The sequence below is a fragment of the Sebastes umbrosus genome, chromosome 13 (assembly GCF_015220745.1).
Source record: "Sebastes umbrosus isolate fSebUmb1 chromosome 13, fSebUmb1.pri, whole genome shotgun sequence".
Taxonomy (NCBI): domain Eukaryota; kingdom Metazoa; phylum Chordata; class Actinopteri; order Perciformes; family Sebastidae; genus Sebastes; species Sebastes umbrosus.
In genome coordinates this window covers 29,448,994-29,593,172 of record NC_051281.1, presented here as the reverse complement: position 1 = coordinate 29,593,172, position 144,179 = coordinate 29,448,994, and the positions used below count along the sequence as shown (strand labels likewise).

The window sequence follows — 144,179 nt, the reverse complement described above, 5'->3', positions numbered from 1 at the left end:
TGAATCCCGCTCACTGTCGCGCTGCTGACACACAGCATCCTTTCAGAGGTACGAGTCAGTATGTTTGGTTAACCACTGATGTACATTGTGACCGGTGAGTCTCCACCTACGCGCTGTTCCAGAGGATTAGCAGCCTAATATATTACATAAACACAACCGGAACCCAAATCACATCACGTTAGCAACCCCGTCTGTTTCATCCTCCGCAGACCCCAAAATAACACAACAACAGATACTCACCTACTCACGGTGCCCGCTGGAACAGGAAACTTATTGTCTCCGGATACGGTGAGGTCTTCTCCGCCACTTCACTTCACAACAAAGATGACCGTTTTCCTCCGTGTCGTCGCTGGCGGTGGAGAGAAAACATGAAGAGAGGCTGGAGAGCTGGAGAGAGAGCGGTGGTTGTACGGTGGCATGTACTGCAGTGTTACCAGGCTGCTGTCGGAGCTCTTCTTCGGCTTCAACATTTGTTGCAGTCGGTGAAGAGAGTGGTGACGTAGCGCCGCCGAGTGGTGTGGAGTTATAGTGCAGCTGGGCACGACCATAGACACACATATATATATATATGCATACTGTATGTCTATGGGCAGGACTGTTCTCCCTGTTATGGAGGACCACAATTAATTTATTAATATTACAATAAAAATAGGCATTAATAAATGAGTTTACAAACTCATTTATTAATTGTACAATAAACATAGGCATTAATAGATGTGTTTACAAATTACTTTATTAATTTTACAATAAAAATAGGCATTAATAAATGTGTTTACAACTTAATTTATTAATTATACAATAAACATAAGCATTAATAAATGTGTTTACAAATTAATTTATTAATTGTACAATAAACATATATTAATCAATAAATAAATAGTTCAAATTACAAAGGGATATACAAAAACACCATAAAACAGTCAATAAGCACATCATTTAAAAATACATTTAATTCATAAATAAATAATGGAATTTAAAATTCTATTTGAAAATGCAGTTTAAAAAGACAAATAAATAACTGGATTCACAAATCGAATTGAGAATACTGTTTTTAATCAGGCATGTAAAAGGGCAACTTATTTTCCCGTTTGCAATAGTAATTGCAAATAAATGTATAAATAAATACAAAATATAAATAAATAAAAGACAAAAATGCAAAAATAAATGTATAAATAAATACAAGAATAAATTTATAAATACATGGAAAAATAAATAAATACAAATAAATAAATGCTGAAATTTATATGGAATTAAATAAACAAATATTGGAATGAATAAATAAAAGTTGATAGTTAAACAGGACATATAATATTGAATGTTATTTAATTTCTACATTTTTGTTCATCTATTTTAAAAAGAAAAATAATTTAAAGAAAAGAAAATTGCATAAATAAATGTATAAATAAATACAAGAATAAATGAATGAATACATAAATAAATACATGGAAAAATAAATAAATAAAAAATAAATTAATTATATTTTGTTATATATTTCTCAGCCTCTGCGCTAATGAGGTAACAAATAGACACAGAAATAAATGACTGAAGGTGAACAAAAATGTAGAAATAGATAGAATAAAATAGAATGAAAGCTACGGTCTACTTTAATTAATACTTTAATTACTGTCCCCTCATCTCACTGTTATTAATATCTTGTCTGGCTACAGCAGAACATGAGCTGGGAATTCAAACCAGACAATCAACGTTCAGAAAGAGCTTTCCTTTTTTTTCAGCATGCTGCAATCTACTGTATGAGCAATGCATAAAATACATAAACAATATATTTTTTTTGTTAAATGTTCATAATTAATAAAGTTTATATCAAGTTGGGATCGTGGGTATATGTTCCTAGGGTTTTACCATTCACTACAAAAACTCCTATTTCGAGTGGCAGTCAGGGGATAAAATAAACTCACATTTAGTTAAGGCAGGGGTCAGCAGCAACCTTTACTATCAAAAGAGCCATTTCAGGCAAAAAAAAATAAAAAATCTGTCTGGAGCCACAAAACATTTGAGCATTGTGATGAAGGTAACACAGTTTATAGTCTAAGTATATAGTATATAAGTCTAATGCAGTGAGGGCCAAAGTGCAAATGCACTATGGAGTATAAGGGCCACATTGAGGGAAAAAATCGGAGATTTCAAGAATAAAGTCATAATATTACAAGAAAAAAGTCGTAACATTACGAGAATAAAGTCATAACTTTACAAGAAAAAAAGTCAGAATATAACGAAAATGAAGTCATAACTTAACGAGAAAAAAAGTCGTAATATAACGACAATAAAGTCAATAAAATAAAAATAACATAAAATTACTGCTTTATAATATTATGTCTTTATCCTCATAATACTACGACTTTTTTTTCGTTAGTATCGAAATAAATTGGTTGCAGAAGACCCCTGAGTTAAGGGAAACAACACAAACAATATTGGGTTTCAGACAGCATCTCACAAATTGAGGATTTCAGAAGTGTAGAAATCCTTGCCTATAATGTTGCTGATTATAAATCACTTGTTAAAAACAACAGCAAGGCCACCACCGTTTGGGTAAAGTTATGCTGGATCAGGTCCAGAAACAGTCAAAGTGGCTGATAAAATGATGCCCACACAGTGAAATAATTTACAAGCCAATTTTGGAAAGCAAAGACGCAATGAAAGTTCTCTCTGTTTTTCCTCAGTGTGGAGTTTACTTTGAAAACTGAGATAAAAACTGTACACTGCATAGCCTGCATCATTTTACAGTACAACCCAGGAATGGTACAAGTTATTCCTCTGCCTTTGTCCTTATTGTCATATTCATTTTGTGTTTGTTCCAGATGGCAAGTTCACATGTGTCATATTTGACAGGTTGAATGTTATATTCTATCTAGTCATTCTTTCTATTTTGGCATACAGGTATCTGTCTTTTGTTCTTTGTGCATGCAGTCTCAAAAGCAGAGCGAGTGACAAGTGTGCTAAAAAAAAGATAAGGATAAGTTTCCAGTTTTATATTTACATTAATTTTATTCCAAACTGCAATTAGGTAACAGGAAAGTGAGCATCCAAAATGCATTAAATGCAAAGATATTTAGCGCACACAATTTGGTTTACTGTCCAAGGATCATCTGAGATATGCACACAAATAATAGTAGAAAAAAAACTGTACATTGACCTAGACCATTAGCTAAAAGCAGATAATGGAAGTATGCAAAAAAATGTGCATTATTATAGGCCTTGATGAAATTTTCCTCATCATGTAAGACAAAAGTCATTTAGTGGTAAAAGTAATAACACCCCGAATTCTGTTCCGAATTTTGGTCAGTTTAAAACCATAAATGAGAGGATTCATAATTGGAGGTATGATAAGAAACTCTATTGCGACAAAATTTTGAAGGGTTTGAGGGAAACCTTTTGAACCAAATCGCATGTTCATGACATCAAAAAGTATAGCCACGAGAAAAGTGAGCAAGGAGACTAAATGTGGCACGCATGTTTGCATGAACTTAGCCCTGTTTTCTATAGAATTCACACATGTTTTGATGAGATACATGTAGGACCAAACTATAAAAAAACCATGAAAGACATAAATGATTATTGTAATGTATGCAACTATGTTGTTAACGAGAGTGTCAGCTGGGAAACAAGCGAGTTTAACAATAATCCAGTTCACACAAAAAAGTCTGGCAATAAATGGGCTGCATAACTTTAATCTAGATGTTAGAATAATATTTGTGCCTATAATGCAGAAAGGTGTCAACCAGGAGAAACAGACTAACAGAAAGAGCCTTGGCCTTGACATGATAGAGTGGTACTCTAGGGGTCGACATATAGCCACATATCTGTCGTATGCCATGACTGCGAGAATAGACAGATCACTGCAGGCAAATGAGTACATGACTAGAGCCTGAACAAGGCATCCAGAATAAGAGATCACATGAACGGGAGAAAGCAGATCCCAGAGAAACTTGGGGTAGAAACCTGTTGCCCCGTAAAGTCCGTTCATGCAGAAAGTGCACAATAGAATATACATTGGTTCATGCAGGTTTTTATCCAAGATGATGGTCACAATAAGAGAAACATTTACCAGCACGATGAAACAGTAACACAGTAAAGTGAGTGAGAAGAGAGCAACTCTGTGGTTCTTTGTTTCATTTAAACCTGAAAGAACAAACACTGTTATTAGAGAGACATTATCCATCATGGTTAGAAAATGTATACTTTCCTTGTGGTGTGTACTTGTACTTTCTGAACAGTGTTTGTCCCCTCGTCTCACTGTGATTTATATCTTGTCTGGCTACAGCAACACATGAGCTGGGAATTTTAAACTAGCCAATCTACATTCAGAGAGAGCTTTCCTTTTTTTTTTTTTTTTACCTTTAAACAAACAAGGTGTAACATGTTAATTAGTGAGCTCGAGGGGGTTGGAGGGCAGGGGCGGCTGGCCAATAGAAGGTGTTTCTTCCGGGACAGTCCCGGTTTCAAGCTGACGTGTCCCAAGTCCCGACACATATCTGTAAAACACTCAAATGTCCCGGTTTTCAACAGTCACTAACAGATTGTCCCGGTTTTCACCACAATTAAAATAATAATAAAATGGGGAAAAAAAGTTCGGAAACTTGTGTTTGGTGGATTATTTCTCTGTTGTTACAATGCTAATGGTCATTGTATTTTACATCATTGGAAAGCCTGTTTATGTACCTTCACAATGATGTCCAACTTGTAAGGATCATGCATTTGTGGGATGAGCAGCACAGCTGATTATATGGGTAGCGCCCAAGAAAAATTTGCCAAAATGCTCCGTCAATGGTAAACAGTGTATTCTCCTGTTGGTGTTGACTCTTGTTTTGAGTTGTTTGGTGGATTGGATGATTGAACTCTCTATCAGTAACAAGGAACAAACAAGACATATTGGCTATTTAACACTTTATTCATTTAATACACCGTCAGGAGCCTCAGTAGCGGTGGAAGATCCATACGCAGCCACAACAGCCTGGCACCTCCTCCTCATGCTGGTCACCAACCTGGTCACACATTGCTGTGGGATGGCGTTCCATTCCTCAACCAGGATTTGTTGCAGGTCAGCCAGCGTGGTTGTGTTGGTCACTCTAACACGTACAGCACGCCCAAGCTGATCCCACAAGTGTGAATTGGGTTGAGGTGTGGACTCTTGGCAGGCTGTTCCATTCTCTCTACTACCACATTGTGGAGGTAGTCTGTGATAACCCTGGCTCTGTGGGGGCGAGCGTTGTCATCTTGGAGGATGAAGTTAGGTCCCAGATTGTGGAGATATGGGATCGCCACTGGCTGCAGAATCTCATCCTGATATCTCACTGCATTGAGATGGCCTTCAATGATGACAAGTCTTGTTTTGCCAGTGAGGGAGATGCCGCCCCACACCATAACACTGCCCCCACCAAAAGCTGTTACTCCATCGGTGCAACAATCACCATAGTGTTCTCCATGTCGTCTCCATACCTTGACCCTGCCATCCAACTTTACCAGACAGAACCTGGACTCATCAGTGAACATGACATTCCCCCACATGTTCAGGTTCCATTGTCTGTGTTGTCGACACCAGCGCAAACGGGCCTGACGGTGAAGGGCAGTCATTGCAGGCTTCCTGGTAGCCCTTATGAGAATACACTGTTTACCACTGGCAGAGCATTTTGGCAAATTTTTCTTGGGCGCTACCCACATAATCAGCTGTGCTGCTCATCCCACAAATGCATGATCCTTACAAGTTGGACATCATTGTGAAGGTAAATAAACAGGCTTTCCAACAATGTAACATACAATGCCAATTAGCATTGTAACAACAGAGAAATAATCAACCAAACACAAGTTTTCGAACTTTTTTTCCCCAGTTTATTATACTTACATAGACGTTTATCATGTCCCACTCATTAATTAATTTGTGCGCATTAGATAAGTATACAAAAAGCCAGCACAGCGCACCGCTGCAGTCTCTATAGAGAGTGATGTTGCGCACGGTCAAGCCACAATTACGCATGGACGCAACAGATATCCGCTGGTTACCCTCCGTGCTTATGTGCACATCAAACGTGTCGTTTTGATTAATTATTCTACACAGTTCCTTCTGCGCATCAACAGGCACTTCGCTCCTCTTATAACTCCCTCAGGACCGTCCATTCCGTCTTTCACACAGTTTCTCCATCCTGGGCAAACTGTCGTCTAAGCTCCGCAATTTGAATTTTAGCCTGAGACGAAACAAGTTGAAAAATAATGTTTGTAGGCCCAGTCAACAATATGTTTCCTCTGAGGGGAACTGTCTAAAAGACTCCAAAACTGTCAGTGCGTCATGACGGGGATAGCCCTGTGAATAAAGGGGGTGAAAGTAGGGAATGTGATAAGTCATGATTGACCCCTATAATAATGCCTTCTTTATGATCCCACTCCGTGCTCAAATGCGCCACAGGTGCGCCAAGTTAGCCATCCTGATGAAAACGCCTATTGTGCGTGCATATTAGCGCGTAGACGCGCGTGTGCATATTAGCTCCTGCATGAACGTGCGGTACACTTAAGTGTCCCGGTTTGGGGGTTTGAAAATATGGTCACCCTACGCTAGGGCGCCGCCCTCCCTGAGCCACACAACCACACACACAAAAAACATTAATACTACTTAGGGGTGTCGCGGTATAGGCCTACTGGTTTTGCGGTATTAAAAACATGAAAATAGTAATATCTAATAACCCAGCCACGATATATCGTGTTTAACAACAACAATGGCATTTAGCTCATGGTTTAGCTATTTCTCTTTTGTGTTCTCCCGCACACAGTAAATAAAAGCTTGACGCAGACATGACGTCATACTGTACACGCGCGCCACAAACAGACTATAAAGTAAACACACCATAAGCAAGCACACGTCTTGTCTTTGTGATTCTGTAAAAATGATGACGAATGAAAAGGAAATACTTCATCGCCCTGCTAAAAACGTAAACCCTGCAGTGTGGGAATTTTTCGGGGTGCACAAGAAAAACAAAGTCCTTCTTGTTACTGCTCCAGTGTGCAGGGAATGTGGGGCTACAGTATTAGCCAAAGGAGGCAATACTTCAAACATGCTGCATAGTCACCTTCACAATCATCATGCTGAACATTTCGCCACCGTAGAGCGAGTAAGTTGTAACGTTAGCATAGCTATAAACACGTCAGTTGAGTTATATGATTACAACGTTAGCATATCTTGGTTAGTGAATGACTACGTGAGCTAGCTGGCTAACGTTAGCTGGCTAGCTAAAGCTGGGTGGTGTTGGCTGGCTGGTTCGGCTAGAATGCTAGCCGACCGAGACCCACTAGCGATTGTGAACCGGTCGGCTGGCATTGTTTGGCTTTGGCTGGCTGGGGCGTTTGCTATCACCGGCGGGCTCCGGCTCCAACCAGCCGAGCCACCCGTCACCACCGGCGGGTCCCGGCTGGCCGGCGCTGCCCGGCTTCAACCGGCTGGAGCTTGGCGGTGTTGGCTAGCTCCGACCCCACCGGTGATAGTGAATGACTATGTTATTTAGCTAGCTAATTTATGTGCTAAGTAAAGTTGGCTAACTTAATTAATGTTTGTTCAACAAGACACTGACAGCTTTTATTTTTGTTGTGATCAGACAGAAGCATCCAAGAAACGTAAGAAATCATCAGGTAAAGAAAAAGGAGCAGGTCAGCTCAGTCTATTTATTATATTGTATTTGTTTATTCAGTTAAGACACACTCACTGCCATGTAAAATACACTGTTATCCGTTGTTTTGGAAATAACAAAAAAAAACTCTGGACCAAATAAAGTTAAAGATGTATTTTAAGTGATTATTTTACTTTTTAATGCTATCGAGATAATATCGTTATCGTGATATTTTTTTGCCATGATAATCATATTTCGAAATATTGATATTGTGACAGCCCTACTATTACTAATAATAATAATAAATTATACAAATTGTCAGTGTGTGTGTGTTTTAAATATGGAATGCACCCAGTAATATCTGTAAAATATGATAGAAAATCATCTGTGCAAAATAGATGCTTTTCTTGCACGTCCCTGACTCCCCTCTGCCTGTCTGTATGTCTGAAGTTCACCACCGCGTTCTAAAGTGCGCCGCGCCCTCCTCGGTATAAGAGGTTGGCAGGGTCCAGGGAATTCTCCCAGAGCATTAATCAAACCCATATATGTAGTTAAATCTTCCTGGCACTGATATAGTCCATCTAATATTTGCCAAACTAACAACCAGCCATGTTGCTAGCTAAATCTGTCCATGTAAAAATACATTTGACGTCCGAAAAATGACAATTCACACACGATTTTAGGCACAAAAAAAACTCTTGACTCAATTCACATTTTCAATTCACAATTCAAATATCTCCAGGCCCCAGCGAGCGGTGCACTTAAACCTGCTTAATAATATAAAGGACATGAAAATTTCACTTTTTACAATATGGGACCTTTAAGAATGTGAGCTACCGCGGAGCGAACAAGTAACAGAAATATGTCTGCGTATCTTAGTTGAATAGGTTGGATTTTAGTTTATTTAGTCTTTCCGCTTTTGTAAGTCTTGTTTTTCTAAGTGTTTTGTTATTTGTGTATAAGAAATTAGAGCCATTGTCACAACAGACAGAAGCAGAATTATCTTGGTTTATCAAATCTTGGCTATATGATATGCTTTGTTAGTTCAACTGTTAATTATGCTGCTCAAGACTGATATAATTGCTATTTTTAAATTTTTTTGTTTCACATTCCCTGTTCATCTGGATTTTAGTTTGACAGGTTCAGTGGTCGGTCATTTGAAATATTTGCCTCAGTCACCAAATATGTATTTATTAGTGGGTTTTTTTGTGTGTTAAATAACAAGCAGACATTTGTGTTACAAAAATAAAATTATATTCATTTCAGATTTTTTTTCCATTTATTTTATTCCTAAATACAAAAAGACAACTAGTCAAGTGGCCGGAGTGGATTTTGTGAATTAACAGAGCAAAGCAGGTCAATGTCCACACACATGTTCAATAATATTAATCACTGTGTTAGACTCAATAAAAGACATTCTTCAAAGCCTACCAAGCTAACATTTAGTAATTGTGCAAACCCTCCTTTATTTAGTCTGAGGATATTACATTTAACTCCAGCAAAACAGCCAACAGAGGATTAAGCAGTGCATAGATATAATTTAAAGATCCCATATTGTAAAAGTGACATTTTCATGGCTTTTATATTATAAAGGAGGTTTAAGTGCTATATAAATACTGTGAAAGTATTGAAACGCTCAATCCACAGAGAAATACCCACAAACCCTATTCAGAAACTGAGCTTTTGAAACAAGCCGTCAGGATTTCTGTCCATTTTGTGATTTTGTCACAAATCTACAATATTTAGACCATTTCAAAGTTTTACACGTAAACATTCTAAATGGGTCCCAGTTTATTTCCTGTTGCAGTGTATGTGCATGACATCAGCTGACAGGAAGTAAACATGGACCCAAGCTGTTTCCTGGCAATGCAATTCTGTAGCAATTCCGTTGAAATGCACTAAAACGGAGCGTTTCAGACAGAGGGTGGATACAGGTATATTCAAGCAGACAGTACGAGGAAAATAAATTTTTTTTTAAACATTAAAGCATGTAAACATGTTCTAGTCGAAGCCCAAAATACAAATATGAACCTGAAAATGAGCATGATATGTCCCCTTTAAATGAATCTTATGAATCTATTTGTTCTTAAAAGTAAGAACACCCCGAATTCTGTTCCGAATTTTGGTCAATTTAAAACCATAAATGAGAGGATTCATCATGGGAGGTATGATAAGAAATTCTATTGCAATAAAGTTTTGAAAGGTTCCAGGTAAATCTTTTGAACCGTATCGTATTTGCATAATATCAAAAAGTATAGTCACAAGAAAAGTGAGCAAGGAGACTAAATGCGGCACGCATGTTTGCATGAACTTAGCCCTGTTTTCTATAGAATTCACACATGTTTTGATGAGATACATGTAGGACCAAGTTATAAAAAGACCATGAAAGACATAAATGATTATTGTCATGTATGCAACTATGTTGTTAACGAGAGTGTCAGCTGGGAAACAAGCGAGTTTGACAATAATCCAATTCACACAAAAAAGTCTGGCAATAAATGGGCTGCATAACTTTAATCTAGATGTTAGAATAATATTTGTGCCTATAATGCAGAAAGGTGTCAAACAGGAGAAACAGACTAACAGAAAGAGCCTCGGCCTTGACATGATAGAGTGGTACTCTAGGGGTCGACATATAGCCACATATCTGTCGTATGCCATGACTGCGAGAATAGACAGATCACTGCAGGCAAATGAGTACATGACTAGAGCCTGAACAAGGCATCCAGAATAAGAGATCACATGAACGGGAGAAAGCAGATCCCAGAGAAACTTGGGGAAGAAACCTGTTGTCCCGTAAAGGCCGTTCATGCAGAAAGTGCACAATAGAATATACATTGGTTCATGCAGGTTTTTATCCAAGATGATGGTCACAATAAGAGAAACATTTACCAGCACAATGAAACAGTAACACAGTAAAGTGAGTGAGAAGAGAGCAACTCTGTGGTTCTTTGTTTCATTTAAACCTGAAAGAACAAACACTGTTATTAGAGAGACATTATCCATCATGGTTAGAAAATGTATACTTTCCTTGTGTTGTGTACTTGTACTTTCTGAACAGTGTTTCGTCCTCATCTCACTGTTATTAATGTCTTGTCTGGCTACAGCAGCACATGAGCTGGGAATTCAAAAAAGCCAATCAACGTTCAGAAAGAGCTTTCCTTTTTTTTCCAGCGTGCTGCGATCTGCTTGTTCCTTTAAACAAACAAGGTGTAAGATGTTAATTAGTGAGCTTGAGGGGGGTGGAGGGCAGGGGCGGCTGGCCAATAGAAGGCGCTAGGGCGCCACCCTCCCAGAGCCACACAACCACACACACAAAATCATTAATACTACTAACGCCCGGGACACACAGGGAACGTGGAGCGCGTGGTGGCTGCGTGATTCACGCGTCAGGTGTTCACACCAGTTGCGTTTCTGCTGCTGCAGCTGCTGCTGTCAGCCCTGTCTTTTACATAGAGTGTGCCTTTTAATGGCTATTTCATTTCATTATAAATATCATTTATATTTATTTAAGACAGAAAAAGGTTAAGAAACGTGGTAATTTGTAAATAATTGTGATAATCGACAATTCAAATTCCGTACTATATTCATTCATGGAGCTCTCCAAGTCACTGCATGTTCTAGAACACTGTCCGGCACATATTACAGAATAAAAGCTTTGTATTAACAAAGGAAGGAATTCTGTCCTCAGAAAAAACGCTTGAGAGCTTTTATTTCGAAATGAAAGCAGGAAGTGTTGATTTTAACCCCATACTTTATCAATTCATGGAGCTCTCCAAGTCACTGCATGTTCCACAGCACTGACTGCTCATATTTCAGAATAAAAGCCTCGTGTTAACAAATAAAGGAATTCTGTCCAAAGAAAAAACCCTTGAGGGCTTTTATTTTTAAATGAAAGCACAATAGTATGATTATCTTTTGATGAATTTTATGTTATTGCCATTATTATTAAGGTTAATTTGAAACCACAAACTGACATCATGGGACACAGTTTACCTGAATGCCCTCTTATTCTGAGAACTGGAGTGATCAAAATGCACAGACTGTGCTAAGAGAAGTTGAGTTGATTAACTGGATTCACATGTTTTTGTTAGAATCCAGTTAATTTTTATTAACAGTTTATTTCACTACAGTGACCGGCTCGCTGTACATTATCCCTTACATACATATATATGGTAAATGGACTTGCATTTATATAGCGCCTTACTAGTCTTCCGACCACTCAAAGCGCTTTACTTTACTCACACACCGATGGCTCAGCCTTTGGGGGCAGTTTGGGGTATCTTGCGCAATGACACTTCGACATGTGGACTATATATATATATATATATATATATATATATATATATATATATACACATATGTGTGTGTGTGTGTGTGTGTGTGTATATGAGACCCCCATCAATCGGGCAAGGAAAAACTCCCAAAGACGCCTTTCACAGGGTAAATGGAAGAAACCTTGGGAAGGATCACAGAAGAGGGGACCCCCTTCCAGGGCGGTGACAATTGGTAATCCTCTCGTCCAGTTGGCCTGCAGACAGGGTTGGGGATTAGGAATTTAGCAATTCAATTCTGCTTTTCAATATCTAATATATGCTTTACAGGAATGGATAAGCAAAAACCAAATGGCAAGATTCTTAACAGTGCCCCAGTTCTTAGAAATTTGAAACAGCTGCTTGAAAACTAACTGCAGTCCAGTGGATCGAAGCGAGGACCACATCTCTATAGCCTCTCCTGGAGTAGATACCCATCCTCCGAGGTCCGCAACCTAGGCGTCATCCTAGACTCCGGCCATCACTCCCCGACTCCGTGGCAGAGACCCTCCTCAACGCCTTCATCACTTCCCGTCTGAACTACTGCAATGGAGTCCTGTCCGGGGTACCCAGCAAAGCCCTGGACAGGCTCCAGTATGTCCAGAACTCAGCTGCCAGGGTTCTCTAGCGCACTAGGCCCTGGCAGCATATCACCCCCACACTCATCCATCTTCACTGGCTTCCAATCAAGTCCTCCTTCTCACATCCCTCCATGCCCTGCCCCCCAGTACTTAACCGACCTTCTCCACCCCTAAACCCCATCCCGGAAACTACGATCGTCTGACACTGGTCTGCTTTCCGCTACCCCCTCCCCCCCCCCCCCCACTCCCTCCACACACACACACGGCTGAACTTTCGGCGACATAGCCTTCAGCGGCCCCCGCTCTCTGGAACTCTCTCCCTCCCGAGATCAGAAATGCTTCATCCCTGGACACTTTCAAAAAACACCTTAAGCACCACCTGTTCATCAAGGCCTATGACCTCCAACTCTTCCTACACATCACTCGTTTTAATTACCTGGCTATAGTTTTTTTTTTTTTCCCTCTGTTTATTTATCAGTATGATTTTGTGTGCCCTCTTTGTAAAGCGTCCTTAGGTTTCTTGAAAGGCACTATATAAGTCCAATTTATTATTATTATTATTATTATTAGATCCAAAGTCCCCACAGCCCCGAAGCCTCACTGGCTCTCTGGGCGGAGGCAACAGGCGAATGGTCTGCCCGGTGCTTTAGCAATGGAGCAACACATCTTTGTTGTCCTTCTGCACATGTGCCTGACGAAAGCAGCCATCTTGCTCATGGTTGGACCCTGCCCGTGCTCTGTATTGTCTTTCAGAGGTTCTTCATTAGTCACATGGTCTGTGGAAACAAAACAAAAAAACACAAAATTAATATTAATTGCTTTTTGAGACCACTAAATATTCACCTCTGATACCGACTCACTGGACTAACATCACTATGATTGCAATACAAATTGATTTGTAAGCTGATATTTGCAGAGGGGGGCTTTCAGATTGACGTTACATGTCGCATAGTGCAGAGCAGTGCAATAAACAATGCAACAGTGTGCTAAAGGCTGATGTCAAGCTACTGGGCCCAGCAACAGAAATATCCTCAGTCTGTTAAACTAGTAAATTTCAATCTGAAAGCTCAATTTGAAATAAAATGAACACAAAATTCTTTGATGTGTTACTTACCCTCAAACTGGCTGCCGTCCTGGTCCCTGGTCAGAGAAGTGACATGCTGGATCTCGCTAGACCTCCTTTTTTTGCAGCACAGTTTTTTAAATTTCTTGAAGAAACCACAGGTTGTCTTCTTGGCTGTGTTTCTGTGAGGCGGGATAATTTCCCACTGTTTCCTCACTGCTCTCATTAGAGCCGCCTCAAACCTGGGATCCCCTGATCTCACCGCCTCCTGCAGCTTTTGCAGTGTGCCAAAATCCGACAGGAGTTCGCTGACGGTAGCCGTGCACATGTCTCTGTAATGCCGACCCATGAAGAAGGCCTGGAAGTAGTTGTACAGCTCAGGGTCCACATCTTGAAGGTCTACAGCCGCTTTCATTACAAAGTCCCAAAGTGTTGTTTCATCTCTAATACCGATGACATTGAGTATCTCCCCAACCACCAGAGTCATCACGGATTTGTGCACAAGAGTTTGCTCCAACTGTGTCGCCGTTGGATCCGGTGTATCAGGGATTACATCAATGAGTGGCATTGATGTGGCATAAGAGCCATAACTATAAAGTGAAGAGTGAACTCCCATGTAGTCTCCCGCTGCATATCGCCAATCAGCCTCTTCGTCAGAATTGTCAGACAGTTCATTGAAAGCAAACCAATCTGAATCTGGATGTAGCGGCAGCTCCGAATACAGTTGGAGCCACAGGAGAACCTGCACAGCACAACGAGCAGCGACCTCCTCTGTCCTCAAGTAAAGGGTGTGAGCCACAATGCCTGGGTCAGTGACGTCCTTTTCCCTCAGCCTTCTATAGGTCACAGTGTCACACATGCGCGTTCCGGCTGGCACTGACGGAATCTGGTAGTCATGTCCACTCATTACCACGTCAAAGATCCTGTCTGTGAGTTCCCTTAGTTTTTGAACAGTGTCTGTCTCCTTTGCCCCTGGAAAATTTTCTTGCACAATTTCTTGTACCAGTTCGTCAGCTATGATCTCAATAGACTCAATCCCACTGGGACCTAAAGGAGCAGAACGGTCCTCCGTTGCGGCGATTACCGTCACTGAACTGAAGGGAGGACTCTCAGAACTGGACTTGGTGACGTCGCTGTCAGGCACAGCACCTGGTATGGCATCAAAACCCCAATGGGAAGGCATGGCAGACCTTTGTCTATCTGATTCCCTGTCTTCCACAGTCAAAATTAGTGTGTTTGTGCCAACTCTAACACAGACATCTCTGCGGTTACTAGAGTTCACATCACGGTGTGGCATTTGAGAGCTTTTTAGGACTTTCACCATGCGAGTGATGTAAGTCTTCACCAATGTCGTTAAGTCACTTTCGCTACTAAAATGAAATACAATGAGCTCCGATTCTACAGTCTGGCTCTGCTGATCTTCAGTCTTCTGTTGAGCTCGTCGCAGAGGTTTGCTGGCTCCTACCAGTACGTTGGCAAAGTGACGAACCAGTTCTGAAAAGTCTTCATTGGAAATCAGGCAACTGGTGACAAACAACACGGGGAGTCTGGACTCTGGGGTGGAAGTCAGAGTGGTCAAAGCCAAGACTGAGTTGACCGTCTCTGAAATGTGTCTCGAAAGCATCAGAGAGAACTCTTTTGCATCCAAACAATTCTCTAGGTTGATCTGCAGGGCATTAGACAGCCCCTGTTCAACAGAATCCCCCAGGTAGGTGTGGATTCGGTCCTCAGTTAGACCGAGGACGGACGGGGTAAAGGTGCCGTAGATTCTCTTGTATCTGTAGACCTGTGGTATCACGACATCCACGATTGCCTCTGCAAAAGTCTGGATAATATCCAAGCAAGAATTGGCCATTATAGTGATCATCTCACAGGACACCAAGCTGTCTTCCATTTCCGCACAATGCCTGTAAGAAAGCAATCCATGTTACAGCATAAGCACTCTAAAGTTGTGTGGTGGCAGTTTCTGTTAAAACAAGACACAAACCAACGAAACAACTTGTCTTTCAGTGAATTTAATAAAAAGGCATACATTAATAACTAAAGCATCTGCAGATGGACTCACGAGCACAGCCACCTGTTGTGGACTGTGGCAAGTGAGCCCCGAATACAACGAGTAGTCAGTATTTATACATTTAAAGCATAACATGAAGATAAGTGCAAAGAAGAAAAGAAGATGGGGATAGAAAGTGTATCAATGCGTCAGCACACAGCAGACAACAGAGCATCACAAGACATAACAAGTATTTCAGCAATCTGTTGTTTGCAGTTACAGATAACTAACATGTCAGGTCACTGTCCTATGGTGACAAAGTTGAACATGTGAGGCTCTGAGATTGTCTAAAGGTACAGTGTTAAACTGCAGATATGAAAATTGCCATTACAGTTGATACCCATCTAAACAACTGTATTCACTATTTGTACACAAATATCTCACTGTCCCTTTGTAATAACAATATTGCCACGACTTGACATGTCCACATAACAATACCTGTAAATACTGTATTTGATATACTTACTCTGTGGTCATGTCTGTCAAACATTTGCAGATGGTAAAACGGGCTTCCAGTGGATCAGCATGCGGCAGGTCAACATGCAGAGTATCAGGCATCTGCACCGATGCAGCAGAGGACCATGGTGGGTCCTGGGCCGGTTGTTCTGTCATGGTGATGTCAATTAAATCTGAAAGAAGCAAATTAAACCAAAAATTTAGCATTTTCATCTTAGCAGATGCAGTATTTGTTGCAGGGTTTACGGCACCATTATTTATTTGTAGGGTCTTTAAAGGGACTGTTTTTAACTTCTTACACATATAAATCAATCCGGGTCGGTGTCCCATGCGCGCTCGCGTGTGGCTATGCTGTACAGACTCAGACTCCAACACAAACTACACGGAAGCACCAAAAACGCAAAGTTCTATCTAGTGAAGCCCATCTGTTAAAAAGTGTTGGCCGCGGTCGGAGGACGCGGGGAAGACCGTAGCTTTGGTCTCCAGGGCCGGAGTCTCTACTGTACTCTGCTCCTCTGCCTACCTGCCTGCCTTCACTCACAGCTCGCTCCACCTCACGTGCATGCGCGCACACTCCACACTGCAGAAGAGTTAGTTTAGCTCTTAGAATATCTAGTGAATGTACAGTGGATGTTTGTGCAGAAATAACTGCTGCAGCTCCTCCAGACCAGCAGAGGTTTTCCGTGTCTTGTGAAGTGACGGGGCTCCACAGCGAGAAATGTTATCGTCTCCGACCGTGTGCCGGTGTCTCCCTCCGGCCGCGGTCTGGAGGCTGAAGCAGGAAAAGCCAACACTAGGATAAGCAGTGATTCATGGAGAGACCTCCGTCTGGTCAGCTAACATTACTGCCAAGCAGGTGAAATATAGAGTGATATTGTGGTTTTAGCTGATGTGTGTCGCCTCATTGTTTTGGCGAGCGCGGGCAACAGGACATTGACTTTCATTGACTTAACGGCCACAGGTGTCACTATTACAACTAATTTCTGATTCTTACAAACAGTCTCTTTAAATAAATAAATCTAGCTTATATGAAAATAATTACAAACATCAATCCATCTCAATCAATTTTTTTTCTGCAGGAAAATGGCGATATGTGTTGAAAACATTACTGATTCACGAAACTAGGTAGGCTGAAAAAGGTTTTGTACAGAATCATGTTTACAGCTACTAACGTTAGGGAAAAGGTTTATCAAATAATTGTATTTTTTTCTGTATTTAGCCAAGGCGCAACAATAACCATCAGTAAGTGTAATAACAACCCACAAATTGAGGTAATGTCTACAGTAAAAGACTGAAATCCCAACACAAGCTAGCTTACCTTGTTGTCCTTTGTAGAAAAAGATGGTCCGGTAGCACTGTGTTGCTCTGTGATCAGGGGTTCACACTGCACTGTGATCAGGAATGCACTGTGATGTCACAATGACAGAAATCTGGATTGACGAAATGTTCCGTTTTTTGCTTTTTTCATTCCGTAACAACTCTACCATAATAATAAATAGAATTTTGCACTAAAGGAGATATTCTGCATGAGTACTTTTACTTTCGATTCTAATAATATTGTTTTACTTATGTAAAATTTGAAATGAAGGACTTTTACATGTAGTATTTTTTATAGTGTGATATTACTATTAAAAGTATCTGGGTAGTTCTTCGCAAATTATCTGGGATTTTTGTGAGAAAGTAAAGGTAGAAATAAAAAACATTTTTCTTAGGTTTTATTCTTAGGTTGGACCCCAAAGCAGAGACTGGCACAGGTAAGTAAAAAAGGTAAGAGTTTATTATTAACAACGAGGCAAAAAAAACGCAAGCAGGAGGGCAGGGAGCTGGCCGGCTCGTGGCTCGGAGGAATTGGACCAGGAGGACTAGGCACATGGGAGCTCAGTCACTGAAGACACGGAAGCAGCAGCAGCAGCGAGGCAGACCGGAAGATCTGACAGGAGACAACAGAGAACACTAATTCAGCCTTTGAACAAAAGGTTTGCTTGCTACCTAGCATTAGCTGCCTTAGCTAGCTAAGTGTCACCTAGCTAACGTTAGCTAGCTAGATAGCTAACACTACACGGTCAGAGTCAAGGCCAATTTATTCTGGTCATTAATGGGTTGTTTTTTTTGTTTTGTTTTTTTAAATATCTCAACAAGGCAAACCGTTTTTTTTAAACTTTTGAAAACCACACGGTGGTATGCTGGACTTGTATTCTGTTAGAGGACGTAACGTTAACCGCCATGACACATTTCACTCTTGTTCTATCTGCCGCCGCTCTCTCTATTCATTCTCTAGCTCTCTTGACCACTTCTCCTCTCTCTCTCTCTCTCTCTCTACCGTTGGTCGTGGAGCGGTTGAGGCACCTAGTAATTCAGAACTGTCGCGGTCGTGCTCGTCTCACCAGAGCAGTTCACGCTCTATCTGGCACCATTAAAAAACGGAGTGGACTCTAAAGATGAAGCTGTAAATGTAAATAGTTCTGAGGCTTGCCCTACACTTATTGTATTTCCTCTGAGGCATTGGGCTGCATGTTTGAAAAATCCAAACATGTTTTTGTGTTGAAAATGAATACAATGTCATAGATTAATTAATTCAGTTTCATTTATTCATTGTTTTTATGGTCTTCTATTGATTAATATGTCATTACAGCAGCAGGCATATTCAAATAGCCTATGATGTATTGCAAACTTATGTTAGAGTAATTTATGTCAAACAATTGGCAAAATAAATACCTTTAGGTAGAACAGCCTCTGTGCATGCACTGCTTATCTTTTTCTTTGTTTTCAGGTGAGAAAAATAGTTAAAAAAATTGAGTCACCTAAATTTGGAAGAGAACATTTAATTAATTTTTTTTTTCTTTACAGATTTCTTCAAGCAAGTCGTTTTCATGAATTGTAAATGTAGGTTCTGTGCATTCTCCACAACTGGCCATGGAAGGATACTACAACACTACAAAGAGCGTCATGGGCATTATCAGAGGAGTTCAGGCCTCATCTGTATTTACATAGATTGTTTTATAATGTTTCAAATCCAGGCAGAACTGAAAAATCATTTGAAAGAACATATACAGTACATGAGGCTTATAAAATTGTAAACAAATTATTCTGTGATTTGTGTACATTCTCTGAGCCTAGTGACATTAACAAATACTTCTCTCATCTGAAGACGCATTTGAAAAACAGAGAAGTTGTTAAATGTCCCTTTGCAAGTTGCTTTTTTAAGTCTAGTGTGCTGTCAACATTTATTATTCAAAGAAGTCGCATCAGAAGTCTTCCACCTTAGAAAATGTCAGACCAGAGCTTTTGGTACGACATACACTTTCAAGAGGATTTTGTTTCGAACACAGCATCTGATCCTTTACCAGAGGCTGAACATGAACTTGAAAACTGGAATATGAACTATGTGCATTTGCTTATTTAAAGGCAGGGTTGGTAAAGATTTTTTAGTTGATAATGTCATTACATCCTGAAGGCCATCGATAAATACTCTGACAAAAAAAAGAAAAACATTCCGATATCTGTGGCAGTCACAGTAATAAACCCGTCCAATCATTTAATTCGGCTCAAATGTAATGATTGGACGTGGCTACCTGCCTGCCTGCCTGCACACACTCTGCCTGTGCACTCATTGGATGTCTCCACATCTTCCCAGTTGCTAGCTTGACAGCTATGAGTACTAACAATAGCCATGTTTTCCATTAACATTCATTGATATGTTTATTTATAATGATAACAGTGGGGGAGTGTCTTTGGAGGGAGGCTTGAAGTGACGGACTGTCAGTGTTGCTGACTTGACAACTTTCTCCCTAGATTTTGCGACTTTTGGAGCTAATGCTGCTAGCTACTTTCATTGGAAAAGAGTTGGCAACATTGGGATGGGTTTTTTAGTTTATTTTTAAAATCTAGTGTGCCCTTGCTAGTTTCTCAAGATTGCCCACCCTGCCTTTAAGCATTTGTGTTATCAGATACAGAATAGCATGTGATCTGCATATGACATAATCATTTTCATCTGTACTTGTTCCCCCACTACTCTCTTCTGCTCTTTTTTATCCCATCTAATTACCTCTCATCTGCCCACTGTGTGCCCACCCCAGCAATCATGCCCCTTTGGGGCCCGTGTGGGGCCCACTGCGGGCAGAACCCACAGTGGGCCCCACACTCTGGGGCCCAGGTGGGTCCCCAGTGGCTAAGCCCACATCCAGCCCAAAGCTGGGCAGTTGAACAAAAAATGCATGGCTCATAAACACGATTTAAAAATTGTTTAACAACCAATTTCAAAAATATGACAGAGTGATATACCAGAACTCCGTCGATTCCACAAATAACACGAAAATCTGGACTACAGCTATTTGCAGAAGTTATATGACTCATTAAAGGTTTGAGGGTCAGACCCACAAAAGCAGATAACAGAGTCCCAAATCTTTTTCTCTGTTTTAGCGCCTTAGCTACTCCCGGCTATTTATTATTCTCCCATGAGCCTCGTTTTTCCCATGAATCCAAAATTACAAGGTTTAGTCCATTAGGGGGGTTGATTCTTGTCACAATTCTATGCCTTATAACAACAGCGGAAAATAATCACGTGTCACATAGGCTACACATGGCTCAATATTAGTCTTGCTCTAATTAAACAGTCAGTCAGTAATTATTTGAATTTATTTTGTTTTTTTCACAAAGTAAACTTATTACGCCCCTCTAGGCACCCCCGCCCTCCCGGAGAAGATGGTATAATCCAATGCGCTGAGCTCAGAGAGGAAAGGACAGTTATGGTACGTGTCCACAGGGGCGTTTTTTATCTCGAGGGGACGCGACGCTTCCCAACATTGGACGCTTGGTGGGCTGTCCCTAGAAACAAGGTACTCGGCTCCTGATTGGACGAACGCTTTCCCGCCGTTGGCTGCTGCTCCCAGCTTTCAAACCGGAACCAGTATGGAGGCTCGTTTGGAAACTTTCTTCTCTTATTTCACGTAAATAGTTCACTGAAATGTGTTTCTGAAAACATTTGAGGCGAGAAATAACCCACGCAGTTGCTGAATCTGTCTTTATTTTGGCTCGACAACGTTTAGTTTAAAAGATTATCGGGAGTTTGGAGAGGCGGCGAGTCGCATCGGACGCCCGTGATTTGCATAAAGTAGCCAGGACCTCAACTTTATGCAAATAAGGAGCAGGCGTCGTGACACCTAGTCTCTCGAATCGCGACGCCACGCTACCGGAATGCATTGCGCGGCTGCTTACATAGACAATGAATGGGGAGCGTGGAAAGCACGGAACCTGTGGACACGTACCATTAAAAAGAGAAAAAGAGAAGAGCTGTTCTTCCCGCCACTTTGTTATATTTTAGTAGGTTCCAGTTTGTGGATAAAGTGAAGTCAAACTATGGATGAAGTTACAATTGCCACACTCAAAGGTAGGTTGCTATGTTTTTACATTCTGCTGTCTTGTATGCAGCTAGCTAATCCAACTTGGCAGGTTGGGCGTCATGGCGACTTCCTTTGATACTTATACTGTATGTTGGTTCAAGGAGTCATATTCATTTTGACTCTTTTTAGCACCAGTAAAACATGGTGTTTTAATGCATAGACATGTATAGATTGACGCAGCATTGGCCTTCAGGGACGTTAGTTGCCGCCAAATTGGCGCAAAGCTCTTCTGGATAAAAGCACTGTAACCGTCTTTGTTTTTTAATTAATTTTAGTGTGTCGTTTTTAAATGTTATAGTTCATGATTAATGGGGAGTAGTGTTTGGAGTAAGAACAATCCCTGTTTTAACAAGTTGAAACTATGCAACCGCCTGGGGTGTAGACAGCCACTTTATAGCATTGTAAAATCGCCATTAGGGAGCGTCTATTTAAAATCTATTAATGCTGTAGCCTTTAGATTTATGAAAACATGATATCAGATAAAGTTATACAATATATATATATACAGACGTAGGCAAAGTTGTTGGTACCCTTCCGTTAAAGAGAGAAAAACCCACAATGGTCACTGAAATAACTTGAAACTGACAAAAGTAATAATAAATACAAATTTACTGAAAATGAACTAATGAAAATCAGACATTGTTTTTGAATTGTGGTTCAACAGAATCATTTTAAAAAACAAACTAATGAAACTGACCTGGACAAAAAATGATGGTACCCCTAGAAAAGATGTAAAATAATGTGACCATAGGGACATGTTAAACTAAGGTGTGTCCTGTAAATAGCATCACAGGTATCTTCAAACTTGTAATCAGTCAGTCAGGGGTTTGTCTGCCTTTTTCTTTCTGACTCTTGTGTGATGAAGTTGTTTCAGAAAAGGTTAGTCAAATGTTAGCCACATGTTTGTTGGTGTTGTTTTAAAGTTGTTCCTCTGGGATACTATGCAAACCAGCAGCAGGAATGTTGTTTTTTATATTGTTACATGCACTTTTTGAGAGTAGTAACTGGAATGTAATGCTATTGTTATGCTGTTAGAGTAACTGGAATATGCACTTTTTGACAGTGAAATGTTATACAGTACTCTGTTAGAATAGCTGGAAAATGCTGAATTGTTTTAATAAAAAAAATGCTAAAAATAAGAATACTTCTGGTGGCTTAATTTAAGACAAAATTGCTTGTTTGTAATATGCTTTTTGAAGAAATTGTGTCTTATTTTCAGCAATTTTTGCTAATTATTGTTCTTAGAGTTGAGGTATAAATTCTTATAGTAAGCTCAATCAAGAAAGCAAATGTTCTGTTTGAAGAAAATGTGTCCTATTACAAGCTTTTTTTAACTAATTGAAAATCTTAATTACGGCGTAAATTCTTAAATTAAGTAAAGAAAATCTTAAAATCAGCTTAATCAAGAAAGCACAACACTCATTTTAAGTAAACATTTCTTACATAACAGTTTCTTTGCTTGTAATAAGCAACATTTTGGTCTATTTTTCTAGTTTTAAGACACATTACAGTCTCATCACAGTGTCTAGATTCATAGTCTATTTTTAAGAATTCTAGCCAAGGAAAATTTGCCCACACCATTGGCAGATTTATTTGCTCAAAACAAGAACATTTGTCCAAATTTAAGAATATTTGGGTTATTTCTAGTAGGGCTGTTTTTGCAGTGCATACACACTCGTTCGCCACTGAAAACATACTTCATTGATCCCTTTGGGAAAATTAAATTTTTTCACTCTTGTTATTTTTACACTTTATACATATCGGCCCGAAATACATACACACATGCACAAACAGTACCTATACACATGCATTGATGAAGAGATGTCACAGCGAGGGGGGCTGCCCATGGACAGGCACCCTGAGCATTTGGGTTTGGTGGCTTGCTCAAGGGCACCTCGGCAGTGTGCAGGATGCGAACTGGCACCTCTCGAGCAACCAGTTCACACTCTACTTGGTCCATGTGGGGACTTGAACTGGCGATCCTCCGGTTCCCAAGCCTCGCCAAGAACCTCGCCCGTGCCCCGGCCTCATTGCCGGGGTGGATCTTCACGACACCTGCTTCTTATGTTTTGAAGCAGACCCCGCAGAGCAGGGCGTTTGGCAATCACCAGACTGCCTGGCCTTCCAGTCGATTCCCAAGATTCGACGCCAGCAGAAATGGAATAATTGACCCAGAGTCTGAGTTTGACGCTGCCGAGATAAAATATTTAATTAAATATAGCCATTTGCACAAAATTGAGCCCAATTTTAATGTATAATCTAAGTTAGTGTAATTTAATATTACTTAATATTTAAATGCAGTCATGTACACTCATACATGCGTACTACCTGCCCACATCACGTCATTGCTCATGGACGAGCCACAACTGGTTTTGGACAAACCAGATCTTTTGTATCCTCAGCGCAGAATTCCCTGATGCGGTCGTACAGATACCACTGACGTTGTGCATTTAGGCCTGGTGGTTTCTGGGCAGTGGGCATGGCTTCAGGGTCCAGGATTGCTTCATTGCGAAGGAGAAAGAAAGGCTCCTCCTCCATGTTGTCAAACTCCTTGCCAAAGACCATTCCAGGGGCTGTACTGGTGAAGCGGAAGTGGTGGTATTTCTTCACACCTGGCAGAGGCTTGAAGCTCGGAGTGAGGAAGCTGTGCCAGTCGTGTGTCTGCACAAAGACTTGCCCATTCTCATCACCAACTAGCTGGGGGATGTTCACATGGCTCTCTGATGCGCTGGAGCTCACGGCCTGGCAGGTGTTTTCCAGGCTGGAAACTGATGTACGTCGGAACGTCTTCTTGAACAGCCCAAAACACCAGTCCAAGGCAAACTTGGTGTGGCCAGCAATTAAAAAATTGAGGGACACGCTGTCATGAAGACCCATCAAGCATCGCCAAGCCAGGTACCACAGCATGAACCTGTTCTTGTTCTGTCCAGAGCAGTTGTCACAGAGCAGTTGTCACAGAGCAGTTGTCACAGTGCAGCTGGACGTGTTTCTCCCCGAGTCTGTACTGGGAGAAAAAATGGTGCAGGTAGTCGATGACCGCATTGGAGCCCTTGCTGATACAGTGAGCCTTGTCGATCAAGTAGTTGACCTGCTGAGGCACTCCCTCACAGCACTGCAGGGCTGTCTGATGGCAATTTAAAGTGGTGAAAATACAGGGTACACTTAAACAATTTTTTTTAAGTAGCTAAAATATGTTTCTCTGCTGACCCCATTCACAGCTGTACAAAAAACTGGGGGCATGGCCAACTGCTATCTACTGACTATAGATAAGTACCTCGTGCAACCCCACTTCACAAGATCCAAATTCTCTCTTTAAGAAAGATCCCATAACAGTTTATAAAGCAATTTCACTGATGTTGACATGCAGATACTAGACTGGGCATTATAAGGGACAATATGAACTTTTCCTTTAAACAACATTCCGGTACAGAGTCTAGTAGGAATGTCATAGCTGACTTCACGCTGCATCGGGTTGAGGCTGCTGCACCCCTTCCTGAAGCCGTTGGTGGAAGGTGTGTGAGAACCTGCAGGTGACTGTGGCACAGCTCTATATGAAAAGAGCACAAGTAAAATGTAAAATTACTATGTTTAGTGGATATTTTAATTAATAAAGTACCCTATTATATGGTGATCAACCACACAATTTTATTTTTTTTTGAGCTTTTCCTGCTTCACCCTCCCGACCGCGGTCGGAGGGAACAGGGAAGACGCCGGCACCTGATCGGATGAGGTTTCTCGCTGCGGAGCCCCGTCACTTCACAAGACACGGAAAACCTCTGCTGGTCTGGAGGAGCTGCAGCAGTTATTTCTACACAAATGTCCACTGTACATTCACTAGATATTCTCAGAGCTAAACTAAATCTTCTGCAGTGTGTAGTGTGCGCGCATGCACGTGAGGTGGAGCGAGCTGTGAGTGAAGGCTGGCAGGCAGAGGTGCAGAGTACAGCAGAGACTCCGGCCCTGGAGACCAAAGCTACGGTCTCCCCCGCGTCCTCCGACCGCAGCAAACACTGTTATGCAAAACGGGCTTCACTAGATAGAATTTTGTGGTTTTGGTGCTTCCGTGTAGTTTTTTTTGGAGTCTGAATCTGAACAGCGTAGACACATACGAGCGCGCATGGGACACCGACCCGGGTGATTTATACGTGTAAGAAGTTACAAACAGTCCCTTTAAAGGGACTGTTTGTAACGTTCCGAAATGCTTGTTAACAGCGACACCAGCGTCGAGGTTCGCGCTTGCTTGCTCTAAATAGACATGAACGAGCATCGCTCAAAACAGTGAAACGACACACATCAGCTAAAACCACAATATCACTATATTTCACCTGCTTGGCAGTAATGTTAGCTGACCAGACGAAGGTCTCTCCATAAATCAATGCTGATCCTAGTGTTGGCTTTTCCTACCTCAGCCTCCGGGGCTGAAGCAGGAAGAGAAACGTTATCGTCTCCAACCGGGTGCCAGTGTCTCCCTCCGGCCGCGGTCGGAGACGCTAACGTTTCTTGCTGCGGATCCCTGTCACTTCACAAGACACGAGAAACATCTGTTGGTCTGGAGGAGCTGCAGCATTTATTTCTGCACAAACGTCCACTGTACATTCACTAGATATTCTCAGAGCTATTAACTCTTCTGCAGTGTGTAGTGTGCACACATGCACGTCTAGGGGTGGATCGAGAACGAGCGCAGTGTGTGAGTGAAGGCAAGCAGCGGAGCAGCAGAGGATCAGAGACTCCGGCCCTGGAGACCGAAGCTACGGTCTCCCCCGCGTACTACGACCGCCGCCAACACTGTTTTGCAAGACAGGCTTCACTAGATAGAACTTTGAGGTTTTGGTGCTTCCGTGTAGTTTGTGTTGGAGTCTGATTGTACAGTTCCACAGGGAGCCACACGGGAGCGCGCATATGCGACCGTGCATGGGAAACCGCCCCGGTAGATTTATACGCTTAACAAGTTACAAACAGTCCCTTTAAGCTATTTGTTTTGCTATTTAAAATTATTCCCTCACTTGTTGTGTCTCTCAAAGCAACCCTGTCTGTCCCTATCCCTGTGCCTGTCTCCAAGAAATGACATTTGTATATTGTTTTCATAATACCTGGTGTGGTGACGAGGTAATAGCTGCCTGGATTATGTTCAGATAGAATGCTTCTTTGAATGAATGTAACACTACACAACATTTCCTCTTTAATATTAATAATTTCTAGGAGACAGACCCCTGAGAGACACACCAGAGACAGACACAGACACCTAGCTAGACTACACACACTAATAATGCTTCTTAGCCTGCTCTAGTGATTTTAAAAAACTTTAAAATAAACAGTTAAAACAAGGATAGTGTAGTTTAACCATAAGAATTTACCATTAGTCATTTATTTAATTTGGTCGCGTCTTCTACCATCTCCTCCGGTGTAAAGTGCTGGCAGCAAGCGGCGCTGTTGTACAGTTTACAGCTACACATGTACCCCCGGAGCGATCTCAAATTCTTTAGCCCTGTCCTCAAATTAAATAACTATAATCAGACACATTGTGTGTCTCCATCAGGTCAGCCGTAGTGGAAAATCTTCTTCCTCGCCCTCCTCTAACTCACTTTCGCCGTCATGATCCGCAAATTCACCGCTAGCATTAGCCATTAGTTCCGTCTCTTGATCTCTCTCCTCATCTCTCTCCTCATCACCCGTGCGGTGAAATAATCCAAAAATTAAATCGGTTCAGGTCTACTGAGTGCCGGGAAAAACTTTATGACAATGTTGCTTTTAAGAAGCTTCAAAACTGTACTTATCATTTTAATTTTACAATGATCTTTACATCTTATTAAAGCTGAGAGTTTATTTATAGCTTATTTATATTTAAAGCTGAGAGTTTATTTATTCAGAAACAGATAAAAAAAAAAAAAACAGCCCAAAATCCACTTTTTCATGTAAAAACTTTTTTCCCAAAGAAACGTACTGCCGCGACTTCTGACTCATTTTGATATAACGGGTCACATATAGTTTTTTGTGCAAGTAAAAGATCTGCAAAGTTACAAAGCCCAAGTCCACACCAAGAGGAGTTACTCTCCTCCACAGAAACACTGCTCCTGAATTGCCTGAAACGCCTTGCTTGAAGTCCCGCCTTTTCTTCCGTAACGTGGTGATGTCACCAAGTAACACATTTGCATAATACCTGCCTAGTAGCGGCAGGTTAGAGCGGTTAGACCAACAAACAACAGTGGGCCAGCTGACCAATCAGAGCAGACTGGGGCTTTTCAGGTAGGCGGGTGGGGGTGGTCCACCTTTTCTCTCTCTCTTCCTCCCTCTCTCTCTCTCTCTCTCTCTCTCTCTCTCTCTCTCTCTCTCTTTCTCTCTCTCTCTCTCTCTCTCTTACATACAGCGAGCACTGCGTCTTTATAATTCTCTCAGTCCTAAATCCAAAAATCTGATCATTTTCAAATTCACAACATGTTTTTATCTAATTAATCTTTCTGCTTCAATCCATATTTGTTGTTGGCATTTAGCCTTTCAAAAGCAACATTTTCACTGCGGTCAAAAAACAGTTTGCTCTCCCACTTGCTGCACACACTTGTCTCAAATGGTCCAAATGGTCCGAAATTACATTGATGCTATGGCTACTGTATGTAACTTTATTTTTTTTTTATAAATAATTAGGAGAGGGGTGCCCTTTTTTTCACTTGAGCACCTGACGTACGAAATGTCTGTGCACGGCACTGCCCACAGCCCTATCAGATGAGCTTGAGTATGGTGAGGTTTATTGTCTTTTGCATTGTGTTCTACAATGTTTCCACCCCTTCTACACTTAATTTGTTGTTATGATTGCAGTTAGAACACTACTGTGTTATTTGCCACTTGTATTAAAGTCATATGATTACTGAAGGAGCTTAGTGGGTGCTTGGTAAATTTGAGTAAGTGCACTGCCCTTTAATCTTTATGGCAAAAATAACTGCACTTTCATTACCTTTGAAGAAATGGTCCAGAAGTATTAAATAATTTGTCCTTAATTACAAAAGAACCACACTATTGAACACAAATGGTTCTATATTAGTGTGCCCACTATGCCAAAAGTTGGTTTACCCGTCTCTGAAATTTGCATGTGTTTTTATAATTTTAGTGACTGGTATGAGGCATTTTAAAGCAAGTTCTATCTATTTGGAAACTAAGTCTTAAAAGTTGTGTTGTACATATCAAAACCAGGCTGGTTTCTAGTGCAAAATCACTTAGCTCGTAATTGGGTGACTGTCAAAAAAGATTTGAATACAAATACAGCAGAATTACAGACAGCACAATTAGTGAATCATGCAATCATAAAAAGTTTACATTGCCATATTTCTTTTCACAATTATTGAGTTTATTTCAGGTCATTTTTAGTAGTCACACCAGTTTATATTTATTTATTAAATATTTTTTTAATATATTATGTTTTTTATTTCAAAATGTCCATTATTCAAAGTTCACAATGCTGTTTTTCCCAGTGACTCTTTAATGTCAGACAATAATGGCGCTTTTCATCACAAACTCTTCAACAAACGTTGGAGTTGTTAATGTTTTATTCAATTACAACACTGAATATAGAGGAAGTGATTATTTTGTTTAAATTGATCAACAAAAACAAAATGTAAAATACATCTCTACGCATTGATTTAAATTACAGATTAAAACAAAGGCACTGTATTCAGTATTCAATCCCCTTTCTCTACTATGACACACATCATCGTTGCAGCCAGGTTGAAAGAATTCAGTCTAGATCAGACCACTTACTTATAGAAACAGCACATGCTACTCTTATTCTTGCGGTTTGCCAGTTAGGTTTTGAGCATGACAACATACTTAAAATACACTTTCTAATTTGTGGTAACTTCAGGCCATACACAAGAGGATTCACAATGGGAGGAATCACAACAAACTCAAGTGATAACATTATTGCCAGAAATGGATTCAGCTCCGCAAGATTAATTCTGCTGAGAGCAATATCACAAAACATGGCAATGGAGTAACTGACGAAGGTAACAATGTGTGGCAAACAGCTTTGTATGACTTTGCTCTTGAACTCCGAGGAGCGCTTCCCACAAATGAGAAAAATTCGCACGTATGTATACAGGACAAACGCCAGGGGCAGAAAGACTGTGCTCACGGTCATAAACATGCCGACGAGGTTATTCATCACGGTACTGACACATGACAATTTTACAACGGGCCAGTTGGCACAGTAGACCTTAGGTATCTTATTGCCACACAATGGAAGTCTGGAGGACAGATAAAGACAAATAGCAACAGCCAAGACTGGATAGATACACGCAAAGGCAACTAACTTAGAGACCATCTTGGAGGTTATTTTGCTGTGGTAATGTAAAGGTTGACATACAGCAACGTACCGATCATAGGCCATAATGCTTAAAAGGGTGAGCTCATAGGATGCATAAGTGTAAATGACATAGATCTGAGTAAAACAAGCTGATCGTGGGATCAAATGAGTATCGTACAGAAGGTCTCTCAGAAATCTGAAGAAGAAGCCAGCAGAGCCGTACAGAGAGTTAATAGAAAGACACATGATAAAAATATACATCGGCTCGTGCAAAGTTTTCTCTCGTGATATCACCACTATTATGACAAGATTAGCTAAGATGATGCAAGCGTACAACAGGAGACACAGGACAAATGTCGGGTAGCGGTAGTTGCCTATGTTCACAAACATGGTGAGGTTAAAATAAAGGGGATAAGTACTGTTTTCCATTTACCCCCATAGGCAGTAGCAGAGATTGTTTGATGAATAAAGACAATTCTACAGCTGTCAACGGTTAACAATGCAGCTGCAACTCCTTGTTACCTCACAGGGTTGACATTAATTGATGCAGTGACAGGTATCTGGAAAGCACCGAAACAAACAACGAGTTATAAATGCATTCACAATCAACAACAAGTCAAAAAGTAAGTACATTAAATTAGAATGGAAAGAGTCCCAGTTATATTTACTGTATAAATCCAATGGCTTTCACCACTCCTAAATGTTCTGCATGCTGTCTCTGTGTGGTCTGTGGCACAGCAGGTACCCGCTGTGGCTTCACACGAGCAGCTGAGAGCCTGTTTATCTTGTCACACAGAATTATGTCACCGCAGTCATCACTCCCTGGGGGAATCTATAGAGTGGAAAATGATGTGCAAAACACATTAACCCAGTTTTGATATTCACTTTGCGATGGCACGCATATGGCGTCGATGGTGAAGATGCAAAACACTTTTGCTGATCATAATAAAGATTGCTTAGACGATAAATAACTTAGCGTATGTAGGTCTAGACGTTTCCAACAAACTTAGGCTATAGGCTATCGGGACAAAGTTGATATCACATACTGACAGCCGGTTTTTGCACTGAATTCTGCAGGTTAAGATTTGAATTAAGTCTGATCAATAACCTCAACTACAATTTTTAGTTTTGTCTAAAACATATTGATGGAACAAGCTAAGCTAGGGTAACCATATTTTCAAACCCCCAAACCGGGACACTGAAGTGTACCGTGTTCATCAGGATGGCTAACTTGGCGCACCTGTGGTGCATTTGAGCACGGAGTGGGATCAGAACGAAGGAGTTATTATAGGGGGGTGCATTAAAGGCTGTGACAGTCAGTCAGGCATGTCTCTGTGAGCAACATTATGGATTTTATTTACAGAAAACAAATTTTCAGATCAGAAAGTAACTTTTTTTAACAAGATTATTTTTACCTAATTACATTGTAGATACAATGATTTGACTTACATAACCTAAACTAACAGTATCTCTAGTTTAAAGGGGACATATCATTCTCATTTTCAGGTTCATGTTTGTATTTTGGGTTTCTACTAGAACATGTTTACATACTTTAATGTTCAAAAAACACATTATTTTTCTCATACTGTCTGTCTGAAACGCTCCATTTTAGCGCATTTCAACAGAATTGCAACCGAATGGCATTGCTAGGTAACAACTTGGGTCCATGTTTACATCCTGACAGCTGATAGATAGATAGATAGATTGTAACTTTATTAATCCCGAGGGAAATTCAAGTTTCCAGCATCACAGTTCCAAAAAAAAAACACATGTTAGTAAAAAGGCTGTAAAAAGTTAGCGGTGCAAAGTACAAAGAACAAAAAAATATACCAAACGAGATCACAATAAACAGTCCTACGACGCTGGTTGTCAACTCAGTAAATCAACCCAGGGTTTCTCAGTCTGGCTACAGAGCGTTCACATGAACGGGGCGGGGTTTGCAGTTCATGACCAATCATGGACAAGTCCACAGGTAGAGCAAACTATATTAGACAAATACAAAGAAGTTAAACACAAAATCCAGATTAAAAGTAACACAGTTGAAGCTGCCAAATGCAGGGAGGACAGCTGGCAAAAGAAAGAACTCCCGATGTGTGAGTGAAATTAACAGACTTAATTTAACGGAATACTCAAAAGTCAGATATAGTCGTCTAGATATAAATAGCTCTAAAGGTGTATTGGATGAATGGTTTACACCTCAATATGTCCATTGACAAAAATGTGGCGTGTGTGACTATTTCAACCTTCTTTCAGCTGCGTCCCCCCTCTCCGGTGGTGTGGAACGGACTCAAGAGCAAGTTAAAAAAAATAAATCTAAAAATATAATTCAAAGCCGTAAACACCACAGCATAAATCCAGCTGTCCTTCCTGCGTCTGTCAGTTTAAACTGTGTTGTCTTCAGCCTGGATTATGATTTAAACTTCTTCATATGTGTGTAATATTACCATACGATCCCCGCACCGAGCTCTGATTGGTAAGTAGGAGGTGCTTTTATACGAGTTGATCTCTTATCTGGAACATAACCTGCTCCGGAGCAGGTCAGCTGTTCAGCATCAGTTACCATGGTGATCTACCCCGGTAAGAAGTGATCCACCTTCGTAGGATGGAAAACCCTGAAGTTGCCTCCCTAATGCCAAATCCTGTACAAGTCAGTACTTTGAACTCATTGAATGTGTGTTTTTGTATATTTACTAGGGCTGTCAATCGATTAAAATATTTAATCGCTATTAATCGCATGATTGTCAATAGTTAATCCCGATTAATGTATATATTTATTATTGTAAATCAATTAACAGTGTCTATTTAGGTCATCAGGTTACGACACAGCTCAATAGTTTCACCTAATTGAAAGACAATCATCCTGATAAATGCATTTTGTCTGCAGTGGTCACTATTTTTAGCCCAATGGGCTTTACACATTAATATTAGGGCTGTCAATCGATTAAAATATTTAATTGCGATTAATTGCATGATTGTATATTGTTAATCGTGATTAATCGCAAATTAATCACACATTTTTTATCTGTTCAAAATGTACCTTAAAGGGAGATTTGTCAAGTATTTAATACTCTTATCAACATGGGAGTGGACAAATATGCTGCTTTATGCAAATGTATGTATATATTTATTATTGGAAATCAATTAACAACACAAAACAATGACAGATATTGTCCAGAAACCCTCACAGGTACTGCATTCAGCATAAAAAATATGCTCAAATCATAACATGGCAAACTGCAGCCCAACAGGCAACAACAGCTGTCAGTGTGTCAGTGTGCTGACTTGACTATGACTTGCCCCAAACTGCATGTGATTATCATAAAGTGGGCATGTCTGTAAAGGGGAGACTCGTGGGTACCCATAGAACCCATTTACATTCACATATCTGGAGGTCAGAGGTCAAGGGACCCCTTTGAAAATGGCCATGCTAGTTTTTCCTCGCCAAAATTTAGCGTAACTTTGGAGCGTTATTTAACCTCCCTCGCGACAAGCGAGTATGACATGATTGGTGCCTTATGATGCTTCACTCTAGCTCTAACTTTTAAGATCGATTTCGTTAATGCGATTAAAGAAATTAGTGGCGTTAAAACAAATTTGCGTTAACGTGTTGTATCACGTTGACTTAGACAGCCATAATATTTAGCCTACCTATTGGTCTGCAAGGATTGCATTATGGAAGATTCTTCACTAGAAATGATTGACCAAATAATAACTTAAAGGTCCCATATTGGAAAAAAATTGATTTTCATGTCTTTTATATTATAAAGCAGGTTTTAGTGCTATAAAAATACTGTTAAACTATCAAAACACTCAATGTACGGAGAAATACACACAGCCCGAATTCAGAAATTGTGCATTTGAGACAAGCTGTTAGGATTTCTGTCCATTTGTGATGTCACAAATATACAATATTTAGACCATTACACAGTTTCAAACATTAACATTCTAAATGTCTCCCCGTTTATTTCCTGTTGCAGTGTATGTAAATGACATCAGCTGACAGGAAGTAAACATGGACCCAAGCTGTTGCCTAGTAACTTAATTCCGTTGCAATTCCGTTGAAATGCAATAAAACGGAGCGTTTCAGACAGAGGGTAAATACAGGTATATTCAGGCAGACAGTATGAGGAAAATCAAGTGTTTTTTGAACATTACAGCATGTTAACATGTTCTAGTAGAAACACAAAATACAAATATGAACCTGAAAATGAGCATGATATGGGACCTCTAAACATGTAAACCTCATAATAAGGCATTGGTGCAACCTACTACAAGTATCCAATAGTAACTCCTGTACAGTCCTGTGTACCAATCTGAGGTAATCAGAGGGGTCAAAAGAAAAAAAAATTGTTATGAAACACATGTGATGCTTATCTTTAAGAACATAATATACTTTTCAAAACACACACACACAGACACACACAGACACGCACACACACACAAGACATGAGTGATGCAAGGTTACTGTAATAACTTTTATTAGTCCCTCAGCCCTCTTAATGCCCACCGCTGCCTGGAAATCCCCAGAGTACCTTCACCAGGTGTTAGTGGGAACAGTGTCGCTGCGTACTGGCTTTAGATCTGATTTAGTGAAAGAAAATGAGAAAAGACATCAGATGTGATAAATATGGGTTTCGCTCGACGCCTCTGATGCTATGTTTGATGATGTCGACACTAATGAGAGCCCATGGGACGGGGGTAGGGTAGACTTTATTTTTCAAAGGTTATTAATGTAGAATAACTAAGTTGGAAATGGTCAACAGGCCATTATCGCCATTATCCCTAGAGAGCAATTAAACACGCTCGGCTAACCCTGGAGGGCCATCCTGGGTAACCAAACCAAAACAAACATGTTTTTCAGTTTAGCAAACGGTCAAGAGGATGAACAACAAACTCTGACAGACACAAGTGTAACCAGCAATAGCCATTGGTTTGTAAAAACAGAGATGACTGACTTAGTGACCTTCTCGCATTTTTATTCAATGTATTTTGCGCTCAAAATGTCTCAAATGTTTTTAGAAACATCTTGTAGTGTACTAATTAGCTGTAAAATGAGAACGTTTGTGACCTTGCAGCCATGTTGAGGAAATACCAAGCACCGCCCCCGGATTTTATGGTCAGAAAGTAACATTTTTTTATCAAGATTATTTTTAAGGTCCCATATCGTGCTCATTTTCAGGTTCATATTTGTATTTTTACATACTTTAATGTTTAAAAAAAACTTTATTTTCCTCATACTGTCTGCTTGAATATACCTGTATTTACCCTCTGTCTGAAACGCTCCGTTTTAGTACATTTCAAAGGAATTGCAACAGAATTGCTTTGCTAGGCAACAGCTTGGGTCCATGTTTTGTGTGTATTTCTCTGTGGATTGAGCGTTTCGATACTTTCACAGTATTTATATAGAACGTCAACCTGCTTATAATATAAAAAACATGAAAATGTCACTTTTTACAATATGGGACCTTTAAGATAAAAGAGAGCACATGAGAGATTTATGGGTGGTAATGCAACTTTGACACCAGGCTGTTAACTAAAATGCATGCACTTATATAAGAAATCATGCTGTGTCATAAAAATGCAATAAAAGTGTGTTGTGTGACGGCAAAAAACTTGCAAAAATGTATGTGAGCACATACTGGTGGTGCGCCAGCACAAGTAGCTAGGGCTGTTAACTTTTAACGCGATAAGCGATGAGCGTAGATGAAGGGAGAGAGAGCAAACATAGAGAAGGAAGGTTGGTGTACCTTTCCCGACCCCAAGCCCATCGGTAAGTAAGAGATAATGTACAGTGAGCCGGTCATTTTCAAAGGGGTCCCTTGACCTCTGACCTCCAGATGTGTGAATGTAAATGGGTTCTATGGGTACCCACGAGTCTCCTCTTTACAGACATGCCCACTTTATGATAATCACATGCAGTTTGGGGCAAGTCATAGTAAAGTCAGAACACTGACACACTGACAGCTGTTGTTGCCTGTTGGGCTGCAGTTTGCCATGTTATGATTTGAGCATATTGTTTTATGCTAATTGCAGTACCTGTGAGGGTTTCTGGACAATATTTGTCATTGTTTTGTGTTGTTAATTAATTTCCAATAATAAATATATACATACATTTGCATAAAGCAGCATATTTGTCCACTCCCATGTTGATAAGAGTATTAAATACTTGACAAATCTCCCTTTAAGGTACATTTTGAACAGATAAAAAATGTGACTCATTTGCGATTAATCACGATTAACAATATACAATCATGCGATTAATCGCAATTAAATATTTTAATTGATTGACAGCCCTTTTAGTAACTAAAAGACAATGTGTTTTCTACTATTTTGTGTTCTGATTTCACAATTCATTGTTATGTCAGCATGCAGCTGTTAAAATACAATCTGTGGAAATTCTCTGGCTGTGAAGGGGTTAATAAGCAAGAGGCCCTGCCTCAGTCAGGAATCATAAACTAATCTGCAGCTGAGTTATGAAGACACTTGCAGCGTCCAGAGAAGCTTTCAACTAGTAAGGCACGTTTTGTGTTTCTCTATACAAAAGAATCAGTTTTACTATCATGTGTAACTCTTCCTTTTGTACTCCCATGTTTGATTTATTCTGTAAGTGATTGTGTAACTCGGGTTAATTCAACACGTTCTCATATCCCAGCTCGTCATATACTGATTTGTGAGTCACTCTTTTCGGTCGCAGTAAACACATGCTTAAAGTCTGCAAATACAGACTGACCTCAGAAGGAGGAGAACCTTAGACAAGAACCAGACCGTCCCATGGAACCAACTGGACTTTTGATACCCTGAACATTGTGATTTACCCATGCCCCAGGGCCCGTGTCCGCCCGTGTCCCAGCCTTTTTCAATACACCTTGAACCTTGTGCGCTCAAGGAGGGGCCTTTAAACGGACAATCAATGATCTCACTGCACAGCACTTTATTTGTATGACTCTTTTTGTATTTTTTCTATGATTGTAATCCATTTCACATCCTATATATATTCCCTCATTTTCTGTAAACTTGTAAAAAATTAATAAAGTCTTTTAAAATAAAAAGCAAAACAGGCAGAAAAGCCAGAGCTAAAAAAAAAGAAGGAAAATGGGGCCTGAGTCCTTCTGATCGAGGCTCAGCCCGTGGACGGTGTGAGGCCAGTAATGGCCCCTGTCGCGCAGTCCCCTGGGGGATTAAACTCGGCGCTGGCTGGCCCCCGCTGCGCGCATTTCATCCGAGGCGTTCGGTAGGCTTGGAAAGGCTCGGGGCGAGGGTGTCTCCACTGCGTCATCGAGCCATGATTTCAGCCCCACCTAAAAAATCCTGAACACAAAACTGGCAAAAAACAGTTTAACGGCACAATCCAGTACTACAATGTTCACTGCCTTTGCAACATGTTTTCAGTCATTATTTTACAACATTTATAATGTGTTTAGAAACAAAACTCTGAATTTCCTTTACACAACCTTTAGTGTTGTGAAGTCAACAAAAAGACGTGCTTTGGTTCAGGGAATAAAACCTCTTTAAACAACATGGTTGGGCTTAAAACTACCACGTTTGTACAGTGAAAATGACTCTGAACTTTGAACCAGGGACATGAATGAACAACTGATAACACACTGTAACACGAACAGCGGCCTCTTGGATGAAAGCCTTATTGTGCTTGTCGGATCCCTCCCACTCGCCCCGTGTTTCTCTTTTCACTCTTAAAGCGACGTCACCACACTGCCACACTTTACCTGAGCGTTCAATATTGACGTGGATGGGTTTACAATTGTAAGGTAAGTGGAAAGCTTAGTGCGTCTCATACCAAAGGGTAGCCTTGTGCGTCTGCCCTGACGTCGGTATGAGAACGTATGGTTATTTCCCTGTGTGTCTACACTTCAGGAAGCGGGTGAAGAGTTAAATGCTGGCATTATAGTGCAGAGTGTGTGAGCGTGCCAGAGGATAAGTAGGTGCAAGAAAAGAGGAGAAGATAAATCAGAAGTAAAAGAGGCTAAAAGGAAGGAAACAAAACAATGGCAAACAAGACAGGAACAAGGAACAAAGGAGACCGTTACGGAGCAGAGGTCAGAGAGTACTTGAAACTTCACTTGGACTTGTGAGCATCTGTGCTTTTTAGTTCATGAAAGAATATAATATAACTTATAGTACTTAGCCAATGATTTATGTATTACATCAAGAGACTTTTGCTATTTGACTTGATGATTTGTGATGAGATTATATTAAATGTGTTGTTCTTGCATGCCTCTACGGTGAACAAAGAATCCAAAAACTTGATGAATTTAAGTATATTTATATTAAAACATCCTTTTAGAAACTCTCACACACTTTAATAAGCACAACTGCAAGCCAAGTATTCTTTTCTGTAGGCCTGTAAGGCCAGAATACATACTTATACTTTTCTTAAGTATATCTTGATCAAAAGATTAAGTAAGTAGGCCTATAAGCCAAATATACTTAGACTTTTAAGTATACTTGTCAGTATGGGCCAAGAATACTTAAGTATACTTTTGTTAAGTATATATCTGATAAGTACATAAAAAGTAAACTGAAAGTATACTCTCTTATTTCAAGTTCAAAAGAAGTATACTAATAGCACACTTGAATAAACTTCATTTTGGTAAGGGGTGCAAAATTGTCAACAGATCAGGACCCTCATCTTCTTCCTCCGTCATTATGCCTTTGCATTTCCTGCATTATGTTACCCACTTGCTAGCTTGCTAAATTGTTAGCCTCTGTGGCTTCTAGACGCCGACAGTGACGTTAATATTGCCGTTGCTTAGCAGCGGTGATCTCAGACTTAACCGCTTGAACGCCAAGCATATCATGTACACGACTTCCCGTGTTGTGAACACAGGCTCGCAAGTTTAATTTGAAGGCACCAGAACAAACAAATATCTTTAAATTATGACGTGAACCTCCGCTGATTAACTCGCTTACATACAGTAGGCGCTTTGATGCAGACTGATTGAATGTGGAAATAAAACAATGTGTCTGGCTCCATGTGTTTACCATTGACGGAGCATTTTGGCAAATTTTTCTTGGGCGTTACCCACATAATCAGCTGTGCTGCTCATCCCACAAATGCATGATCCTTACAAGTTGGACATCATCGCGAAGGTAAATAAACAGGCTTTCCAACGATGTAAAATACAATGCCAATTAGCATTGTAACAACAGAGAAATAATCGACCAAACACAAGTTTCCGAACTTTGTTTTTCCAGTTTATTTACCCTCTGCCTGAAACGCTCCGTCTTAGTGCATTTCAACGGAATTGCATTGCTAGGCAACGGTGTGGATCCATGTTTACTTCCTGTCAGCTGCTGTTATTTACATACACTGCAACAGGAAATAAACTGACGCATTTAGTATGTTTACGTTTAAAAATGAAATTGTCTAAATATTGTATATTTGTGACATCACAAATGGACAGAAATCCTAACGGCTCGTTTCAAATGCACAATTTCTAAATACAGGCTGTTTGTGTTTCTCTGTATATTGAGCGTTTTGATAGTTTAACAGTAATTTTATAGCACTTAAACCTGCTTTATAATGTAAAAGACCTGAAAATCTCACTTTTTACAATATGGGACCTTTAAGTTACCTCTCTTTATGGAACTGAAAATCCAGAGTTTCCCTATTTTCAGGTTTAACTAACTCCGAATCTTTATTAATCCTGCTTTCTGAAACAGGCCAACACCATGACATACCGGCTGTTTGAGGGGAAGGATCACGCCTCGGCCTACCAAAAGTACCGCTTCACACCTCCAGATGAGCTCAAGAACATCATCATTCAATACCTTGATAAAAAGGTATGCTAAATACACTGCGGATATACAGCCCATTCTGTGTTCATAGTGCATTAATTCTGCCTATTTGATGCACTAAACAAGAGTTTATCAAGCAACATTCAACATATTGACACTGCATATCTGTTAACATCCTCAGAAGGGACAGCCACATGTGCTGGCAGTAGATCTGGGATGTGGGACAGGTCAGAATTCCCGCTTAATGGCACCGCACTTCCAGGAAGTGTTGGGCATCGACGTCAGTGAGAGCCAATTGGAGGAGGCCAGAGCTGTGCCAGGCTACCCTAACATCACATACAGGTAGGAGTGTGCGAGTTGCTCCGTATGGATGCACGTGATTACTCTTTGAAAATAAGGACTCCAGAAGAATGTGGAGTTCCAGGTATGACCTGTTTGTTGCCCCTGCAGGAAGGGGACAGCGGAGGAGCTGCCTTTTCCAGATGGTTCAGTAGACTTGCTGACAGCAGCGTCAGCAGCCCACTGGTTTGACCAGTCCAGGTTCCTGGCTGAGGCAACTCGGGTTTTAAAACCCCGGGGTTGTGTCGCTCTGCTGGGCTTCAGTGACACCAACACAAAACTTCACTACAAGGACTGTGGAGAAAGACTCAATCACATCTATGAAGAGGTGGGTTTAGACTCTAATTCAGTGCAAACCTTTGCGAGTGGCAGTATCACTAACTTAGCATGAATATTGGAAGCGCCTGGCTCTGCCCAAAATTTTAAAAAAACCTGCCTATATCAACACTTTATAAATCTCACAACGTTATATGTTGCTTGTTTAGTGTGCACATAAACAGAAATGTAAAAGTACAAGTTGGGGCAGTCGTACTCGGGCAGCTTGGCGGAGGTCTGCGCTCTCCGAGTGCCGTTCTAGTTTGTTTGTTTTTTTGTTGGTTTATGTATATACTGTATATCATTTGTATAATTAATACAGACAGACAGACACAATGCAAATAATGGAATAGTTAAACATTTATATACATTCACTTCCAGGTGAGGCAGGTGCTGTTGCCATACACTAACAATCAGGTAGCTGTATCTGAGGGTAAGCTGCAGGAGCTCTACTCAGCCATCCCTTTCCCCGACAAAGAGAGGTAACTACCACGCTAACCTAAACACACCTCTGTGATAGCTAAACACAATACCATCATCTGCTGTCCCTACAAAGACAGATACTGTATTAAATTCATACATTTATTGCTGTCTTGAATTGATGCTAAATGCACAGTTAAATGATGTCAAAGGTTCTTTTGTTATGTCACAGTATTGTTTAATTGTCTTTATATGCAATAACACGTCGATATAATGACACGACAGAATTGAGCATATTCGGGTGAGCTCGATCTCGGTGAGCAGCCTGGTGGGTTTCATCGAGTCCTGGTCCATGTTCCAAGGTTACAAGAAGAAAGATCCCCAGACTGCTGAAGAACTGCTGCTTAATACTCAGAAGAGGTCATCTATCCACACACACACACACACTCACACCCACACACGCATGAATTCTACATGTCTGTTATTATTTATTTATTTATTTTATTTATTTATTTAAAAAGGATCCCCATTAGCTGATACCAATGGCTAGTCTTCCTGGGATTTATAATCTTGTAAATATGAAGTGTTTGAATGTTTTTCTGTGGTGCCCCACCGAATACTGAGCTGAATTATCTGCTTCACAGGTTCCTGGAGGAGATGGGAGTCGTGTCTCCTGACGCTGAAATAGAGCAGCAACTGGAATATTTCTGTGTCCTGGCATCAAAACCACAATAATCAACAGTGTGGCATTGGGTGTGTGTGTTTTGAGGGAGAGTTTGTGAGGCTTAGATGTTGCAATTTACAATTTAGGAACTTCAAGAGGTTTAACTATTGATACTTGAAGGAGGGCGCTTGTTGAATATGGACATTTTTAAATCAACCCTGTTCCCCCCCCCCTGAGTAGAATTGTTTCCCCGGTGATTGTCTTGTGTAATGCAAGTGGTTAAGTCAGCTGATGAATACCTTTGACCAGACTTACCATATAATACTGCTTTTTGTCTTAAGGAAGAATGTTTAATAGTTTACAGTTTACATACTGGTATGTCGAGATATACATCAATAAAGCATCTGACTGAGGTAACCAGTACTGTATTTTGCTTGTCTTAAAGTCTGTGTAAAGCAAAACTAAATATGCATTCTGGGTTTGTCACACCACAGACAAATGTGTTACCAACCACCGAGCCAAATTTGAATGATTTAAAAAAAAATCGCCAAGTATATAAAATTACCTTTCAAAATCATGGAAAAATCATCAGTATTCTCTGCTCTGAGGCGCTGGGGGCGCTGAAACCTGAAACCTCTCTTAATACATCCATGGCTGAAACCACACCCACAAGAGGGGAAGGTGCAGCCTGTCAGAATTCCTCAGTAGCGGCGGGCGAAGAGGGAAGACCCCACGCTGAATCGCTGTCTGATGGGCGGATTGTGGAAATAGGGTCTGAGTCCTTCTGATCGAGGCTCAGCCCGTGGACGGTCTGAGGCCGGTAATGGCCCCCGTCGCGCAGTCTGCCCTGGGGATTCAACTCAGCGGGTTAGGGACGGCCGCTCGGTGTGGGAGGATCCCCTCGTGGGACCTCTCCCCAGCGCTGGCTGGCCCCCACCACGCGCATTTCATCCGAGGCGATCGGTCAGCTTGGAAAGGCTCGGGGCGAAGGTGGCTCGCGGCTTCGCGGCCATGAGCTTTACAGCGCCCCTTGTCCAAACCTCTTTTACAAGTTTACAGAAAAAGAATAAATATAGGACATGGGATGGATTATAATCATAAAAATACAATAAACCAGTGATGAAGGTGCAAATGGGGCTCGATCCCACGACCTTCGGAGTAGAAGTGTTGTGTTCTGGTTCAACAATAGCGTGGACTCAAATGCAGACACAAAGAATAGTCTTTTAAGGTATAACAAAAATAATTTATTTATAAATATGAAAGTTAAGGTGTACAGGGCTGGGGTTCCTGGAGATCCGAACGTGGCAGTAATAATATCAATACTTAGTTCAAGGAACGGGGGGCACGGGGAGGGGGTGTCCAGGAATCCTTCCAGATGGACAGATGAATCCACTTGAGCTCCGAGAGGAGGAATTCATCGGAGAGTGAACAGGCAGGTAAGTAACTAAAGTCCAGGTCGAGGAGGAAAGGCGTGAAGGAGTGAGCAGGCAGGTTGGAATCAGGAAGCAGCGACAGCTGGCAGGTGAACAGACCTGAACAGAGAACAAAGCAAGGTGAAAAAAATGCAAAAACGAGCATAGACAAAAGTCGAGAATAATACAACTAAGTAAGAGAGCCGAAATACGTCTTGTACCACTGAGGGCGACGGAACGATCTGGCGATGACTGGCAGGAAGACCGGGGTTGATATACTGAAGGTGTGTGTCATGGTAGGTTAATTGCTGTCAGCTGCTCCAGCAGCGCCCGGCCAGGAGAAGGAGGAGGAGGAGGAAGGCCACACCTCCCAACACACTGTCAAACTAGACAAACAGGGGAATAACACACAGGAGACAAAAGGGCAGGGAAACAGAGGAAACCCAATGAAAACTAGACTGCCAGGTGATATTATGACAAGAAGTGTCTTGCTCTACCAACTGAACTAGTCAAAATGTGTTTCTGCTATGGCTTTCCAAAATCACGTTTGTGAAGACGGGTGGGGTTGTGTTAAGAGCCATGATTTCAGCCACGCCTAAAAAATCCTGAACACAAAACTCGCAAAAAACAGTTTAACGGTCTACAACTCCACAATCCAGTACTACAGTGTTCACAGCCTTTGCACATGTTTTCAGTTATTATTTTCCAACATTTATAATGTGTTTAGAAACAAATCCCTGAATTTCCTTTACACGGCCTTTAAAGTTTCATTTTTGCAGAGAAACTACCTCTCAAACTGTTTCCCAAGACAACATTTGATCCCCTTGCAGCTGACTGAGAGGTTACATAACTGGAAATTATTTTGAAATATAACACACCTACCACTATTGTCTCACAGAAGGGGTGCTTTGATGCTTTGATTGAACCTCTTACCATTCCGCCCTCTTCCTCAGAGGTGTAGGGGTGAGGAACAGGGGATGTTCAGGGGTAGATAACAGGTCAGCAGTAGATGTCACATAGAAGTGGTGTACATCATCTGAAAGCTGGGAACCTGAATATTAATTTGAGATGCAGCTCAGCACTGTGTGTCAAGTTGTTCTAGTCATTAATAAGAAATAAAAATGTATTACTAAATTAATTAATCAATATAAAAAAATTGTGAAAGTATATAAGAGCGTAGACCATGATGATATAAGTTTGTGATGGCTATTCTCATGCTCTATTATGTCTCCATTGTAATTGTCCTTTGTAACCATTTTCCACCACTCGAGAATTGATAAAAATGATCAATGTCTCATTGAGAGACATTCTTAGTGTTTACTATTTGTGGTCCCATTTCATTCGCTTTCAGCCGGATAAGCTGCAAATAAGATCAAACTAAGTAGCTGACACAAAATAATATTGAAAATTGAATGAAAAGTTAATGTGCCTTTATCCTGCAATTGCCACTTATTGCTGCTCTTTAGCGAAAGTTATATAGTCTCCCTTTAAGTAGGTTAACTTACAATAGGGAAAAAAAGACATGTGATGTGTTAATAGTTGATATAATCAAAAGTGCTTCTTACTTGTATTTTTTTGTATTTTGACCAGAGTGAGTTTTAGAGTTTAACTCAGGGATCAGCAACCTGCGTCTCCGGCGCCACATGCTGCTCTTCAGCCCCTCTCCAGTGGCTCCCTGTGGAGTTTCAAAAAAATTAGTGGAAATGAATAACTGTTTTTTTGTTTACATTTTCAATTTTATTTCTCATTGTTGTAGGTCTATGGTACGACGGTACGACGGAGTATTAGGGCCACATTGAGGAAAAAATAAATAAATAATAATAATAATAGATTTCGAGAATAAAGTCATAATATTAAAAGAATAAAGTCATAATATTATAAAGTTGTAATTTTACGTGTTATTTTCTTTATTTTCTCATAATATTACGACTTTTTTTTCTCGTAAAGTTATGACTTTATTTTCATAATATTACTACCTTTTTCTTGTAATATTATGACTTTATTCTGGAAATCTCAGATGTTTTTCCCTCAATGTGGCCCTAATACTCCGTAGTACATTGTCTCTTTGGCCCTCACTGCATTAGACTTATATACTATATACTTAGACTATAAACTGTGTTACCTTCATCACATTGCTAAAATGTTTTGCGGCTCGAGACAGATTATTTTTATTTTTTTTTGCCTAAAATGGCTCTTTTGATAGTAAAGGGTGCTGACCCCTGATCTAACTGAATGTAAACATTGATAAATTAACTAACCCCTAAGTATGATTATCTGGGACCACAATTGTATGGTGACTTACTTTTCATACGGTTGACCAATAAAGGTGTTGCTGAAATGCCTTTGAGTTTACTGCATTTTACACCAGGAAATAGACTGACTTGAATTCTGCTGACGCTACATTTCTACAGCACTGACAATGAATAACGAACAGCTAAACAGTACCATGAGATTATGAAAGACGAGATATCCGCCAGTAGGTTCAGACAGAGGAGCGTTGCACACAGGATGTCATTATAATAACACCCTTGCACATACCATTCTTTCCCCACCCTCATCATCTCCAGGGGTTTCCATTGGTCCTGACAGAAACGCATACCATCACATGCTGACCATTACTAACACAGACCTTTGACCTTGATTTCCATTCAACATAATTATCATGGATTACATTCAAAACATAGCATTGTTGTAGACATTATGGAAAGTTAAAAACAGATGCCAGAGCATGTAAAAACAAAAAAACCTTAAAGGGGACATATCATGCTCTTTTTCAGGTTCATACTTGTATTTTGGGTTTCTACTAGAACATGTTTACATACTTTAATGTTTAAAAAACACATTATTTTCCTCATACTGTCTTCTTGAATATACCTGTGTTTACCCTCTGTCTGAAACGCTCCATTTTAGTGCATTTCAATGGAACTGCAACAGAATTGCGTTGCTAGGCAACAGCTTGGGTCCATGTTTACTTCCTGTCAGCTGATCCGCTGCAACAGGAAATAAACTGGAACACATTTAGAATGTTTACGTTTAAAACTGTGAAATGGTCTAAATATTGTAAATTTGTGACATCACAAATGGACAGATATCCTAACGGCTTGTTTCAAACGCACAGTTTCTGAATACAGGCTGTATTTTTGTGTGGATTAAGCGTTTCGATACTTTCACAGTATTTATATATCACTTAAACCTGCTTTATAATATAAAAGACATGAAAATATCACTTTTTACAATATGGGACCTTTAACAATCCGACGACCCGCGGGCGAGCCCAGACGCTATTCTGTGTTTCAGAGGCAAGCTAGAGTGAAGTTTGGTAAAACCTAATGAATCCATTGGTACCAACCATGTCATGCTAGCTTGTCGGGAGGAATGCTAAATAACGGTTTCAGTTAGTGGATGTAAATGGGTTCTATGGGTACCCATGAGTCTCACCTTTACAGACATGCCCACTTTATCATAATCACTTGCAGTTTTTTGAATGCAGTATAAATGTGTTATTTTTATTCTCAAATGGTGCGTTTGAATATTGCTGCATAATGGGGTCCCTAAACAGTCTTGAATTACATAAATTGGGTATCACTGTAAAGCTGAGACTCTTGTGGATTGAATGAGTCCAACTGTATTCATGTGTGATGATGTTAGACCCCATAGGAGACATTTCAATGTATTAAGACCATTTTTTGAAACGTGACCTCACTGTATAAAAGGACCTTGTGGTGACCTCTAGGATAATCACAGCCTCATGAAACTTTACAGCCACAAACTAGAGACCTAGAGCATTCAGAGGATGGATGGATCAAACTAGAGATCTAGAGCATTCAGAGGATGGATGGATCAAACTATAGACCTAGAGCATTCAGATGATGGATGGATCAAACTATAGACCTAGAGCATTCAGAGGATGGATGGATCAAACTAGAGACCTAGAGCATTCAGAGGATGGATGGATCAAACTAGAGATCTAGAGCATTCAGAGGATGGATGGATCAAACTATAGACCTAGACTATTCAGAGGATGGATGGCTTTCCTAGCTAGATTGACAATAAGGGGGATTCTGAGCAGTTTACACAACACAAGTGCTCCCTATTCAATCACAATTCTTGCAGGAAATCTCCAAATGAAAAAGTTTTTGAAACCAAATCACATCATGGCTTTTTCTATGGTGTTCCTCGAGGTCTTGGTGTCTTAATGTGGTATTTTGGAGGGATTATTGATCATTTTTTTATCAATTCTCGAGTGGTAAAACAAAATGGTTAAATTTAGCACCAAATCTGTGTAAGAAATGGTATCAACCCAAAAATTGCTGCAACAATATATGAGACATAATAGAGCATGGGGATGGTCATCACAAACTTATATCATAATGTTCTAAGCCCTGATACACTTTTAAAATGTATTTTAATGAATTAATGCAATTATTAATTAATTTGTATTTCTGATTAATGACTAGAACAACTTGACACACAGTGCTGAGCTGTATCTCAAATTAATCTTCAGGTTCCCAGCTTTCAGATGATGTACACCACTTCTATGTGACATCTACTGTTGACCTGATATCTCCCCATGAACTTCCCCTGTCCCCCACCCCTTACCCCTCTCATAAAAGAGAGTGGAATGGTAAGAGGTTAAAAGCCTTCATTGTGAAACATACCACGCACAGGGGGGAAGTAGTGGAACCTCCCTGTTCCCAGGCCCCCCCTGTTTCCCCTTTTGTGTGTGTGTGTGTGTGTGTGTGTGTGTGTGTGTGTGTGTGTATCTGACTGCCGGCAGAAAGGAATACAGTCTTTTCAGTGCGGAAGTTAGTTCCTCTTATTCAATGAAAAATAGATGAAATAGATTGCTTTAAACTCTTTTTTTTTTACACTCGTGCTTGATGAGCTGTTGAGAGAGGGATCAACTGGCTAATGGCTTACCGCCTGTTTGAAGGCAAGAAGCATGCTTCTTCCTACTGGAAGTACAGGATCTGTCCATCCGATCAGCTAATGCAACAGGTGCTTGACTTCCTGGAAAAACAGGTAAGATGCAGATGGAGTGAGTATTCGGTTGTCTAATTAAAGCTGGAGTAGGTAGTATTGGAGCAAATATGATTTAAAAAAAAGTTGTTTTGATCACAGTAGTGCATGACAGGTAATCTGTGCTTCTGTGTCCATCGGTGCTCCTATAACGGCATCTGCAGAATTTCACAGACCAGAGGAAAACAACAAGTCAGAGCCGAGCTGGAGCCTTGCCGTCTCTGAGCAGCTGTCAATCATTCACAAACACTCGATCAAACGGTTAAACTAAGCAGCGCTGATCAAATATTAATCAATATTCTCTTACTGTAATGCCTATTTCTCTCCTCAGATGTTTTCAGAAACATCTTGTAGTGTACTGTTTAGCTGTAAAATGAGAAAGTTTGTGACCCGGCAGCCATGTTGAGATCAGTTGAGGAAATACCAAGCACCGCCCAGCCGCCGGAGCAAACTTGAGGAGAGAAATAGGCATTATAGTAACAGAATATTGATTCATATTTGATCAGCACTGCCTAGTTTGACCGTTTGATCGGAGTTCGCGAGTGATTGACAGCTGCCTCCGTTGAGTGAACAGCCAATAGGAACGCTCTCTCAATGAAATGACCTGTGATTGGTCAAAGTCTCCCATCACAGGCTAGATTTTTTAAAGCCTGAAAACAGAGCCATGAGGAGGAGCAGAAGTCTAGGTATCTCTCAGAACACTTGAATTACAATATGCTGAAAGGTTATTATGGAATTTCTTTGCCCAATGATGCCAAAAACATTCTGTCTACTGCCACTTTAATTAAAAAAATGTTTACTATCGTCAATGGATAATAGCAAAACAAACTTTACAGCAATTTCATACAACATGGTAAACATTTTTTTCCAGAAAGGTCATCCCTTTGAGCTGGCAGTGGATGTTGGCTGCGGCTCAGGACAGGGCACAGTGCTGCTGGCCAAACACTTTGCCTCCGTGGTGGGGACAGATGTTAGTCCTGCCCAGGTGGAAGTGGCTTTGCAGCATGCCAAAGAGCCAAACATCACGTATAGGTAAGTATGGACCAACCAAGAGTCTCTCAAGAGAAATACATGAATGCATTCTGAGACCAACTGGCGTCTCCTATGAAATCATTTTTTTTGTGCCATAATTGTGTTTCTCTGGCTAAAGAGTGTAAAATCAAACACGTCTAATATTGTTAATAATGTTACATAACCAACATTACAACATCATTTGTTCAGCTCTGAAAATCCGGTAAGCTACTTTATTGAATCTTGGCCAAAGCAGGAACAATGTGACCCTTGTCTGGTGAAAGTGGGTCATGCAGTGGGTCCCATACAATGGAAGAAATGTCCTGTCAGCACAGGACAGTGAAATCCTCATCAAATATTTGGAATGTCACACAGGGTTGGTGGGTACAGTAGATGAAAAAAGAATCTTCAAAAACCTTGAAATTGATTTTGGAAATAATAAATTCTACACAATTTAGCACATCATATATATATTTAACTAAAGAACAACAAGACCAACTTAAAACTTCAATTAATCTTTGATTAATGCAATTTACTGTGCTATTTATAATTTCAATAATGCTTTACATTTTGTTGCTGGGAATTTTACTGCTGCCACACATTTATTTTTATGTGGAGGAATGAATCCTTTGTGCAGAGCATAATATGAATAGATGCAGCAATTGACAGATAAAGTATAAATAAATGAACTAAGACCTACTGTAGAAGGTATACAAAGAAATTAAAGCAGACACTCATTGTAAACTTCTAAAAATGAATTTAAATCTGAGCACGGAACATTTTAAAGAGACAGTATGTAATATACTGCCTACTGCCACTTTAAGTCAATAAAGAAGTCATTATGAAATAGATATTTATGTAAATAAATTGTGTAAATTATAGAAATGAGGTGGTAATTTGAGAAATAATTCAAGACACTCAACTCATTATTATAAAATGTTATTTCATAATTCTATAATAATTCATAATTAAAATTCTATTTTAATGATTTTATAGGAGTCATCTTTATTTCAAAATGCCCCCTTTTTTTTAGATGAATGGGGCTCTGTGTACTGTGTTGATGTACAACAGTAGTCTGTAGGTAGTTGATTCAATTTGATATTGTTGTTGCTGTAGCTGACAGGAGCTAACTGGCTAAAACTTGGTAGCAGTTGCTGAGCTTGCTAGGAGGGGGTACGTGATTGGCTGAGAGGTGAGGGGATGGTGACTGTTGACGGCCCCACTGACATGAAAAATGAAGTAATTATGAAAGAAAACTTCACATTAAATAAAAGTGCCATTGGTAAAAAATCCCAATAGACCTATGAAATAAAAACTATTAAAAAGCATTTAGAAATGAAAATGTGATAATGAGATTTAATAATTTCTTCAATTACTTTAAAGGTCCCATATTGTAAAAAGTGCGATTTTCATGTCTTTTATATTATAAAGCAGGTTTAAGTGAAATATAAATACTGTGAAAGTATCAAAACACTCAATCCATGGAGAAATACACACAGCCCGTATTCAGAAATTGTGCATTTGAAACAAGCCGTTAGGATTTCTGTCCATTTGTGATGTCACAAATATACAATATTTAGACCATTTCACAGTTTTAAACGTAAACATTCTAAATGTGTCCCAGTTTATTTCCTGTTGCAGTGTACGTGAATGACATCAGCTGACAGGTTGTAAACATGGACCCAAGCTGTTGCCTAGCAACGTAATTCTGTTGCCATTCTGTTGAAATGTGCTAAAACGGAGCGTTTCTGATAGAGGGTGAATACAGGTATATTCAGACAGACAGTATGAGAAAAATAATGTGTTTTTTGAACATTAAAGTATGTAAACATGTTCTAATAGAAACCCAAAATACAAACATGAACCTGAAAATGAGCATGATATGTCCCCTTTAACAAATTGTTGGTTCATTTATATATTTTAAACAATATTCATAGAAATATTGTGTCATTTTTTCATTTATATAATATAGAACAGTTTGGGGTTCCATACCTGCACACTGTATTTCACCTGAGAAACCAAACTACAACTGTCTGGTTTTACAAAAAATGGATCCACTCATGATGGCACTGGTAGCATCTAGCTGCCTCGTCGGGTGAGCTCTTTAGAAGCTAACATTTTTTTCGTGTTGTTTGTTTGTTTGGTGCATTGAGCATTAGACTGAAATTTACACATCAAAGTTTAAAAGTGGGTAGATAATTCAAAAGCCGGTACCTGAAAACCTCCTACGTTGTATCTTTTATACTGTCAGCGGTGGTCAGGAGTTTGACTTCTCTTGGCTGTTGTACTGTTCTATCTTTAGACAGTGTGTGGCCGAGGAGCTGCCGTTCGCCGACAGCTCGGTGGACTTGATGACGGCCATGTCGGCCTTCCACTGGTTCGACCGACCGCGCTTTCTCCGTGAGGCCCACAGAGTCCTGAAGCCCCGTGGCTGCTTGGCTCTGCTCAACTACACCATCGACATGCAGCTCAGCTACCCTGACTGCTGCTCACACACACTCAACCAAGTCTGCAAAGAGGTGCTTACAAGATATTTTCACCTGAGTAGAAGTCAATGTGAATGTGCACTGATACACCCTCAGCCACATGTACAGACATAGATATATAAGGCTGTTTGGCAATCAAGTTACTAATGACATTAACGATGGCTCTGTTCAAGTGTTCCAGTAATCCATGATAGTGAGGCAGAATGAACAATACCAGCACCTAGAAACTGCCATCTTTCATTTTGTTGTGTGTTTTTCCTACTGACATGTCTGCTGTGGAAAAGGCCAACAATTATAGAAAATTAGGCACAGTATGAAAGGTACTTGATATGTTTTTATTAGGGCTGTCAAGGGAAATAATAATTGATGATAAAACTTTAACGCAAATTTGTTTTAACGCCACTAAGCTAGAGTGAAGATAATGGTATCATATGAAACTAGAAAACTTAATGAATCCATCGGTACCAACCATGTCACACTATGTCACGAAGGAGGTTAAATAACGCTCCAAACTTATGCTAAATTTTGGCGAGGAAAAACTGGCATGTCCATTTTCAAAGGGGTCCCTTGATCTCTGACCTCCAGATATGTGAATGTAAATGGGTTCTATGAGTACCCACGAGTCTCCCCTTTACAGACATGCCCACTTTATGATAATCACATGAAGTTTGGGGCAAGTCATAGTCAAGTCAGCACACTGACACACTGACAGCTGTTGTTGCCTGTTGGGCTGCAGTTTGCCATGTTATGATTTGAGCATATTGTTTTATGTTAAATGCAGTACCTGTGAGGGTTTCTGGACAATATCTGTCATTGTTTTGTGTTGCTAATTGATTTCCAATAATAAATATATACATCCATTTGCATAAAGCAGCATATTTGCCCACTCCCATGTTGAGTATGAAATATTTGATAAATCTCAATTTTAAGGTACATTTGAACTGATACAAATAGGTGCGATTAATTTGCGTTTCACGATTATCTATGGACAATCATACGATTAATCACAAATAAATATTTTAGTTGACTGACAGCTCTAATTTTTTACAGAACATTAGGTATGGTATTTTCACACTGAGAAAAATAGCAGAAAATTTGTTATAAAAATGGAACACACAAAGATTACATTTTCTTCATTCTTTAAAAACAAAAGAATCACTAGCAACAACAAGAGTCCCACTTCAGCTTTAGACAAGCATTTCTCAGACATACAGTAGGCATATTTACATTTCATACCAGCAACACCACCTGCCTCATCCGACTGATTCATGAGGGGACATTCTGTCTGTCATCTTCATCAGACACGTCTTTAAATCAGACTCTAGTGAATATTCTGTCCAGAACAATAACTGTAATGGCCTTCAATCAAAAAATGAACAACAGCACCATCTAGTGGATTTTTTTTATTTATTTTTTTTAATTACAGCACGTAAACATGTTTTAGTAGAAACACAAAATGCACGTATGATCCTGAAAATGAGCACGATATGGGTCCTTTAAGGATCTTTTAATGTCCCATATGAACAGGACGAATGATTAGAAAAGCTTGTTTCACTGTTATATGAGCATCTGACTATTTTTATTTAAGACACACTTGAAAAATTGTGAAAGCCTGAAAACAGAGCCATGAGGAGGTGCAGAAGTCTAGTTCTCTCTCAGAACACTTGAATTACAATATGCTGAAAGGTTATTATGGAATTTTTGCCCAATGATGCCAAAAATAGTCTGCCTACTATCGCTTTGAATGACTGAAGCTAACACATCAGAGAGTAAAACACATGCTATATCATGCCATTATTTAAGTGATGAACAATCTCATGACTCCCTGTGTCTTGGTTTTACCAGTTCTATGCAGCCTTGCAGCCTTACCGCAGTCCCAACCTCGGTGCCAGCTCTATTGACTTATACCAGGAGGCCTATGAGTCCATCCCGTACCCTGACAAGGAGTGGTGAGATCCTGTTTTTATTTGGTCGGTTTCAACAAAATTCCATGTTTGGTTTAGAAAAGAATGTACGATGATATGTACGTAAATGTACGATAGATACACACTGACTGTGTTTTTATCAATATATTACAGGCAAGAGTGTGTGTGGGTGAAAAGGCCCATGCCTCTGTCCAGCTACATGGGGTTGGTGGAGTCTTTCTCGAGCTATCAGGCTCTGCTGAGAGAGGACCCGCAGAAAGCCACCACACTCTCCCAGGACATCTGTCAAAGGTACATGCCTAATGGTAGCATACATACTGTACATGCATATCAAACACACTTCAGAAAGTTCTGTAAAAATGATTATAAGCAGTGCTATGATTTTGATTTGCATTTATTTATATTCTAGATAGGGCTGTCAAAGTTAATATGATGATATTCAATTTGTTTTAACGCCACTAATTTCTTTAACACCTTAATGCAACTTGTGCTTTTTAGGTCGTAGTTTTAATTCTGGAGTGAAGATGCATCATATGAAACTAGAAAACCTAATGAATCCGTTGGTACCAACCATGCCATACTAGCTTGTCGCGAAGGAGGTTATATAACGCTCCAAACCTGCGCTAAATTTTGGCGAAGAAAAACTGGCATGGCCATTTTCCAAAGGGGTCCCTTGACCTCTGACCTCCAGATATGTGAATGTAAATGGGTTCTATGGGTACCCACAAGTCTCCTCTTTACAGACATGACTACTTTATGATAATCACATGCAGTTTGGGGCAAGTCAGAGTCAAGTCAGCACACTGACACACTGACAGCTGTTGTTGCCTGTTGGGCTGCAGTTTGCCATGTTATGATATGAGAATAATTTCTTATGCTAAATGCGGTACCTGTGAGGGTTTCTGGACAATATCTGTCAGTGTTTCATATATACACAAATACTGTATATAAACATACATTTGCAGAAATCAGAATCAGAATCAGAATCAGAATCAGAATGGTGTTTATTGTCAGGTGTAAGAGGTATACACTAGGAATTTGCTTTTGTTTTGTTGATGCAAGTCAAACAGTATGATAACAAAAGAATTGATAAAAACGTTAGAATAAAATAAGAATAAAAAAATTGAAATTCTACCAATATACAATATACAAAATAAGCTTTAAACAAAAATAAACATGATATAAACAGATAGTGCAAATATTGCAAACAATCAGGTATCAGAGGGAGAGAGAGGGATACTATAGGAGGGGGGTGGTATTGAGAGTGTATGAGAGAGGGGGAGAGTCAGTGTCGGCGGGGCAGTGGTGTGTGTGTGTGTGTGAGAGAGAGAGAGATAGTGGGGGGGGCGGGGCAGTAGTGTGTGTGTGTGTGAGGGAGAGAGAGAGAGAGATAGTGAGGGGGTGGGGGGGTGCAGTTGTGTGTGTGTGTGTGTGTGTGTGTGTGTAAGGGAGAGACAGTCACAGGGGGGCGGAGAGGCTGTTCGAGAGCCCCACTGCCATGGAAAAAAAAAAAAAGCAAGCATATTTGCCCATGTTGATAAGAATATTAAATACTTGACATTTTGAACAGATAAAAAATGTGGGATTAATCACGCTTAAATATTTAAATCGATTATTAACCCTAATTCTGGAGCAAACATACTGTTTGATATCAACACATGACAGAAATCAAATTTTTACATGGATGTTTCATGGATCCTTAAAACTGACATATTGGAGAGGTGAGTTGTTTTTTTTACCAGTGTCTACAACAGTGACAATATGTTGTCTCAAACTTCACCCTCTGACTGAACGATGACGTATGTCTCCTCAGGTTGATGTCCGTAATGAGGGTGACCTCTGTGGAGACGGAGGTGGTGGTGGCTGTGAAGTATTTTTACCTTCTGGCCTGCAAGCCACAGGAAGCCTGACTCCTGCCAGCAACTCACAGCTTCAACAAAGTCATGAAGACACTTTTCTGTGTGAAAGTTTCCTCTCTGATAAGTTAGTGTCTTAGATGCTTGTTAATTATGTATAAACTTGAACTCTCTGTTTTGCCTACAATTGTAATTTATTTAAAATGAATAGTTTGACATTTCGGGAAATACTCTTGTTCACCTTGTTGTTGATGATCTTTGCATCATATTTGGTAAAGTACACAGCTGATCTTTGTGTGAAGTTTCCCTGAATGCAGGAAATGTACAAGTGTAGTATTTGGAGAGGTTGTTTTACAAAGTTCCACTAGAGGGAGACATTCGATCAAAAGTGATTTATTGGCACTTTCTTCATGTGGGACACCATATCATCACACTGACGAATACATACAGTAAACATATATATATAAACAAAAATGAATATCACAGTCATGCCATTCATTTTATGTATTTTTTTTCCTATACAATACTGACGTGAAAATCATACTTGCCAACCTCGAGACCTTAAAATTAGGGAGAGTTTCAAAACCAAAGCGGGAGGTCAGGGGTCCTCCTGGTTGAAGGTCTTGTATTCATTTGACCAATACACCACCCCTTGCACCCCTCCCACCCGCATTTAGTGGAATCTCACACTATTAATACTACGACGTTCGCTCCAACTGTCGAATAACGCCGCGGGTGGGTTTACATTGGAGTTAGTTGAAAGCCCAGTTCATCACATACTGTTGCTAAAGGGTGCCTCCGTACCGTCGGTTTTCCGATGCCGAGGGGGGCTTACCAAACGGCGGTATTTGACGAGTTGGGAATGAGAAGGGGTTGGTGTCCGAGCTGAGACGAAGCCTGCTCCTTTCTGCTCAGGGAAAAGTCAGACAGAGAGTGACTTGTCATCATTCGGAGACAATTTCAGACACCAGAGAGCCTAAAACACCTTCAGTGACCTACAGTATCTCTGTATTTAGAGGAAAGTCCCGCTGACTGTTTGACCTGCTTCTTTACCAGTCTCACAGACTTCTTCATTAGTCATGTTTGTGATGCTTGTCACACCCGTTGTGATTGCATCCCCCCTCTGTTTTCACATCTGCCTCGAAATGCTCTCAGCAGCCTTTTTCCACCACTGGAAAATCTGCTCTGACATAATCCTGCTCTTGTATTCGTTATCCACATCCTCACAACCGGAAAACATCCCAGTTGCCCTTACAGTACCTTATAGGTCTGGCCTCTTTCTTAGGTTGTGAATATTAGTCCGTGCTGCCTGCAGACATTTGTTACAAACACATTTTAGCGTTGGCAGTGCAGACGTGTTCAGCCTTCAGTTGGGCTATATTGGTAGCCGCTGGCACGGCTGGAGGCCACGGCCCGACTCTGACCGATGCAGGTGTTCTGAGTGGGCAGGTTTGAATGGTCTGCACCTGGTAGCACAGTGGCCGCAAGCTGTCAGATTATATCTTTTGGCCTTGAGCTATTTTCGGTATCTAACTTTGGCCCTCCTCTGCTATAAAGCCGTCATAGTCACACCACACAATTCTACTGTAAGTGTTTCTTTGGTGAAACAGACGGTATCACTGATGAAAAAAAAGGTCAGTTTGTGGTTATTGCTATCACAATGTTGATTACTATCTGTTTGATTCATGATTCATGCAGTGCAGTGCACCATATATTGGTATAAAAGAGCAAAAGTTATGCCCATCACTAAGTACCAAAAAGCAGCTTCAGTGCCATTGTGTTATGGGCCTCGACTGTTGCAGATAAATACTCTAATCAGGACAGCTGGATAGTAAAATGAATCAGTGTCTTGTCTAAACATAGTAATCCTCATCAAAACTATAATCATAATACAATCCTATTACGAGTAAATTCTAAGGAATACATTTAAAGAGGACCCTTTATGCAAACTTTTAGGTGCATACTTGTATTTTGGGTTTCTACTAGAACATATTTACATGCTTTAATGTTCAAAAAACGGTATATTTTTCTAATACCGGCTGTGCCGCAGAACCTCTTTTCCCCCTCTGAAACGTTCTGTTTGAGCTCCTCCCCCACCTCTCCTCTCAAAAAGCCCAGTCTGCTCTGATTGGTCAGCTAGCCTGCTCTGTTGTGATTGTACAACCGATCCAACTCTGCTCTAACTAGCTTTATTTGAGGGTGTGAAAAACCAACAGTGAATGTGTTACTTGGTGACATCACTATGTTACAGAAAAAGGCGGTGTTTCAAGCGAGGCGTTTCAGGCAGTTCAGGAGCAGTGTTTCTGTGGGGGAGAGGAACTCCCTTCGGAGTGGACTTTGCAGACCTTTTACATGCACAAACAGCTATACACGTATATAAAAAGCACAATAGGTCCTCTTTAAGAAAAGGGGGTACAATCTTAAAATGCACAAGTTTTCATTTTAATGGTGATTCATCACAAACGGAAAGTGAGGCTATATGCAAAAGTTCCAAGTTTTATTTGAAAAAAACAACAACAAAAAAAACATAGCAGCATCTGTTGAATCTGAGCCTTCCTCTCTATCTGTTGTTGCAGCTGTATGAGCACAAAGTTCCGTTCAGATCTCGTACCAAACACTGTGCTATTGTCTGGAAGATTATTGATGGAAAACATTACCCTCCCATCCGTGGAATCATGATCTCTTCTCACCACCCGCTCAGCTCCAAGTGATGTGTTTTTATTGATCTGTTTTTGAAATATATCTTTTCATGATATGAGCCTGCCTTCTATAATACAGCGCATCAGTGTTTGTCACATATTTCACTTTTTATAGTCTACACACGACACACACACACACACAAACTATTGGTCCTTAAAGGTTTGTAGAGAGCATTTTATGTATATGCAATGTCGTAAAAGGGATAATTCAGGAGTCACATACAACCCAATGTGAACCACAAAGGAGTAGCAAACAAAACTACATTTCAGCACTCTTATTTGAAGATGCAAATATGAGTTGAAACTCATTTGCATGCTCATTTGTATCAGTAGTGAGAAACATCTTTCCTCCTCCTCCCATATTCAAATCATGGATGATTTTACTGAATGTTAAGTGTATCTTAGACTATGAGTGTGTGTGTGTGTGTGTGTGTGTGTGTGTGTGTGCGTGTGTGTGTGTGTGTGTGTGTGTGTGTGTCTGAGAGAGACAGAATTTACACAATTTTCCTCTGAGACAGAAGGAAATGGACTCTTTATGTCCGTGATGCCAGGCAGAGATAGAGACTTTCAGTTTAGTCCTGATATGTCCAAATACGTTTAGAATGAGTTGGACTGACTTCAGAGCTGTCAAACAGAGAGCGTGTCTGGTGTGTCTGCTGTACAGATGTTGCCATCTCACCATTCAAAGTGCTGTGTGTAACACACCGCTCGCTGGATCAGGGCTAAAACTAAATGCCTTACTTGACTACTGTGGACAATTTCACATGAAAGTCATTTTATTAAAGGGACTGTTTGTAACTTCTTACATGTATAAAACATTGCGGGTCGGTGTCCCATGAGCGCTCGCGTGTGGCTACGCTGTTCAGACAAGACTCCAAAACAAACTACATGGAAGCACCAAAACCTCAAAGTTGAATCTAGTGAAGCCCGTCTGTTAAACAGTGTTGGCCGCAGTCGGAGGACGCCGGGGAGACCATAGCTTTGGTCTCCAAGGCCGGAGTCTCTGCTGTACTCTGCTCCTCTGCTCCTCTGCCTGCTTGCCTTCACTCACACACCGCGCTCGTTCTCACTCTTTCGCTCCACTCTCACATGCATGCACGCACACTCCACACTGCAGAAGAGTTAGTTTAGCTCTGAGAATATCTAGTGAATGTACAGTGGACGTTTGTGCAGAAATAACTGCTGCAGCTCCTCCAGACCAACAGAGGTTTCCCGTGTCTTGTGAAGTGACGGGGCTCCGCAGAGAGAAACATTATCATCTCCGACCAAAACTCCGGTGTCTCCCCTGTTCCCTCCGGCCGCGGTCGGGAGGCTGAGGCAGGAAAAGCCAACACTAGTATCAGCATTGATTCATGGAGAGACCTTCGTCTGGTCAGCTAACATTACTGCCAAGCAGCTGAAATAAAGAGTGATATTGTGCTTTTAGCTGACATGTGTCGCCTCACTGTTTTGAGCAATGCTCGTTCATGTCTATGTAGAACGAGCACAAGCGGAGCAACAGGACGCTGACTTTCGTTGACTTAACGGCCACAGGTGTCGCTGTTAACAAACAGTCCCTTTAAAGGGGACATATCATGAAAAACTCACTTCTTCATGTGTGTATCTGGAGTGCCTCCTAACCCAGTCAGTTTTTATGTGTGCTAAAAAACATGTGATTCAACAAGCCATTCAGATTTGGCTCCCCTTTCTATGTCACATGCAGGCTCATTAGAATATATTGCCCCCCCATCTGAGTATCTCCACCCACGGCTTGAGAACTACCTTTGCAAAAGTGCACCATCCTTTTCTCGCAAGCCAATCAGAGCCAACACGTTCTCATCCCAACTCCTCACATACAGCTGTTTTGTCACTCCCCTTGGAATCACTTTAGGTTTAGGCAACAAAACCAATTTGTTAGGTTTAGGAAAAAAACTACATGGTTGGGTTTTAAATGACTACGTTTGTAAAGTGAAAAATGAAACTGAACATTGTGAACACAAACAAACAGCTGATGGTAGCGTGAAAGTGAAAACTTAACACACAGGACGCAAATAAGCTGTAAAATGACGAAGTTTGCTCCGGCTGGTGGGCCACCGCCCACCAGCCGGAGCAAACTTCCAAGGGGAGTGACAAAACAGCTGTATGTGAGGAGTTGGGATGAGAACGTGTTGGCTCTGATTGGCTTGCGAGAAAAGGATGGTGCACTTTTGCAAAGGTAGTTCTCAAGCCGTGGGTGGAGATACTCAGATGGGGGGGCAATATATTCTAATGAGCCTGCATGTGACATAGAAAGGGGAGCCAAATCTGAATGGCTTGTTGAATCAGATGTTTTTTAGCACACATAAAAACTGACTGGGTTAGGAGGCACTCCAGATACACACATGAAGAAGTGAGTTTTTCATGATATGTCCCCTTTAAAGGGACTGTTTGTTAACAGCGACACCTGTGGCCGTTAAGTCAACGAAAGTCAGCGTCCTGTTGCTCCGCTTGTGCTCGTTCGTTTGGTATTTCCTCAACTGATCTCATGGCTCATGGCTGCCGGGTCACAAACTTTCTCATTTTACAGCTAAATAGTACACTACAAGATGTTTCTGAAAACATTTTATGTGAGAAATAGGCATTACAGTAACAGAATATTTATTCATATTTGATCAGTGCTGCCTAGTTTGATGGCAAGGCTCCAGCTCAGCTCTGATTGGTTGTTTTCCTCTGATCAGATGCCATCAGGAGCACCGGAGGACACAGAGGCACATACTTTTTTTCAGAATACCTGTCTCATGCACTACTGTCAGGATATAGTGACCGTTTTATAAAAATTACTTTTTTTTCTACCTACTGTTGCTTTAAGTTTTGCAAAGGTTTATGACGACTAATTACGCTGATAACAGTCAAATAGGGTGTGCAGCGCCTTCTTAGAAGCAACTGCTGCAGTTCATTTAACTCAAATTTAATTTAAATTTAGTTTAAATTTAATTTTGCATGCCTTAGTGCAGGGGTCAGCATCCTTTACTATCAAAAGAGCCATTTTAGGCAAAAAAAAATAGATACAAATAAAATCTGTCAGGAGCTGCAAAACATTTGAGCATTGTGATGAAGGTAACACAGTTTATAGTCTAAGTATATAGTATATAAGTCTAATGCAGTGAGGGCCAAAGAGCAAATATACGACAGAGTTTTAGGGGCCACATTGAGGGAAAAAAATCTGAGATTTCCAGAATAAAGTCATAAGATTACATGAATAAAAGTCACAATATAACGAGAATAAAGTAGTAACATTATGAGAAAAAATTTCGTAATATTACGAGAATAAAGTCATAACTTAAAGGGACTATTTGTAACTTTCAGAAATGCTTCTTAACAGCGACACCTGTGGCCGTGAAATCAACGAAAGTCAGCGTCGAGCTCGCGCTTGCTCGCTCTCAATATACCTGAACGAGCATCACTCAAAACAGTGAGGCGACACACGTCAGCTAAAACCACAACATCACTCTATATTTCAGCTGCTTGGCAGTAATGTTAGCTGACCAGACCAAGGTCTCTCCATGAACATGATTTAGATCTGATCTTAGTGTTGGCTTTTCCTGCATCAGCGCAGGCTGAGACAGCGGGGCTCTGCAGCGTGTCTCCCTGCTCTCTCCCTGCCGGAGAGAGCAGGGAGATACCGGCACCCGGTCGGTAACGAGACGGTAACGTTACTCGCTGAGGAGCTCCGTCACTTCACAAGACACGGGAAACCTCTGTTGGTCTGGAGGAGCTGCAGCAGTTATTTCTGCACAAACATCCACTCCATTCACTAGATATTCTCAGAGCTAAACTAACTCTTCTGCAGTGTGCAGTGAGCGCGCGTTCACGTCTAGAGGTGGAGCAAGCTGAGAACGCGCGCTCTGTCTGAGTGAAGGCAGGCAGGCAGAGGAGGAGAGGCAGCGGCCACACGCGAACGCGCATATGTGAGCGCACATGTGTGGCGACCCGCTACATTTATACGCTTAAAAAGTTACAAATAGTCCCTTTAACAAGAAAAAAATGTTGCAATATTACGAGAATAAAGTCATAACTTTACGAGAAAAAAGTTGTAATATTATGAGAATAAAGTCATAACTTTACGAGAAAAAAATTAAATAACACCTAAAATTACTACTTTATAATATTATTACTTTATTCTTGAAATCTCAGATTTATTTATTTTCCTCAATGTGGCCCTAATACTTCGTCGTACCGTCGATAAATAAAAATGAAAATGTAAACAAAAAAACAGTTATTCATTTCCACAATTTGTTTTTTAAATCACAGGGAGCCACTTGAGAGGAGCTAAAGAGCTGCATGTGGCTCCGGAGCCTCAGGTTGCTGACCCCTGCCTTAGTGTAAAAAACAGCAGCGTGTCAGGGTTTGTTCGGCAATCATTTTGGAGCTTGTGCTCTGCTTGCACATAAGTCATTTATTGTCTCAAGTTCATTTCAAATGGAGTCAAGCTCTTCTTGGTTTTCTTAACAACTTATAGCAACAGTGCAGCAGAAGTAAAGCAAACACGCAGCATAAAAACAGGATTTATATTATTATGACATGTGCATTAGTCATGCCGTTGCAGAGAAGTTTCCGTGTTTTTACCCTTAAACTGAGTAGACAACTACACTCACATCTGGGTCATGTGGTCCAGCAGGGAGCGCAAAGCCCCCCGGTGTAACACTTTGTTTTTACATGATTAAGGTTGGAACCACTAAGGCTACTGTCACTGCACTCACAGTCATGGTCTGATCTACATGACAGCCAGATGTCACTTTAATGTACATACAGAGTAACTGGTGGTATAATGCTGACTAGTGAAGAGGAGTGTTATAAGTGGAGGGTTGACAGTTCAATTCTTTGTGGAAATTAGAACCAAAAGTTCTCACTTGAGCTAGGTTACAGAATCCTTTGGTCCAGACTGAACTATCTCAACAACTATTGGATGGAGGATATTTTGTACAGGATTCATGGTGCCTGGAGGATGAATCCTGCTGACTTTGGTGATCCCCCTGAGCTTTAATCTAACACCATCATAAGGTTAAAATTTAAATTTTTCCAGTCCAGCACCTTTGACCAAATACCTGCAAAACTACTGACATTCCAATCAGATTTTTTTAGTGTCACTGATTGGACAGTAAATACTGCATGACCTGTTCCATATGAAATAAACTGAGCGACTGAATCTCAGTCATGGACGGGAGGTGAGACCAGTTAAAGCTGCAGTAGGTAGAATGTTTTTGGCATCATTGGGCAAAGATTCCACAATAACCTTTCAGCATATTGTAATTGTTCTGAGAGAAAACTAGACTGCTGCGCCTCCATGGCTCTGTTTTCAGACTTTAAAAAATCTAGCTTGTGACGGGAGACTTTGACCAATCACAGGTCATTTCAGAGATAGAGAATATTTTAATTTTAATTGAATTTAATTTTTATTTTTTAATTTAGTACTTTTTTATTTTTTAATTTTTAATTTATTTATTCAATTATTTTTTTTATTTTTTTATTTTTTCTCTCAAGTTGTTTGCATTTTATCGTCGCCATAACTGGAGGCGGGGGCTCTGCTCGGTGCACTAGGACGGTTCACTCTGGAGCGGGCAGCAAGGGGAAGGAAGGCTGGGTCAACTTATTCCTCCTTTTCACATCCAAATCACATGACTGTCCATCCTCCATAAACAGGCCCCCTTCCTTGGGTCAGGGAGCTGTTTTTTTTTTTTTTTAAATGGATCATGCCCACAATGGGCCAGCCCTCTCCTATAAGAGTCTGGGGGCGGCCCGATGCTGGGTCATTCAGTCAAAAATAAATAATTGTGAGTGACTGACAACTGCTCAGAGACGGCAAGGCTCCAAATCAGCTCTGATAGGTTGTTTTCCTCCATTCTGTGAAAATCTTGCAGATGCCACTGGGAGCACAGATTACCCGTCTCATGCACTACTGTCAGGATATAGTGACCGTTTTATAAAAATACCTTTTATTAATCATATTTGCTCCAATTCTATACCCACTGCTGCTTGAATTACCCTTGAGACAACCTAAACCACAATACAGTAGCAGGAGACAAATGCTAATATTTTTGTATCCGCCATGCAAACAGCAGATGAGTGTTTTTTTTTTTTTAACTTTAGGTGAACATTTTCACTAATGTTCTGCAGACATCAAAGCTAATTTAACGTTTCAGTTTTCAAAAGCTGTCCACAGAGATAAACAGAAGTCTGAAATTCCTCGAGGTGCATCCTCCGTCACTTAATTACCCCCCTTCGGTTAGAGAAGCATGACAAACTTTTTTCTTATCCCCGTCTTTACGCTGTTATTGAGCTCAAAGACCAAGGAAGTGACAGAAACATTTTATATCAAAGTGAATTCCTTCATCTTCAGTACCGGATTGTGTCTTTAACGGGTCGTCTGAGGAGAGGGTGGAAAGTTTAATTTGCTGATATCTTCAGTATGTTCAGAAAAAGTGTCCTCCGTGTCTAGAATTCTTGGTCCCATCTGGATTTCTGACCTTCTAGTCTTTATCTCTTCCTCGAGGCTTCACATCTCTTCACTTAACACTGATTTTTATCCTTTCATTGTTTAATCTGCATAATGTATTTTTCAATATTCAGCTGATTAAAGTTAAAGTTTTATGCTGCTGTTTTCCTCCATTTTGATACAACTCTACAACATAGTAATACCACTCCTATAAATAAATACAGATTTGTGCCTTGTCCTGCAGTCGGCATCCACTGAATAACAAAAGCAATGCATGAAGCACGCCATGTGAAGAGGAGTGAGTGAACACGCCACGGGGGAAAATCCTCTGGCGTATATGAGCATCGCAGAAAGCCTGATGGCAAACACCTGTCTAAACACATGTACAGTAGATGAAATACAATACCATCATCTGGTCCAAGATTAATAAGAGTCTTCTTTTTAAAAACCTTCATCTAACCAGGCAGGTCAGTCAAGAGCATGTTCTTGTTTATAGTGACGGCTCTCGTGCCCCTGGCTCCATAACAACTGGCTGAGTGAATCACTGTTGTGTCCAAATACTTTAGGGTGAACTGGGTTTGCTCCAACAAGCGAACGAGCTGCTCTGTCAAACAGTGAGTCTCATTTTTCCATTTGGCAAATGGTGCTCTTTTAAAGGCATGTGTATGTATGCATGTGTGTGTGAGTGTGTGTGTGTGTGTGTAGTACAGGCTGATAGGAGGTTTCAGCATATTGATGCTCATAAGCATTATATTAGAGCTATTGAACATGTTTCATTTATTTGTATTAAATTTATTTCAAGTTTTTAAATGGAACTAATATTCAGCTCACTGGTTTTCGTTGATTAAATTTGCTGTATATTGTGAATTTTGCTAAATGTTATTAACCTGTTTAATTTGGGGGTAATTGGAAAAGCAAAATGCCTTGAATAACTAAATAAATGGTTAACAAATAGTTAATAAAAATAAACAAAATAGTACAGTTTATAAAAAAAGCTGCTAGTCAGATTTACCAATTTGAACCCTGTTCTACAGTGAAGCAGAATAACACAATCACAAAGAACACTACAGGACAATTACAGCATAAACACTGCTCTTTATTCTGCAAATATTTTCTCTCGTCTCTTTTGATTGTAGAGAGCTCATTTTGATTTAAAAGTCCCATATCGTGCTCATTTTCAGGTTCATTCTTGTATTTTAGGTTTCTACTTGAACATGTTTACATGCTGTAATGTTAAAAAAAACTTTATTTTCCTCATACTGTCAGCCTGAATATACTTGTATTCACCCTCTGTCTGAAATGCTTCGTTTTAGTTCATTTCAACAGAATTGCAACAGAATTGCAATGTAATTGCGTTGCTAGGCAACAGTTTGGGTCCATGTTTACTTCCTGTCAGCTGATGTCATTCACAAACAATGCAACAGGAAATAAACTGGGACACAATTAGAATGTTTATCTTTAAAACTGTGTAATGATCTATAGATTGTATATTTGTGACATCACAAATGGACAGAAATCCTAACGGCTTGTTTCAAACGCAGAATTTCGGAATACGGGCTGTGTGTATTTCTCCGTATATTGAACGTTTCAATACTTTTACAGTATTTATATAGGACTCAAACCTGCTTTTTAATATAAAAGACATGAAAATCAATTTTTTTCCAATATGGGACCTTTAAGTTATTATTTGGTCAATCATTTCTAGTGAAGAATCTTCCATAATGCAATCCTTGCAGACCAATAGGTAGGCTAAATATTATGGCTGCCTAAGACATGAAAATCTCACTTTTTACAATATGGGACCTTTAAAAAAACAGTACATTAACAAAGATGTGAAGGGAAGTGGATTAATCTATTCTGGGCTATGTGCTAATGTAGAGGTTTTTTCTACATGTAAATTAGTATTAATTGGACATGAATAACATAAAAAATATATGAATGTATGCTACAACACGACAGTAATGTGCCAGCAGGTTTAGTGACTGTAAATGTTAACTCTCATACTGAACCTGAACCTACAGTACTAAGCGGAACTCATCCTCTGCGGTGCGGAACTGTTTATCTGTCGCCGTGTCTACACGGACAACAATAACAAACGGCATTCCCTGCCGCTTCCGTTACCCATGACACCGGAGCGAAGTTGTGACAGCTGATTCTTCAATCACTTCATATCCACTCTGAGTCCCCAAATAATCACCTCTCAAGTGATCTACAGTCCGCGGTGCCTCCTCTTTTAACCTCCGGCTGAGTCGCAGACTGTGGTTGACCAGAGGAGGACTGATAATGGTGTAGCACGGAGCGCGAGCTCTGAGACAGCAGGTAAAACACAACAACACACACGCAAGCTAACAAGCTAACAGTGGCTAGCAGAGACTCTTCATTAGACACCTGGCGGGCCGGCTTCACTCATTAAAACAAGTGACACCTCTTTGTCCACTCAAACACATGCGTGAGGACTAAGCCTGAGCTGAGGCTGGTCTGAAGCTCGGACATTGTGTCCAGCTAGCTGTGATTAGCTGTGATGATCTCTGTTAGCAGCTTGTTATCTGGACCGACCGGTGTGCAAGATTAACTGGTGGCTGAATTAACTGGTGATATTCCCGTGCAGATGTGTGGTAGGAGTGGCCTGTCAGGACCCCTGTCGATTCACCTGAAAATAAACATATTGATCTCTTCGTCTCTCTATCACATTCATGTGTCGGTATCTTTTGAAAGATTACTAACGGAACAGTTTGCTGGAAAATTAATTTCACGTGCGTTAGGCTGCTGTTACGATGCCGCTCTGAGGGCAAGAGTAAAGTAGGTGGTAGGAGACACTGCCTGTTCAAAACACTCACGTCAATAAATCCTTTACAAAATATTCTCGTTGTCAGTCTTATATTTGTATCGTATATCGTTATTAATCTGATGTCAAGTTGATTTGAGGCCTGTTCATACTTTCATACAGCCTGTAATATACCGTATGATGTTTAAACTTTACACCAGCTCCACCGCGGAAGCGTGGAGATGCTGCTGTGGCAAACTGTGACCGCTCAGATCAACCTGTGATACAGCATCTGTAGGCTATCTACCAGCGATCAGGTTTTATATTCAATGCTACAGTCATTAATCTCTCTCATCACAACGCTGTTTTTCACTGTGCAGCACATTCACCCAGATTACACTGTTAACTCCAATTTTGCAACTAACGTTATCGAGACAGCATTTGAAAAACTACGCACATACAGTCCTGTCTGTTATTTAACTTTATGTGTTCAACTGTGTGGTCTTTGTTCTTAGCTGTGATGTCTATTTATGTGTAAGTAGGCTACACTGAGAGCGATACAAAAAAAGAACAGTCAAATTCCCCATATGTGTACACATAACGTAGTTAACCAACAACGCTGATTTTGAATCACTAATGATGATTGTTGTCTTTCCTTCTGTCATAGTAATGATTAAGTCTATGTACGTATGTCTGTGTCAAAATACAGAGCCTATATTGAAGAAACCTATTTGAACTAGAATTTGGGCACGTTGTTGATATGTACAATTAGCACTTTGCACACCATAGTGATGCATATGCTGTTATCTGATTTCGGTGGGTCTTAATGATGCAACATAGAAAAGGCAGCCAGTATTGATAGAATAAATTGTAAAGAAATTATATTGTATGGCTTCAATATATTATACCTTAATTTTCTCACATTTTAGATGCATTCAGATAGTATTATTTTTCATTAATTTATTAACGTTTCCTAAAGTAATTAATAGTGGGAATCGAGGCAGGTATGTGTATTGTTTCCGTGGCTTAGCGGTATATTCAAGGGCGTTAGGACATATTTAATAGTCTCTTACCTACATGTGGTTCGACTCCAGAATTTAGTGGGGTTTTTTTTAGCTATACGATTGATATTTTCTCAAAGAAGATGGATAATGTTTTCATGCATTTCTGTCTTGATCGAGATGAACGTTTCAGCAACCGATCCGATCGTAATGTTTCAGCAGACACAAAAACCCTGTGCGTAGTTTTCCAAATGCTGTCTCGATAACGTTAGATGCAAAATTGGAGTTAACAGTGTAATCTGGGTGAATGTGCTGCACAGTGAAAAACAGCGTTGTGATGAGAGAGATTAATGACTGTAGCATTGAATATAAAACATGATCGCTGGTAGATAGCCTACAGATGCTGTATCACAAGTTAATCTGACTTGATCACAGTTGAATGGGTTCGACCTGGGTGTAGACTGTATTTGTCATTTACGAATGAAAGTATGAACAGGTCTCAAATCAACTTCACATCATACTAATAACGATATGATACATACACATATCACACTGACAGCAAGAAAACGTTTTAAATGATTTATTGACGTTGGCAGTGTTTTCAACAGGCATCGACAAAGTCACCTACTTTACCATTCTCATGTCCTCGCGCTGAGATTGGCGTCGCTACCACAGCCTCACGTCCGCGTGATGACTGTTCTAGCAAACTGATCGTAATGTTTCAAATGACACCGACAAAACAATCGGACAGAAAGGAGAAGCGGGAGTGAATCGACAGGGGTCCTGACAGGCCACTCCTACCACACATCTGCACGGGAATATCACCAGTTAATTCAGCCACCAGTTAATCTTGCACACCGGTTAACGAGCTAAAGGTGCAGTGACGAGGCGGTGTCTTCACCTCTAACAGGAGTCACGTTATTAACATGAATGTTGCTGTCAGCTCCACAACAGGTCTGGTCTTGAGGGATACACACTGACTTATGTTTGAGTAGCGTACTGAGTTAGCTAGTTCTTAACATTAAAGACAGGCTACACCCTTCTTACTGAACCAGTGAACTTCCTCCCTCTGCTACCAATGTAGGATTGAGATAAGATAAGATGAACATTTAGTAATCCCCTGTCAAAGCAGCAACATCAGCAAACAGAGTGAAACACAGGAGAGGTAAAGGTATACAAACATTATAAAAACAATAATAGAGATATAAAAGATACAGAGTGAATGGGTGAACATAGTGTGCACAGTCTGTCAATAAATACATGTAGTATGTGCAATAAGTCTGCAGTCTATAAAGTGGAATATAGGATGTATAGTGTAAAGTAAGTGTAATGTGCGCCAGTGGTTAGAGTCCAAGATGGTTGCAGATAGTGCGTGTTTAAAGGTAGATAGTGCATGTTTAAAGTTCTTAAAGTCCTCCTAGTTCTCATATGGGGGTCAGCCTTGGATGTGGAGCCTGATGGCTACCAGCATGAAGGACTGACCCAGACGTAGTTTGTGGTTATTGTAAATACGCTTGATATACTGTAAGAAAAGAGAGGTGTGCCTATGTGGTAGACCCAGGGGAATTTGGTGTGATTTTGGTGCACAATAAGCTCATCAATGTGTGTGTGTGTGTGTGTTTATTTGCTACCTGTATGTGCATGTATTTCCTCTGCCAAGTCTGCATATGCTGGATGAACCTGTTCCCGCTCCCCTACCCCCCCTGCAGCTAACATCCAGGTAGTCTGTGTCAGTGAGCAGCACCAGGGTGCAGTGACTGACAGCTGAGGCTGGTGGGCATTGAGTCAGACCTGGTGACACACATTTTTATGGGCTCGCTGATATCTGATACCTTCACCCTCTGCTAATGCTGCTCAACCAAATGAGCTCAGCCGGTGCTCAGGCTGGATGTACAGAGCACAGAGATGCCAGCGAACTGCTCCCCTGGAGAGGTTAAAGGACCTCTGAAGTTGTACAAGAGTAATAGTGGGCTTTAGCAGAAAACTAGAGGAAACAGAACAATTTTCAAAACAGTAGAAGGGATCAGTGGGATCACCATTATATTACATTAAGTGAGTGATGCAAGCAGGGTAACAAGGTGGTTGTTAGGCTGTACGGAATTTTGCGGCATCAGGCAGATGTCTTTGAGAGTTCCAAATTTCATGAAAGTTGTTATTAATAGTTATTTATTTGGTGATTTTAGATAGGGATGCACAGATCCGTCTTTTTCAGTCCCAATACTGATAGCGATACCTGGGCTTTGGGTATCGGCCGATACCGAGTACCGATCCGATACCAGTGTTGAATTAATAAGCTGTATGCCTCACTGTGTGGAAGTGACTGGGATCATTCTTTTATGAGTAAGGCAGGTTTGACTCAACACATTCATTTCCTAACTGTAAAACAAAACGTGACCAATAAATACATAGATATAAAGTTTTTTTTCTTTGTTATTAGAATAATAAATCGTTCACCAGCAACTTGGAAAAAAATCTTCAAAATGAACAGGAATTACAATTCGTGTGTAAATATGATGTATATAAACATAACATTTAATTAAATATATCGGCCTTATTGTCACCAACATCTGATCCAGCTCTTTGAATCAGTATCGGTCCGATATCCGATCCAGCATCCCTGATTGTAGATGACATACTATATTCCGTTTGTTTTAATATTTAAAGTCAGGTTTCTCACTGTGATCTGTATGAAACTCTGGACAGTGTTACTTTCACATTTTTAAACTTTTGAATGATTTAATATTTGGGTAATTTAACAATTAAAGGGACAGTGTGTAGCATTTAGGGGGATCTATTGGCAGAAATGGAATTTAATATTAATAAGTATGTTTTCTTTTGTGTATAATCATCAGAAAATAGTAATCGTTGTGTTTTGGTTTTAGAATGAGCCGTTTATATTAGGGATGCTAATTTTGAAAAATGTTCTTAACTGATAACCGACCCTTGTTAACCGATTATTAATCATTAACCGACAAGATTAGTACCTCGCATGCAGCGATGCGCCAGCTGCTGTATGTGGAGCACAACAGAAAACGGAGTCCCAAGTTCACCATCAGGAGAGCTGCACGGTGTTGCGTGTAATGTCACGGACATGCAGCCATGTTCCCAGTAAAAGTCTACACCGCACATTTAGTTTAGTTTAGCAGATTGCCCGCTGTGTGTCTGCCCAGATTAACGATAGCGATTGTCCGACAAACAGAGTGTGTTTTTGTGCTACGTTAGCATCTGTAGCTATGCTGGTAGCTTCGTGCTCGCCGCCACTCTGTCATTGTGGCGTGACTTTTGCGAGGTGACGACAGACTGGTGTGTGGCGGCGGGGAGTGTGGGTTTGTCGGTGGCGCTATAGTGTGAACGTAGGTGTAGCAGACAGCGTGTGTACAGTTTATTTGTCGGTGGATAAGTGTTACAATGCTACAACTCGCTCCGCTCAAGCGAGCCAGAGACCGGAGCCAACTTCCTGTATCCTGCAACTCCGGCTCCGCCTCTTAAGGTGGACCAGCTTTTCTCCTTAAAGAGACGAGCTGCTCCTCTGAGTTTTTCTCAGCTTTTTAATAAATTATTGATATTTATTTTAACTGTTTTAACTGATAGCGTTAATCGGTTAAAGTTCTTAATGTCAGTCAACGGTTAAACGGTTAATTATTAACATCCCTAGTTTATATCTACATACGGAGCGGGTCCTCTTCATGGAGTCTGCCATGTTTCTACAGTAGCCCAGAACGGACAAGTCAAACACTGGCTCTAGATAGGGCCATTCGTGTTTTCGCGACATCCACTGTACTTCTCTTACAGGCTTGGCATACACAAGTTTCAGTTGGATGCAATCTGCAACCTCACCAATAGATGCCGCCAGATCCTACACACTGCGCCTTTAATGTATAAAATACGTTTATGCATTATTTTTTGCCAGACTTAAGCTGCCTCATTTTGACTGAAATCCATTAATCCATAAGAGATATTGTTCCTTTATGTACAATAAATGCACAAGAAACACTAAACAGGAAATAAGTAAGCAACAGCAAAGTCTGGTGGCGGATGCTGCATGGCATTGATAGCTACAGGAAGTTTATAAAGGGGCGAATGCTTTGATCTCTGAGTTTAACAATATCATGCCTTCGATGATGGCTTCCTGCTGCAGCATTGTTAGGGAAGTTGGCAGAGGCATGACGTTGAAGTACTCTTTTGGCTTCCCATCACTTTTACTGTTACAGTGGGTCTGTTGAATATCACTTAGCAATGACAAAATGCAGTTCAGAGGATTTGTGTTGCTCGTCTCTGTAGGCTCCCCTCTGTCTGGTACAATCACTTTTTTTTTTAGATAATTTAAAACAGAATGTGAGATGTGTTTTTTTTCTCCTTTTGTGATGAACTTCTGAGTTTCCTGTTGCATGCAACAGTCCCCTTACTGAATAACCACTATTGAAAACCACAGCAGTTAACGTATGCTCATGAATGTTAAAGGGGTAGTTCGGGTGTTTTGAAGTGGGGTTGTATGAGCTACTTATCTATAGTCAGTGTATTACCTACAGTAGATGACGGTCGGCACGCCCCCAATTTGGAGAAGCAGACAGGAGTACCGGCACAGGAGCAAAGCAATGTACTGCTGTGGACGGGGCCGGCAGCAAAACGTAAAAGAAAGGTTCACCTTAAAAAACTGATATCAGTTTAAGTGTACGCTATATTTAAAATTTTTCCACCACTTTATTTTGCTGTCAGACAGCCCTTTCCGACGGGGAACCGAAGCTGTTGTCATTTCACCTCCTCGAACATGGGTGTTGCTGGTCTACCGCTGCCTCGATCTGTTAGGACCCAGACACAGCAACCCTGATTTCAAAGAACTAATGGCGACGAAGGCCGCCTGTTGCGTTGCCTCACTTCGTCTTTGTCTTGGCCAAAAAGTTGCACTCGAACACACCGCAAAGACTACAGATGAGGGCCAACTACCACGTACGTTCTGTGCCTACCAGAGATGAAATAACTCTCCACACCAGCAGGCGGCGGTAGTCTGTATTCGTCATTCAAAAAGGGAAATCGGCAGACCGAGGACTGCGAATATACAAGCTGTTGTTTTGATACGTAAATGAAATAAAGCGGCGTTTGCCGACCATTTTCACACCACTCTCACTCACCACTTAGCTTCATTCCAGATGGCCATGTGGTTGTGAAAACATCCCATGTGTTGGAATGATCAGATGAGATGAAGATGAAAAATGAGAAGAGCCTTCTGTGTTTTTCCTCCACTTTTTACTCGCTGGCTTGCTTTCTTCACGTCCATTCCTCTTCTCGTGCACTGATTCGCTCAAGCTGAACCGCCAATCAGAGTGATTTCTCTCATCGACGCCGATTCAACACGCTGAATCTGCCAAAATACCTCAGACATGGGCAGACTAGAGCCGACGGGGAGACACCGAAAAAACTAGGCCGACTGACGCTCACCGACGGCCCCAAACCGTTTGACAGACGAACGACGGCTTAGTGTGTCAGGGCCAATATTCCCAACTCCCTGCAAGGTCAAATTACATTTTTTTTTCAATGGAGTCTGGTTTATTGCTTTGGGCGAGAGCATAGATAACGGCTTAAGTTCTCCGTCGGAATCATTTTAGCTTTTATTTGTTGAAGTGAATGGGCTTTTGTGTAAAGGAAAGTTCGAGAGGCTGTGTTATTAATTACCTCAGTTTCCTGCAGGCAGTCTCACGTAATAATACCATAACTAAACACTTGCACTATTAGCGTCTCAAGCGTCTTTGAGATCCTTAAAAAGCGCTATATACATGTAATATGTTATATTAGACAACTTGTGGCACCACACGTCTTTCCGTCAACAGGTAGTCTAATTGCAATTGGCTCCTCTAATCAATGTCAAGCACTCCATCGTTCCACTTGAATTAAATGGTGTCACAGTTGTTAGTTTATTGCTATAGGAAGTATTGGAAGGAGTACACTTAGACCTCTTCATTTCCCCGTGTCTCACCCATTAAACACTTGCCTTTTCATGTCTTTGCCATGAGAAACATACTGTAGAAATCCTGAATATGGGAGGTTGAAAATCTTTTTTTTTTGCAAACCTTGATGTAGTATTACTAGCATGATGTGAAAAGATCCCAAGACCTATTGTTTCTAAGCAGAACTGAGGTTTGGCCTTGGATATAGTGCACCTTGAAAGACTCCTCTCCGTAAGGTCTTTTTCATCCATCCAGCCTTTCATAATCCATATCCGTTTAATCTGTGCAGCACATCTGTGCAGGGCTAGACGCAGTGAGAGTACAGCCCGAACAGGTCGCCACAGTCTATCACAGTGACTGAGACGGTCATTCACGTTCACAACTGCGTGCAATTTAGAGTTGCCAGCTCACCTTGCGTGCACGCCTTTGGCGCTGTGAGAGGAAACCGGAGTGGCTTCGTACATGACAATTCCAAACATTTTGTGAATTTTTGTCTCTATTCTGCATTTGACTCTTTATGTTCTGTGTGATTGTCAGGCTTTTGAGCAGCAGCGAAGCGCAGTGCGGCGTGGGGCAGACCGAGGCAGATCACAGCAGCGTAGCCATGCTTACGTTGGCCAGTAAGCTGAAGAGGGACGACGGAGGAAAGACGGGCCGTGCTTCCGGAGCCTCCGACTCCACCCACAGGGTCTCCATCAGAGACCGCCTCCTTACCAAAGGTAGGTCCATCGTGTGTTTCATCACCTTTTTTTTCTATACAGAAGCAAAACAAACAAGTTTGAGAACTGACTCTGTAGGAGTTGTTTCCTGTTGACTGTGTTTTTCTGGTTTATTTTAATACAGAAATATTAAAGGGTTCACGCTCCTCTTCCTCCACGGATGTTTGGCTTCTTCTATTTCTTCTTCTCTGTTTCCACCTCCCTCTCTTCATTCCTCTTTTTTTCTCTCTGTCCAGGTTTTCTCCTCTTGGTCTTTTATTTATAGGTACCTCTCATTGCCTTGAGATGCAGCTTCCAGACACCTGCCTCCTCTCTCCTCCTTTAAATTTCAAACGGTTGTCCTTGTCCTTCTCAGTTTCTGTCATTCTGTTTACATTTGTCTCGTTCCCATCCCCTTGTGCCTGCCGCCATTTGCCATCATGTTTTCTCCTTTCTGGGTTTTCACCTGTCTTTGCTGTAGTCCATACATTTGCTTAAAAGTATAATATGCAAGAATGAACTAAAAAAATCAATGTATAGGCTGATACAAAAATAATCCCTATTAATCATCACGTATGAACCATCTAGAGACCCTGCAGCCCTCTGTCTGCCTAGTCCCAAGTGCAGGACTGAGTAGTTTAAGTTTGCTGTTTTATAGGGATGCACTTATAACAGTATCGGGTATCGGGTCCGATACTGTGCTCATGTACTCGTACTCGCAAAACGGCTCCGATACAACGGCACCGATTCCACTTTACGGCATCGTAACGTTAACCTCTCGTCACCATCTTTCGGGTCCTATCGCACGCGCACGCGCTCACGCTCCACCTCCCCGACGGTGCGGGCGCAGGGATCTCACCCTCACTTTCATTACGCCACGGGGTTTTGCTTGCACCCTCTGACTGGCGTGCATTAGACTCCTCGGTCCGTGTTTCAAGGCGGGTCGGGTGGGTTGCAGACATCGCTGCAGACCCCTGGCGCCTTTTACGTGGGGCCAAGCCACGCCCTGGGGGCACGACGCGCTTGGGGCACACTGAGGACAGTCCTCCCCGGTCGACAGTCGCACCGGGAGCAGGGGGCCACGGCCCGGGAAGCACCTTCGCCCCGAGCCTTTCCAAGCCGACCTAGAGCCGGTCGCGGTGCACTGTCTCAAATGCGGGACTCCCCAGCCTATGTGTCGCTCACACCCTCCAGCTGGCTGTTAACGAGGGTCTTTTGGCACAGAGAAGTACTCATATATAATAAGTGTTCATCCTGTTTTTGATTTTGATGGTCGAGATCGGAAGCTAATTTTGATTGATTTTTTCGAACGGTCAAACTAGGCAGCGCTGATCAAATATGAATCAATATTCTGTTACTGTAATGCCTATTTCTCTCTTCAAATGTTTTCAGAAACATATTTTAGTATGCTGATTAGTCGTAAAATGAGAACAGTTTGTGACCCGCCCGCCATGTTGAAAACAGTCAGGCCAAAACCAAGCACCGCCCAGCAGCCGGAGCACAGAAAATCCTGAGTAAAATTGAAGTACCTAATTATTACACACAAAGTATATGTTTGTATAAATGATAAGGGAAAATTCTTAGCATGACCGAACCAAAGCAACAACAGAGAGACCAAGCATTCCCCCATCGCCTTTTTTATAGTGCTGAAGTGTTAAATCAGCTGATACAAATAAGCAGTGAAAAGAGTGTCAGCGATGTGAAAACAAAACTGAGAGCTTTGGAAAAAAAGAACAGACTTGACCCAAAGGCTACACCAGCTCAACAACCCTCTACTCTTTACATGTCTTTCTGGTGGTTCTCTTCTTTCCTTCCTCTCTCCTTTTTCCTTTTTTTTTTTACCCACTAATCGAGTCATTCTGTGTTTTTCTCTGCAGCATTGTGTTGTATGCATTTCCAACTTGCATACTGGACATTATCCTTTTATGCATTTCCTCACTGACTTATTTAAAAAGGATGAGTGTCACAGTGTCGGCTCTCGGTGTGTAAGGATCTCACATCTTTGTTTGTTTGTGTGCGTGTCTCTGTCTTTACCCTCTTCTCTGCTCCCTTATCCATGATTCTTTTTTTCTCTCCACAGAAGTTGCAGAACTTGAAGCCAATCTCCCTAGTAAGTATGCTTTACACTTCCATACCCACTGACCCACTGAGTTCATTTCACTTTGCATTTCCCCCCCATGTTCACATCTAGGGATGTTAATAATTAACGGTTTAACCGTTAACTGACATTAAGCATCTTAACTGATTAACACTATCGGTTACAACGGTTAAAAAGAAATGTTAATAATTAATTAAAAAGCTGAGAAAAGCTCGGCACTTTAAGGAGAAAAGTCCACCTTAAGAGCCCACCTTAAGAGAGTCTGAGCCGGCGTTACAGATACAGGAAGTTGGCTACCGTCTACATCTCGCTTGAGCGGAGGAGTTGTAGCATCCTAGCATTTATTCACCGACAAACAAAGTGTGCACACACTGTCTGCTACACTTACGTTCCCAGCTATAACGCCACCGACAACACACACACGGTCTGACGGAAACACGCTGAAGTTACGCCGTGCTGACAGAGCGCATGTGTGTGACTACGGGGAGCATCAAGCTACCAGCAGAGCTACAGATGCTAACGTAGAAAAAAAATCTCGTCTGTTAACGGTTAATAATCAGTTAACGAGGGTCGGTTATCGGTTAAGAACATTTTTCAAAATTGGCATCCCTATTCCACATCGTTTGTTCAGTCCCACATCTTCTCCTAGTCAATACATCTGAAAGTGTGCCAACTTGAACTGAATAACTGACTTAAAGGAATATTTCACACACAAAATAACCATTTGTATATATCAATTTCTCACCGCGTTACCTCAAAAACCTTCCTCTCATGCCTCCACGGCGAACGGAGAATCTGAAATTGAACTAAATCCTTGATGAACTGAAGTAAATGGGGTCCATTATTCAAGCGTTGTCTTCCGACAACACGTTACCTTGCCAGATTTCAGAACGAGATTTCTCCTTGAGCGAGACTCCTTCCATAATGTCAGACATAATCAGAGCCTCTCATGGCAAAAAAAAAACAACGTAAATGACGGTGCCAGCTTGCCCCAATAGGATTACATTGCAACATGTGAGCAGCTGCCGTCTGCAGCGCTCTCCCTCAATACTGGACAAAGTTCAGAAATTGTTGACCCTGTTAGTCAGTTAGACTCAAAAACATGGGAAAATAGGATCCAGGTGGAAAAATGCCAAATTTAGCCTTTAAAGTATAAACAGTTGGACGGGTTCATGCTTGTTATTCTTCTGGCTATGGGATTTATTTGTTCAAACTGACTGTAATCCCAAATCCGATTTAGTTCTGACTTTTATTTGAGAATTTAAATTACAATATATCAGCTCTTCATTACTCCGTTATCTTGGTTATTGTTATGCATGAGTGCTGAATTAATTAGGATTGCTTTGGCTGAACTCAGCATGCCTGTTGTTGTTTGTGGTCTGATGAGTTCGCCCTCGCAGCTCAGCATCATGAAAGCAAGTAAACAGTGTATCTAGCACACGACGTTGACGGGGAAAGTAAGAAAGCGGACTGGTTTACTGGTTCACACATCTTCTAGATAAGACACATGATCATTCAGCTGTGTTAATCGACACAATATGAGTGAAATAGATAATGAGATAATGTTAGTTGCTAGGGGGTTGCACGATGCATGCATCTTCTCAACAGTCTGTGTGTTTGCTGCACACTGGAAGCTGACATGCACTCGCCTGTGTATAAGATGTACCTCCGATTCTCTGGATGAGGGGGGTGCAACGTCAAAGAAGTCATCCAGCTCTAATTACTTTTATGCTCATCCGATCCATGCTTCATCATTTCCAGCAACAATGATGAAATATGGTCTCGTGGAAAGTATTGATTTTTCATCGGGCTTCAACACTTGCTCTGTGTCGTTGATCTGGACTTGCCGCATGACTGATGGATTTTCACCGTTATGGGCAGACAGGAACTTGGGGAAAAAAGGATGAGGGGATCTGTTCATATGAGCAGTGGTGTTGTCAAAACCCCGCGAAGGACATAATGGGCCTCCTATGAACAGATTTGTTCTTTAATTGCACGAACAAGCAATTTGAGAGAATTCTCTTTGGTGTGAACAAAATTTATGAGGGTTACAGACCTGTCATATGAGTCGGATTAGTAATTGTTTTTCCACTGTGGGGAAAAGCACAATATACATGATGATGATGCCTCAATCTGAATAGATTTGTAGTTTAAGCATAGAGACAGAGTGCAATTCAAGGGGACCTATTATGCTTATTTTCAGGTGCATACTTGAGGTTTTTAAACTATCATTTATTTAGATAAAAATTGGTCTACATTCACAATGATTTGCAACAAAGACAATCACAGTCTATAATACAGAACATAAACAAACAATACTAAAGTTAGATTAAGGCAGCACATCTGCAAAAGTGATTTCCTTGTCCTTAATTTTTTTTCATACTTTATTTTTTCCCTTTTTTCAAGGTTGTTTTCATATATGCAATTTACAGTTCGGAATTACAATAGTTTATAAAAGCTTAGAGACGAACACAATATACTAGGGAAAACAACTTCAGCATTCAAAATTGAAATAAGATTAAGAAAAGAAAATAATAATAATATAAAAGAATAGAATGATAAAAAAATAATAAAAATAAATACATAATAATAATAATAAAAAAAATAGAATAATAAAATAAATAAATAATAATAATAATAATATTAATACAAAGAAAAGAAAGTAATAATAATAAATTAAATAAACAAATAAGTTAATAGAGAGCAAAAAGAAGAAGAAGGGGGGTGAGGGGAGCGCAGAGATATAGCAATGTCATTTACACGGGCACGCACAAGCGTCTGCCTCCACATTTCAGGTCACCCCAAGCATGTGTATATGTGCATGCGTGCTAACTCATGTAGCTATAGTTTTCCTTCTGTTAGACTCCATCTCTTCTCAAAAATTTCTCAAAAGATTTCCTTGTCCTTTTAAAGAGAAACGTGTGTCTCTATAATCCCTTATAATATAATGTAGAATGTTATTTGATATGTCTGATGACTGTTGGGGGTGTGTGATACCCAACACATTTCAGGCCAAGTTGACATAAGTGATCCGTGAGCTCGGCAGTGAAAGTTTGTAAAAGACAAATTAACTTTCAGATGTGATAAAATGATCCATAAGCTTTTTGTAGAGTGCTCTATTTTACATGAAGTAGATTATCTGCTCTGCCTGACTAAAACACAGTTGAACTGTTGCATTTGATTCAGTGTTTCCTTTACATTCATCGCTGTCATTACCACTAAATATGTGTCATCAAGAGCCTTCTAGAGTCTGGTTTTACACATAACAAACAAGGAAGGGTTAATCAGTGAAAAGAGCTGTTGTGTTACACATCCTCTGTCCTGAGTGCAGTACATGTCCTTGACCACCAGGGGGGAATGTGGTGCCACAGGGGGAGTCCCAGGGCATAAATCCTGCAGTCTGTGTGGACAGTATGAACATACTGTGACTGAGGAAGGATTTAATAAAAATGCAATACATTATTGATGTTAATACTATTATTTGGCACAAAGGCAAGTAATGAAAACTAATGGTAGACCTTCATACCGCTGCTTCAGGCTTTAACCTTTGACTTTAATAACTAATAACCTTCCCCTTTCCATTTGTTCTTGTTCAGGTACATGCAAAGCCAGTTTCCCAGATGAGGACAAGCTGCATCATTTTCAGCTGGCAGTGTCTCCTGGTAAGAGAAAACGCATTGGACTGTCCCCTGCTTGTTAATTGGATGCAGCAGTGTTGTTGCTCATTATTTTTGGTCGGTTTTGGATTTAATGTTGTTTTAGAATTGAAGACATTTAAAATCCGACTTTGTCAAATATCTCAAATAAAAAGGTGAGCACCCATCAGATTTGCTGGTATAGTGTAAGAGATTAAAATGGGTAAACATGTGGTTCAGAAATCTACTTGCCCAAAGTACATTTTTTACTTTCCCCTATACAAATTGTTTTATTAATTGTGATTATCAAATAACAAAAAACATTTCATGTTTAATCTTTATTTAAGTAAATAAAACTGGATTTCCACCCACATCCTCTAATGCTACCCAATTAAACACCTGCTTCTAGGGTAATTGAAATGCTCTGTTACGCTTCAGCTCATAATCTTTCTTTTTCCTGCCGCCATGTACGGTAAGCACTTGTGCGGCTCTCAACAGAGATGAGAAAGAAGCTTAGATGGCTCACTCATGAGATACTTCCATCATCAGCAGTGAGTGTGTTAGATTAACTAGCCTGATGTGGCATTTAACTTGCTCCGGGGCAAGCGGGCGATCCCTATTGATGTTACCTGCAAACAGGTCAAGAAACCCACCTTAAAATTGGGTGATAAGACACCCAAAATTATTTCAAGTGAGTTATGAAACCTAGCGGGGACCTTAAACCAGAACATTGAAATGAAACTATACTGCTACATGTAGATTTTACAACGATATTAAAGGTCCCATATCATTCTTATTTTCAAGTTCATGCTTGTATTTTGTGTTTCTACTAGAACATGTTTACATGCTGTAATGTTCAAAAAACACATTATTTTCTTCGTACTGTCTGCCTGAATATACCTGTATTCACCCTCTGTCTGAAACGCTCCGTTTTAGCACATTTCAACGGAATTGCAATGGAATTGCGTTGCTAGGCAACAGCTTGGGTCCATATTTACTTCCTGTCAGCTGATGTCATTCACATACACTGCAACAGGAAATAAACTGGGACACATTTAGAATTTGTTTATGTTTAAAACCGTGTAATGGTCTAAATATTGTATATTTGTGACATCACAAATGGACAGAAATCCTAACGGTTTGTTTCAAACGCACAGTTCCTGAATACGTGCTGTGTGTATTTCTCCGTATATTGAGCGTTTTGATAGTTATCAGTATTTATATAGCACTTAAACCTGCTTCATAATGTAAAAGACCTGAAAATCTCACTTTTTCTTGGGCCCTTTAAGGCTAGACATCAGAGGTAAACAAATGTGTGTTTAAAGCTAGACAAATAGGCTTTCAGTTCATCATACTAATGTCATGTTATAATTTACAAATATACTAATGGGTCTGCCCCCTAAAAATCAATGATTCAAGTCCTCAATCGAGACTTAACAGATCACTCATTGTACACAGAGCAATGCATGGTAGGCTGTAAACTTTACAAACCGAGTCTCGTTTCAAAATGACCTGACCACAAACTAACTGTGATGGAAGTAGAGAAGGGTAATGTAAACAGAGGGCAGGGTGAGCTCAGCTGTCAATGAAGCTACAACCTCCTCTGCTGCCGTCCTGTGTGATTGACTCTTCAGCTGACAGCAGCGTTACAAGAGAGACGCTCCGTAGTGTGCTAGGATTTCATAACTCAACTATGACCACTATGACACTTTTACTTTCTCTGACTGATGTTTGCACATCACAGGTGATGAACAAAGGCATAAAAATATCAGCCTTAACAGGTAAAACATGAGACTAACATAGGCAGATACAGGGGTTCAGTGTGGAGCAGGTGAACTGAACTGACACTAACTTGTCAGGGGAGTGAATGATATATTTCTCATATCTGTAGGTAAGATGTATTGAAGAAAAGACATCAGTAATAATGGTGTGAATGTTTATAAAACAAAAAATATTCATAGTAGGGCTGTAAATCGATTAAAATATTGAAGCGTGATTAGTCGCACGATTGTCCATAATTGATTAATTGTTCATGAATCGCACATTTTTTATCTGTTCAAAATGTACCTTAAAGGGAGATTTGTTAAGTATTTAATATTTATCAACATGGGAGTGGGCAAATATGCTTACTTTATGCAAATGTATGTATATATTTCTACTGGAAAAAAAACAAAATAATGACAGATATTGTCCAGAAACCCTCACAGGTACTGCATTTAGCATAAAAAAAAATATGCTCAAATCATAACTTGGCAATCTACAGCCCAACAGGCAACAACAGCTGTCAGTGTGTCAGTGTGCTGACTTGACTATGACTTGCCCCCAAACTGCATGTGATTATCATAAAGTGGGCATGTCTGTAAAGGGGAGACTCGTGGGTACCCATAGAACCCATTTACATTCACATATCTGGAGGTCAAAGGCCAAGGGACCCCTTTGAAAATGGCCATGACAGTTTTTTTCCTCTACAAAATTTTGTGAAATTTTAGAGCGTTATTTAACCTCCTTCGTGACAAGCTAGTTTGACATGGTTGGTACCGATGGATTCCTTAGGTTTTCTAGTTTCATATGATGATATGATATATCTTCACTCTAGCTTTTGGCCTTTGTTTTATAGAGACAGTGATAGATATGAAAGAGGGAGAGAGAGGGGGAAAGAGATGGGATGACATGCAGCAAAAGGCCGTGGGTCGGATTTGAACCATAGACCTCTGCGTCAAGGACTCAGCCTTGGTACATGGGGTGCCTGTTCTACCAGGTGAGCTACCAGGGTGCCCCCAAATTGTCATCTTAATGTGACACCGTTCCCTGAAATCATGCTAAAATCACATATCTGTTATCATAAAAATCCTGTGGTTGATTTGTTTGCTTTCACACCACAAACAAACCGCACCAGAGTCTGCTAGGAAGCGAAACCGAGACCTGCCGTTTCGAGCGCTCTTGGTTCTGTTGTTTGATCCACGCCCGGGTTCCGATTGACAGCTTTCACACGAGCCCAAACGAACCTTACTAACTCCAGGTGGGTCATGCAGCCATATTCACTGCTTTCTCATTTTGTACTTCAGGACAATAGGCAGGGTTTGAGTGTGCAGACTGTGGGGGGGAATATGTAGTGTATGATGGAGTGGGAGACTGCAAATTTTAGCAAGTCAATGTGTGTCTTACAGTATTCCCTTGAAATGGCAATCCAGCCTTCTCTGTTATTTCAACATTACCACGGCACTGTCATTATTCCCCGCGTCCAATGTGCTTGCTCAGCCGTGTTCCAAGCTAAATTGCCTCATCTGTCGAATAGTGTACATACCGACACTACACACTGGTGTGGGATTACCCAAGTCTCTGGAGGCTCTCTTACCTCTCACTTCCTGCTCTGTCATACGCACCCTTTCTCTCTGTCCTTAAGCCTCAATGTCACCTTTTCATTTCAAGAGAAGACGAGCCAGAAACCGAGAGAAACATGGCTTTGTGTTTGTGTATGTTCATGAGTAATAGAAAGAGAGGGAGAAAGAAAGAGACTGGTAATTGAGGATAGTGAATTATTGATTATTTTCAAACACAGTTTAGACCAGATTCAAATTCAGACATGTTAGGGAAAAGTGTGCAAAATTTGTTGCAGCAGTTTAAGAAGCTTGAGCCAAAGTCCTGCTGGTATTTTTTACTACTTTTACTAATGTTTATTGTAGGGCTGTCAACCGATTAAATAATCGCAACTAATCGCATGATTGTCCATAGGTAATCGCCATTAATTGCAAATTAATCGCACATTTTTTTATCTGTTCAAAATGTGCCTTAAAGGGAGATTTGTCAAGTATTTAATACTCTTATCAACATGGGAGTGGGCAGATATTCTTGCTTTATGCAAATGTGTGTATATATTTATTATTGGAAATCAATTAACAACACAAAACAATGACAAATATTGTCCAGAAACCCTCACAGGTACTGCATTTAGCATAAAACAATATGCTCAAATCATAACATGGCAAACTGCAGCCCAACAGGCAACAACAGCTGTCAGTGTGTCAGTGTGCTGACTTGACTATGACTTGCCCCCAAACTGCATGTGATTATCATAAAGTGGACATGTCTGTAAAGGGGAGACTCGTGGGTACCCATAGAACCCATTTACATTCACTGATCTGGAGGTCAGAGGTCAAGGGACCCCTTTTAAAATGGCCATGCCAGTTTTTCCTCGCCAAAATTTAGCGTAGGTTTTGAGCAATATTTAGCCTCCTTCGCAACAAGCTAGCATAACATCGTTGGTACCAATGGATTCATTAGGTTTTCTAGTTTCATATAATACCAGTATCTTCAAACTTCAAAATGAGCCTGCTACAACCTAAAAATTGCAAGTTGCGTTAAAGAGGTTAGTGGCGTTAAAACAAATTTGCGTTAACTTTGGCGGCCCCAGTTTATTGCAATTGTAGATGCTAATCTTACAACATGTTATAGGTGGTTTAAGTACCAGAAAGTGTTAATTTTTAAGAGAGACCTGGTTAACTTCATTTTGTCATTAGTCTTTTTATCATGTTTCTTAATTAGTCTTTTGAATAACCAGTACAATATGTGATTATGAAAACATCTTATAGTTGCAGCTCTAATGTTCCGTACTGAAAGTTTGCTCTATATGCTTTCGTCTGATTCTTATTATTTGTTCAGATGGTTCAGTTAGTTCATTATTCTGAATTACAATTTTCTACATTTTAAATTGGAATTTATTTTGGCCTAATTTGTTTTTCTCAAGATGGTATTAAACGCTGCCTTTGAGTCTTTGTTCTGTACGTTTGTTATACTGTAAGAGAGTTGATGGAAGTTTCACTGCATCAATTTTTGCCAACTAAGATGTTATATGTTGATGTTTTAGTAAGTGGTGAATTCATTTAAAGTTTTCATTCTGTTCTAGTCCCTGTGAGTAAGTGCAAGTAAGCGCGTGTGTATTTGTGCGTCTGTGATTCATTTGTCTCCCTGCCACCCGACCACACTGCAACGCTGGCTTAGTTTTCACAAAGGTCTTTGTAAGCAAAATCTGCAGAGAAAAGCAAAAGATCAGCAATTAGAGACGAGGTTTGGTGTCATGTTCTTTAAGAGGAGTTGATAAGGAGATTGAGTTCTCAGAGAAAGACTAGCTCAATTATTCAGAACCTCTGTCTCTTCTGACGTACCCCCCCCCCCGACACACATCCATCCGCCCTTTTCCCTTCCTTTCACTTGCTCTTTTCTCTTTTATTGTTTCTGTTTCTCCCCTTGTTTAATCTCTCTCTTTTTTTGTCCTCTTCCTGTTGCCTGCTCTCTCCGTTTTCCCTTTCCCCTTATTTTTATACGACAGCCAGGGGACCGTGCTTCCCTGGAGTCAAACCAAATACAGTCCATCAGCAAAATCCAGTGCAGTCCCCAGTACTAATGCACATATCAATAAGCATTTAAACAATAAATGCTGCCATAGAAGCCTTTGTGTGACTTGTGAGAGGGAATGTCTGTGAACATATTTTTCTGTGGACCAGTGTCCTCCTTTTTCCCCCCTCTCTACCAGCTGGTAGTAAAGAAAAAAAGAGAATGAATTTCTAGAAAAACACTAATCAGGTAGCTACGTTTCCTGACATCTTGTTTCAGGAGAAAAATAAAAGTAGTGGAATTAATGAAAACATGCCACATCAAGTTGCGGTTGTGTCTCTCTGGAAGACGTAAGAATCGAGATGCTAATTAGCAGGTACTGATTAGTACTGTGCTGTCAAATTTCCTGTCAGAATTGCAGTTTATTAGTTCGACATTATACACACAGAAGCTTCACTGAAGGGAAGTGGTCAGGAAAATATGAAATGCAAAGGGGAACTTGCCTCAGGATGTAGGTTGTCCAATATCTCTCACATCCAAACCAATGTAAGGTAAAAATCATCTCGACTTGTTGTGTGGAGAATTTATAGCTCGAGGCTTACGTAAGGGCTTCCTTCCTGTCCTGTCCTTTTTTCTTTTGTTTTCTTCTACATTTCGTATGGGAACGGCGGTGTGTTCTCTAGATCAGGGCTATTCGATTACAAATTCAATTGCGCCAGATTTTAAAACCAGGAAATATATATGGGCCAGACATTTTCAGTGGCCTTATTTAATACCTTTTTCCTTTTTTTTTTTTTTGCTGTCGATAATGACAAATGTTAAGCAAATGTATATGAATGTAGTAAAAAAACGAGATGTTTTCACAGCAATATAAACTAGATAATAGACAGGGAATTATGACATGTTTAATGTCCTAAAAAAACCCAGTATGCAAACGTTAATAAAGGAGTGGATAATGAAGTAGGCCTACATGAGCTGATGAGAGAGGCCGCGGTGGCAACTAAGCCCGTTGCTGTAAATGTAATAAAACTTTGCAAGTGTAAAGCCAAGATACGTTATTACACCTGTTCAACAAGCATAAACACGATGAAGCGGTTAAACATGAAGGAAAGCAACGTTTCAATCTGCTCTGTCCGCTGTCTCTCATCCACCGCTGCTGTTTACACAAGCAGAGCGCGTTAGCTCGGTGGCTAACAGCTAACTGTAAACACGTGTAAGTTATTTAGTTGAGTTGTGAATGACTTTAGTTCCCTCTAGTAAGACGTGTTTCAGTGAATGTGTCCGGGAAGTTTATTGTGAAGGAACTGAAGAAGTGAAGCGGTGACGCTCTGTTATTGACATGGCTGCAGACTACAGAGCCTCCGTGTTATTCATTTATTATCTTCATAAAGTATAGGAGCAGCGTAACCCTCGGCTACACAAGACTGAAACTAAAGCTGGCAGTAGGCTGTGTAGTCAGACTGTTTAGGTCAGTTTGTTGTGTATCTTACTAATAAACTGATCAGCTGGCTGAGACAAAATTATTGTTATAATATCGTATCGAGATCGTGAGCCCAATATTGTGTATCGTATCGTGAGCTGAGTGAATCGTCACACCCCTAGCTATTAGTGATGCACGGGTCAGGGTTGTTTAATAACCGCACCCACTAGGGATGCTAATTTTGAATGTTTTTTTTAAACTAATAGCCGACCCTCGTTAACCGATTATTGACCGTTAACCGATTAGATTAGTGCGTCGCATGCAGCGGTGCGCCAGCTGCAGTGTGTGTGCAAAACGGGCAACTGAGTCCCCAGTTTACCGTCAGGGAGAGTTACTACAACAGCCACGGTGCTGCGTGTATTGTCCAGGACACGTGCAGCCACTTTCCCAGTTAAAGTCTCCACCGCATCATTTAGTTTATCTGCGTGGTGGTCAGCTGTGTGTCTGCCCGGCGTAACGATAGCGAGTGTCAGACAGACCGTGGTGAGTGTGGGGTTGTCTGTGGGTGTTATAGCTGTGGACTTCACATCCGCTTCTGTCAAAAACACAACAAAATACACATGCCTGACTTTTTGGTAATTGAGAAAATGATGCTTAAACGTTTTGTGCTGAAAGTTTTACAGAGCAACAATAATATAAAACAACTCAAAATTCCAATTCATAGTGACAAAGATGTGTTCTAGTCATCTTGACACTGTCCACTTGTGGATACTCAAGGTCATTATGTCAACAACGCTCTTTCTTTTGCTTCAACGGAGGCATGGGGTGCAATATTCATCCAGGTGAGGAAGGCACCCTGTATTGTTTTTCATATTTTCAGTACCGAGCTGCTGAGAAACAATCTAACTCAAAGACCAAAGGAAACAAAACCAGATTGCTTGCCAAGATCTAATTGAAGCTAGGCGGGTGGCTGAGAGTAGATTATTTTACCTTGTTTTACTCCTTGTCATGTTTTTAATATTAAACTGTATATTACATCTAAATATTTGTTCAAAATGTATTTTTACCAACATGAATCAAACATTTATTTTGCTCAGTAAAAAAAACAAGCCAGTGAAATCAGTTCAGCTCAGACCAGTTGGAATGTGTCTTTTAGTTCCTCCGTTTAGTTTAGTTTCCTTTTCCCAAGCAACAGCTCTGTGCCGTGACCCCGTTGCACCAGACCCCTGTGTCTCTGAGGAATGGGGACAGCAGCAACACTCCGGGGTGAACACATTCTCAAATGTCATTGTTTGGATTATTAGACATACAACAGTGGAAGATGTGTACTTTATCTGCTTGATTTGCATACGGATAATAATTGATGTATTATTGTGCACGTTGTTATGTGTGTGAGCAAAACTCTTTTTTAGAGTGGCTATATTTTAAAGACAACAAGAGGTCATAGTGTGTGATGAAAAAAGTACATTTACAGTCAAAAAAGTATAGTATAGTACTTTTTTTTTTTCAACACACAATTTCCTCTATCGATACTTTGCACAAGAACCTTTTGCAGCAATCATATGTTACAGTCCTTTTAAATATGTTTGCTCAAAAGTTCAATCTTCTGAACAGCTATTCCACAGATTCTCTGTGTGTCTGGGCTTGGGTAGGACTACTCCTGTATTAGTTTAGATTTACAAACTCTTAAACTGCAGATATTTTGTGCTTTAGCTCGTCTCCCATCCTTCTCTAAAATGTAGGGACTCTTCCTTGTCGTTGGTCTATTTGTAAATGCACTATTTTGGAGCCGAGTCAATATCATTTGAATTTTGGCTGGCTAAATAGATGCTTGGCCTAAATAATGCATTGGATGGGGTAATTCCCCTACATACTATGGGAAACATACTGTGATATAGTATTGGTTTTGAGTTGAGTTCTAATGGCATACTGTAGCTTTTTTGCTCTCACCATGGTGCCAGACTGTGACAGTTTGGTCTGTACATTTAGGGCGCTTTCTAGGGATGCTTATTTTGAAAAAATTTCTGAACCGATACCCGACCCTCGTTAACCGATTATTAACCACTAACCGACAAGATTTGTGCCTAGCATGCAGCGGTGTACCAGCTGCAGGAGCACAACAGATATTGGTTGACGGGAGTCCCCAGTTCACCGTCCGGGAACGTTAACTTAGCAGCCACGGTGCTTCGTGCAGTGTCGCGGACATGCAGCCACTTTCCCAGTAAAAGTCTCCACCGCACATTTAGTTTAGTTTAGCAGGTTGTCAGCTGTGTGTCTGCCCAGCATAACTTTAGCGAGTGCCCAACAAACAATGTGTTTATTTGTGCTACGTTAGCAGCTCTAGCATTGCCGGAGGCTTCGTGCTCGCCGCCGCACACGTAGTCTTCATAATTTTAGCAAGTTTCCAACAGACCGTGTGTGTGTGTGTGTTGGCGGTGGGTGTGAGGTTGTTGGTGGCGATATAGCTGTCAACGTAGCCATAGCAGACAGTGTGTGTACAGTTTATTTGTCGGTGAATAAATGCTACGAAACTACAACTCCTCCGCTCCGCTCAAGCGAGCTGGAGCTGTTCTTTTAATACATCCATGGAGCCAACTTCCTGTATCCTGCAACTCCGGCTCCGCCTCTTAAGGTGGGCTGTTAAGGTGGACCAGCTTTTCTCCTTAAAGAGACGAGCCGCTCCTCTGAGCCGCTCAGCTTTTGAATTAATTATTAACATTTCTTTTAACCGTTTTAACCGATGGCATTAATCGGTTAAAGTTCTTAATGTCGGTTAACGGTTAAATGGTTAATTATTAACATCTCAGCGCTTTCACAAGCCAACATTTAGTTCGCTTTAATCGAGATCTGTTGCCGTTCGTTTGGGCGATGATGAATGCAGTAATCGAACTCTGGTGCGGACCAAAACAACAGGACTGCTTGGCGAGAGGTGTAAACCGAAATGCAGGCTGCCTGTGTGGGCATTTTGTTGAGATGTTGCAGTGGTAAACGACAGGTTAACATGAGCGGGAGAGTTCTGCAGAAGTCCGATGTTTGCTTGACTGGGCATGATCTGGGCAAAAGAGAACCTACAGAATATTATGCTAAATAAAGTCCGCAAAAACAGTGGCGCTTATGAATTCATGAATTGGAGGAGAAGGTATTTGTGCGCAATCGATCAGTGCCGAGTAAAAATGAAAAACAAAAAACTTTGACAGCATCGAAGTCTGTGATTCCTAGCATGGAAGCGGCAGCTCTCGAGATGAAAAAGATCAATTTGCCCCTCAGCAATTTTTTTTTTTTTTTTATTTGGTCCGCTTTGATTTGTGCGAGGTGGAACCAAAACCAGACTAAATAGAAAAACTAAACAAAAGGATCAATTTCACTTTTCTAGCCAAGCGGACTACGGCTTGTGAAATCACCCGTAAAGTATGCCTCTGGGGACCGCATTGTGGAAAAGACCTACATCTTTTTGTCCCCAGGGGGACAAGGACATATATCTCACCCAAGCCTATCTCCTGTGTCTGTTTCCAACTTCCACTCTACCTGAATATAAATAAGATATACAAGTAGACAAATCTGTGAAAAACAACAATAAATAGAGGAAAGGGTAACAAAGCTCCTAATAGGACCACTTTCTTATTTCAATGACTTTATATTTTCACTACCATGAAACCCCAAAATGCCCTTGTTAGTGTTTTTTTCAGAAAAGCTGTCTTCCTCTATTGTGCTCGCAATTATGAATGTGTCTGTCAGAAACCATAATTATCTGTCAACACCAATCATGCCCTGTACCTGTCACTCTGCTTCACTCTTTCTTCCTACAGGGGAAATCACAATTATGCTAATTAATCTGGGCACGATGGCTAATTTCTTCCTCACATGATTTGTCTTCTCTGCAGTTAGGGAGTCAAAACTGTTGATCCAGACAAAGGCTCCATTTACATTTTAAGTAAGGGTGCTTTCAGACTGCTTCGGGTCGCGGTTCGCTCTCAATTGAACTTTGGTGAGGTTTGTTTGTGGCGTGAAAGCAAATCAGAGTGTTGATTCTTTGATGTAGATATGTGATTTTAACATTTTAAATTGAAATGCTAAACTACTGATGGGAACTGAACTCGACAGTTCCCTTGTATAGATTATAGACGTACTTGGAGCTGTCCACTTGTGATCGGATCACCCAAGGCGCATGTTAACGCCAGGTTTGAACGGAGCCTGTGTAAGTGTGCACGTATGCCGGCCTTGTCTTTTGAAGTAAGGACCGATCGTTCCAGTGTACTGTAGACACTTCTGAATTATTTATGACCTACGACATGCCTCTGTTAGTCAGTAGATGCTCTCTGTCTTCTGCCTTTCTTTTCCTCTTTCAGTTTCTGCCTTTTGTTATTCTCTTTTGTCCCTCTTTCTCTCCATCCATCCCTCGGTTTTGACGTGTAGCTGTTTCTGTCTTTATCTCTCTTTACTACTTGACAGTTGTTCAAGCGGTATCTCTCTATTTCAGACAGTGTCTCTCTCCCGCTTGTCATTTAAGATACAGGGGAGACTGTTTGTGCAGTCTAATTAAATTGGACCTCTGTCTTTGTTGCGATGAATGGCATCCGGGTGAGGTTTAGATAGCCCTATTTTACAAAGGCCTTATCTCAAATTGCTCAGTGTTTGAGTACACAGACGGGGGGAAGAGAGAGAAGGAGAGAGAGGAGCTGCTCGCCTTTATGCCAATTTTCAATGTGTGTTAAAAGATTTCCTCTGAAACGCGGTTTTAAGTGTTATTGATACAGTGTCAGAGCAGTATTGAAATAACTGTAAATTTGTATCGCATTAAGGTGTAAATAACATTTTCGCCTCACCGTATATGTGAATGAGATGGTTTGAAATATTGAGCAGAAGTGTATTTTTAGTATGTGGTCCATGTACGACAGCTGAGCAGGGGATTTTTACCACCGTAGAGTGGTATCGGTGCCGTTGTATCGGAGCCGTTTTGCGAGTACGAGTACATGAGCACCGTATCGGACCCGATACCCGATACTGGTATCGGTATTGGTGCATCCCTAGTATTTTTAAACAAAATATGCAGAACTGGATACCGGCCGCTCAGTATACACGTTAGATTAACTTTTTTCTCTTCCTGCCACTGTGGCAGTTAAGTATTCTTTTTTGTCTGCCAATCAGACATTTTATCTGCCACCTTTGAAATCTCTGCGCTGAATGAAGGAATAACATTTTAGATCTGATGGCATTTAATGTTCGATATATGTAAATTCCAGTGATCAAATTACACTGTAGCTGTAGAACCCTATTTTTTGGGTGTGGGAAGGCACTTCACACAGTACAGTACTGTACTTTGTTATTGTCATCTATAGTGGTTATTTGTTTAAATATTTGCTTTGTTTTAATTCTATATTATAAGCTGCTTATAGCTAGTGTTAGAAAGTTAACCAGATTGTAATTCTCTCTCTAAAATGTATTTTATATTGCTGTGAAAAAATCCCCTTCAAACAACTGGATTTATTCAAGTTTCTCTCCAAAAACATAATTTTACGAGGTTACATTTGAACACATCATGATAATGTTGTAATTTACCTTTGTCCAATAGTCATTTTTACTGAGCAGAGCTTGAACAGACTTGAACACCTCATAATGTAACTCAATGGCACCTCCGTTTACGTTTCTAGCTCTGTTATCTAGCCAAGCAGGACTGTGCTGCCCACCGGCTGCTAACAGGTAATGTTATTAGCTCTCCTCCTGATGGTTTCAACACTGATTTGTTGTTCTCAGTCTAGCATTATCAGGGAAAAAATATGGTACATCCCCTCAGGTTTAGTAGAGCCATGCTTTTGAGCGCTTTTTTTTCTTTCAGTATTACATGCCAAGGAATCTAATAACTAGGAACTGGTTCTCTATTCCCATCCCCAGTGTTTTCCCTGCGTGCCAAAGCGGCAGATGGCCTGACAATTTCAATCGCCACTGCCAACAATTTACCCGCATTTGGCTGGTGACGGGTGATAATTTCAGACCCTGGTTAGATCTTTACATGTCTTATCACGAAGTGCTTTATTTTCCTTTCCTCTCAATCTCTCTCTCTTTCTCGAGTTCAATCAGAAGTTGCCAAGAGAATCAGTCCACCTGTGTGAACTCGAACAGGCATAGGCAGTTATTTCTTTCTGTCCAAATCGGACTCTCTTCTGCAACTTCTCCTCGGATCCCTGAAAGTGCTGTAGCCGTTTTATGCCTGTCCTTTTCTGACCATGTGGCCCCATAAGTTCACAGCAGAAATGTAAATGTTATCCAGCTATTGATCATGTGTCCTGAACGAGCCTTTAATTGGCTTTAAAGGCTACATGTGGGGAGAGATGGGGAGAGACTATAAATACATTATGCAAATATAACCCAATCTGCTTTTATCCGTCCACACAACATTCACAACACTTCCAAATGAGGTGGGGGGATGGGGCCACACGCCACACGGGGTACACACCACACCACGGTCACTTAGGAGACAGGAAGTGTATACCATTTCATACCATAGAGTACTACAGGATTTTAACGTTTTGTTCTACGACATAAAATACATTTATAAATACTCCACTTGTGAATTTTAAGCCTTTATGTGTCTTTAAAAAAGCGGTTGCTAACAAGTGGCTAAATGAGACTTCTAAACATCATCACGCCGACACCAGTGCCTTCACAGCCTCGTTGTGTATATTCGTGCTCATGCGACAGTGGTGTACTTCGTCTATAGCCTAATGTTAACTTTTTACTTCTGGCGATTGCGAAGTGAAGATTACACTCTAAGAAAATATCTGTAGAAAAACAGACAATGTCCTGGCAGAAAATTACCAGGACATTTTTCCGTTAGGTTTACGGACATTTTCTTCAACCTTAAAATGGAAATTTCTGTTGATTTACAGGATGTCACGGACACTTCTGTTCATCCTAAAACAGAAAATTTACAGTATATCCTCCGGTACCTAGCCAAATAGCAGGCCCAACCTTTACATTCTGGAGGGAAAACAGACACTAACGCTGGCATTTATACGTTACTTATCGGTCTTTGTTGACCGCCTGAGGCTTAAAAACTGGGGCTAACTCTAGCTGACGTCCACTGAAGTCTAAAATATAAGCATTGATAAAACGTAAATTACAATACCAAACTTGCGTTAGTCTCAAAATGAGTCAGCAAAATATTCCTGGCATATCTGGTAACGTTAATGGTCGACAACAGCTGAACTAAACAACAAAACAAATACGGGAACAACTCCTATGAAAAATCAATACAGAAAATTCCTTCATATTAACACGGTACATTGGGCCCGTATTTTTACGGACTTTTCTTGGAGTGTATCGTACTGAACAAAACGTATAAGTATCATAAACTTGTGTTTGCCACAGAGTTTATTTTCTGCAATAATCCAAAACCCAGTGGAAAAATCCCATTTGCTTTTTGTCGAGGGAACCCAGGGCGATTCTAACTTCTTGGTTGGCCTACAAAAATACGTCATCCCTGGAGCACTCTATTGGTAGAGCTTGTAATGTATCACCTTTGTTATAGAACATGTCTGGAGAGACTGCTTGCATTGATTGATTGGACAGTTTACAAAGGTAGATAGATCTATAAACTGGTCGAACAGATGTTGCCGCAATTGACCTACAATTGTCTGCACTCAATGAGTGTGGCGTAGTAGGTGTGTGTGCGTGTGTGTGTGTGTGTGTGTGTGTGTGTACTGTAGTCTGCCACTGCGAGATGGAAAGGCAGGATTAAGCCAGTGTAATGTTTGACCTACAGAATGTGTTCAGACTAAAAGGTCAGACATTATGCCTTTACTCCCCTGAGATAACTTCCTAGGTTGAGATTCATTTCTTCCACGGTCCTCTCGTTTACTCTCCTGTCACAGACTCATTGATCTAGGCTGAGGTGGTTGATCTCCGCTGACTTCTGTCACTTTGAGTTCAGACACAACCTCCTTCATTTCAGTGAGACCGATGCGTTGGAATGGGAGGTAGTGCTGGACGGTATGATCAAAAATTTGTATCACAGTATTTTTTAAGATTCTGGCAGTTTCACCGTATGTCACGGTATTTTTATGCCTCCAGGCCGGTGATAGCCGTGGCTGGAGGCTTTATGTCTTTGGGTTGTCTGTACGACCCATTATTGTGAACACAACGCCTGGAGGGAATTTCTAAAAATTTGGACTCAAGGATGAACTGATTGGATTTTGGTGGTTAAAGGTCACTGTGACCTCACGTCCATCCTTTTCTCGTGACCGCGATATCTCAAGAACATCTTGGGGGAAATTCTTCAAATTTGGCACAAACCTCAAACTTGGACTCAAGGATGAGCTGATCCAATTTTGGTGGTCAAAAGTCAAAAGTCTTTTGACCTCTGACCTCCAGATATGTGAATGAAAATGCAATCTATGGGTACCCGCGAGCATCCCCTTTACAGACATGCCTACTTTTTGATAATCACATGCAGTTTGGGGCAAGTCATAGTCAAGTCAGCACACTGACACACTGACAGCTGTTGTTGCCTGTTGGGCTGCAGTTTGCCATGTTATGATTTGAGCATATTGTTTTATGCTGAATGCAGTACCTGTGAGGGTTTCTGGACAATATTTGTCATTGTTTTGTGTTGTTAATTGATTTCCAATAATAAATATATACATACATCTGCATAAATCAAGCATATTGGCCCACTCCCATGTTGATAAGAGTATTAAATACTTGACAAATCTCCTTTTACGATACTTTGAACTGATAAAAAATGTGTTAATTCGCAATTAATTGCAATTAACTATGCACAATCATGTGATTAATTGCGATTCAATATTTTAACCTATTGACAGCCTAACTGTTCTAGTTCAAGTGAAAATCTACTCATCTGTCGACAAACCTGCAATATTTTGTTCAAATAGTGTGTTGTTAGGTTTAGGTCTTTGTGTTAAAGTTTTTGATCACCTCTGATCACTTGTTTTTTTATGTTAATAATTAACAAATTAACCGTTAACTGACATTAATCATTTTAAGCGATTAACGCTATCGGTTTAAAACGGTTAAAAGAAATGTTAATAATTCATTGAAAAGCTGAGAAAAACTCGTCACTTTAAGGAGAAAAGCTGGTCAACCTTAAGAGAGTCTGAGCCGGCGTTACAGATACAGGAATTTGGCTCCCGTCTACAGCTCGCTTAAGCAGAGGAGTTGTAGCCTCGTAGCATTTATACACCTACAAATAAACTGTACACACACTGTCTACTACACCTATGTTCACAGCTATAACGCCACCGACAACACCCACACGGTCTGTCGGAACCTCGCTGAAGTTACGCCGCGCTGACAGAGCGTATGTGTGTGACTACGGGGAGCACGAAGCTACCAGCAGAGCTAGAGCTGCTAACGTAGCACAAACACACACAGTGTTTGTTGGCCAATCGCTATCATTAATCCGGACAGACAGATTGTTGTTACGCCGGGCAGACACACGGCTGACAACCTGCTGAACTAAACTAAATATGCGGTGGAGACTTTTACTGGGAAAGTGGCTGCATGTTCGCGACACTACACGCAGCATCGTAGCTGCTACAGTAACTCTGTAGCAGCCACGCACGGGTGAACTGGGGATTCAGTTATCTGTTGTGCTCACACACTGCAGCTGGCACACCGCTGCATGCGAGGCAAAAATCTTTTCGGTAAACGGTTAATAATTGGTTAACGAGGGTCGGTTATTGGTTAAGACATTTTTTCAAAATTAGCATCCCTACTTGTTTTGTTTCCAGAAAGTGTCGACGACATATTTCTAAACCCTGACCAGCTGTGTGATGGTTGAAGGTTCGTCATGAAACACATATTATAATGTAATGTGTATACACTATTGAAAACCCTTGTCCTCTGTGTTTTTTCCTCCATCTTTTTCCAGATGAAGGTTACTACCAAAGTGGAAGGTTTCAGTTTGAAATAGACGTCCCCGAAGCCTATAACATGGTGGTGAGTGGTCCAGTTTTTTGTCCTTGTCTTGGGTCTCAAAAGTCCATTTGTGTGTCTGCTTATGTGTTTGTGTTCATGCCTGGCTGCCTGTTTATTTGCGTTGTCAGCATTAGTCAGAAACTTCCTGTTTTGGCCCTGTTAAAATAACAACCCTTCCAGATTTGCTGTCGGGATTCTGTTCTGTTCTGTGTTGTTTTGTGCATGAAGCAGTCTCTAGACCAGGGGTCTGCAACCTGCGGCTCTGGAGCCACATGCAGCTCTTTAGCCCCTCTCCAGTGGCTCCCTGTGAATTTTTAAAAATGGAAATGAATATCTGTTTTTTGTTTACATTTTCCTTTTTATTTATCATTGTTGTAGGTCTATGGTACGACGGTACGACAGAGTATTAGGGCCACATTGAGGAAAAAAAATCAATCTGAGATTTAGAGAATAAAGTCATAATATTATGAGAATAAAGTCATAATATTATAAAGTCGTAATTTTACGTGTTGTTTTCTTTTTTTTCTCATAAAGTTGTGATGTTAACTCTTGTAATATTACGACTTTTTTTCTCGTAAAGTTATGACTTTATTCTCGTAATATTACAACTTTTTTTCTCGTAAAGTTATGACTTTATTCTCGTAATATTACGACTTTTCTTTCTCGTAAAGTTATGACTTTATTCTCGTAATATTATGACTTTGTTCTCTTAGTATTACAACTTTTTTTCTTGTAAAGTTATGACTTTATTCTTGTAACATTACGACTTTTTTCTCGTAAAGTTATTACTTTATTCTCGTAATATTATGACTTTATTCTGGAAATCTCAGATTTGTTTTCCCTCAATGTGGCCCTAATACTCCGTATTACATTTGCTCTTTGGCCCTCACTGCATTAGACTTATATACTTTATACTTAGACTAATAGCTGTGTTACCTTCATCACAATGCTCAAATGTTTTGCAGCTCCAGACAGATTTTGTTGGTTTTTTTTTGCCTAAAATGTCTCTTTTGATAGTAAAGGTTACAGACCCCTGTTCTAGGACAATCTAGGCTTCAATATTGCATTTCCTTTTATTAGAATTCATCTAGGAATATCAAGGTGCTGTGCTTGAAACTGGAAATAGATTTTTTTTATTCTCTGGGTGGAAGGTCTGCAGTATACAGCATCATTTTTTTTTCACCTTGCCTTAATGAACGGTTACTCAGCTTACCTCTGTCTTTATTTGTTCTTCCATTCATTCTTACTACAGAGGCTTTATCTCACGATGCCAGTGTGTGCTTGAGCGTGTGTGTGAATCTGTGTCTCCATGTATCCCTGCCTTGTATCTTCATCTTTTGTCTGAGTCTTTTTCTCACACATACACACACACACACACACACACACACACACACACACTGTTTCCTCTACATGCAGCCATCTGTGACGGTTTTATGATGCCTGCCACAGAATTATAAATAACAAACATTCAATCATGAAAGGTTAATTTATTCATAAAGATTATTACTCCTATATGACAGATATTGGGGAGGAGCAGTGTGTCTAGACGGCCAGAAGCGTTCCTCATCAGTATATTACCTGTAATAGAGTCACGTTAAATCCATAATGGGGTTAAATTGCACAACAACAGTTCAAGAGGAATTATACCTGTGTATGCTTCTAGTAATTTTTGAGAGTAATTATTACAGCAGGTGAGTCTTAAAGCAGCAGTAGACAGTATATTTTTGGCGTCATTGGGCAAAAAGTCCATAATAACTTTTCAGCATATTGTAATTCAAGTGTTCTGAGAGAAAACTAGACTTCTGTTCCTCCTCATGGCTCTAAACCGTGCACTACAAGATGATTCTGAAAACATTTGATGAGAGAAATAGGGATTAATGTAACATAATATTGATTCATATTTGATCAGCGCTGCCTAGTTTGACCGTTTGGTCGGAGTACGTGAGTGATTGACAGCCGGCTCTCATAGACGGCAAATGGACAGCAGACCTCAGATCAGCTCTTACTGTTGGTTTTCCTCCGGTATGTGAAATCTTGCAGATTCCGTTAGGAGCACCGGAGGACACAGAGGGACCTGATTTTTTTTCAGGTTACCTGTTTCATGTACTACTGTCAGGATATAGCGGGCGGTATACCGGTTTCATCCTCGTCACCGGTGTCAAGTTTGGCCACGACATGGATTTTGCAATACCGTCATTTCCGTGATAAACACGCACGCATTTTGATTTTGGCACGCACGCACACATTTTGGTTTTAGCACACACACACAAGGGAGATACAACACCTGATGAACTACGTCACACCCACACAGGTTGTCTATGGTTTATACAGGCTACCGTCGTTCCGAACCTTTTGCTTTTCCTTTCGCTGCCCATGTTAATGGGTTAGAGCAGCCACGCAGTTGCGGGTGAGCAGCGCGGCTGTAACTGCTGAACTGCTGCGACTCGTACGTGTGCGGCGTCCACACAGACGGCATTGCTGCTGCGGAGCTACCACTGCAAGCCCTCAACAGATCATTTTCACAAAAAAGTAGGCGACAAGCGGGAAATCTCTAGATCAGTCGCCTGCAGCCGAGCCGCGCTGCTCACGGTCCATGTGTCTTCTGTACAGTACGCTACGCTGTATATTTTCAAACTCTCCCTTCATGTGGGATGTAAAAGGTTATAGGTCAAGTCAAATCAAGTCAAGTGTATTTTATTTGAATAGCACAATATCACAAATCACAGATTTGCCTCGGGGGGCTTTACAATCTGTACAGGATACGACGCCCGCTGTACTTTACAGTACGACCCTCTACTCTACTGTAAAGCCTTCGGTGTCTTCAAAGATGTAAATTCTTTTAAATGGAATGTAATTCCCAGTTTGGCTGTGGTGAAAAGAGGTGAAAAAAACTTTAAAATAATAAAACAGTAAATATGTGAAAAAACAGTGTTTTTCCAAATATTCGTTACCATTCGTTATCGTTATTACATTTACGGTATGTTGCAGGCTACTCCCCCCAAAACACATGTAGGCCTACGTATACCTCATTTTCAATCTCATTTGGAGCCAATAAACACGTTTTTAATAAAAATATGTTTTTCTTTCTTAAGGTATGTTCCCTTACATTACCAATAGATAAGAAGGAGGTAGAATCAGTATCCCATTTAATTTTGTAATACCGTGATATAATACCGTCACCGCAAACAACAAAAGAAATACAGTGATATACATTTTAGGTTAGCCCACGCATCAAATCAGTTGACAAAAGCAGTCTACAGCCTGGTTTGAAATATCCGCTGTAGCTCACATTACAACAGTCCATTCTTTGACTCTCTGAACAGCGTTTCATTGATTTTTTTTTCATGGACACAGGCTTAGGACGGTGGTGTAAATGGGTTTCCGCCCATCAAGTTAACCAAAAATGGCAATGGTTCCAAATTGAGGGAGCACTGCGGGAGAAAGTTTGACTGATTTGGTCTGAGTAAGGGAGTTCATCTGAGATTGAGGGGCAAGGCAACAATTCCTTGAAGTTAATAGGAGCGTGTGGGAAGTCCTTAAGACCAGGGTGATGAACTCATGCTTTCTAGTCTGTGTGAGTATTACTGCAGGGTTTCAAACAACTTGAATTGAAGGTTGAGTGTGAGCAATACTACACTGCAGTAAAGAGGCATTGGTGTATGGAGGCTATCTTTACAACATTTTTTTCTGACTTCATTATTATTTACATCCTCCTTTCTTTTCTCCATCACTGCCACAACTTCCCTTTGACCAAAGAGAATTGAACACTTTCAAAATTGCATGACATTAGTCATTTTACAACAGCCTGACACCAGGGATGTGACAGCGAGGACATTTTCTCACCGGTTAATAAACTTGTGACACCGGTGTTACCGATTACACCGGACATTTAACGAGAAATGTGGACGGTCAATATATGTAGAGTGCTTACTGTCATCTCTACCGTCGGATGGCTGTGTGTCTGGTACGGTTGTTAATAATTAACCGTTAACCGACATTAAGAACTTTAACTGATTACCGCTATCGGTTAAAACGGTTAAAATAAATATTAATAATTCATTAAAAAACTGAGAAAAACTCAGAGAGCGGCTCGTCTCTTTAAGGAGAAAAGCTGGTCCACCTTAAGAGGCGCAGCCGCAGTAACAGATACAGGAAGTTGGCTCCGGTCTCTGGCTCGTTTGAGCGGAGTGAGTTGTAGCTTCGTGGCATTTATTCACCGACAAATAAAGTGTACACACACTGTCTGCTACACCTACGCTCACAGCTATAACGCCACCGACAAATCCACATTCCCCGCCGTCACACACATACGGTCTGTCGTACACCCGCAAAAGTTACGCCACAATGACAGAGCGGCGGTGAGCACGAAGCTACCAGCAGAGCTACAGATGTTAACGTAGCACAAAAACACACTCCGTTTGTCGGACAATCGCTATCATTAATCTGGGCAGACAGAGTGTCATTACGCCGGGCAAATACACTGCTGACAACCTGCTAAACTAAATTAAATGTGCGGTGGAGACTTTACTGGGAACGTGGCTGCGTGTCCACGACACTACACACAGCACCGTGGGTACTAGTAGCTCTCCTGATGGTGAACTGGGGACTCAGTTGTCTATTGTGCTCCATACACTGCAGCTGGCGCACCGCTGCATGCGAGGCACTAATCTTGTCGGTAACGGTTAATAATCGGTTAACAAGGGTCGGTTATTGGTTAAGAATGTTTTTCAAAATTTGCATCCCTGGCCTTTCCGGTAGAGCTTTAGCTGCGGGGCCGCAGGTTTCCACCTGTGACCGCTCCATCTTCCTCACGCCGATTATCTCATTAACGTTATGGTTCTCTGATAGCATCGGGTTTGAATCTGAAATATTGCCAAATAGGTGCTTTTGCTTTTTGCTTCGACACCAAATCCTCCGCCATCTACCTGTCTGTCAACTCTCTCTTGTCCCGTGTGTGAAGTCTGACTCCTGCTACTCTGAGCTGAGACTCCATACGGAACAGACGCTTTCACTTTCAGTTTGTAGCGTCCGTCGTCCGACTATCTGTATTGACAACACGGCGCTGATACACCAAAATGAACTAAATGGGTTTTATTTCTGTAAATAAAGCAAAACGACGGTGGGGGCGGTGGATAAGCAACGTAATTGGTGTGTGCCCGACCACCGTGTAACACCGGTAACACCAACTACCGCGGCAAGCCTTCCTGACACCCACCTTTCTCTTTCTTCTATTGTAGTTTGTGAGGCTAATCTTAAAGGTCCCATATTGTAAAAAAAATGATTTTCATGTCTTTTATATTATAAAGCAGGTTTAAGTGCTGTATAAATACTGTTAAACTATCAAAACACTCAATATCCGGAGAAATACACACAGCCCGTATTCAGAAATTGTGCGTTTGAAACAAGCCGTTTGGATTTCTGTCCATTTGTGATGTCACAAATAAACAATATTTAGTCCATTACATGGTTTTAAACGTAAACATTCTAAATGTGTCCCAGTTTATTTCCTGTTGCAGTGTATGTAAATAACATCAGCTGACAGGAAGTAAACATGGACCCAAACTGTTACCTCAGACAGAGGGTAAATACAGGTATATTCAGGCAGACAGTATGAGGAAAATAAAGTGTTTTTAGCATGTAAACATGTTCTGGTAGAAACACAAAATATAAGTATGAACCTGGAAATGAGCACGATAAGGGACCTTTAACAGATTATGACAGCAATCCTTGTAGTTGAACATACTGGATGTCTTCTCAGATTTGTAAAAAGTCAAACGGTATATTGTAACCTACATGTAATTGGCTTTAAAGGCAGGGTCGGTAATGCTGAGAAACTAACAAGAGAAAGCTAGATTTTAAGAACGATCCAACCGAAAAAACTCAGCCCAGTGTTGCCAACTCTTTTCCAATGAAAGTAGCTAGCAGCACTAGCTCAAAAAGTTACAACACCTAACGAGAATGGGATGTTTTCCTTCTCCAATCTGAACATTGTCTCACTAGACAAGGTAAAAGCCCCAAAACACAGTGGGACATGGAGCATATGCAGACACAGAAGGCACAGCTGCGTCCATGTTGACCATCAACAGCAAAAGACCCATCTGTGGACACTGGCCTGAGTTTTTAGGGCTGTCCTATATGACTGCTCCTGACTGAAGAATCTCATAAAAACAGAAAAAAACATTTTAAACACATCACCGCAGAGGGAAATACTGTAGTTTGTTTACTGTATTTTGTAGTTAGTTTGTAGTTTGTAAAGTTTTTAAATGATTAATTTCATAGCCTTCTTCATTTCCTTGGTCATTTATGTAATTTGCGTGCGTGTCATTCCTGAACAAAAACAGGTTTGATTAAAAATCTTTGAATTGCATTAGCACATACCAATGAATTGGTTTTGAGAGTATTTTACACATTATCTTACAAAGAAAACAAAAGATAACCTTGGAGAGCCATCGAGGATCTTACATCGGTCTGTTGATTTTGAACCTTTTTGCCATTTTGAGAAAGGCTGTTTTAACCTTGAAAGTACATTAGTATTTAAGTAGCTTACAAAACACCAAAGCATTTAAGTGGCATTTCTCAAACTGTATTATAACCTAAAGATCACTTTCTTCACATATTTACAATTGAGGCATTTTGTTAATTCACTTTGTTAAGTCCACAGAGGACATCTCCATCTACACTGAGGCAGAACAGTTCATCTGTCAGCAGAAGGGTTCAACTTCTTGACCGTATCTAAGAACTGTTGAACATAGCATGACTGTGAGCTAATAAAATAAATAATAAAAATATGTTGTTAAAGTATGCTGTATTATAGTAGAAGCAACATATCTATATACATATACTGACATATTGATAAAAACGTGTTCTTCATGTTGTACTCTTTAATACTGGTCACTCATGAAGACCTGAAGCCAAAAGATCAGCTAGTAAAGCACGTTATTTTGCAACAGAAACAAAAGCATGGAGTTATCTCCATTTATACCTTCTGCAAAGACTTGTATCATATGGTTCTCTGACTAGTGTATATTGGTTATTAAAAGTTAGTTTAAAAATGAATCATAATTAAAAACATGTCTCTTCCCTTTCTTGTTCCATGTTCATTTCCAGCCTCCTAAAGTGAGATGTCAGACCAGAATATGGCATCCTAACATCACAGAGAATGGAGAGATCTGTTTGAGGTAATGCTGCCTACACCTTCCTCTCAAGTCTCAATTTTGTTTTCAACCTTGTTTCCTAAAAATGATGTTCCCATACAACAAAACTGCATTGTCAATTACGTTTCGAGGGAAACATATTTTCTCCTGGATTGCGTTTGTTTTTTCGACATATCACGAATACGTTTATAATCGTAATCCGCGGAAGTCCACGTAGGGAGGAGGTCGGGGTGGTGAGTCGGTCAAACAAACACAGGACTTTCACCCAGGAGACCGCTGTTTGTGTCCCCTTTGAACCAAAAATCAATATTCACTTATTTCAGTTTATGTCTGTAACTTCAATAATGTGGCAATTATTTTATTTTATGTTTTACTAAACCTAACCAAGTAGTTTTGTTGCCTAAACATAACCAAGTAGCTTTGTTGCTTTTTTGTTTAGTTTCCATTTACAACATTAACCATGTGTTTAAAACTGCGACCGTAATCCAGGAGAAAATACATTTCCCTCGAAATGTAATCGAGAATGCCGTTTAGTTGTATGCGAATGCAATTTTTAAGGACACAGGTTTGTTTATTTTATGTTATGTTATTGTTCTTCCTGCTAAGAAATTAATGGAAACAGTTATTAAAACAATATTCCCCTAAGCTAGACATCCCACATTCCCTGAAATTGAATGGGCAAACCCTGAAACGACGTAGCCAAATCACATTCTCGAAAACATTACAATTTTGTTCGAGCTTTTACAAACTGGTCTTGGAGTTTGTAACCTTTGGCAACACCTTTGACATTGTGTCAGGGCAACAACGTGCTATGACAATCTGCCACAGAGTGGAAGTGTTATTAATGAATGTGCTTTTCTTTTATTTTTTTTAATTTCAGTTTATTGCGGGAACACTCAATTGATGGCACAGGCTGGGCCCCCACTAGAACATTAAAGGTAAATAAATTGCATTTTTTTTAAGAGAATGTGCCTTTTACTCTCTTTATGTCTTTATCTTTAACTCTGATGGTAAGTGCAGCATGGATTCATCTGTATCCTTTAAGTTTTTGATGAGGGATTAACTGATGGGCCTGTACTTACTCTACATGTGATATAGCGATCTCTATTTCAATAATGTTTAGTTTTATAATGAGAGTAATATTTTTTTACAGCACCTACAACCATTCTGTAGCAAAATAGACCTTTATAATACTGTGTTATATAGTTTGCAAATAGTCCACTCCAACATCACCTTTTATTGTTTTACTAAGTCTTTTTATTGTCTTCAAAATCAAACAACAAATTACAAACATATCATCGTGAACACATGCATATAATATAATAAACTTGGAAAAAAAAGTTTGGAAATTAGTGTTTGGTGGATTATTTCTCTGTTGTTACAATGCTAATTGGCATTGTATTTTACATCATTGGAAAGCCTTTTTAATTACCTTCACAATGATGTCCAACTTGTAAGGATCATGCATTTGTGGGATGAGCAGCACAGCTGATTATGTGGATAGCGCCCAAGTGAAATTTGCCAAAATGCTCTGCCAATGGTAAACAGTGTATTCTCCTGCTATGCTGATTGTTGCACCGATGGAGTAAAAGCTTTTGGTGGGGGCAGTGTCATGGTGTGGGGGGGCATCTCCCTCACTGACAAAACAAGGCTTGTCATCATTGAAGGCCATCTCAATGCAGTGAGATATTGGGATGAGATTCTGCAGCCAGTGGCGATCCCATATCTCCACAATCTGGGACCTAACTTCATCCTCCAAGATGACAACGCTCGCCCCCACAGAGCCAGGGTTATCACAGACTACCTCAACAATGTGGGAGTAGAGAGAATGGAACGGCCTGCCAAGAGTCCAGACCTCAACCCAATTCAACATGTGGGATCAGGTTGGGTGTGCTGTACGTGTTAGAGTGACCAACACAGAGGATGACCAGCATGAGGAGGAGGTGCCAGGCTGTTGTGGCTGCGTATGGATCTTCCACCGCTACTGAGGCTCCTGATGGTGTATTAAATGAATAAAGTGTAAAATTGCCAATATGTCTTGTTTGTTCCGTGTTACTGATAGAGAGTTCAATCATCCAATCCACCAAACAACTCAAAACAAGAGTCAACACTAACAGGAGAATACACTCCTACATCGGCAGAGAATTTTGGCAAATTTTAATTGGGCGCTACCCACATAATCAGCTGTGCTGCTCATCCCACAAATGCATGATCCATACAAGTTGGACATTGTGAAGGTAATTAAAAAGGCTTTCCAACGATGTAAAATACAATGACCATTAGCATTGTAACAACAGAGAAATAATCCACCAAACACAAGTTTCAAAACTTTTTTTCCAGAGTTTATATTGTAAAACTCTGCTCTCCATTCAATGGGTTATTTAGAACACAAAAGGCCTGAGTGTGACACTCCTTGACATGAGGCCTATTTCTATATTCAACCACTTTTGTTTCACTTTCTTACACTGACAAAATGGGGGGTGCAAGCAATACTGCCGAGAGTTATTGAAAACACTGCAGAATCCTCTCAGGACACATTGACAAATCTTTTGCGGAGCCATGTTAGGTAAACTTCACAATGAAAGGCTTTTCAGCTGCATATAGAAGAGTTCCTTGACTTCTTATCCTTTACCCTTCACTCAAATGAGCACTTCCTGCAAGCTATTTAGAAACAGTTTCTGAAGTTTAAAGCAAGGACGCCTCTGCCATCCCCTTTTCAAGATTTGACTAAAATTCTGTTTGATGGCGACTACAATGTGGAACTGAATGTAGTTGTATGGTAAAGGCTCTGCCTTGCATGTTTAATTTTGACTTAAACATTCAGAACCAATCAACGCCAGTCTGTGCTTCTCTTCAGGGAGGCAAGGCTAGATCAACATTCCTCTCAATCACTGCTCAGGGATGCACTCTTAATTATGGAAATATGTAAATGTATGCACATTGGGTGCATTTGCCTTTAGAAGTGGAGGGACAAGGATTTTTTCAGAGGCATTTCTAGCTGGTCCTCTTACCTTGAGTACCAGATTGTGTAGAGGTCTAGAGGGTCGTCCAGTAAATCCTCTTGGTACCACTTGATTTTCCTGCCAACACTGCTGGTTAGTCAGGATTAGTCTCATCCTTAAGGGTTCGCTTCCTTTTTTTTTCTTTTTAGGTTTTATACATTTGTGTCAATCCAGGTTTTCCTTCTTCTTTTGCCTTATTTCTGGTGTTGTCTGCACACATTAGCATACTTTTCCTATTCCTTCTTGAACAGAATGGAGAAGATATTCTACTTAATTGAAAATTGTCAAGCTGGATAAAGTTAGTTTTATTGCAATGTCATCATGACAGGTTTAGTGTCTCCATATCACTGAACACATTATGTTACACTCTGCATGATGTCAATCACACGATACACCAAGAAGTAAGGGAGGATGTTGCCAGGAAAACATAGCTCAAATACAAAATTGTTTTGTCATATCTATTTCTTTTTCATACAAGGCAAAATCAGGCTCCAGTGTGATTGCATTCTGTCCGTGGTCAGATTCAACGTTCAGCTGGTCACAGTGGTTGCATTTGCAGATGCTTGAATGGTGCAACTGGAACCTTTTATGTCACGTTTTCAATTTTGTTCCCATACTACATTATCTGCATCTGGGTTCAAAAGGCTGAGGCGCTTAAAAATGCACTGAGCCATAATATTTAGCCACGAAAAAAAGAAAAAATCCTCCTCCACCCTAAAATTACATAAAAAATACAGCAATAGATACATCTCTAAAAAGTGAAATGGTTTGTTTGCATTAAACAGAATAGCCTGGTAGCTAATTCAATTTTAATTATTCAATACATATTTCACGTACCATGATGGGGTTAACGGGTTGCAACACAACATGTTAGTATATCACATTTCATCCTCCCCAACAAACTATTGTAAAGCAAGACTTAACGGTTTGATTTTACACGTCGTTAACGTTGCCATCATGATGAAAACAGTTTTATTGGATTTATAAGGCCTGATCACGGCAGGTTTTAAAAGCCAACATTTTTGCGGCAAAATTCAAGTCGTTCCACTAGAACAGCTTTGCTGAGTTTGAGTTAATCTATGCAAATGTTCCGCATTGAGTTCAACTTTGATGAACTTTGACAAGGGAGTTTGCGCCATTGATTAATAGCAAGCCGTCTTGACAGTGCTGACCTTTTGAGGGGATTAGGGATGCACCGATACCAGCCAGCTTGTGAGTTAACTGTAAGCTTGCCAGCTACAGTACAGCAGTTCACAAACTGCCCCTTTGAGTAGTCACTATACGTCACCAAGCTTCCGGCCCCATTTATTTGACATGAACGAGGGAACAAACAACTTTGTGGTTTGACCAACACTTTAGATATACACTTTCAGCTATATTATGTTATGATGTGCTGGATTCAGAATTGTATCAGTATCTATCAAGATTTTTTTTTGCCTTGGCTAAGTTATATCCTGGTCAGCATCCACAGTAAAAACTCAAGCAATCTGTGAAAACACTTCAAATAAAAAAACAAACAAACAAACAAGCTCATGTCCACACGTTCCGTTATGGATAATGGTGAGATTGCTTCAAGCACTGCAGAACAGGCCAAGATCAACTTTCACAACAGGCATTCAGACATTCAAACAACAAGATACTAATGACAGCTAAGGATTGGTATGACTTAAAGAAATAACAAAAAATAAACAATGTGAAATAGAAAGTTCTATGCGGTGAGAATGTTTATGTGGTCGGCCGTTCTTTCTTGGAAAAATGATTTGCTTGTGCAAACAACCATTGGTTTTGCATCACAGCCAAAACACAATTGTGTGGTTTACTGTGAAAGGTAGGACTGTGACAAAAATGTAATAGAAGACAATAGAAAATAGAAGAAATGGAGAAACACATTATACAGTTAAGATTGGCCTTATTGACTTGAAAACCACACGTCTCGGTATTGATTTCCACTATGAAGAAACTTCCAAAGACCTTTCCACTATTTTAAAACTACAGTAATAGCAAAATACTCTCTTCATGGTATTCACATTGCATTCTCTTACTTTTTAGTTCTACTGTACAGAAATAAGTACAATGAAAGAATGTCTTTCCTGACTTTTATACACCTTATGCAGCCAATGTGGTGGTGGGTGGCGAAAGACATAGAGAAACCATCTAATCAGCTGTTCAATGTTTGTGACCAAGCTGTGATTATACCCCGCTTTTGTAGTGATATTTGGAGTGGGAGCAGACGTACACGCACACAACCTTGTATTTCATTTACCTTCTCCTGATTACTTTCATGGGTGACTGTACTGTGTGCGTACACGGTCTCAAATAATTCCTTTCATCACATACAGCTGTCCTTTTCTAGTATTTGCTCTCTCTTACTCTGATCCACTAGTGGAGCTACTCCAGTATGGTGGCCACCCACATTAAGTGGGGATACATCATAGGCTGTATATAAGAAGTGGACGTAGTTACCGTGACATCACCCATTGGTTCGCCATCTTGGTTTTTGGTTGTCGCCATCTTGGCTTTTTGCAACCAGAAGTGACGCTCGAGGGCAGAGCTAAGTGCAACCGAATGCTGATTAAGACATTTTTAGTCAACCAAAAATGTTATAATTAACTTTCATGAACTGAAAACACACTATTAAAGGGATAAAGTTGTAAGACAAAAACACGAAAACTCCAAAACCGGACAATATTGACTTGTCAATCACAAGGTAGCCACGCCCTAAAGCATCCCCTGCTTTATGGTCTATTTGACTCTAAATGGGACCATAATGTACTAAATGAATGCTGTATTGAAGAAGACTTGAAACTAGCGATTGATACCATAAAACCCCATGTTTACAATGTTTACTGAGGTAATAAATCAAGTGAGTAGTAGACTCATTTTCTCATAGACTTTCAACCAGACTTCTTTTTGCAACTAGAGGAGTCGCCCGCAGGAATGCGAAAGAATGCAAGTTTAAGCAGGGCCAGTGCTAGCCATTTGGTTGCCCTAGGCTCAATTGCTTTGTGGTCCCCCCCCCCCAAAAAAAAAAACAACCTATAAAAATAAATAAATAAATAAAAGAAAATATATATTTGTTTAAATATTTGTATTTGTAGGAAAAAAGAACTGTTCAATTAGTCACACACAACGCTTTGTCAACACAGGGAACGTCAGGAGCGTGTGGCTGCTGCCTCACTGTACGGCTGCTGCCTCGCTGTACGGCTGCGAGTTTCACGCGTTGGGTGTTCACACCAGCTGTGTTTCTGCTGCTGCTGCTCTCAGCCCGTTCTTTCTACATAGAGTTTGCCTTCCATATTGACCATTTCATTTCATTATAAATGTCATTTATATTTATTTTAGACAGAGAAAGGATATGATATGATATGTGTGTTCATTTGTAAATAATAGTAATAATCCACCATTAAAACCCTGTACTATATTCATTCATGGAGCTCTGCAAGTCACTGCATGTACTACAACACTGCCCTGCACATATTTCAGAATAAAAGCCTCATGTTAACAAATGAAAGAATTCTGTACACAGAAAAAACTCTTAAGGGCTTTTATTTTTAAATGAAAGCAGGAAGTGTTGATTTAGAAATAAATCTTTACTTTTTGTCCGTAACATTTTCTACAGATGTCTAGACATTGACATTGTAGTAATGTTGCTGGTATGATGTCAATATACAGTCAAAAGATCTCCTTCACTGTCTGTTGTTGCTGTGAACCGCGGGCTTGCGTCAAAAGTAGGCGAGACCTCGAATCTCTAGAAGAGACGCAGCTGAGACGCAGCCGAGACGCAGCCGAGACACGCGTGAGACGGGCAGTTCGGCTGCTCGAACCTGTTGACATGAACGTCGAAATAAAAACCAACAGGTAACGCAGCCGCCACGCGCTGCTAAAGCACTTATTATTTTGCTGTTTTCATTCTTTAAAAGTCACCAGAATGCAGGAAGCAAAGTCTCTGAGGGTCTCATTTTGGTTTTGAATTCCTCTTTTTGAGGTCTCAAGGTTGGCAAGTGAATTCATCATTCAGCGACTATCTTTTGTTTAGCAATTAGTAGGGATGCACCGATTCTGATACTGTGCTCGTGTACTCGTAATCGTAATCGTACTCGCAAAACGGCTCTGTTAAAACGGCACCGATACCACTTTACGGTGGTGTGCCCGACCCCACTGGGCCGGGATCCCACCTCAGCCGGCGCGCGCCGGCCCTCACTTTCATTTGCTTGCACCCTCTGACTCGCGCGTGCGTTAGACTCCTTGGTACGTGTTTCAAGACGGGTCGGGTGGGTTGCCGACAGTGCCGCAGACCCCTCGCGCCTTTGACGTGGGCCGAGCCCCGACCTGGCGGCACGACGTGGTTGACAGTCGCACCGGGAGCAGGGGGCCGTCCCCGGCGGGGAGAGAGGGTGCAGCGAGCCCTTTGTCCACGGTGTGGCGAGGTCCGGGCGGGGAGTGCTGTAAAGCTGCACCGCCTCGTATGCGGGACTCCCCAGCCTGCCGTGTGTCGCTCACACCCTCCAGCTGGCTGTTAACAAGGGTTTTTTGGCACAGAACTACTCATAGTTCGTACTTCGTAGAAGTACTCGTATCGGTACTAGGTATCGGCGAGTACCCAAATGCAAGTACGTCTGAAAAAAGGTGGTATCGGTGCAGCCCTAGCCATTGGGAGATCACCTCTGAGACCTTTTGATGTCGCTCCTAGGTGTGTTGGTTTCGTTATCATGCTTTTTCGTGGCCATCCATTTCCTTCCCCGGCCTGTTGTTGTTCCTCTTCCAAGTTTAAATGCAGTTTATCGTTGTTTACTTAAATGTGGATATGGTCATATGAGGGCGGTAGGGCTTGGGTTCATGTGTCAACACGCGAGTGTCCCTGTGAGTGCACAAAAGTATGCGAGAAAAAGTAAGTGCAAAAGCTGTGAGTCAGAAAGGATTGTGTTAGTTTTGAGTGGGTGATGATGTCCCTCTTCACTGGTCACCACTCTTTTCCACTTCAGCCCACATACACAACAATGTGTCACATAAAATACCTTTGCGATAATGGCTCATATGGTAAATTCAACACAACATGCATTTGCAAGGCATTGAGTGCAAAAATACAGTCATGTCAAACTCACCACTTTGTTGCTTTGAGTTTTGCTTTTTTTGAACCCCTTACCATTTCGCCCTCTTTTTTAGAGTGGTAGGGGGTGGGGGACAGGGGATTTTTAGGGGTAGATAAAAAGTCAACAGGAGATGTCACATAGAAGTGTTGTACATCATCTGAAAACTGGGAACCTGAAGATTAATTTGAGATGCAGCTCAGCACTGTGTGTCAAATTGTTCTAGTCATTAATCAGAAATAAATTTGAATGAATAACACAGATTTGGTGCTAAATTTAACTATTTTTTACCATTTGAGAATTGATTAAAAATTATCAATAATCCCTCCAAAATACAACATTAAGTCTCAGACTTAGGCTACAATAATAAAAGCGGTAACTTCCTTCTACCTCCACATAGACTCAAATGAGGCAAATATATTGATTCTGGCATTAAAAAATAAATTTCAAAATCGTAAAACAAAAAATCCCGATACATAGGTGAATCTATTTTTTCCCCATCCCTTTATTGTATAACTGCACATTAATCCAAAAAACAAAGATGTGTAGTGACTAAGAAGTTCTTTGTCAATGCTATGTAGCCTTGTTATGATTTGTTTTAGAACGATCTTTCTTTTAGTCATGATAATATAAGATAAATTGCCAAGTCCATCCACTCTGACTCCATGCTTATTGAGGCCCCAGACACAATTCCCTGTTGTCCCATATTTGACAAGAGCCTTTAGCATCTTCCTCATTATCCCGCTAAATTAGCTTCAGCTGAATTAATGCGAGTGAAATTATTCACCCCTTTCATGCTATATTTGTTGGGGGTATTCCAAGTTTATTCACAAAATTGGGGTTAGTTCTGATCCAGGAGTTGTTTTAGAATTTATCATATCCTCAATGTACAGCCAATTAAAATAAATGCTGCATCATCAGCAGATACTAAATATTAGCGGAGTCAAAGATTGGGATTGTGGCAAGAAAACATTATTGGGACATCACTAATGTATATGTAAATACTGTATAGTATAGTACATATTTTTGACATGTACTCACTAGTCTACTTTAACTTTAGGTCTAATTGTACTGCCCCCCCACCTGTGAAGAGTGTATGTTTTAATTTATATTTAAACTATGATACAGTTTGACTATTTGATCATTAACGTTTTTTCATTTGTTTTTGTTTTTTCCAGGACGTTGTCTGGGGATTGAACTCCTTGTTTACTGTAAGTTTTGCTTGTTTTAACTCTATTAATTAACATGGCTTTTTTATTAGAAACTAAACCACCTAAAAATACATTTTGATTAGACATCACAGTGACCGGGCAAATGGCCACTACATACATAAAAAGCAGTTTGTGCAGATTTTAGAAAAATGTATGGTGTTTGTACACATAGTTTTCCCTAAAAATTGGTAGTTAAAAACGGAAAGCTATGACCAGAGACCTCTCTCCTATTAACAGACATGATTGAACTGAATCACAGTTCTTAAAGGTCCCATATTGTAAAAAGCGACATTTTCATGGCTTTTATATTATAAAGCAGGTTTAAGTTCTATATAAATACTGTGAAAGTATTGAAATGCTCAATCCACAGGGAAATACACACAGCCCGTATTCAGAAACTCTGTATTTGAAACAAGCCGTTAGGATTTCTGTCCATTTGTGATGTCACAAATCTACAATATTTAGACCATTTCACAGTTTTAAACGTAAACATTCTAAATGTGTCCCAGTTTATTTCCTGTTGCAGTGTATGTGAATGACATCAGCCGACATGATGTAAACATGGACCCGAGCTGTTGCCTAGCAACGTAATCCTGTTGAAATGCGCTAAAACGGAGCGTTTCAGACAGAGCATGAATACAGGTATATTCAGAACGACAGTATGAGAAAAATGTGTTTTTTGAACATTAACGCATGTAAACATGTTCTACTAGAAACCCAAAATACAAACATGAACCTGAAAATGAGCATGATATGGAACCTTTAAATGAAGAGTACATCATTGGTTTACCCTCCGAGCAAATAAATCCACACCATTGAAGTTGTTTTTAAGTTACGTACTGTATGTAGGGTTACAACAGTGACTCAGATCGGATGAACCAAGGCTATTGTTTATCTTTCTTTACAGCTGTGATAAGACCATCATTTCTGATATGGGAGAAATGATCTTTCTCGGTATGAAAAACATTTGAGATGATAGGGAAATCCAAACCAGAACATTTGACCTAGCTGGTTCTGGATGTCCCCTAGAGCAAAGTCTTGTAAGGAAACTCAAGAGTTGGACAGTAATTAAAGGTGAACTATGCCCATTTTCAGAATTCATACATGTTATTCCCTATGGTCTTAGACAGTCCAAAAATATAAGTAAATGTGAACAACTCTCTCCCAAATCCAAAAACTAGAGTGCTAAAACTCAAACTTGTGATTAAAGTGTGGAACTGCTCCATCCACAATGAATGGGAAAAGATGTTATAGATGACACGGAGAGCAACAGGGAGGATGTTCTGAGTATATTGCTGCCTTCAAATGGAGTCGTGTTTACCGTGCTCACGAGAAGAGTCCTTAAGAACGCCCCCATCTTGTGGTATTAACAACCTCGTTAGCGGAGCTTTTCTGAAAGCTCAGAGTTCACGAGTTGTGACGTGTTTGCTGACGTTGGCGTAATAAGTTAATGTATTGTAATTTTAGTCGTATAGAGTTTGTCGTCGTAATTTTACAACATGTCCGAAGAAAATGTTGATATTTTCAACGGCCTCATAATTGTCATTATACCTTTGCATTTCCTGCATTACGTTGCCCGTTTCCTACGTAGCTTGCTCACTCGTTAGCCTCTGTGGCTTCTAGACGCTGAGAGTAACGTTAATATCGTCGTTGCTTAGCAGCGGTGCTTCAGTAACGCCTTGAACTTCAAGCATATTGTGTACACGACTTCCCATGTCGTAACCACTAGCTCACAAGTTCCATTTGAAGGCAGTATATGGGAACATTTTCTGTTTCACGACTGAGAACATTACAATAGAAAAAAGCTCATTTTGGTATAAAAAAGAAAACAAACATTCTGTGGGTCCATAAAATCAGTCTCCTGTTCATCGTCTACGTAGCAGCTCCAGACTGACATCACAAGTTTGAGACTTACTTCTCTGGTTTCTGGCTTTCACAAATGTTGACTGAATTTGCCTAGGCCATGGAAATAACATATTGGAATTCTTAATTAAAGTGTTGTTCCCCTTTAATTACATATCAGGTCTTCAGGTAACTAATCAGATTTTGAGACCTGTTAGGGGAAAAAATGTGGATTATGTTTAATCGTTCAGAAGAATATTAATATATAAGGAGGCTAAAAAGGATTAGATTCTGTTAATATTAGGGCTGTCAATCGATTAAAATATTCATTCGCGATTAATTACATGATTTTCCATGATTAATCATTATTAATTGCAAATTAATCACACATTTTTAATCTGTTCAAAATGTACCTTAAAGGGAAATTTGTCAAGTATTTAACACTCTTATCAACATGGGAGTGGGCAAATATGCCGCTTTATGCAAATATATGTATATTTTCATTATTGGAAATCAGTTAACAATGACAGATATTGTCCAGAAACCCTCACAGGTACTGCATTTAGCATAAAACCATATGCTCAAATCATAACATGGCAAACTGCAGCCCAACAGGCAACAACAGCTGTCAGTGTGTCAGTGTGCTGACTTGACTATGACTTGCCCCAAACTGCATGTGATTATCATAAAGTGGGCATGTCTGTAAAGGGGAGTCTCGTGGGTACCCATAGAACCCATTTACATTCACTGATCTGGAGGTCAGAGGTCAAGGGACCCTTTTGAAAATGGCCAAGACCGTTTTTCGTCGCCAAAATTTAGCGTAAGTGTGGAGCGATATTTAACCTCCTTATAGCAAGCTAGTATGACATGGTTGGTGCCGATGGATTCATCAGGTTTTTCTAGTTTCATATGATGCCAGGATTTTCACTCTAGCGTTAAAACTGAACCCGCTACAACCTCCGAAAGATCGATCGCGTTGATGCGTTGAAGACATTAGCGGCGTTCAAACTAATTTTCGTTAACGCGTTATCATCACGTTAACTTTGACAGCCCGGGTTAATATGAATGCAAACATGCTGTTAAATACCAAATTAATAGAGGACATGTCAAATTCTTAATTTAGACAATAAAATATGGGTTCTCTAATAGATTATTTAGATATTGTGGATGCCAAAGCAAGCAGTAAGTAAGCAGCCGAAAGTAATCAGACTATTTAGTTCAAAATATGCATAATTTTTGCTAATTGCAAGCTTCCGTAAATCTACCATTTTGAACGTATCCACACTTACCCCGAGGTCGGCACTGTGTCTATGATGATAATGGTGATGGTAATCTGCATTGATGTGTGGTCATGCCCTAAATCTTACCTCTTAATCAGGAAACAACCTCTCAGGCCATCCTCCCTTTTTATCTCTCTAATAACACTCCGAGTCTTGCCTCGCTTTGTTATGCATAGCATCTCTATGGCAACGGCATAATTGTGCTGTTTTGTTTGTCGCAGTTGCAGAATCCAGGGTGACATTGCTGACAGCAAATAGTGCTGAAGTGGGCAATATCTCCCTCAGCAGCTTTTTTTTTTTTTATTCATTGGGAAACAACCCTGCGAAGTTCTCCAATAAGACGACAGCACATCTTAGATCTTCTTGGCCACAATCGGTCACTTGTGTTTCTTGACTCATTTTCGCGCTGTTCTTCAACTTTGCCATTTTGGCCTTTTCCTCTTTGTATCTTTTTCTCTCTCCATGTCTTCTGTCTCTGTGCCTCTGCTCCAGGATCTGTTGAACTTCGATGACCCTTTGAATATCGACGCAGCAGAACATCATCTGAGAGACAAGGTGAGGTTTTTTACTGACACATTCACGGTGATTATATCTTTTAATTTCATCATCAAACATAAATTCAGTGCAAACAGGGACTGTAGTCATTGACATGCAGACGATTCACTTTGCGAAGCCTCCCCATAGTGTCTCAAATACACTTATAATCTCCATAATCATATTCATAACCTAGCTTCTGTTGACAGCCTGCACAGAAAATGTATTTGGACATGACGTACAGCTGCTGCAGAAAATATATACGTTCTGCTGCAGCTTTCTTTTTTAGGTGGGATTATGTGATATTAACCCTCTGAGACCCGCAGTAGACCAATTTTTGTCTTTTTTTAGGGGGGTACAGGGGGTGTTTAGGGGGAGATAACAGGTCATGTCACATAGAGTTGTTGTACATCATCTGAAAGCTGGGAACTTTTGAGGTGCAGCTCAGCACTGTGCGTCAAGTTGTTCAAGTCATAAATCAGAAATAAACATGACTTAATTAATTAATTAATTAATGTTTAAAGTGTGTAAGGGCTAAACACATGATATGATAGAAGTATATGATGATCATCCCCATGCTCTATTATGTCTCATAAGTTGTTGCAGCAATTTTTGAGTTGATACCATTATTTTACAGAGATTTGGTGCTAAATTTAATCATTTTCATTCAATCATTTTACCACTCCAGAATTGATAAATAAAAAATAAATGATCAATAATCCCTCCAAAATACAACATTTAGTCACCAAGACCTTGAGGAACACCGTAGAAAAAGCCGTGCTGTGATTTGTGATCAAAAACGTTTGACATTTACAGATTTCTGTAAGAATTGCATTTTTTCGGCGACTAGATGGTGAGCACTTTTGACCTGGAAATTGCTCAGAATCCCCCTTATTTTCAATATAGCTAGGAAAACCATCCCTCCTCTGAATACTCTAGGTCTCTATTTTGTGGCTGTAAAGTTTCATGAGGCTGTGATTATCCTAGAGGTCACCACAGGTCATTTTATACAGGGAGGTCAAATTTTCAAAAAATGGTCTCAATAAAATGAAATGGCTACTATAGGGACTCACATCATCACACATAAATACAGTTGGGCTTATTGGAAACACAAGAATCTCAGCTTTACAGTCAATTTATATAATTTCAAGACTGTTTAGGGACCCCAGTATGCATCCATAGAACCCATTTTCAGTCACATATTTTGAGGTCAGAGGTCAAGGGACCCCTTTGAAAATAGCCATGCCAGTTTTTCCTCACCCGTTTGGCCTGACTTTGGAGCGTTATTTAGCCTCCTTCCCAACAAGCTAGCATAACATAGTTGTTACTAATAGATTCCTTAGGTTGTCTAGTATGTGTAAGTGTACATTTGGTATTTTTTTAGCAAAAGTACTCGTTCATGCACAACTATTTAATTCTGTGCCTCAACAGCGGACAGCAATTTCTACAAGTCGAACTCTAAATCCCCACACACCTCACAACTCTCTCCTTGGTGATGTGGATATATTGTGTGTGAGTGATTATATATGTAGATGTGCACATCTGCATGTGTCTGTGTTTAACAACTGTAACTTTACTTATACTTTATCTAGGCCTTAGCATCCAGCGTTTTTTCACATGCACAATGATAGGAGTTGAGCTGCCATGGGAGCAGTTGAGTGCCAACCTTCCTCCAAGCAAAACAAATATTCAAGATGTTTCTAAAAGATAGGCACCCTGGCTAATTGATTCTTAACTTATTCCCTCTATATCTCCCCATTTGCACTCTTCCCATTCATCTCTATCTTGTGCATCAACTCTTATATCATTCAGTTCTTTATCAGTACATCAGCCAGTGTCAGAATATGTAGAGCAGCTGATGTTCTCAGTGTTTTGCTTGCAGTAATTGCTTTTCCTGGATTTCCAACCGAACTAATGTGACTCTGCAGGGAGCCTGCTGACCGGGGTAATAGTTGTTAGTTGAGCCTGAGTTGCGGCGAGCTGAAAGCATTTTAAAGTACAACATTTGACCTTTGGCACTTTGCACATACCCTTTTCCCATGATGCATTGGGTTGTACCCAGCAGTGCGTGATAATGGTTGCCATGTGACCCCCATTAGATGTGAAAGAGTTTTTCTGTGTGTGTATATATATATATATATACACACACAGAAAAACTCAATCCCTAGTTTCAAGTCTTCTTCAATACAGCATGATGTTCATTTAGTAAATTATGGTCCCATTTAGAGTCAGATAGACCATAAAGCAGGGGATGAGTGGCTACCTTGTGATTGACAGGTCGCTGCATGGGCATTGTCCGGTCTGGGAGTTGTCTGTGTTTTCGTCGTAGAACTTTAACCCTTTTCAGTTCATGAAAGTTAATTATAACATTTATAGTTGACTAAAAATGTCTTATTCAGCATTCGGTTGTACTTGTACTCATGTCACTTCTGGTTGTAAATAAAAAATAAGAAAAGATGGCGATGGCCAAAATTCCGAACTCGGGGCTTCTAAACGGCAGCCCACAAACCAATGGGTGACGTCACGGTGACTACGTCCACTACACTCTATGGTTGAGTCAATAGTCCCAGGTTTAGAAGGAGACTGTCAAGCTTTTGTTTGGTGTTAGAAGACCAGATTAACTTGTAAGTGAGCCAAAGCCTCTTAGAAATTTCTCTGTGGCCGTAACAGCATGCCATGCATTGGATAAATTATTGCAAGTGATTTAGTTTTGTGTGTTTCTTTCCTTTCTCACCCCCAATAAAAAGGTGGGAAAAAAATCCACCTGGTGTGCAGTGTGAGTTTTGGTTACCATAACTACATTTCCCTTACGCCCTTCCTTGATGTGCCTTTAGCTGTTGAGACTATGGCTATGTCCAAAATCAGTCCCCTCTTTACTATATAGTCACATGTACGATATCCAGTGTGAAATGTATCCACTATACAAAGGTTCCAGACTAACTTTTTACATTGGTTGCACTGGTGTGCATAACATTTTCATTTAGGAGCACCAGCACATAATTTAGGTGCACCCAAAAAATGTTGCCGAGCCTTTTGGCGCTGCAGTGATATATTTTAAGTAGGGATGCTCATTTTGAAAAAAATGTCTTAACCGATAACCGACCCTTGTTAACCGACCCTTGTTAACCGATTATTAACCGTTAACCGACAAGATTTGTGCCTTGCATGCAGCGGTGTACCAGCTGCAGGAGCACAACAGATATTCGTTGACGGGAGTCCCCAGTTCACCGTCCGGGAGCGTTAACTGCGTGTAGTGTCGCGGACATGCAGCCACTTTCCCAGTAAAAGTAAATTATTTGTAACCTTTAGAATTGCTGCTTAACAGCGACGGCCGTTAAGTCAACGAAAGTCAGCGTGACACCGGGTGCCCGTGTCACGGTTCACGTTTCTCGCTGCGGAGCCCCCCCCTGCGGGGATGTCGGCAACCCAACCGACCCGTCTTGAAACACGGACGAAGGAGTCTAACGCACGCGCGAGTCAGAGAGTGCAAGCAAAACCCTGTGGCATGATGAAAGTGAGGGCCGCTGAGCACCGGCTGAGGTGGGATCCCGGCCCAGCGGGGTCGGACGCACCACCGGCCCGTTTCGCCCGCACCGTCGGGGAGGTCGAGTGTGAGGACCCGTAAGATGGTGACAAGAGGTTAACGTCACGCTGCCGCAAAGTGGTATTGGTGCCGTTGTATCGGAGCCGTTTTGCGAGTACGAGTACATGAGCACAGTATCGGACCTGATACCCGATACTGGTATCGGTATCGGTGCATCCCTAGGCTATGGCAGTGTTTAAAGACTGATTAATCGAAAATAAAATGTCCGACTTTGACAGTTAGGGTGCAGAAAACCTCAATCAGATGCTGCTGTCATTTTATGCTTCTGTTCAAAACTCCAGAACTTGCTCGATTGGCAGTTTACATAGCAATTAGGGCTGGGATATCTTGACACCTCTCAAAGTTTGCCTTAATGAATTGTGCTACCTTCACATCCAACAACGGGGCATTTAAATCTGTTATTAAAAGACCTTTGCAAAAACGGGACTGACTGGTCCGAAAAGTGAGGTTGGACGTACATATGGCAAGACGAGGCAGAGAGGGCAATCGAAGGCTTAACAAGAGACTCTTTTATTCTGAAACAGGATTGCATCGAGTACATTTCTCTCGCCCACAAAGCTGAGACTAAGAACCGCAAAGATCCAAGTAAAGAAAATTACAGGGGGGTGCATTTTTCAAACTGCCATGTTGCCAGTTTTAAAACGTATTTATCCCTTTGCCCTCCTGACGCTAAAGCTTTTTACCTTCACCCACTAAAAAAACAACCAACAGCTTCTGAACAGACAGGCAGTGTGGTGCTCTCGTGAGTCCCTGGGGGCACAATTTCCAAATATTAAACCAAATCAACCAGACGGCCGAGCTTTCAGCGAGATACACCAATCACAGCTTAAGGAGCACAGCTGTCCAATTCCTCTCTCAGGCCGGTCTTTAGAGTCGGGAGATAATGTCTGTGACTGGGCACAGATGTGAGGGGCAGCCTGGGGAGCTACTGGGCTCCCAACCATCACAGAGAGGGTAACAGTGGAGATCCTGTCCTCCAATCCGAGCAACGACAGCACATCTGGTGAGCGCCTCTCTATTAATTACCTATCGCTATACACACTAACTTGTGAAAGTGATAATAGCAGCTTAATATTGTTACCAGTTGAAACAATTTTGTTTCCAGGTGTGTCAACTGCAAAGCCCCAACGAGAAGATGAATGAGGACAGAAACAGAAACATCAACATTAATATTCCCAGAAGAGTTCCAACGGATTATTATTACCGGAAGCAATAAAATTACTTTTATATCAATAATATCATTTTTAAATCAATAATTTGTGTCAAAATATTGATTTCAATGTGAATTATAGCTAACGAGTAAGCTATTCTTAAACTAGAGTTACTGTAACCGTTGTTACGCAGTTCCAACTGTTGCTACGCAGTTCCAACCGCATCGAACTGAGTATTTTTATTAGCGGAAGCAATAAAATCACTTTTATATCAATAAAATAATTTTTAAATCAATATTTGTGTCAAAATATTGATTTCATGGGGCGCTGCTGTGGTTCACCTGGTAGAGCAGGCACCCCATGTATAAAGGCTGAGTCCTTACCGCAGCGGCCTGGCGTTCGAATCCGAACTGTGACCCTTTGCTGCATGTCATCCCCTCTCTCTCTCTCCCTCTCTCTCTCTCTCTCTCTCTCCCTCTCTCTCTCTCTCTCTCTCTCTCCCCCCCCCTTTCAATACTACTCTGTCTCTATCAATAAAGGCATAAAAAGCAAAAAAAGTAAATCTTGAAAAAATTATAATATTGATTTCATTAGTACGCAGCCGTGTAATAAACCAGATTAATCGGTCGTTAATGCGATATAAACCCCAGCAGGTCTTGAATCACCCTGAAATAAAGACCAGCTCGCTGTATATTATCCCTTACATAATCATTTTGCAAATTAAAGGAGGATATGTTGTTTAAGCAATAAAAAAATGTTTTTTTTACGTTAAGTTTTGGTGCTGCTTCAGTGTGCTGTTGTGGTTCTCTGGAGTCACAACTGAAACTGAAAAAACAAAGTCAGCCATCCATGACCCACTCCCACTGAGTCACAGCCAGCTGTAATCAGCTTCAGCAGCGAGTGGGTGAAGCCGTGGGAGTGTGTGTGTGTGTGTGTGTGTGTGTGTGTGTGTGTGTGTGTGTGTGTGTGTGTGTGTCAGCACACACGTATGAGTGTGGTCGTGGATGTGTGTGTGTGTTTGTGCGTGTTGGGGCTTTTTGAAGTGGAACTCCTCCTGTGGCTGCTCTCTGAATACATTTACTGGTTAAAGTGGCTGAAAGGAAGCATCCTCATGGGCAATTTAGTGTGTGTATGACTGTTGTATTATACCATTGTTGGTTCTGAGTGGGTTTTTGTGTGTGTACATGCACAGACACCTGTATTACAAACACAGTAAGGATGGCAGTAAAATGGAATCGGCTAATCGGCTCCAGCAGTAGCATTATATTAGGGCTGTCAATCCATTAAAATATTTAATCGCAATTAATCTTGATGATTGTCCGTGATTAATCACGGCTAATCGCAAATAAATCACATTTTTTATCCGTTCAAAATGTACCTTAAAGGGAGATTTCTCAAGTATTTACAGCTCTTATAAACATAGTGGGCAAATTGCTTGCTTTATGCAAATGTACGTATATATTTAGTATTAGAAATCAATTGACAACACAGAGCGGCACGGTGGTGCAGTGGTTCACAGCAAGAGGGTCGCAGGTTCAAACGTGGCTCGGGGGCCCTTCTGTATGGAGTTTGCATATTCTCCCTGTTTTAGCGTGGGATTTTCTCCAGGTGCTCAGGTTTCCTCCCACAGTCCAAAGACGACATGCATAGTTGACTCTTAATTGCCCAGAGGTGTGAATGTGAGCATGAATGGTTGTCTGTTTCTTTATGTCTGGCAACCTGTCCAGAGTGTACCCCGCCTTCGCTCAACGTCAGCTGGGTTCGGCTCCAACCCCCCCGTGACTCTGAATAGGATAGATAATGGATGGAATGAACAACACAAAACAATGACAGATATTGTCCAGAAACCCTCACAGGTACTGCATTTAGCATAAAACAATATGCTCAAATCCTAACATGGCAAACTGCAGCCCAACAGACAACAACAGCTGTCAGTGTGTCAGTGTGCTGACTTGACTATGACTTGCCCAAACTGCATGTAATTATCATAAAAAGGGCATGTCAGGGAGACTTACCCATAGAACCCATTTTCAGGTCAAGGGATCCCTTTGAAAATGGCCATGCTAGTTTTTCCTCACCAAAATTTTGCGTAAGTTTGGTGCGTTATTTAGTCTATTTCACGAAACGTAAGTATGACATGGTTGGTACCAATTGATTATGATAGCAGTATCTTCACTCTAGCTGCCAGCTACAACCTAAAAATCACAAGTTGTGTCAGTACGTTGACAGCCTTACATTACATACATTGATATCTGTGTAATAGTGAATTCTGAAATATGAATTGACAATGCAGACTCTCAGGTTGAGGTGAAAGTACATCTGATGTTTGGGGATTCTTTCAAAGCACCCTCTTTGTCTGTGGGACTCCCTCAGCACTTATTTGTTTGAAGCTTCATGAAAAATGCTGACTAATACTGAGCTGTGAAATGCACACACCCTGTGACAGTTTGAAAACCTCTGAAGAGACTTTTTGTCTATAATTACTAACAAGGCTTTGCCATAGCATAAAAATAATGTTTGAAAGATGTTGACAAAATATTAACAAAAAACGTCAACATTGTTTTAATCAAATGAGTGTCGGCTGACTTTCTGGTTTTAAAGAGGACCATTTCAGGTTCATGTTTGTATTTTGGGTTTCTAGTAGTACATGTTTACATGCTTTAATGTTCAAATAAACGCTGTATTTATCTCATAACGGCTGTGCTACAGCACCTCTTTTCACCCTCTCTCTGAAACGCTCTGTTTGAGGTCCTCCCTCCCCCGAAAAGCCTAGTCTGCTCTAATTGGTCAGCTGACCAAACTAAACTCTTTGGACTCTGCTTCAGCTCCGCTCTAACTTTGTTTGCTCGCTCTGTTTGCGGGCGTGCCAAACAAAGCTAAGCAAAGTATGTTACTTGGTGACATCACCATGTTACAGAAGAAAAGGCAGGACTTCAAGCGAGGCGTTTAAGGCATTTCTTGAGCAGTATTTCTGTGGGGGAGTGTAACTCCCTTTGGTGTGGACTTTGGCCTGTAACTTTGCAGAACTTTTACCTGCACAAAAAACAATATAACACAATGGAACAAGGAAAAAAGCACAAAAGCATTATAGGTCCTTTTTAATCATTTTCCGTGTCCCGATTCAATACTATATACTAATTCTAAGCAGGTTTTCTGTGGTATTTTCACAGTAAACATGGTAAAAATTAAAATGAATATAATGGTGGTAAGACAGCTTGTGAAAGATATTGGAAAACAAAAAAGTAATTATCAAACTTTTAGGCACATTTTGCTTTCAATTTGTGATGTTTCATTACAGTGGGAAGTTCGAGCGCAAGGGTAGAAATCGAGATCTTTTGCATGTGCAGAGAAAATACTTTTTTTTTCCCCCCACAGCAGCAAGGTAGACGTTAAGAAATATATACATAGGGAGGGATAGAATTGAATCAACACTTCTCAAAAACAGAACGTGTTAAATTTCACAAAGACAGGATTAAATAAAGGGCTTTTATATTAGATTGTGTGAGATTGTACTGATGTTCCAAATAAACAGTATTATATTGCATCAGTCGTCTACAATGCACATCACAATACTGCATGTGTTACAAGGGAGGAAAAAGGAAATAAATCAAATCATAATATATACGGTGTCCTGCTTGTAGTGCACAGCGGAGACGTAAACGGTCTGAACAGTGTGAACCAAAGTGAATAGGCTCTTACCCTTTAATACACCAACCCAGCAGCATGGGCACACGTGTCATTATTTAAATGTCAAATTTCTTTAAAATGGCAACAGACGGAACTGCCAGAAGACTTTAGAAGTCTGCAGTACAGTAATATCATTTTGTTGCCAGTGTATCTGGAACATAGTACAAGAGATTTTTCTTTTCTATTTTAAAGGCGCTAAATGCAAGATAAGGAGCATTTCTATTGCCTCCGCACGGCTCTCTACACAGCACTAACAGTGAAAACAATAGTGACAGTGCTGACAGAGCTAAGCCTCCGGACACACCAGGAACATCAGGAGCGCGTGGTGGCTGCGAAGCGTGGTGGCTGCGTGATACACGCGTCGGGCGTTCACACCAGCTGCATTTCAGCTGCGTGTCAGCTGCTGCTGTCAGCCCTTATTTTCTACATAGTTTGCCTTTTAATGGCCATTTAATTTCATTATAAATAGCATTAATATTTATTTTAGACAGAGAAAGGTTAAGAAACGTGTGGTAATTTGTAAATAATAGTAATAATCCACAATTAAAACTCCGTACTATATTCATTCATGGAGCTCTCCAAGTCACTGCATGTTCTAGAACACTGTCCGGCACATATTTCAGAATAAAAGCCTTGTGTTAACAAATGAAGGAATTCTGTCCACAGAAAAAATGCTTGAGGGCTTTTATTTTGAAATGAAAGCAGGAAGTGTTTCAAAAACACTTCAAAAATAGGCGAGACCTCTATTCTCTAGAAGAGACGCAGCTGAGACGCGCGTGTGACGCGGGCAGTGTGGCTGCTCTAACCTGTTAACAAGGACGCCGAAATAAAAAGCAACAGGTAACGCAGCCGCCCCACGCGCTCCTGATATTCCTGGTGTGTCCGGGCTGTAATGGTAAATGTCCACAGGGGCCTTTTTATCGTGAGGGATCATCTTGCTTCTCAGCAGTGGACGCTTGATGGGCTGCGACTAAACACAAGGCACTTGTCATCTGATTGGACTAACGCTTTCCCTCCGTGGGCTGCTGCTCCCAACTTTCAAACAGCAACCAACATGGCAGCTTATTTGGAAACTTCACGAAAATAGTTCACCGAAATATGTTTCTGAAAACATTTTATGCGAGAAATAAGCCACGCAGTCGCTGAAACTGTCTTTATTTTGGATCGACGAGACTCAGTTTAAAAGGTTTGGGCGAGTTTCCAGAGACGGCGAGTTGCGTCGGACGCCCGTGATTTGCATAAAGTAGACTAGACCTCAACTTTATGCAAAATGAGGAGCGGGCGACGTGACGCCCCACTCTCTCTCGAATCGCGCCGCCACGCTACCAGAATGCATTGCACGGCTGCTTACGTAGACAATGAATAGGAAGCATGTAAAGGACAGAGCCTGTGTACCATGTACCATAAAACAGTGTTAACTTGTGGGGGAACCAGAGTGTGGGCGCTACGCTTCTGCAACGCCGCTGTCGGTCGGGTTATCAGCTGCAAGTGCCGTATGAGAGCAGTGCAGAGCGGCAGCCGTTAGCTAGCCAGTGAGGCACGCTCACATGCACTGACATGCACTAAAAGGCATGCGCAGCCGGCCCGGCTCTGTCAACGAAGCTCAGAGGGAGAGTGATTTCATTCTCTGCTCAAGTAGACATTACTCCTCTATATCTTTACACAACAAATAGTGGTTTGCTGCTATATTATTGCTCTGAATATCGTAACAAAGCACCTTTAAGCTTCATTCATCCCATCGTCGCCCTATGCATTCTAAATTCCCTACATTGATTGTTGCTCATTGATGTGAGGGACCACTTTTCTCTTTCTCTCTTACATGCTCATACTCTGGCTTCCTTTAGGTATCTCAAGTGGCTTAGCCTCTCCAATCAATAGTCAATCATGTCAAGCGCACACACACACACACACACACACACACACACACACACACACACACACGCACACACACACACACACACACACACACACACACACACACACACAAACAAACCATGTGCTGCATCCTGATCTGGCTTCTGTCCCCGTTATTAGCTTTCTGCCCAGAGCGGTGATCGCTGTGGCGCTGTAGGGTTTCATTACAGTACAAGAGGAAAAAGAGACCTAAAGATCCTGATTAGAAACAGAGAGACAACAGTGTTCATTGATCAGCAATATAATTTTATTTTTGCTTGTTTCTCACTTGTAACAATTTGTAGCCTGATGCATACTGTATAGTCACAGTGAATTCTTTAGGATTCGGTTTGGTTTGTGCAGATGTTTTTGTCAGAGGTAATGAAACATGTCTCCAAATGTAGCTCGAGCCTGCTTAGTACATCCAGCTCTGTATATAGTTCAAGTAGTAAGACAAGAATAATGATGCCGATCTGTGTTAAGTGGGTGCTAAGGCATGGATAAAGTCCTTCAGTATCATATATGTATCTTGGCCTCGTCGCTAATAATGTAACAAAAAAAAAAGGACAAAATAATTTATCATTAATGTCTTATCCAGCTTGGTCGACATATAAATAGTACAGTCAAATGTAGCACCTCGTTATGGAGGGTACCTGTTCTGTCGGTTTAGTGTCAGGGAGGCGGTGAATGACGACGAGGTCGTCAGGCCAACAGTGGCGTACAGAGGACAGACCGGCAACTCTGCTCTCTGCTGTCTCAGTTTTTGTGAGTGTGATGATTGCAGCTGCCCAACTTTTGGGCTGTGGTGGATGGAGTTGCTGACTTACTGAGCATGTGGTCTGTTAAAGATGGGAAATTGTTGGAATATTCTTTTCGTTATTGATTCTTTTTTTAGGTTATTTGTCTTATCTTGTCGCCCAGTAAAAACCTGCCAAATGAATAGAGAAGTTGTGAGCCAAAGCCTGGACCATAGCAAAATACACACACCAATTCTTCACGAGGAGGAGGACGGTTCAAACAAATTGATTTCCTGGAGACGCTGGGGCCGTGGTATTGGTTACGCAAATTGTGACAGAGAGCAATGCAAATTATGGAAGGAAGGTGAGGCACATCTTAACTCCTCACAACAGCCTCCTCCCATTCTTTCTCCAGCCCTCTTCTACAGTCATGGACTGTATATAAGAAGTGGAAGTAGTCACTGTGTCGTCACCCATTGGTTTGTGGACAGCCGTTTTGAAGCCTTGAGTTCTGCATTTTGGCCGTCGCCATCTTGGTTTTTTGCAACTAGAGGTGACACGAGAGGGTGGAGCTAAGTACAACCAATGCTGAATAAGAGAACTTTAGGCGACCAAAATGTTATGAATAACTTTCATGAACTGAATAAACACTGTGAACGGGTTAAAGTTCTAAAGGCCCTGACACGCCAAGCTGACAGTCAGCCGTCTGACAGATTGGGGTCGTCGGTGAGCGTCTTGTAGTTTTTACGGTGTGTCCCGCAGAGCCGGCTTTGCCCGTGTCTATGTTTTCGGCTGATTCAGCGTGTTGTATCGCGGGCGGAGCTCAATCGGTGAGAGAAATGACTCTGATTGTCTGTTCAGCTTAAACGACTCGGTGCACGGGAAGAGAAACGGAAGTGAGGAAAGCGAGCCAACGAGTAAAGTCAAGAGAAGAAACACAGAAGGCTCTTCTCACTTCATCTTCATCTCATCAGATCATTCCAACACACAGATATTTTCACAGCAACATGGCCGTTTGGAATGAAGCTAAGTGGTGAGTGAGAGTGGTGTGAAAATGGTCGGCAAATGCCGCTTTATTTCATTTACGTATCATAACGGCTTGTATATCCGCCGTCCTCGGTCTTCCGGTTTCCCTTTTTGAATGATGAATACAGACTACCGCCGCCTGCTGGTGTGGAGAGTTATTTCCTCTCACACAGGTGCCGAACGTACGTGGTAGTTGTCCCTCGTCTGTTGTCTTTGCGGTGTGTTCGAGTGCAACTTTTTGGCCAAGACAAACAACAGTCAACAACATCAACAGTCGGCCTTCGTCACCGCTGGTTCTTTGATGTCGGGTTGGTGTGTCTGGGCCTTAAATTGAAAACACGGATAACTCCCAGACCGGACAATGCCGTGGTAGCGACCGGTCAATCACAAGGTAGCCCCGCCCTAAAGCATCCCCTGCTTTATGGTCTAAATGGGACCATAATTTACAGAAGACTTAAAACTAGCGATTGAGACCATAAACTCATGTTTACAATGTTTACTGAGGTAATAAATCAAGAGAGAAGTAGGCTCATTTTCTCATAGACGTCTATACAATCAGACTACTTTTAGCAACCAGAGGAGTCGCCCCCTGCTGGATATTAGAAAGAATGCAAGTTTAAAGCACTTCTTCATTAATTGTCTGAACTTTTCAGAACCCAGAGTTTGCCGTGTGCTTGTTGCCCAGTAAACCTGAAAATTGAATAGAGAAGTGGTGAGCCAAAACCTGGACCATACAAAAATACACACACCAGTTCTTCATGAGGTGGAGGACGATTCAAACAAATTTATTTTCTGGAAACACTGGGGCCATAGTATCGGTTATGCAAATTGTGACAGAGAGCAATGCAAATTAAGGAGGAAGGTGAGGCACAGCTTAACTCCTCACAACAGCCTACCTCCCGTTCTTTCTCCAGCCCTCTGCTACATACAGTATTTAAGTCCAGTATGGTGCAGACCTTTCTTCAAGGCTCTGGTTCAGCAAGCATCCACACACTGCTGAAGTGTGTTTGAGACAGACAGGGTATCCCTATTGTTGTTGAGGGGTTATGCGTCACAGCACATTACCCTGTTCCTTTAGACCAGTGGTCTCAAACTCAATTTACCTGGGGGCCGCTGGAGGCAGAGTCTGGGTGAGGCTGGGCCGCATCAGGTATTCCACAAAAAAAGCTTTGTTAAAAAAAAAACAATCTTCTCAAACGTCATTATTAACAGTTCTTTAACTTGAATGGGTTCTTCTGAACATGAGCGGTTCTTCTGAACATGAACTGTCCTGAACATGAATGGAACATTGAAGAACATGAACGGTTCTTCTGAACATGGCCTCTATTGCGTCTCCCACTTTTCCTGAAATTGTCTGTGCTCGTCACCAACCTTTCTCTTCACTGCAGGCTTTGAAAAAGACATGATTGGGGCTGTGTGACAAGATATATATTCATTCCACTTGGTGTCACTCCGCAATAAAGTTGTGCCTGCTGTGTTTGTGTTGCTCTGCAATTACACCACCAAACCGCTAGTTGGCGGCGGCGTCTCTATGAGTTTCCTTCTTCTTCTTGTACTCCAAACAGAAACTGAGCGGAGTTGGAGCTAATAACTGTTGAACCACAGAACTTTTACTGACATTACTGCAACGCCGAAAAGAGAAAATATATCTGAGTGGATTTGTGTGAACAAACATTGAAAAGATGGAGGCAGAGAGAAGTAGAACTCTCTGTGGTTGTCCGGGGTCCTGGCCGCTCAGCATCGCTGAGAGACTGGACCAATCACAGCTGTTGCGGTCTGCGTCGCCGCGACGTGTAGTTACATTTCTGGAGAGGTGCACGTCAGGCTACGGCGTCGATTCAACGCAGAAGTATAAATCAAGCTTTAATCAAGCTTATGCGATGTTACACGGGCGCCGCCATAGTTGTGAAATGTTTCTCTGCTTGCATCAAGCCCGGCCAATTGCCCGGCCGATTGCCCGCCCCCGGGAGCCATATACCCCGCTGTGATTGGTAGGTTCGTTCAGCTCGGGCTCGCGCAACAAAGGGACCTTCCACGGCAAACTGCCATTCACATAAAACTCGCGGGCCGAGGGCGCCTGGTTAGCTCAGTTGGTAGAGCGGGCGCCCATGTAACAAGGCTTGGTCCTGACCGCGGCGGCCCGGGTTCGATTCCGGCCTGTGGCCCTTTCCGCATCCACTCTCTCTCTCCCCCCTTTCCAAGACTCTATCCACTGTCCTGTCAATAAAAATGAAAAAATGCCCCCAAAAAAAAAACTTTATAAAAAAAAAAAAAAAAAAATTTGCGGGCCGCACTAACATTAAACTTTCATATCAAGGTGGGGGCCACAAAATATCATCTTGCGGGCCGCAATTGGCCCGCGGGCCGCGAGTTTGAGACCCCTGCTTTAGACTCATGCCTGTGATTGCGTCTCAGCTGTGCTATTATTTGATTGTATCTCACTTTCTCTCATTGAAAGATGAAATATAATGCATCAGGCTCTGTCACTCGTAAAAAATGCTTTGTCCATCATTATTTGGACTAGCTCTGTGCTTGGCTGCTATTTGGCTTTAAAACTAGAGTTTATTAATGCCCCCTGTGTTCAGGACTTTAAGTTGCTGTTCATGGCTACATAGCATATTTTACTTGTACAGAATTAAAGGACACCCTAAGTTAGGGATGCACCAATACCACTTTCTTTCAGACCGAGTACAAGTACTTACATTTGGGTACTCACCGATACCGAGTACCGATACAAGTACTTCTCTGTGCCAAAAGATCGGGCGCACCACCGGTCCGCCTCGCCCACAACGTCGGGGAGGTGGGGCGTGAGGACCCGAAAGATGGTGAAGAGAGGTTAACGTCATGCTGCTGTAAAGTGGTATTGGAGCCGTTTTGCGAGTACGAGTACATGAGCACAGTATCGGACCACATACCTGATACTGGTATCAGTATCTGTGCATCCCTACCCTCAGTGCCAAAAGACGCTGGAGAATCCTAGAATCTTTCAGCAAATATTTCCAAAAAATCATGTGGATTGATTATGTAACATTATAAATCGTCAGAATAACTTAAATCCTACAAACTTTTTATAAATATGAGAAGTTTTATGTACACCTGGAGAACGTATCCCTTTCCCCCTCACCAATTCAATTTAGTTCAAAATATACCAAACGTCCAACTACTTGTTATATATACAGGCAATCTAAAACGCATTACGGACTACGATTCCATGCACACCATTATTCCAAATATGACAATATTCCGAATTTGATACGTGTCACGTAAAGAGCATATTCTGTTTTGATTTTCTGAATCAGGCCTTATTCCGAATGTAGCATTTTCCGATTAAGACATGTGGGATACGCCGATATTATTCGGGATTTAGGAGCATTCTTTGGACATGTATACCGCGCATTCTGAATATGCTCCTCTCTTGGGGTTTTTCTACAGCAGTTTGCGACACGCGGCCTTTTGCCTGTTTACGGCTAGCTCTGTGCGTTGTACACAAACCAACTAGCCGACAGTTTGCAGAGATGCACCCCCAAAAGAAAAGCCCACATTTCTGGTCGGAAGGAGAAAACACACCTACTTTTAAACATTATGAAAGACTTGGATATCAACAGGTGTTTGGATGTGCGCAAAATATCGCAACGCCGACCTTTTAAAGAAGGCGGTTGAAGAAATGAAAGAGGGAGGCTGTGCTTGCACGGTCGAACAAGTTCACCACTGTTTAATCAGAGTATCCACAGCTGCATTAACGTGAATATTAGTGGAATATTCATTTTCATTAGCCATGTAAACAGCTTAGTAGGAATATTGTCTTTTTCGGAATAAAGGGCAAAAACCAGAATATTTTGTTCATATAAACGTCGTCACCAATGGCTTAAAGAACACGTAGTGGGACATTGAAAATCTTACTTGAGGAGTTGTTCAGTATTAAACTGTGCCAGAGAGCTTGTGTTTTTCCAATAATCTTAGAGCAAAGCTTAACACCACCTTGAGATCGATTCTTGTCCTCTTAATGAAGGGCTATAAAGCAGCAACTAAATGAAAATACTTTCAATAAAAGAGGTAGAGAGTTTAGTTTGCAGTTAAGATGATGCTGGGCCTTTTCTTTTTTTATAATGCCATCTGTATTTTCATTAAATCTTAGTCTGTTATAAACACAGTTCCTAAGTGTTAGGTCTGTTTAATCTCACAACTACACCATCAATCATTCTCGGAACATTCTCTTTAGTTTTTTTTTATGGTTAGTGCTGGATGAAATTAAAAGAAAGTCCTGATGTAACATGCTCAACCAATCCCATCATTCAACTTTGAGTGTGAACATCTGCTGTTGACCCCAGCAGACCACACTGGTACATGAAACCAACACCATTTGAAGGCAGAATATCTCGTCTGGACTACACCCAGACGTGTCGGGGCTGTGATATTTTTACTAAACTTAACAGGATTCTCAAAAAAGAATGTCTTCAGTCAGCCCAAGTGTGAAAACACCCGGGACTGTTGAGTGTCATGGCCTCCACACCTCTGCATTCCTTGTCATCTCGCTCTCTCTCTTCTCTATTCCATTTATTCTTTTCCCTGTTCACACCGCTCCTATCCCCCTTAATCTTTTCCCTTTGCAATCTGTTTACCTTAATACATCCAGGGGCTTTCCGTTGCTTACTTATCACGTTGTTTTTTTTAGCAGATTTTAAAGTAACCGTTTGTACCCACAGGGGTTTAATTTGCATCCCCCTTCCCTCAGATGATGGTACATATTTTGAGTACCTGCACAGATCGCTGGAGGAGAGGAGAGTTAATTGCCTTCTGCGGGTGAAATAGAGCCAGAAAAAGTAAGCTGTGGCCAAACAAAGTTTTTAATCGACTGTGGAGTGTGCTTGGAGCCTTCAAACTAATGAACACCAAAGTAATTTGCAGTCTCAGCCAGATTTCTGCTGTAACAGAGAAAGGGGGGGTGACAAAGTAAGAAAAAAGTACAAGGTAAATTTATGTAAATGAATCTTGTAAATTTGTTAGATGGTATTAATAGGGGTTGTTACACTCATCCTTCAAATCTATGCATTAGTTTAACTCGCCTCTCTGGTTGTCTATGCGCCATGCAAACCTTCTGCTCCTTCATTTTCTCCACTAACTGGCACACTACGGCATGCTGTGTGTACCTGTGTGTCTGTTTTGTTTGTTGTTGTGGATTTTTTGCCACAAACGTTGACCGAAGCTCGCAAGAGACAGCTGGGTAGACAAAGGATGCCAGAAAGGCAGGCAGGTGTATGAGCAGTAACAGATGGACCAATATCTCATATTTACACATGGTGTCGTCTATTTTACACAGCACAACTTGAGACAGACAGATGGACAGAAATATTATTCATTTCTTTTTACAAAATAATGAGTTGGAGGGGGGAAAAAAGGGATAACCACTAGGGATGTCAATAATTAAACGCTAACCGACATTAAGCATTTTAACCGATTAACGCTATCGGTTAAAATGGTTAAAAGAAATGTTAATAATTAACTCAAAAGCTGAGCGGCTCAGAGGAGCGGCTCGTCACTTTAAGGAGAAAAGCTGGTCCACCTTAACAGCCCACCTTAAGAGGCGGAGCCGGAGTTGCAGGATACAGGAAGTCGGCTCCAGTCTCTGGCTCGCTTGAGCGGAGCGGAGTTGTAGTTTCACCGACAATAAACTGCACACACACTGCTACACCTACGTTCACAACTAGAACGCCACCAACAACCTCACACTCACCACCAACACACACACAGTCTGTTGGAAACTCGCTAAAGTTACGCAGACTACATGTGCTGCAGCAAGCACGAAGCCCCCGGCACTGCTAGAGCTGCTAACGTAGAACAAATACACACACTGTTTGTTGGACACTCGCTAAAGTTCCGCCGGGCAGACACACAGCTGACAACCTGCTAAACTAAACTAAATGTGCGGTGGAGATTGTTACTGGGAAAGTGGCTGCATGTCCGCTACACTGCACACAGCATCATAGCTGCTAAGTTAACGCTGCCGGACGCTGAACTGGGGACTCCCGTCAACGAATATCTGTTGTGCTCCTGCAGCTGGGACACCGCTGCATGCGAGGCACAAATCTTGTCGGTTAACGGTTAATAATCGGTTAACGAGGGTCGGTTATCAGTTAGATAGACACAATAGACACAAAAGCAGTTTCTGATATACAACATATGTCGTATATATGGATAAGAACTGGTCCGTATCCCTTATCATCTGAGGACATTGATCTCTGCATCGATCATCATGACTCATGACCTGTCTCAGGTCAGTCTTGAAATACAGGATTTTGTCTATGTCGAAAGTGTCTTAGCTTCTAGCTTATACATCAGACCGGTCAAGGTAAAAAGTCAAGGCCTCGCCACCCAACTGAAAGTGAGGGCCGGTGCGCCCTGGCTGAGGTGGGATCCCAGCCCAGCGGGGTCGTAAAGTTGTATCGGAGCTGTTTTGCAAGTACGAGTACATGAGCACAGTATCGGAACCAATACCCGATACTGGTATCGGTATCGGTGCATCCCTGATTATTACTATTACCAGTTTGTAGAAGTAGAAGTTTGGAGATATGTTTCCACTTCTTCTCTTTACGCTGTTGCCGTCTCTGAGGGACACAGGTTTTTTTGGGGGGGGTTTTCCCTCAAAAGGGGGCGTGGTCACGCGAGCCTACCTTGGGTGGCGTATTGCTGGTCTGGTGTATTCTACTGATGCATCGTCACTGTAAAACAGAACGGGCATCACATTTTTAAAATGGAAATATTTCACTTTACCTTCAACTGCGTACTGCATGTGGATGCAAGTTAGCTTGAGTGAGTTAATCATATTGCAGAAAAGGGCCATCAGGACTAACACAATTTAAAAGCATTGGAAGTGCGAAATGTGTAGCATTCGTGTGCTTTTTAGTTATGCTGGCAGCATGGTTCTGGGAATGGCAATGTCAGTCGGGCTGTCTGTTGGTCTCAACAACTGTCAGAAGGATTGCCACGAACAAACAGTCATAAATATGAATCCTAGTGACTTTGGTGTTCTTCTGACTTTTGCCCCAGCGCCACAAGCAGGTCAGAGTTTTCACTTTTCCAGTGAAGTATCTCAACAACTACTGGATGGATTTACATAAGATTTGGTTCAGCCATTCATGGCTTGTACAGTATTTGCTCATCACCTGAGTTCCATTAGGGCATGGGACATTTTTCTTTCTAATTCAACCAATTCAACAGAAATATAGACTATTAATGTGTCATCATGATGCAGTCCAAGTTATTTGTCCGTTGCTGTGAGGGCTCTAACATGAAATATGTATTTGACTTGCTTACCTTGCAGTTTGCTCACAGCTTGGATTATACGCCTCGCCTACAAGCTCAAAGTTTAAAAAACGTTATTGAATTATTTGAATCACTGACCTCAAATGGAATCAAAGCTTAAACATGAAGAGAGCATCTCTCAGCTTCCGGTGGAAGTGGTGGTAGGATAGTATTCCGATTTAAAGCCGTTTTCTGGAGAAGCTCTCTCTTTATTTGTTAAACCTATAGCCTTTTTTACACATAGTGCCGCTGCGACTGAATGAACCAAAATAGCATGAGCGCGGGAAGATATCCACACAGTCTGTGCACCCACAGCTTTGCACTGTTCGCTGCACTTTTGGGCATTAAAATAAGGCCTGGAGGGGAGAGATCCCTCAGCAGCAATAAGGCCAATCAATCATCCTGCTCCGGACAGATACTCAAACTGCTGTCATCGCTGCTGTTTCTGTCACTCGCTGGCAGCTTTTCAGCATTCCTGTCTCTCATCTGGGTCTACACACACACACGCGCGCGCACGCACGCACGCACGCACACACACACACACACACACTATGCCTCTTTCTCCCACTTCTCTCCATCTCTCTTTTTCTTCCCTCTGACTCGTGTCTTTTCTCACGTTCTCTGCTTGTCGCTCATACACAGAAGCCCCAGCAGTGTGTGTGCATGACTAACCGCTGGAGCTGTGGCGTAAATCAGTGTGCTGATGTCAGTGTGGGACACTTGTATGTGAAATGTCATGTTGGACAGAGGGACACCTCACTTAATGGCCCAGATACCTGCACTGATGGATGGGTGATAGGGGGAAGGAGGGTGCAAAGCATAGAACCAAATATATCTCTCCCAGAGTACATGCAGCACATTATTAATTCAGACTTAAGTGTGCTTAAACTGCTGATCAGAACCAAAGTTCCACCCGACATCCAGAAGCTATATGAATTGTTTTTGCAGTCTTTGCAATGGAAGTCATAGTTTAACACAATTCTTCCAAAGACCACGGATACATTGATGCTGCCGAAGCAATACCAGCCGCATCCTCATTAATCCCAGAAAAGAATGTCCCCTTAGCTGTAGACAGCGTGCATCCAATTACAGCAGTTTTCTATAATTTACAAAGTGTCGAGCTCCAGTGCAGTTTTGCTAAGCCATGCACTTTTCCTGTATAGAAAGAATAAAGGAAATCCTTTCAGAGAAGAAAGCTGCTTCCGCTCAAATCAATAACCGCCTTTGACCAAAATCCCAGGTATTGTGTACAGTACGGACTATAATGCAACGTATTAAAGGGAATCAGCCAGCTGATCAGTTTACCTGTAAGATACATGACAAACTAACCTAAACAGTTAGACTACACAGCCTACTGCCAGCTTTAGTCATTTAAAGTCATTCACAACTCAACTAAATAACTTACACGTGTTTACAGTTAGCTGTTAGCCGCCGAGCTAACGCGCTCTGCTTGTGTAAACAGCAGCGGTGGATGAGAGACAGCAGACAGAGCAGAAACGTTGCTTTCCTCCATCTTTAACCGTTTCATCGTGTTTATGCTTGTTGAACAGGTGTAATAACGCATCTTGGCTTTACACTTGCAAAATTTTATTGCACTTACTCACAGCAACGAGTGTAGCGTCAACTCGTCTCTCCACCGCGGCATCTCTGATCAGCTGTTCAATGACCGCGCTTGTGTGTGTGGGCCGGTTGAAGGAGGCTGGGTCGCGGGCGGACCTGGCTCTCGGGTGTATGACACGTGCAGTGTAACTGAAGCTGTGGCCGTGCGTTGCGATTGGTTCAATTTTGGCGAGGGCAGAAGGGATTTGACTGCGCATGTGTTGTACCCCAAAGATACACACGTAGGCAAAATTGTTGGTACTCTTCCGTTAAAGAAAGAAAAACCCACAATGGTCACTGAAATAACTTGAAACTGACAAAAGTAATAATAAATAAAAATTCACTGAAAATTAATTAATGAAAATCAGATATTGTTTTTGAATTGTGGTTCAACAGAATCATTTTAAAAAACAAACTAATGAAACTGGCCTGGACAAAAATGATGGTACCCTTAACTTAATATTTAGTTGTACAACCTTTCGAGGCAATCACTTCAATCGAGTGATTTCTGTAACTCTCAATGAGACTTCTGCACCTGTCGACAGGTATGTTGGCCCACTCCTCGTGAGCAAACTGCTCCAGCTGTCTCAGGTTTGAAGGGTGCCTTCTCCAGACTGCATGTTTCAGCTCCTTCCACAGATGTTCAATAGGATTTAGATCAGGGCTCGTAGAAGACCACTTCAGAATAGTCCAATATTTTGTTCTTGGCCATTCTTGGGTGTTTTTAGCTGTGTGTTTTGGGTCATTATCCTGTTTGAGGACCCATGACCTGCAACTGAGACCAAGCTTTCTGACACTGGGCAGCACATTTCGCTCCAGAATGCCTTGATAGTCTTGAGATTTCATTGCACCCTGCACAGATTCAAGACACCCTGTGCCAGATGCAGCAAAGCAGCCCCATAACATAACCGAGCCTCCTCCATGTTTCACATTAGGTACAGTGTTCTTTTCTTTGTATGCTTAATTTTTGCGTCTGTGAACATGGAGCTGATGTGACTTGCCAAAAAGCTCCAGTTTTGTCTCATCTGTCCAAAGGACATTCTCCCAGAAGCTTTGTGGCTTGTCAATATGCATTTTGGAAAATTCCAGTCTCACTTTTTTATGATTTACGTCCTCCTCGGTTGTCTTCCATTAAGTCTACTTTGGCTCAAACAGCGACGGATGGTGCGATCTGACACTGATGTACCTTGACCTTGGAGTTCACCTCTAATCTCTTTGGAAGTTGTTCTGGGCTCTTTGGTTACCATTCGTATTATCCGTCTCTTCGATTTGTCATCAATTTTCCTCTTGCGGCCACGTCCAGGGAGGTTGGCTACAGTCCCATGGACCTTAAACTTCTGAATAATATGTGCAGCTGTAGTCACAGGAACATCAAGCTGCTTGGAGATGGTCTTATAGCCTTTACCTTTAACATGAAGGTCTATAATTGTCCTTCTAACCTCCCGAGACAACTCTCTCCTTAGCTTTCTGTGGTCCATGTTCAGTGTGGTACACACCATGATACTAAACAGCACAGTGACTTCTTTTGACCCTTTAAATAGGCAGACTGACTGATTACAAGTTTGAAGATACCTGTGATGCTGATTACAGGACACACCTTAGTTTAATATGTCCCTATGGTCAAATTATTTTCCATCTTTTCTAGGGGTACCATAATTTTTGTCCAGGCCAGTTTCATTAGTTTGTTTTTTAAAATGATTCTGTTGAACCATAATTCAAAAACAATAGCTGATTTTCATTAGTTAATTTTCAGTGAATTTTTATTTATTATTACTTTTGTCAGTTTCAAGTTATTTCAGACCATTGTGGGTTTTTCTTTCTTTAACAGAAGGGTACCAACAATTTTGCCTACGTGTGTATGACGCGTACTCAGCCTCCTTCCAGAGGCCTTGCAGAGCAGCAAGAAAAGGTTGCAGCTTTGCTTTAGCATAAAAGTACCTATTATGCCCAGATATCGCAAATCCGTTTTTTGTGTCGACGATGCATATCGTCGCATTTTTATATCGCAATATTTCGTTGCACGATATTTCGTCACACCCCTGTTGGAAAGTCCAGAGGAGCCGCACGATTGAATTATTTTATCCCCATTCAAGTTAGAATAGGGCTTAAACCGGAAGTTAGCCGCCACGGCCGTCGGAAGTCTCTGGTGTGCATTCTCTGCCCGTAGAGCATTAACATTATGCAAAAGTAGCGCGCAGCAGTGAGACGGCCAACAAGAAGGGTCGTATATATACTGTAACTGTAAATATGTAATCAACCCTCACCTGTGATTGGGCGTGGTTCCAGCACCTTCAGTGGACTCGCCCCCAGCGTTTCAGAGCAGAGAATACTTGAAACCTAACTTCATATACTCTGCAATTTGTTTTTTTAAGTTCCAGTGTGTGGGATCTGGTGGTATCTAGCAGTGAGGTGAGGAGATTGCAACCAACTGAAGCCTCTCCCGTGTGCCAAGCGTGTTGGAGAGTTATGGTGGCTGAGGCGAAAACGCGAATGCCTCTCTAGAGCCATCTGGAGCAGAGCGAGTGCGTAGAGTGTGTGCGTATGTGGGAAGTGAGAGGTGAGGCAAGAGAGAGAGAGCGGCGGCGACGACGGGAGCGCATATCGACTCCGGCCCAAGCAGGAAAAGTTAACAGTGCTTGGTTTGTCCATTCTGGGCTACTGTAGAAACATGGCGGACTGCGTGAAGAGGAGCCGCTCCCTATGTAGATATAAAACGGCTCATTCTAATATAACAAAAACAGGATTCTTATTATCAGGTGATTATACACGAAAGAAAACATACTTATTAAATACATTCTACACACTGGTCCTTTAATCATTCAAATTTGGCTGGTTGGTTTATAACACATTTTTTCTGCGGTGTGACAAACTCAGAATACATATTTATTTTTGCTTTACCCGGACTTTAAAGAATAGTTAGACGGAAATACAAAGAGGATGTAGACACATACAAAGCAAGTTAAACCAACAAAGTGTCCTAAGCGGTTAAAGAGAAAGACATAAAGGCTTGAAATGATGGACAGAGCCAAGGAAAGGAAAGAGGGCTGTCAGGAGAGGTCACACAGAGCTCCATCAGGCGAGATGTAACCAGGAGGGACGGGTCAAGGGATGGTGGGCGGAGATGGAAAGAAGCCAAGCACAACCAGGAGGGGTATGATTAAGAGGAGAAGAACACATGGAAAGGGGTGGAGAGGGCACACATGACCAGAAGGGATTTGGCCAAGGAGAGTCAACTGGAATGACGGACATCATAAACGAAATGGTTCTGCTCTTTTACACTCAACCATAAAAAAATTCACTTTGCCACCAATTTTCTCTAAAGCATTAACGCAATCAATCTTTCGGGGGTTGTATCGGGCTCAGTTTTAAAGCTAGAAGTGAAGAAACTGGCATCATATGAAACTAGAAAACCTGAGGAATCCATTGGTACCAGTCAATGGTAATGGAAACTGGCATGGCCATTTTCAAAGGGGTCCCTTGACCTCTGACCTCCAGATCAGTGAATGTAAATGGGTTCTATGGGTACCCACGAGTCTCCCCTTTACAGACATGCCCACTTTATGATAATCACATGCAGTTTGGGGCAAGTCATAGTCAAGTCAGCACACTGACACATGTTATGATTTGAGCATATTGTTTTATGCTAAATGCAGTACCTGTGAGGGTTTCTGGACAATATCTGTCATTGTTTTGTGTTGTTAATTGATTTCCAATAATAAATATATACATACATTTGCATGAAGCAGCATATTTGTCCACTCCCATGTTGATAAGAGTATTAAATATTGATACAAAAATGTATTAATTTGCAATTAATCGCGATTAACTATTTTAATCGATAGTCAATTGCCCTAATACGCCGTTTATTAGGCCTGTGACGATACACCTATCACCCGATTCGATACTATCACGATACTTGGGTGCCGATTCGACATGTTCTCGCGATTTTTAAGTATTGCGATTCTGTTGACTCATACACTTCTAGGGACTTCTAATTGGAAAGAAATCTCTAAATTAATACAGTAACATTTTTTGATTTTCAGCATGTATGTAGTCAGAGATGTCCTGAAGTCAAATATATCAGTCATTGTCAGGAATTATTTATTATCCAGCAACCCCAAAATCAAAGAATAAAGACGTTTCCCCTCAAAAATGAGTGGTATTGTCATGTAATTCTACTTAAAACATGTAATGTTTTATACTTCTGGTGAATATAATCCATCAATCTCATTTACATATATATATTTTTTATATATAGTTCCCTTTAACGCTCGACCGCACATTACCACGATACGATAACGTTTCCTGTTCGTGACAGAGTTAGCATGCAGCTTTAGCCGTGATGTCTAGCTCTGCTTTTCCTTCAATGTGTGACAACAATAAAATCGGTAACTTCCTTCTACCTCCGACTCAAATGAAGTAAATATATCGATTCTGGCATTACATTTTTCTTTTCAAATTCTTTAAATGAAATTGAGATACATAGGGTAATCGATTTTTTTTCTCCACCCCTACCGTTTAGTGTATGTCTGTGTTGGTATGCCTTTTATTTATGGTCTTTTTTGACATCATATTTGTATGTCACTCTTGATTATCTTTCAACTGCTCGCCCTCTACAATTACAATTTAATGTCTGGCCTTTCCATCTAACTGTCATACTCTCTCTTTACCTTTTCCTGTCTCCAATCCAGGAGGACTTTCGGAATAAGGTTCAAGATTACATCAAGCACTACGCCAGATGATAGAAGCATCGGCTACCTACATCAGCCTGCATCAACCAACCAACCAAACTGCTCTACCTTGCCTCTGCTAATCTTGGCCAACCCCCCCCACGTGTGTGAATCAACAGCTGACTCTTTGACTCCGCTCTTCTCGACACCACAGCTCCGCCCGTGTTGCCCCGCTGGTTATCCGATTGCAATAAACTCCACATCGCAGGAACAAAATAATAATAATAAAAAAAAAATACGATGCGTTTGAGTGAAGACTCGCATACAAAAGAAAAATATGCTTTAATATTATTCTAATCGATTGAGTTTTAACGACAACCACGATGTCTGTTCATTGTGGCGAGATCACTGAATGGCGCCGCCTCCCCTGAGGTGTCCCTGAGAACTGCTGGAAATGAGCCGTTGCAACAACCGGCAAAGGGATGTGATGATTCACCGGCGCGAAAAAAAAAAAATTAATGGAAGTCACGTTCAGCTGTTTAAAAAAAAATGACGAATCAAGAGAAAGAATATCTGTCGCTATCAGTCTTCTCTGTTCCAGTGCCTGCTATGTTTGTCGCTAAAGAGAAAATGCATGTGAGTTCACAAACATATAAAACACAGTGTCACATCCTGTAGTAAAAAGTAAACACACAGGTTTCTATGTCTATTATTCACACACACACACACACACACACACACACACACACACACACACTCGAGTTGGAAAGCCACCAGCCCCACCAGACAGCATGTGAATGACCACGTTGTCCCGTTTTGTTGTCCTTGCATGTGAACACTCACATACGGACTTTCTGTTTTGGGTTTTTCAGCTCCGGTGGGATAAAGTACGACTACTAAAAACCACAGCCAAATGTATTGTACTGTTTTCAGCTCTTCTCCTCACTGTCCTTTTTTTTTGTTTTTCCTCCATCTGTCTTTCTGTTTCACACACACAACCACATGTACCCCTTTTTTCCATTGAGGATGGAGAGGTTCATTCATACTACAGTGTAATCAGAGAGTACTATGACTGTATTCGAAACCTGCCGAACTACTGTGTTCCTCAGTAGTATGCAGTATGAGACTGTTAAAGCGATGTATTTTGCAGTATGCTAGACCAGGTTTTAGCCTTTTAAACGAGCTCTTAAAGCCCTGGAGAAAGAAAGCAAACTCGTACCTCTATTGCAATATTATCGAAAAAATACAACTTCTACAGCCTACTGACTAACTTATACTACTAAAATACTGCATGGGTTACCTCTACCACCCGCAATTTATTCCAACAGCTCATGGCGAAATAAGACAAACAGGATCATCAACGAGAGGAAACAGTAAAACATTACTCGACAAAATGTACTCAAACTGCTTTTTCAGTCACAGCAACAAAACAGTGGACTGATCTCCCTCCAGGTATTAGAGTAATG

The 144,179-nt window shown here is 40.9% G+C and overlaps 8 protein-coding genes across 15 annotated transcripts in view; 3 read left to right on the top strand and 5 right to left on the bottom strand.

Annotated features, from left to right (window-relative positions):
- adarb1b (adenosine deaminase RNA specific B1b) overlaps nucleotides 1-469 on the bottom strand; it is a 181,409-nt gene extending 180,940 nt beyond the window's left edge. For both annotated transcript variants that reach the window (XM_037789130.1, XM_037789129.1), the window contains exon 1: nucleotides 241-469. The gene's annotated coding sequence lies outside the window, so the exon portion shown is untranslated. The remainder of the gene's footprint in view (nucleotides 1-240) is intronic.
- A 2,778-nt stretch (nucleotides 470-3,247) lies between these two features.
- LOC119499911 (olfactory receptor 142-like) lies at nucleotides 3,248-4,561 on the bottom strand. The gene has a single exon (XM_037789145.1). It carries the CDS (start codon nucleotides 4,178-4,180, stop codon nucleotides 3,248-3,250), a length of 933 nt encoding a protein of 310 aa, XP_037645073.1. The 5' UTR covers nucleotides 4,181-4,561.
- A 5,020-nt stretch (nucleotides 4,562-9,581) lies between these two features.
- On the bottom strand, nucleotides 9,582-12,932 carry LOC119499910 (olfactory receptor 142-like). Of its 2 annotated transcripts, XM_037789144.1 has the most exons (3): nucleotides 12,296-12,932; nucleotides 10,658-12,138; nucleotides 9,582-10,573 (listed from the first exon to the last, which is right to left on the bottom strand). In XM_037789144.1, exons 2-3 carry the CDS (start codon nucleotides 10,680-10,682, stop codon nucleotides 9,684-9,686), a joined length of 915 nt encoding a protein of 304 aa, XP_037645072.1. In that variant the 5' UTR covers nucleotides 10,683-12,138; nucleotides 12,296-12,932; the 3' UTR covers nucleotides 9,582-9,683. The 2 variants fall into 2 exon arrangements, with proteins under 2 accessions (XP_037645072.1, XP_037645071.1); XM_037789143.1 differs by having other exon boundaries at nucleotides 9,591-12,138.
- An 89-nt stretch (nucleotides 12,933-13,021) lies between these two features.
- On the bottom strand, nucleotides 13,022-17,470 carry LOC119499905. 3 transcript variants are annotated; one of them, XM_037789133.1, is made up of 4 exons: nucleotides 17,392-17,470; nucleotides 16,084-16,246; nucleotides 13,616-15,471; nucleotides 13,022-13,277 (listed from the first exon to the last, which is right to left on the bottom strand). In XM_037789133.1, exons 2-4 carry the CDS (start codon nucleotides 16,227-16,229, stop codon nucleotides 13,099-13,101), a joined length of 2,181 nt encoding a protein of 726 aa, XP_037645061.1. In that variant the 5' UTR covers nucleotides 16,230-16,246; nucleotides 17,392-17,470; the 3' UTR covers nucleotides 13,022-13,098. The 3 variants fall into 3 exon arrangements, with proteins under 3 accessions (XP_037645061.1, XP_037645060.1, XP_037645059.1); XM_037789132.1 differs by lacking the exon at nucleotides 17,392-17,470 and adding an exon at nucleotides 16,373-16,421; XM_037789131.1 differs by lacking the exon at nucleotides 17,392-17,470 and having other exon boundaries at nucleotides 16,084-16,341.
- Nucleotides 17,471-24,410: 6,940 nt separating this feature from the next.
- On the bottom strand, nucleotides 24,411-30,191 carry LOC119500449 (olfactory receptor 51I2-like). The gene is made up of 2 exons (XM_037790164.1): nucleotides 29,241-30,191; nucleotides 24,411-24,596 (listed from the first exon to the last, which is right to left on the bottom strand). The coding sequence occupies exons 1-2, from the start codon at nucleotides 30,189-30,191 to the stop codon at nucleotides 24,411-24,413; spliced, it is 1,137 nt and encodes a 378-aa protein (XP_037646092.1).
- Nucleotides 30,192-36,228: 6,037 nt separating this feature from the next.
- Nucleotides 36,229-41,684, top strand: zgc:162396 (uncharacterized protein LOC555292 homolog). 3 transcript variants are annotated; one of them, XM_037789148.1, is made up of 7 exons: nucleotides 36,229-36,273; nucleotides 39,444-39,563; nucleotides 39,700-39,860; nucleotides 39,969-40,185; nucleotides 40,554-40,654; nucleotides 40,878-41,012; nucleotides 41,237-41,684. In XM_037789148.1, exons 2-7 carry the CDS (start codon nucleotides 39,453-39,455, stop codon nucleotides 41,325-41,327), a joined length of 816 nt encoding a protein of 271 aa, XP_037645076.1. In that variant the 5' UTR covers nucleotides 36,229-36,273; nucleotides 39,444-39,452; the 3' UTR covers nucleotides 41,328-41,684. The 3 variants fall into 3 exon arrangements, with proteins under 3 accessions (XP_037645076.1, XP_037645075.1, XP_037645074.1); XM_037789147.1 differs by lacking the exon at nucleotides 36,229-36,273 and adding an exon at nucleotides 37,321-37,528; XM_037789146.1 differs by lacking the exon at nucleotides 36,229-36,273 and adding an exon at nucleotides 37,573-37,816.
- A 1,277-nt stretch (nucleotides 41,685-42,961) lies between these two features.
- On the top strand, nucleotides 42,962-55,140 carry LOC119499913 (putative methyltransferase DDB_G0268948). Of its 2 annotated transcripts, XM_037789149.1 has the most exons (7): nucleotides 42,962-43,133; nucleotides 47,554-47,690; nucleotides 48,559-48,719; nucleotides 51,001-51,217; nucleotides 53,030-53,133; nucleotides 53,263-53,400; nucleotides 54,923-55,140. In XM_037789149.1, the coding sequence occupies exons 1-7, from the start codon at nucleotides 43,115-43,117 to the stop codon at nucleotides 55,017-55,019; spliced, it is 873 nt and encodes a 290-aa protein (XP_037645077.1). In that variant the 5' UTR covers nucleotides 42,962-43,114; the 3' UTR covers nucleotides 55,020-55,140. The 2 variants fall into 2 exon arrangements, with proteins under 2 accessions (XP_037645077.1, XP_037645078.1); XM_037789150.1 differs by lacking the exon at nucleotides 42,962-43,133 and having other exon boundaries at nucleotides 47,375-47,690.
- Nucleotides 55,141-66,206: 11,066 nt separating this feature from the next.
- On the top strand, nucleotides 66,207-143,621 carry ube2f (ubiquitin-conjugating enzyme E2F (putative)). Its single transcript, XM_037789151.1, has 10 exons — nucleotides 66,207-66,434; nucleotides 74,360-74,541; nucleotides 76,601-76,630; nucleotides 80,215-80,280; nucleotides 96,891-96,958; nucleotides 104,045-104,115; nucleotides 104,972-105,029; nucleotides 113,359-113,391; nucleotides 117,006-117,068; nucleotides 142,735-143,621. Exons 2-10 carry the CDS (start codon nucleotides 74,427-74,429, stop codon nucleotides 142,783-142,785), a joined length of 555 nt encoding a protein of 184 aa, XP_037645079.1. The 5' UTR covers nucleotides 66,207-66,434; nucleotides 74,360-74,426; the 3' UTR covers nucleotides 142,786-143,621.
- The last annotated feature ends 558 nt before the right edge of the window (nucleotides 143,622-144,179 follow it).

What these genes read in the sequence shown, in the direction of transcription:
- ube2f (XM_037789151.1), top strand. Translation starts at nt 74,427, where the DNA reads ATGCTTACGTTGGCCAGTAAGCTGAAGAGGGACGACGGAGGAAAGACG. An exon ending in ACTTGAAGCCAATCTCCCTA is followed by an intron (nt 76,631 to 80,214) that starts GTAAGTATGCTT and finishes GTTCTTGTTCAG; the next exon opens with GTACATGCAAAGCCAGTTTC. An exon ending in AATGGAGAGATCTGTTTGAG is followed by an intron (nt 104,116 to 104,971) that starts GTAATGCTGCCT and finishes TTTTAATTTCAG; the next exon opens with TTTATTGCGGGAACACTCAA.
- LOC119499913 (XM_037789149.1), top strand. An exon ending in TCAACCAAGTCTGCAAAGAG is followed by an intron (nt 51,218 to 53,029) that starts GTGCTTACAAGA and finishes TGGTTTTACCAG; the next exon opens with TTCTATGCAGCCTTGCAGCC. An exon ending in CCGTACCCTGACAAGGAGTG is followed by an intron (nt 53,134 to 53,262) that starts GTGAGATCCTGT and finishes AATATATTACAG; the next exon opens with GCAAGAGTGTGTGTGGGTGA.
- LOC119499911 (XM_037789145.1), bottom strand. Translation starts at nt 4,180, where the DNA reads ATGATGGATAATGTCTCTCTAATAACAGTGTTTGTTCTTTCAGGTTTA.
- LOC119499905 (XM_037789131.1), bottom strand. Translation starts at nt 16,286, where the DNA reads ATGAAAATGCTAAATTTTTGGTTTAATTTGCTTCTTTCAGATTTAATT. An exon ending in TTGACAGACATGACCACAGA is followed by an intron (nt 15,472 to 16,083) that starts GTAAGTATATCA and finishes GCTTTCTTACAG; the next exon opens with GCATTGTGCGGAAATGGAAG. An exon ending in GGACGGCAGCCAGTTTGAGG is followed by an intron (nt 13,278 to 13,615) that starts GTAAGTAACACA and finishes TTGTTTCCACAG; the next exon opens with ACCATGTGACTAATGAAGAA.
- LOC119500449 (XM_037790164.1), bottom strand. Translation starts at nt 30,191, where the DNA reads ATGGAAAACAGTACTTATCCCCTTTATTTTAACCTCACCATGTTTGTG. An exon ending in GGCAAACCGCAAGAATAAGA is followed by an intron (nt 24,597 to 29,240) that starts GTAGCATGTGCT and finishes AATTGCCATCAG; the next exon opens with ACAGCCCTGCAGTGCTGTGA.
- zgc:162396 (XM_037789146.1), top strand. Translation starts at nt 37,766, where the DNA reads ATGGCAAACAAGACAGGAACAAGGAACAAAGGAGACCGTTACGGAGCA. An exon ending in GAGACCGTTACGGAGCAGAG is followed by an intron (nt 37,817 to 39,443) that starts GTCAGAGAGTAC and finishes TTTCTGAAACAG; the next exon opens with GCCAACACCATGACATACCG. An exon ending in CTGCTTAATACTCAGAAGAG is followed by an intron (nt 41,013 to 41,236) that starts GTCATCTATCCA and finishes TCTGCTTCACAG; the next exon opens with GTTCCTGGAGGAGATGGGAG.
- LOC119499910 (XM_037789143.1), bottom strand. Translation starts at nt 10,682, where the DNA reads ATGAGGACGAAACACTGTTCAGAAAGTACAAGTACACAACACAAGGAA.